The 121896-nt window shown below is 32.8% G+C and overlaps 1 protein-coding gene across 1 annotated transcript; it reads left to right on the forward strand.

Annotated features, from left to right (window-relative positions):
- The first annotated feature begins 4935 nt into the window (after positions 1 to 4935).
- LOC114328956 (homeobox protein unc-42) lies at positions 4936 to 115311 on the forward strand. Its single transcript, XM_028277950.2, has 5 exons — positions 4936 to 5543; positions 29761 to 30032; positions 85140 to 85316; positions 97574 to 97670; positions 115026 to 115311. Exons 1-5 carry the CDS (start codon positions 5276 to 5278, stop codon positions 115130 to 115132), a joined length of 921 nt encoding a protein of 306 aa, XP_028133751.1. The 5' UTR covers positions 4936 to 5275; the 3' UTR covers positions 115133 to 115311.
- The last annotated feature ends 6585 nt before the right edge of the window (positions 115312 to 121896 follow it).

The raw sequence follows: 121896 nt of genomic DNA on the forward strand, positions 1-121896 counted from the left end.
GTATGTTTTTCACCCCCAGGAAGGGGCGATTTTCACCCCCGAAATAAAAGCAACCAACGGCACAATTCCAACTTTGAAATTGAGGGTAACTAGGTAGTACCTAAATCCAAATTGTCAAGAAAATAAGTCCGTTGTGACGCTAGATGAACAACTTTCTTTGTGCACTACTAACAGCGAATATATCTACAATTTTATTAATTTGGATGGGCAACTTCATTTTCATTACTGCACTGCTTAAAAAACGTTGCGTATGTATGCGTAAAATAATATAAGAACAAATAATATAAGACGACAAGATGGGGCCCCCCGCAAGCTTCATGCTGCGGGGGCCTCTGTTACGCCTCTGGATCTACCGACGAATCCTTAAAGCTCCCTGGACCGCAAGAATAACAAATGAAGAAATCCTGAGAAGAACTGGTACAGAACGACAACTGCTATGCACAATTAAACAGAGAAAAACGGCATACCTGGGGCACCTAATTAGAAATGAAAGATACCAGTTTCTGCAAACCTTAATTGAAGGAAAGATCGAAGGAAGAAGGGGAGTGGCCAGGAAGAAAATGTCATGGCTCCGTAATGTTAAACAATGGACAGGACTAAAAAACATAAGAGACCTAATACATACTGCAAGGGATAAAGGGATAGAGAAAAATGGTCAAACGTGATCGCGAACATCCATTAGTGGATTGCATAAGAAGAAACAGAATTCTCGCCCATTTTCTTCGCCACTCTTAGCATTATAATAGAACACCACATTTCAAATGAGTATAACCTATTTATGTGCTCTTGCGTCAATGTCCAGCTTTCAAGTCCATATTGTAATATCAAGAACAAGTAACATCTTAGAGCTCTTACGCTCAGTTCTAATCTAAGGTCGTTATTGCAGAGACTTGTTTTCATTTTTACAAACGCATTTCTTGCTACTTCTATCTATGACCCTGATTTAATTGTTTGATCATTATTTTCTGATATCCTGTTTTCAGATATGCTTTGTATTTTCAACCTCTACTATCGGTACTAATTTGGACTCATTTTTTATGCCTTAGTTTATCAAATGCTTTTTCAAAATCAACGTAAAAAGCATGCCCATTCATATTCATATCCATGCATCTTTGAGTTATAACATTAAAAGCAAATAACGCCTCTCTGAAACTCTATTAGTTCCTGTTCCATTTGTGAACCCAAACTGATTATTATCTTCCTTCTTTAAGTTTTTTTTTAATTATACGACCATGTACTATTTTCAAGAATAATTTGAAAGCATGACTTATTAATGATATTGTTCTGTATTCACTGCAGTCTTTAGTGTTTGTATTTTTAGGGATAGCACAAAAGATGAAGGGTAATCATTGTTTCAGTATAAATATACTGCCCAATGTCTAAGGTTATGTAAGGTAATTTAAATTTCAACTTTTAATATCCTTAAAACCATATCATCTTCTACTTCCACCTCCATCTGTTATCTTTAATTTTTCGTTACTACTCAACACTAACTTCCCATTTGTATTCCCAATATTCTTGTTCCATTGTTGTGAGTTAATTCTTTAATTTTTGTGTGTGTGTTAAAAGTATCATGTATTTTCTAGTATTATTCTATTTCTGCACACTGTTCTTTAAACACTGTTTTTTCACTTGCTTAAACTTGTACCTTATGTGTTTATCCACTTTTTTGTACTCCTGATTATCTTTATTTTCATGTTGACGTCTTTCTTCCATTAAATGTAAAATTCTTTGTCGTGAGGCATTGCCTTATGAGTGAGTTCCGTAATTTACTTGTATCCATTTGTGCATGTGTTGTTCTTCGTTTTATTATTTTCATTTTGAGCCTAATTTTGGTCACTACTGGATTGGGATCTGATCCTATATCGACATCGATATGTTTTTGTGATACATAATAATTATATTGCGTTCCTGTATATTTCTCTAAATTATAGGTACGTAGTCTATTTGGTTTTTTACACTTCTCTCTTCTTGATCTGCTGGTGACTTCCACGTATATAGGGTTCTCTCTGTTTTTATACAAGGTGTTCATTATTAATTGGAAATATTTTAACTGTAGATTCCTGGGCTCAAATTATTACGGTTTAACCCAAAGCACCTAGTCCGAAAATACTTCCCAAGTGGACTAGAGCTCTTTGGGAGCTGAAGCTCTAGATCCGCGTCTTGTAATTATTTTTTTTAATACCTCCAGAACACTTCTATTTATAAAAAGGGAAACTGGTAAGTACGCCTATTTATCTTCCAGAGATAAAAATATTTCATCAAATACAAATTTCTAGTACCGGTCATAGGTCATTAGCATCCCTTCTCGCTGGACAACGGATATTTTATCGCACAACTTTTTTGTTTTTAACTTTTATGTATTATTAAATTGTGAGGTGTTCTAGTACTAAAAGGTAGAAAGGTACTCTTACTTTAAGTCGGTAGGATACACCGTTATCTAGACAAATTGATTTGAAAATATTTCAATTTTTGAATTGAAATAAATTTGAAAAAAAAAATTAAAAAAAGGTGTATTTTACCGACTTGAAACAAAAGTAACTTTTAGTACATACTAGAATACCTCATGATTTAATAATTTAGTATCAAAAATGCTGAAAATTACACAAAAAATAATGCGATACAATAACCGCTGACCTATCCAAAACGGACACATATGACCGGTATTAAAAATTCGCAATTGATAAAATCGATTCATCTCTGGAAGATAAATAAACGTACAAGTTTTTGTTTTTATCTCTGAAAGATATCTCTGAAAGATAAATAGGTGTATTTACCAGTTTTCGTTTTTCTAAATAGAAGTTTTCTGGAGATATTTAAAAAAAACTAATTACAAGACGCTATGTTCAAAGCTCTCTTAAGGAAGCATTTTCGGACTAGATGATTTGGTTTAAACCTTAATAATTTGAGCTCATTAATCTACAGTAAATATTTCCAATTATTAATGAAACAACCTGTACCTAATACATATGTATTAGTAGATTCTCATTTTATTCATTTATTGTGTGTTTTTTATCCTAGTATTCATTATTCCTGCATTTTTTATTTAGGGGAGGTCGAGTACAATTGTAACAATTTTTTTTTATTTTTTATTTTTTTTTTATTTAAAAATGGGTTCCATATAAGTGGGATATAAACATAGAGGAATATAGGTTGAACATTTGACTTCAATTTCCATTTTTATTTTGTAAGTTTTATTGATTAGGTAACTAGAAAAATGCATAATTTGAACTTAACAACAAGTGTTACATCTGTACCCATTCAAGGTAACACATAAAGGGAACAAATGTAACAATGTCAAAATCATGGAATTTGATCCAACTTATTCCCAAAATAAATATTTATAAACAGGTGTCTTGTAAACTAATTAAATATTACAGATTTTCTTGTAAACTAAAGAATTAAATATTACATAAAGACCTACTTACTACTACTTGAAATAAAATCAAACATGTAAATCAAAAATGTTTTCCAAAACAGACACACACATTTATAATATAATATATACAAATATATTATTAATGAATATATTTATGTATATATTTACTTATATATACACACACATACACATAGTGATACATACATTATGTAATGTGTATGTATATACTGGTATGGAAAATACACGTTACAAATGTACCCGTTGCTAGTGTTACAATTGTACCACAACGACATGCCAATGGTTTGTCAAAATTTTATAACAGATCACGAAATCTAATCTCAATTTAATAAATATATTGATAAATATATAATATGATTCAATTCTGTATGCCACCCTTTCTAAACAATAACTGTAAAGCTAGAGCGATTATCCAAAAAATACAAAATTTAATTATTTTACTCGCCAGGCGTAAAAAACAATATTTTCGTCTAACAACGTAACCCCCTCACTTAACATCGCCAAACTACGGTCAACATTACACCACTAAATACTTTCTCACATGCAGCGTTGCCAGCTCTAGTCGACCAGAAGCAAGATGTTTAGAAGCAATGTTACATTTGTACCGCGTTACAATTGTACCCGATCTCCCCTACTATTAAAAGAAATGAACACTCGTTTCTTTTGATAGTATGTTTTTATTGAGACAGACTTAACTACTATCTGATATTTAAATACTATTTCATGCAATTAGATTACATAGAAAAATAAGTATAGTTTAAAATCTTGCGTTCCGTGCGTGACCATGGAGGGGATACACGAAACTATGCCAGCGTCCGTAGCGGCGAAATATGACAATTTTGGTGAATTTGTGTAATGCCAGTGTCATTATGTTCGTTCGCGGACCCTGTCGATGACTTAAGGACTTTAGTCAACGACAACGCATGCGCACTTTAATTCCATATTACATATATTTATTTAATGTATTATCGTTTATTGATAAATATACCAGTATATTAATAATTAATTAATAATATTAATTAATAGTAAATGTACCTTGTATATTTATCTATCAACGGTCTTATTTATATTATTTTAAAGTGGGCATGCTCCACTTGTCATGGACTAGTATCTGACTGTCTCCGCGATTACATTTATTGTTTGTACATATATCAAATTTTATCAAAAATGCTAAATAAATATTACATATTAACGTCAAATATGTCATATATGTGTATGTGAATCATATGTTTAACGTCAAATTGTGGTCGCCAAAAATGTTAGGCGACTACGCCAGGTGCCGCGTCAGTCATGCACGTAGCGAATACATAACTCTGAAAATTGTTGTAAACCGTTTCGTGACATTGCCTACACTTTATACTAATTATAAAATATCAAATCTTTTTATTTAGACTTTAAATTATCAATACAATTTATTGTTTTCAGGTAACCCACAATGGCGTTGTTATATAAGGAAGCATAAGTCAAAGTGTCTGTGATTTTGGTGCAATTTTTATAAAACTAAAAGTGTAAATATATTGAGAACAGTTATTAATAGGAAACTTTTATTAACAATAACTAAAATACATTTTTCCGACTATCTGATTACGCATATTTTGAGCATCCAAGACTTTTCTACTGTTGGAGGTAATCGTTGAGTAATATTTGTTACCGCCACGTGCGCTAGCTTCATACTAAGCGGCACGATCTTCCTCGCAAGTTCCAACCAGCTTCAAGTTGGATTTCAAGGGCGTCTCCTCCTGTCTGGGGGCTCTGGGAACGTCCCCTGCCCCCTCGGTCCACGCCTCTGCCGAGGACATCTCCCATCAGCAGTTCAACATCTTCCCGGCCATCTTCAGCAGGCAACTAAACTTCAACGCTTGTCCGCAGTCGAAAACCATGATGGACGAATTGAGGCCCAACTTGGTCGGAGTAGGGAATCTCTTGGGAGTTGGGGGACTGTTGGACGAGCACCATGGGCATCTGGGAAGCAGTGCTAATAATGTGGAGAAGACTATCAGTTCGAGGAAGTGCAACAGTACGAGCGGGTCGTCTGCGGAGGACTTCAGCGCTATATATGGGGGATTGCCTCATTCACACGAACACCACGGGCATACACCTGCACACACACCTCCATCGGCGGGGCGGTCCATTACGGATCATAATGGTAAGTGACTTAATATTCACGTTTTTACATTTTAAACATTTATCTATCTATCTATCTATTTATCAATCTTTGTACAATCTTATGAACCAATCAATCTTTTTGAATTAGATTGGACCGAGCAAAGAGTATTCACAACTGCAATTTATTCTATGCATATAATTTGTCAAATAAGAATTTACTTGATAATTGATATATTCCTCTTCTTTAAGTGCCATCTGCGCGACGGAGGTCGGCAATCATCATGGTTATTCGAACTTTAGAGACGGCTGCTCTGAAAAGTTCATTTGATATACAACCGTATATTTCTCTCAGGTTGCGCAGCCACGATATTATGCGTCTCCCTATGCTTCTGTTTCCTAGCTATTGATATATTAGTTTTTCCATAATTTATGGGAAATGAACATGTCCAATAGCATTCTGAAAATCAATGAAATCAGCTAACTTTATTTAACGTATTTTTGTGTTCGTTTCCTTTCACAACGATATTTGAATTTACCAAATATAAGTTAGCTTACATACGTCCAATTCTAGCCCTGGTCTTCCTAAGTAAACCAGTGTATTCGTTGCGGTTTCTAGCCATTCTCCTCCACGATCGGCTACCAAGGAGATTATTTGTGTTCTTATCCACATCATCGTCCCATTACATTCTTGGTTTTACCCTTCCCCCAATATCTCTCTTTCCCTGAATTCATGTTCAGCCTGTTTTCTTCCATCCAGTTTCGGATCTACGGGGCAATAGGGGAAATACCCCCAAGAAGGGTCAAAATTGAAGAAAAAATTTGTTGAGACTTAAAAATATACACTCTTGGCCAAAAAAATCGGAACACCTTAAAATTGGGTCATTTTTTATGTATCGAATCTCCTAAACCTGTTTTGTCTGATTTTAGTGATTTTTTTAGTATGTTATAGCCTTATTCTCTAAGAATATGGATGTAGTAATAGTGTCGCTGAACAGGTAAATGTCACTGTATACCGGGTGTAACAATAATACTGTGTTTTTTCCTGAAAGTTCGTAACACCCTGTGGAATATTCTAGCATTTAAAAAATATTGAAATTAAAACTCAATTGTAGCCTTAGCCTTTAATTAACATTCTGCTTAACATTCTGCTTTTTGACTCATTCACTTATGTTGGATAATGAAAAAGTTGACAACTAGCCATGTTCTTCATGAATACAGGGTGTTTCTAAATAAGTGCGACAAACTTTAAGGGTTAATTCTGCATGAAAAATAATGACAGTTTGCTGTATAAACATATTATGTCCGTAAATACTTCGTTTCCGAGATACGGGATGTTGAATTTTTTCTTACAAACTGACGATTTATTTATTGCTCTAAAACCGGTTGAGATATGCAAATAAAATTTGGTAGGTTTTGAGAGGTAGTTATTTCACATTTTTTTACATACAACTAAAAATTTTATATTCGCCATTGGCGTGCACTCAGGTAATATGACCGGGTAATATGACCCGTATGCACGCCAATGGTGAATAGAAAATACATAATTGTATGTCAAAACATGCGCAATAACTGCCTCTTAAAACCCACCAAATTTCATTTGCATATCTCAACCGGTTTTAGAGCAATAAATAAATCGTCAGTGTGTAAGAAAAAATATAACATCCTGTATCTCGGAAACGAAGCATTTGCAGACATATGTTTATAAATCAAACGGTTATTATTTTTTCATGCGGAATTACCCCTTAAAGTTTGTCGCACTTATTTAGAAACACCCTGTATTCATGAAGAACATGGCTAGTTGTCAAAGTACCTAACTTTTTCATTATCCAACATAAGTAAATGAGTCAGAAAGCAGAATGTTAAGAAAGGCTAAGGCTACAATTTAGTTTTAATTTCAATATTTTTTAAATGCTAGAATATTCCACAAGGTGTTACGAACTTTCAGGAAAAAACGCAGTATTAATATATAAACGGTATACAGTGACAATAAGGCTATAACATACTAAAAAAATCACTAAAATTGCACAACAGGTTTAAGAGATTCGAGACATCAAAAATGACCCATTTTAAGGTGTCCCGATTTTTTTGGCCAGGAGTGTATTAGCTGACATACATGAAACTTAAAACATAGGCAGACAAAAACCCAATAAACCTGCTAGTTAGGAAAATTAAGGGAACTTCATGCATACAAGCTGTTATTTATTTCTTTTGTGTTATTTGAGTTTTTTTTATGAATGGTAAATGTTGTACTTGGTGATATTGACTTCTAAATAAATAAACCTATGGGCCATTCCACGAACATACGCCTGTTTTGGATTACTTCGACAACGAATATTTTACTGTGCAACATAAGAAGTACGAAAGTAAATGGCGCTAATAATTATTCCAATAAACAACAATGTAATTTGCAATTTACTTTCGTTCTTCTTATTTTGCACAGTAAAATATTCGTTGTCGAAGTAATCCAAAACAGGCGTATGTTCGTGGAATAGGGTGTATCTACTTTTTCTAAGTTGTCAACTGTCAAGTAGGTCTATTTATTTAGCATGCAATTTGTTGCGTATACGTATTCTCGCCTGTTGCTTGGGTTCTCTGCTATGGTTACTTTTATTTTGAATGGTCACCAACTACGACAGAATTGATCGGATTGATAATTTGACAATAATCTTTAAAAATATCAGAAATCATTTCATCATGGTGGTCTTTCAAGGACTTTGAAATAAATTTTAAGAAACCTTCATTAGAAAATCATTTATTTCCTCAAATATGACTGATGATCAAACGATAACCTTCTCCAGTTGCAAATTTGAATCCAGTAAACAAATTTTTAGTAAACACCTGACGAGCATTTGTAACCTGTTTATCTGACTACACTTTTCTTACAGATTGTCCTTCATTGATCCATATACAGTGGCGACGCGTGACTTTTTCTAAAGTGTTACCAAAACCAGAAGTATTTTATAAATATTTTTATATATACAGTGTTCCCATACATCAAAGTGTGTCAGACTAGACACCGTGAATTTTCAGCTTGCTATTAATCAACTTTTTTTGGTACGCGCGATTCAGGTCTATTATAAAAATAGATGAAATACAGAAATAAAATTAAAAAATTAAAAATTTAAGAAACTATATAAAGTATCTACAAACTAAAAACATGTTTGTTGTTTTTAGGTAAAATATGTATTATATCACCTTTATACTTTATTAAAAAATCCAAATTGTATAATTAGTATACTAATCAGTACATTCATTTGTCATTTTTAGCCTAAAATATTAAATAATTTTTATTTTATTAATTCTACACTACAATGTACTGTATAATCAATATTATTATGTCATATAATAATGTTGTTGTTAATTAATATATTTCGACAAGTAATTAAAATCGATTAATATGATTTATATAGGATAAAAAGGTATAGATATGTTATCTGTATAGTAAGCAAGTACAGTTACAAGTTATAAACTAATAATTAATAATGCATATTATGCAATAATCGAATCCAAAGGGCCGGTACGGTTAACTCACCGGAGTTTAATCGAGAAAATACCGGCCCTAAGAATAACAGACTTCATAAATGGAATTATAATTACTACCTATAATTATAATATTCTGTCCCGATTAGCTAACCGGGACATAAAGTACCTACCGGCCCTTACCTAGCCGTGTCACCAAATTAAAATTTGGTAACACGAATACTAATCCACAACGGCTTAAGAGCCATCGTGCCCGCAAAATTTTCAGAGACGATCCAGTCCTCTGACCGATACAAAGATCCTACCATCGTTGCCACTCACAGAAGTGGTAAATAACGGCGCGGCGCACGGTAAGTACGGGCAGAGTATAAAGAGGGAACCTCTATATACTGTGGTAAGGGCGTATTATAATAATGTGCAACCGATTTTACATAAACTCGCTGATATTTTCGTGCTTCTAGTTGGCTATTTTACTGAATTAGGTAGATACTATTAACAAATATTTCTATTTTTAAAAAATATAAATGGAATTATTTCATAGTAGTCATAAAATATTTATTTGCAAATTTTAACTGTTACCAATGGTAACAATGGTTACATGTACGCTTCGCCAGTGTCCATATATCATCCAGATAAAAAATATTAATGCCTTCTGTCAGTTTACGAATTTCTATTAAATATCGTCTCTTCCAGATAAGCATTTCTTTTTTCTCTATAAGCTCATATTTTTCTATCGTGCTTCTCCCAAACGAAGGCTAATCGTTGCATAATTTTCCACTATTTGGCTCTTCTTATGTTTGTCACAGTTTTGTCACAATTAAGAATTATTGAGCTCTGCTAAAAGTTTATTCAAAGCATCTTATTTTAAAATAAGGTGAATGCACGTTTCTTCGAATTGTTTGTTTTACAATATCGTTTTGTTTTTTGCTGGATTTTCTTCTCGTTGGCGTTTTCGGTGCTTCAGTAAAAAACTTACGTGCATAGAAATCGGCCCACTTAAAAATTTGGTCATTTTTGATGTCTCATATTTCCTCAACTTGTTGGCCGATTTAAGTGATTTTTTAAACATGTTATAGCCTTATTCTTTAACCATACCACTGCAATAATGTTGTTGCTAAACAGGTAAATGTTCATTGTCTACCGGGTGTACCAATCAAACTGTGTTTTTTTCTCAAAGTTCGCATCACCCTGTGGAATATTCTAGCATTTATAAAATACTCAAATTAAAATTCAATTATAGCCTCAGGTTTTCCTAACATTCTGTTTTTTTATTCATTCGTTTATGTTGGATCATAAAAAGAATGTGTGTGTGTACTTTGTACGCACGTAAGAAGTTATACTTCTATTATATAATTTCAACGAAATAATACTTAACAGTTACAATACAAAAAACTAACAATAATTACCAAAAATTAACCAAAACTTAACAATGCCAAAATAAAAAAAATGAGTCGTCCGGGATTTGAACCCGCGATCTCGCGATCTCTCGATCTCTGGTCCAATGCCCTACCAACCAGGCTATCAAGGCGCCTGTTATTGACGTTTCGCATATACATAATTACACATCACGGTGACAAGTGAAATATAAAAATAGATGTTTTATTATTTTACGCCCAAGGAAGACAAATCCAAAGACGCAAAAATTATAATAAATAATATATTTACTAAAAAACACTAATATATTATTTTAATGGCTTATTTGCGCTGATACATAATTTGAAAGATTAGCAACGAACAACATACTATTGAACGTAAAGAAATAAATTATTAATCACTTAGGTAGATCTTGACCATAGAAATAAGTTGCTTTAAACTGCAGTTAAATATATCGCAGTAAATACTTAAGGCATTATAATAGCTGCACATGACGAATAGAGGAGAATTCAACATAAGGTTAGTTCTAGCTTGTGTATTTCTGAATGTAATCTAATTTCTTACTGGATAAGACGGATAAGATTATAATAAATATACAATAAAATGTTTTAATAATATTGATCTTACTCCTGAGGAAGACAAATCCAAAGACACAAAAATGTAATAAATATATTTACTAAAAACACTAATATATTCTTTTCACACCTCTTCTTGCACTGATATATTTATACATAACTAGAAAGATTTAGCAACTAAACGCCATACTGTCTGTGTGCGCATGCGCGCAGTATTATGAAATTTTACTCTCAATCGCGCCTAAAGAAGTATAACTTCAAAAAGTTAGGTACTTTAACAACTAGACATATTCTTCATCAATACACGGTGTTTTTAAATAAGTGCGACAAACTTTAAGGGGTAATACTGCATGAAAAAATAATGACAGTTAGCTTTATAAACGTATGTCCGCAAACGTTTCGTTTCCGAGATACGGGATGTTCAATTTTTTCTTACAAATTGACGATTTATTTATTGCTTTAAAGCCAGTATAGAGATATGCAAATGAAATTTGGTAGGTTGTAAGAGATAGTTATTGCGGATTTTTTGACATAAAATTAAGAATTGCATATTCACCATTAGCGTGCATACGGGTAATATCATCGGTCATATTACATGTATGAGCGCTAATGGTGAATATTAAATTCTTAGTTGTATATAAAAAATGTGCAATAACTACGTCTTAAAACCCACCAAATTTCATTGGTATATCTCAACCGGTTTTAAAGCAATAAAATAAATCCTCAGTTTGTAAGAAAAAATTCAACATTCCGTATCTCGGAAATGAACCAATTTTTTCATGCAGGATTATCCCTTAAAGTTTGTCGCATTTATTTAGAAACACCGTGTATTGATGAAGAACATGTCTAGTTGTTAAAGTACCTAACTTTTTTATTGTCAAACATAAACGAATGAATCGAAAAACAGAATGTTAAGAAAACCTGAGTTTATAGTTAAGTTTTAATTTCAGTATTTTATAAATGCTAGAATATTCCACAGGGTGATGCGAACTTTGAGAAAAAACACAGTTTGATTGGTACACCCGGTGTACAATGAAAATTTACCTGTTTAGCAACAATATTATTACAGTGATATTGTTAAAGAATCAGACTATAATATGTTCAAAAAATCACTTAAATCGACCAACAGGTTTAGGAAATATGAGACATCAAAAATGACAAAAATTTTAAGTGGGCCGATTTCTATGCACATAAGTTTAGTTCATTCCTTTCGTTGTTTCAAAAGTCAATAACACCGATTATGGTTGAATAAGTAGTGGAATGATTTTTTACTTTTACGAAAAAGGCTGGATGGATAAGAGAGGAATAAGTTATGGATAATTTTAAAATCTTATTAAACATAAAACCGTCCAACTCCTTGCTACGCCTCTGCCCTTTGCACTACTTACACGTTTCTATCTCAGCTATTTTTTATTCTACAAAAATAAAAAACAAGTAAAGTCTTTACTGACAAAAAACTCAAATTTTGTTGTGTATCATTTTTGACGTACCTATATGAAGTATTGTGGGAGTTATTACAAAAGAAAGAAAACTTGAAAAATTCTGTTTTTTTAAATTTTTGGTTCAAAAATATGCATTCCAAACCGGTCTCAATGTTTGAGATCATTACTTATGCTAAAGTAAACAAATTCTTATAGGGATTACTAATCTATAAATTTTAATTTTTGTGGAAATGACGTAGAAATCTTCAAATATTATTTCTACGCGTATAATAAAATATGTCTAGTGGCTGTAATTCCAGTGTACTCGGAAAAGTGATTCTAAAAAAGAACACACCTACCGCTAAATATTTCGTGTTGGTATCATGCGACGTCACAGGTTATGACGCGGATGACGTGCAACGGTTAGTAAATTAGACGAAGTATATTTAGGTTTGAGTACCTACTCGCCGAAAAATACGTTCAATTACCTATACCTAAACTTAGTTTGAATTAATATTAAAATATTTTTCAAGTAAGGAATTTATTCAAATATTTATTAAAGTTTGTTTAGCAGTAAATGGTTGACTTCAATGGTCAATACTTGTACTGGTACTTCAATAGTATAAAAGGCCCGGTTTCAGGTAAAATTTAAATATGTTTGAATGTTTGAATTTGTATAATCTTAGCAATTAAAATAGATTTAATTTATTTTAAAACTCATTTGAAAACAATAATTTCGGGTATATAAGGCAAAGCAATAGATTTTACATCCGTTTTTTGTTTTTGTCGTCGTAATTATTATAAATTTTGTGGATCATTTGCTTTAGTATAGAAGTAACGTCTAGTCAGTGTTAATTGTCAAAAGATCAACTCTGTCTACCTCGGTTGCTTATCGCTCCGGACCGGTCTTAACAATGGGCCAAGTTCGCACTAATTGAAGTCAACCATTTACTGCTAAACAAACTTTACCTTCAATTTTGGTAATAATAACTTTTTGTAAAAACTTATAGTTTTTGGGTTATTTATGAAAAACCATCTTAAAACATGCATTTATACACGAAAAATTAATATCTTTGATCATTAATAACTAAAAAAGTATTGATTTATGTTAATAACTTGATATACATAACAAAGTTTGCTTATAATTTGTCCCTCAATCGATTTATTGGGTTATTTTTAATAAAATAATTTAGCATTATGCCTTTTTTTTTCTTGAGGTATCTTATAACTTCTCATCAATTTTCATTAAAATTGATGGAGGATCAACGAAATCGGAGGTAAAAATCTTCAGTGACTGTACTATAACAGAGCTTTTTAAGAAAACAACTTCTCTTCATCGCACATTTTTTACCACTGATTATCATTTATCGAGGTATGCTATTTAAGGGATAATCACTATAATCCTCATTGTCCACTCGACATGTATACACATGTTCCTTTTCTAGCCGCCACCACCGCTCGGGGTGTCTTAATGAAGTGTCAATTTGCTCCGATTTCGGCTGCTTGGTCCCGTAGAGCATATGCATGAGCACAAAGGGCCTCGGTTAACACTCAATTTGACATATTGTGCACTCATCCAGTGACATGTGTGTCTATGTACTCGTACGCGTACTAGGGGTGGGTTTCCTTCCATCCCCCTTCGACGCGTATATCTCGTTCATCGCTCTATAATTATCGGTTAATTTGAGGAGCTTTTACAATGTATATTTTGATAAAGGGCTTTGTTATTATTGTCGGAGAGTCAAGGGACCGGGACGGGGGATAGAGGCTGAGTGAAATCAAAGAGCAGGTTATTAGGAGATTTTATTAGATTTGAGATTACGCCAGAACACGGAAATACGAATGTATATTCCTTGATTTGTTCCATTTTAACTAGTTTCTAGGGGATTTTAATTAGTACGTTGGGGTTGAAGATTTAAAGAAGAGGATGGGCTTTAAACAAAACATGTCTAATTTAAATGAATCGAAAAAGAAAAGATTTTAAAAGTGTGTAAAATATTTAACTCCTAGCTAAGAGGCTTCGGCTTATAAAGCCATCTTCAGAGCTATGGCCAAAATTTAAAACTACTGCTACTAAAGAGGGATCCGATTGGTCAAAACATACAAAATTTTTCCTCAAGAGTTAAAAAACCTCAAAAGATATCGGAAAAAAATCTAAAAGACAGAACATTAGAGATTACACAAAAAACTTCTTCTGTAAGTGGTTGTAAGTAACTCTCACAATCGGAGGTTGGATGTCATCATTACTATTTTTACTTCTTCTTGTACTCCTTCCTCCTCTTATATCTTTCCCTGTATTATCAGCCTTAGCATTTCATACTGCTGTCCCCTCATTACGTGCCCCAGATATTATAACATTTTTATTTTTATTGTGTTTTTTATTTCGTATTCTTTGTCCATTTCTCGCAATACTTTCGTATTCGTCGTCTTCTGTGTCCATGCTATTCTAAGCATTCTTCAGTAACACCACATTACAAATTACTGTAGCTTATGTATGTATTCTTGCTTCAATGTCCACAATAATTGATTTACAATTTGTTGTAGTTCTTCTGGTGAAGACGCCAATATAACAGTGTCATCAGCATAACGTAGGTTTTTGATTTTTCTTCCTCCTACAGTTGCTCCACCTTGCCATTCCACGAAAACTTGACGCATATTGTGTTCAATATACTTATAGTATGTATATTAAATATAGTCTGGGCTGATTATCGGAGAATAGGCCATTTTTGGGAAAAGTTATTTACCAGCAATTTTATTGCTGGAATCGAATTATAAGATACTATATATTAATAATATAGGTATGCAAAGTCCTCAGGTAGTGTGCTACTTTTTTTATAAACAAAATGGCTCTCGAAAATCGTGTTTTTTTCAATTATTGCTCTAGAACTCCGAAGATTTTAACTTTACAACAAAAATACTCAAATAAAAATTCACCGTGATTAAATTCTGCATAGAGAAGTGTTTTTCCCGATGTGCTCCGACGAAAATTTTCCTCGGAAAATGCGGGTTTTCTCAACAAAATCTTTAATTTTCAAATAAAGTTTTAGATAAGTAATTATTTACCAATAATTAAATAATTTGGTGACTTAAAAGCCTTCTTGGTTTAAATTATAGTTCCGGAAGCTGGTGAAAATTAAACGAATATTTTAGCAACAATTCAATTGTTAATTAATAACTTACGGTCGCAATAATAACCAAAATAATTATTATACACTGATCAAACTTTGAAATCTTATAAAGATGAGATGCCTATTTAACATTTTGTCGACAAAATATAAATTTTTTATTTTTTTGCATAATCTTTAAATGTTTAAAAAAATAGTTATAAACAAATTAACGTTTCTCAGAAAGTTTTCCTTATATTATAATTTTAAAAAATAGCTAAAATGCACATTTCAAATATCTTGAAAATGAATGCTTTAAAACTTTTTTGCAACCATTTGCAAAAAAGTTATGAAACAGCAAAATAAACATACGATTACTACGGTGTTAATAATTTTTTTTAATTCTTTCAAAGCGTAGAAGTGAGTTTAAAGTACAAGCTAATTATTTATAAAACAATATCGATTATCAGCTTAATGGTTATATTTTAATTAAAGATTATAAATATATTTTTTTGTAATTTACACGCGCGAAAGTAGAATAATACAGTACCGTAGCTACCCGCCCACATACACAACTCGCGCGAGTTTAAGCGTGTCAGTCGCTTCAAGTGAACATTTTATCTCTCCGGCTCTGTATCAAGCCTACTTTCGCGCTAAAAATTACAAAAAAAACTATTTTTAATCTTTGATTAAAATATAACCATTGCACTAATTTTTGACATTCTTTGTGAGTAATTAGATTGTACCATAGACTCACTTTTAAGCTTTGAAACAATTAAAACAAATTATAAACAATGGAGATATCGTATATTTATTTTGCTGTTTCCTAACTTTTTTGCAAATGGTTGGAAAATTTTTTTAAAGCATTCATTTTCAAGACCTATGAAATACGCATTTTAAGTATTTTTTAAAATTAGAATATAATAAACAATTTCTAAGAAATGTTAATTGGTTTATAACAATTTTTTTAAACATTTAAAGATTATGCAAAAAAATGAAAAATTTATATTTTGTCGACAAAATATTAAATAGGCATCACACCTTTATAATCTTTCTAAGTTTGATCAATGTCTCATGATTATCTTGGTTGTTATTGCGACTGTAAATTGTTAATTAACAATTGAATTGTTGCTAAAATATTCGTTTCATTTTAACCGGCTTCTGAATTTACAATCTATACCAAGAAAGCTTTTATTTCACCAAGCTATATAATTATTGATAAATAATTACTGACCCAAAAAATGTATTTGAAAATTCGAGATTTTGTTGGGAAAACCCACATTTTCCGAGGAAAATTTTCATCGGAGCAAATCGGGAAAAACATGCCTCTATGTAGAATTAAATTGGGGTGAATTTTTGTTTGAGTATTTTTGGTGTAAAGTTAAAATCTTCGGAGTTATAGAGCAATAATTGAAAAAAATACGATTTGTCGGCGCCATTTTGTTTATAAAAAAAGTAGCACACTATCTGTGGACTTTGCATACCTATATTAAAAATATATAGGATAATTCGATTAAAGCAATAAAATTGCTGGTAAATAACCTTTCTTTGTACTTTACTAATTAGACCAACGTATTATAACTATTTTTTTTTCAAAATTTAAAGATTATGCAAAAAAAGAAAAATTTATATTTTGTCGATAAAATATTAAACAAGCATCTCATCTTTATAATCTTTATAAGTTTGATCAATGTATCATGATTATTTTGGTTATTATTGCGATCGTAAATTGTTAATTAACAATTGAATTGTTGCTAAAATATTCATTTAATTTTCACCGGCTTCTGGAATTACAATCTATACCAAGAAAGCTTTGATGTCACTAAGTTATTTAATTATTGATTAATAATTACTTACCTAAAATTTTATTTGAAAATTATAGTTTTCGTTAGGAAAACCCGCATTTTCCGAGGAAAATTTTCGTCGGAGCAAATCGTGAAAAACATATCTCTATGCAGAATTTAATTGCGGTGAATTTTTATTTGGGTGTTTTTGTTGTAAAGTTAAAATCTTCGGAGTTATAGAGCAATAATTGAAAAAAATACGATTTTTCGGCGCCATTTTGTTTATAAAAAAAGTAGCACACTATCTGCGGACTTTGCATACCTATATTATTAATATATAGGATCTTATAATTCGATTCCAGCAATAAAATTGCTGGTAAATAACTTTTCCCTGAATTTTGCTAATTAGCCCAGAGTAATAATAGAATTATATGTACATATATTCTTTTAATGAATAGATTAGATGTTCAGGCGTTCCCATTTCTCTAAATACAGGGTGTTTCATTATTAATTGTCCATATAGTAACTGGAGAAACCTTAGCACAAAATACGAAGTTTTAGCCTAAAACACTTTAATAAAATGTGGTTCCTTACTGAGTTACAGGGTGTTTTATCTAAAAATTTAAAAACTATTTTTGCTCAGCATTTTAAAACTACACACACCGGCATAATTAGCCGAACACGTTAAAAATGGGACATGTTTGATGTCTCGTATTTCATAAACCAGTGGTCCGATTTGAGTGATTCTTTTAGTATGTTATAGCCTCATTATTTAAGAATATCGGTGTAATAATATTGTTGCTAGACAGGTAAATGTCATTTTATACCGGGTGGAACAAGCATACTGTGTTTTTTTCTTAAAGTTCGGAACACCCTGTGGAATATTCCAGCATATACAAAATATTAAAATTAAAACTCGATTGTAGAATTATGCTTTCTTAACATTTTCTTTTTTGATTCATTTGCTTATGTTGGAAAATAAAAAAGTTATGTGCTTTAACAACTAACCATGTTTTTTATCAATAAATTCTCATAGTAGGGGAGAAAAGTATGCTAAATTTGCAATTACTCGAGCGTTCTTGTGACCTGGAATTGTGAAGAGTGGATGCTACAACCAAAAAAAGTTAAGTTAAGTTTTCCATAAAGTGTGGGACTCTCCATTTTTCAATTTAATTTTTCATTTCCACCAATCGTTTTTTCCGATTATAGCGCCATTTATCCATAATAGGAAAAAATGTTGCGAATAAAAGTTGCTCATTTTTGCATCAAGGATCCAAATCTGCAATAAAAATTGGGGCTCCTATTTAATATTTTAATGTAACTCCCCACCCCACCTCCGTGGGGGGTCGTGTTTGGTGCCATTCTGTAGCTTTTTGAAAAATATTGAATAGGTGTATTTTGCAGTTTTACGATCTGATGTTCATTTCGCAAAATATGGCAGGGTTCGTATTTATAATTTTTAATTTACCCCCCACCCCTCTCCGTGGGGTGTCACGAGCCCCCACAGAGGTGGGGTGGGGGATTTAATTTAAAATCTTAAATAGGAGCTCCCAATTTTTATTGCAGATTTGGATTCTTTACGTAAAAATAAGCAAATTTTATTCGACATATTTTTTCGAATTATGGATAGATAGCGCTATAATCGGAGTAAAATGATTGTTTCAAATAAAAAATCAAATTAAAAAATAAAAAGTCCCCACTTTATAGAAAACTTAACTTAACCCTTTTCTGATTTTAGCACATACTCTTCACAATCCAATAGGTCCCCATAACGCTCGAGTAACTGCAAATTTAGTATACTTTCCTCCCCTACTATGAGGATTTATTGATGAAAAACATGGATAGTTGTTAACGAACATAACTTTTTTATCATCTCACATAAGTAAATGAATCGAAAAGGAAAATGTTAAGCAAGCCTAAGTCTACAATCGAGTATTAATTCTAATATTTTACATATGCTAGAATATTCCACAGGGTGTTCCAAACTTTAAGAAAAAAACACAGTATGATTGGTACACCCGGTATAAAATGGTATTTACCTGTCTAGCATCAATATTATTACAACGATATTCTTAAATAATAAGGCTATAACATACTAAAAGAATCACTCAAATCGGACCACTGGTTTATGAAATACGAGACATCAAACATGTCCCATTTTTAACGTGTTCGGCTAATTTTGCCGGTGTGTGTATTTAACGTATACTTTTCATACTTGGCAGAAAGTGCGACTACTATACACCCTACTAAATTATGATAAACGAACGTTTCTAGCTACTACCAGAGGCGTACGACAGGGGATAGTGAATGGTTGACCCTTTTCAAATTCTACGCCACTGGAGGAATTACTATTTTAGTGCCATTTTTATATTCTACAATACTTTCTACGTAAATAATATACTCTTCATTGGTAATGATTAAGTCATTAGTTTTTGAGATATTTAAAGTTAAATATGAAACGGCACAGTTATTTTGATTAATTTATGATATGATTCATCTGATTAAAATTTAAAAATTATTTGTACCCAGTACTTTAAAACTATTTAGCGTATCCTTATCATACTTGGAAGAAAGTGTAGGTACGGTACACCCTAAGAAATTAAGATAAATAAACGTTTCTAGCTACCACCAGAGGCGTACGATAGGGGATAGTAATTGGTTGACCCTTCCCAAATTCTACGCCACTGACGAAATTGCTATTTTAGTGTAATTTTTTTATTTTCCAATACTTTTTACGTAAATAATGTACTGTTCATTCGTAACGATAAAATGATTAGTTCTCGAGATATTTGAAATTGAAAATGAAGCGACACAATACATTATTCAAAATAACCGTGTCGTTTCATTTTTAACTTCAAATATCTCGAAAACTAATTACTTTATCATTACGAATGAATAGTATGTTATTTTCATAGAAGATATTGGAGAATTCAAAAATTGAACTAAAATAGCAATTTCACCAGAGGCGTAGAATTTGGAAAGGGTCAACCATTCACTTTCCCCCGTCGTACGCCTCTGGTAACAGCCAGAAACGTTTGTTTACCATAATTTAGTAGTTTGTATAGTACCTATAGTTTCTGCCAAGTATGAAAAGGATATGCCGAATAGTTTTAAAATGCTGAGCAAAAATAGTTTTTAAATTTTTAGATAAAACACCCTGTATCTCAGTAAGGAACCACATTTTATTTAAGTGTTTTACGTTAAATCTTCGTACTTTGTGCTAAGGTTTCTCCAGTTAGTATATGGACAATTATTAATGAAACACCCTGCCACACTTCTCTAAATATTTGCCATTTTACGTTATCGAAGACCTTGTAGTACGTCACCAAAGCACAAAAATATGTTTCTATTTAAACTCTCGATATTTTACGATAATTTGAGGAATATTAAGAATGTGTTCTCTTGTTCCTTTAAATGTGACGAATCCGCATTATTCTTCTATACAATGTGAACAATCTGTGAACAATCTTCTATACAAAAATGTTCTACATTGAATTTTAAACAAAAAATGTCTGATGCATAATTGTTGTAAAATCGACGGTTCCGGAGTTAAGGAGGGTGTAAAGTGGAGGTTTTCAATATTTTTTAATGTTAGGAAAATTATATTATTACTGAGGAAACTATTTTTTTAACAAGATTGTGTTTTCTAAATATAATTTGCTATTTCATTGGCCGGTGGTATGTGGTATGTTACTGATAAGCCCTTGAAAAAACGTCAACCTCACCACCTTCAAGAGGCTTTTACAGGCATAGGCAATTAGGCATATAAATCTGTGGTACGGAGAAACCCACTCTGAACTTTCTATGGACAATGTCGTATGAATATCTTTCCAAGAGTAAATTCCAACAAAATAATTTTAAATACCCAAAATATTTCTTGCATAATTGCATAATAATGATGATTATAATGAGTTTTTCAGTTTCAGTCCTCTTAAAATCCAACATTCTCGTCTTCTACATTTTCGTCTATGATGGTTGTGTCCCTATTATTAAATCCTAGGCCTGAGCAATTTCTACATAATTGCTTGAACAGTTTAGACCACTCTTTTGACACTCATAGTTACGGATGCATTCATTCGTCTTTGCAAGTACACACTATGAGGGAAAGTAATTCCTCGGGAGCTGCAGCACGTACTGTTGTAACTGGTGTCAGGTGTTCGTTATTCCTCTTCCAAACCCACTCGAGTGGATTCTTCTTCTCATTCAACCACTGCTGTACCTAGTGGTAGGTTCTGAACTAATGCTGGCTGGAAAGACCTGAAGTGGGGGTAGCAATGCAGCTAACTTGAGCAAAAAATATATAGGCTGATTTGCAATAGCCTTTAAGTAAAACTGGTAGCGAAAACAATCTAGATCAAACATCGCAAAAAGGAAATGCTTCTCCAATGCTAATTTTCTCCTTCTGGTAGATAGCAGATACCGTGTCACATCCTGTAAAAGCGTATTTTGCAAGAAGTACATCTTTCATGTTCCCAATGCCTCGCTGAATGACAGCAATACCTAGTGTAGACTTTTCCGGCTGAATTCACAAGAGCAACACAGTCTTTCTATCCTTCATCAGTAGGTAGGTGTTAAAACTATTAATAAGTCAGCGTCACCCGATGCTTGATGAACTGTGCAACCACACCATTCCAATTGCACTGTAACAAATGAAATAAAGCCCATTTTGTTGTTAGCGTTAGCTAAAAATTCACTTTGGTTTATATTTAAATGGATTGAGTCTTCAACTTTTACTTCAGTGCTAGAACATACCCTTCGTAGGTGTTTTTCATATTTTGTATTTCCTTGCTGGTATCCATCAAATACAAAAGTCGCTGTTCCGTAATGAGTAAGTATATAGTCTCTGTATTGCTCGCAAATTTGTTTGAAGGTAGCTGGGCGTCGCCAGACAGCACGATACGATGAAGGAGGTGACCTCCATCAATGGTGTATGCCACTTTCGCGGAATCTAGAGTACATGATGATTCTTTGACATGAAGATTTGCTTCCTTTTCTCATAAAGCCAGATTCGTCGAACAAAGATGGACATACACATAGTTCATATTAAAATATTTCCTCAAGTCTCTCATCACTCCTTACTCTGCCCACCATCCGATGTAATAGAGTGTTTGGGCATAAACATACCGTGGTGGTTGGTGGCATTAATTGTCATCGACCTAGTTATAGAGAGCCACAGCTTGTCTGACAGCAGCGCTGATCCCAGTATTTCAAATACTCTGCTAACCATATATTGTGCATCTTATCCTTATTTTATCTTATCCTCTATTGGACAACAATATTATTGCACAATATGGATGTTTAACAAAATACATTAGTTATTTCTGTTCAGCTTTATTTTACTGAAAAATCTAAAAATTACATTACATGTACACCCTCCGTAACTTTGGAACCGTTCGCTTTAGGAGGATTATGGATAGGACCTTTTTCGTTTCAAATTTTATGTTGAACATGTTTGTGTAGAACATTGTTCACGCTAAACCGCATAGTTTTAGAAATATTGACGAAAAACTACTAATTTACCGACTTCTCCCCCACCTCCACCCCTAACCGGACTACCGGACGCTTAAAATGGTGTAACTTTTTACTGAACAATATGTGGACCATATGAAACAATTTGGTGTTGGAGGATAACTTTCACTTTGTAGGTCTGGGTTTGGGTCTAGTTATACCACACATCCAAATATTATCCTATGTAGGTAATTAATCTTATAGTCCAATCAACAGCCATTTTGTTGTGGAATTTTGAGAACCAAGATTGATTTCCTTGAAAATTTGGATTTAGGTAGTAATTATAAGCTTTGTCAAAATCTACCCTATGCCGAACTGCGCTTTTGACCTGGGGGTGAAAACAACCCCATCTAGTGGATAAAAATTTTTTAAACAAAATAACTATGGAAATCGATAGAGTAACCAATTCTGAGTAAATTTTGTTCTATAAGATTTTTTTGCAAAACAGACACTTTTCAAGTTATTTGCGATTGAAACTATGCATTTTTCAAGGAAAAAACTCACGTTTTATAACCGTTTTTCATAAATAACTTAAAAAAATTTAATTCTATAGAAAAAATTACGAAAAACAAAATTGTAGCTAATAAAAAAACAAAGAGATTTGCGTCTAAAAGAACTATGTAACGACTGAGTTATTGCTCTTTAAAGGATGGTTACTGTCGAAGAACATCGAAATGGTGCAATTTTTTGGAACACTTAACATACATCTATTCAATTTCATTAAAAAAACTTTCAAATGAGCTCTAATAAAAGATTTTTGCATAAGAACTGACTGACTTATGACAAAAATAAAGTCACTCTCTGCTTTTTTCTTTTTGGAATGTAAAAATTAAACTTTCGTCGTTACAATACTAATAAAAATGAATAGCTACTCAATTAAAATTAACTTTATTTAGGTATAATTGATACGATCCGTGTGATTTGACCGGTTTGGAATGCTTAGTTTAGAAAAAAAAAATAGTTGATTAAATCGAAAATAACATTTTTAAAATTTTAAGAAAAAGTGCATTTTTCTTAAATAAATCTAAATGTATTCATATTATGAAAAAATGTTTCAAATGTTAATTGTAGAATTTCTTTTACAAAAAAATTTTGATTATTTTTTTGTTTTTGTATCATGAATACTCTTAGGTTAATTTAAGAAAAATGCACTTGTTTTTTAAATCATAATAATGTCATTTTCGATTTAATCAACTATTTTTTCTAAACTAAGCATGCCAAACAGGTCGAATCACATCCATCCATCCATACATCCAATGGCACTACAGCCCAAATCGAGCCTTGGCCTCCTTCAATAAGCTTCTCCAATCATTTCGATTTACCGCTGTTCTTTTCCATGAACGCGTTCCCAGGAAGTTCCTGGCATCCTCATCGACCTCGTCTTCCCATCTCTTTTTAGGTCTTCCAACCGGTCTTCTTCCCTGCATTCTTGCATTCAGCAATTTTCTGGGTCGAATCACATGCATCATATCAATTAGACCTAAATAAAGTTAATTTTAAGTGGGAAGCTATTTATTTCTATTAGTATCTATTAGTCCTGTCGCCAGGGGGGGGTACAACGGCCTCCTGTATTCAGATGGACTTACCCAAGTTTTTTTTATGTATTTTGACTTGTAGAACACGAATTTTTTGGGTAACAGTAACAGTTGATCCGGCTATCGATAAGATTGTTATAAACCAAGAAGTTGAGGAATCACATAACAGCGATTGCTCGCAAAACAAACCATTTTTTTGTATTTTTTGGGCCATTCTAACCAAAAAATGTTCCTACAATTTTTTTCGTAAGATGCATAGTTTTCGAGATAAACGCAGTTGAACTTTCAAAAAATCGAAAAATTGCAATTTTTGAACCCGAATAACTTTTGACTAAAAAATAAAATAACAATTCTGCTTACCGCATTTGAAAGTTCAAGTCAAATTATATCGGTTTTAATTATTTGTATTGCTAAAAATTTATTATTTTATTGTTAAAACAAAGCTATAAACACCTAGTGCTTGAGTGATGTTTTCAATGATTTCTCATTTAAAATCAAACGAGTAGGTGGAGGAGATAAAGTGCAAGCGGGGCTATTTCTACGTAGCATGAATTAAAACGCATGTATTAGGCACGGGAAACACTATGTGTTTATAGCTTTTTTTAACAATCAAAAAATAAATTTTTAGCAATGCAAATATTCAAAACAGATATAATTTGACTCAAACTTTTAAAGCTGGTAAGCAGAATTGCTATTTTATTTTTTATTCAAAGGTTATTCGGGTTAAAAAATTGCAATTTTTCGATTTTTTTAAAGTTCAGCCGCGTTTATCTCGAAAACTATGCATCCTACGAAAAAACTTGTAGGAACATTTTTTGCTTAGAATGACCCAAAAAATACAAAAAAATGTTTTGTTTTGCGAGAAATCGCTGTTATGTAATTCCTCAACTTCTTTGTTTATAACAATCTTATCGACATCCGGATCAACTGATACCCAAAAAATTCGTATTCTACGGGCCAAAATACATAAAAAAAACTTGGGTAAGTCCATCTGAATTAAGAAGGCCGTTGTACCCCCCTGACGACAGGACTATATTGTAACAAAGAGAGTTTACTTTTTACATTTCAAAAATAAAAAAGCAGAGAGCGACTTTATTTTTATCATAAGTAAGTCAGTTCTTATGCAAAAAACTTTTGTAAAAGCTTATTTGAAATATTTTTGAATGAACTTTAAAATATATCTCTTAAGTTTTCGCAAAAAATTGCACCACATTCGAGTTATTTGTATTCGAGTAGATTTTGAAGAAGAGTGTCGTCAACAGATAAGAGCTTAAACCCAAGTTTTCATTAAAATCGGTGTTGGTTGTCAAAATTCCACGGTTTTACAGTTTTTTAGCGCTGATGAGTGGTCTATTACTATTTTTAGAGTTTTTAAGAAAATTTTTACAATAAGCGTTATTGGTTAAGAACCTCGTTCTAGAAGTTGGCACAATGAAAATTTGCTCTGGCTATAAACAGCCCATTTCTTTCGAAGTATGTATATCGATTAACAGCTTGTTTGCCAGCAGCGCACACGTTACTATCTTCCGGATCCGTGTCAAACATCATCCGACGGATCCTTCCCCATAAAAACTCCTCCATTTAGGGAATTATGCAAATTCTTTTAAAGGCCGCCGTTTTCTCGGGCTCCGGCAAACCATCGCCATCAGCAGACAAGCCGAGGCGTCGCAGTCAGCAGGCGTGACAGTGCTTGGCCGTGAATCGGCCGACATTTGGTGACTCGGAGATGGAGATACGGGAGAGAACGGGACGAGGAGGAGACGGTCGTAATAAGATTGTGTGAGATTCTTTGTGGCGCGCGCCGGTGTCAGTAATTGTAATTGGGTTTTCTACTAACTGCATTAATAAACAGTAATGAATTCAATAAGGTTTGCTTGCCGACATCATTTTACAGCCACCGGTTGGAGTGGAGCCGCTTACCTGTGGAACCGGTAACCATACACTCGTTAGCTCTTTGACAATTTCAAACGTCACTAATCGTTAAAGATGTTGACTGTCTTGCCTTTACACACAAACAAAACAACGTTTATATTATTATACTTATTCGCAATTAGCTAAATTATTTCAAATTGTTACTTCATTACTTCAAAATGCTAACAGGTCGTTATGTTCTTCGGTATCTTTATTTTGTTCTCAGGTTTTTACATACCTAACGATACCATTCCTTAAATAATGTGTCCACGTTGTCCTTACAGCCCTTAATAATAAGTATCCCTTTCACACCGGATGCAATTAAACATTATTTATGGAAACTACGTAATGATTTATCACCTGGATTAGACGGACTAACCTTCTTTTTTCTTAAACAATGTGCAGAATCAGTAGCCATCCCTATATTCCTCATAATGAATGCTTCTTTTAATCAAGGTTCTCTTCCATCGTCCTAGAAATTGGCTTCGGTTACTCATATATTCAAGAAAGGAAATAAACTTGATTGCAGTAATTATGGTTCAATCGGCCTGGTTCTTATTGTCGGCAAGGTCATGGAATCCATTATTTCAGAAGCTATATCTGATTTTCTCCTTCAAGAAAATGTCATAAGTATTTTTAAGGATAGATTTTTTTTAGGGCCCCCTTGACCAACTTCCCTGTGTTAAGAGCCAATATATGGTAGAGGTACATCTGCAGGGTACCAGGTTTCTCCCCATATGATAATCTGACGCTCTCGAGTAAATGCAAAAATCTCCGCTTGGGCTCCCCTACCATAAGTATAACTGTTTAAAAGATATGGGGGAGGAAGGGGACTTTTGGCTAGCACTGTGTATATTTCTATAGGTTATATTAAAACTAGCCTACCTTCTACTTCTTCATGTACCTACCATGTCCTTTCAGCACGTTGGTTACCATCTTAGCTACATAGCTATCTTAATTTTATTGACTGCCACCAACAGTATCAACACCATACCAATCTCGCCAAGTTCTTCAACCATGAGGTTCTTCTTCGTCCTGGACTGCGTTTGCCTGCTATTTTCACTTGCATAATATTTTGTAGCAACCTATATTTTTGGGACCTCTCATTACATCTCCGAAATACTCCAGCTTTCTCTGCTTGATGCTTTTTATGATCTCAGTAGTCTTGCTGAGACGTTCTAGTATTGTGGAGTTTCGAATCTTCTTCACCCAGAAAACTTTTAAAATTCTTCTATAGCACCACATTTCGAAAGCCTCAAGGCGATTTAGATAGATTTTATTCACAGTCCAGGACTCGATACCGTAAAGTAAGACCGAGGACTCGTAGCAGCGAAGTAGGCGGATCCTGAATGCCAATTTTAGGTCTCTGTTACACATAACACCTTGGACATCCTTCTAAAAACGGCTCTAGCCTGCTCTATCCTAGATCTAATTTCGCCGTGACTTTCTGTTTTTTCGTGACGTTTTATATGCTATTGTTTATCTACTTATTACGAGTATTTTGGTTTTCCGTATGTTCTTTTGTTTTCCTTGATGTTTTCTTTTTTCGATTATAATATACAGCAATTACTTAAATCTACAGGTTTTAAAAAATAACAACAAAACAAACATGTTTGTTTTGTTTTAACAAACATGCTTGCTTTGTTTTAACAAAATTACTTAAATACAGGGTTTTTATTGCTACAATTTATATTTATAGGGTTATTCAAAATACTTCCGGTAATTTTGCTCCGATCAATCTGAAATTATCAGAGGTCAGAGAGTATTCTTAGAGTTATGTGCTTTCATTCAAAATAATAAAAGAAACGAAAATTTCAAAATTTTTAAACCATACCACCCCCTCCCTTAATTAAAAAAAATGTAATTGACTTTGTATAGTTAAGAGTAAACAGTAGCGCGTCATCAATATTTTTGTTTTTCGAAAGTTCTGCGAACTTTTAACAGTGAGGCAACAGTGCGTCGGTAATTAGACTCTGACAGTGACATTTATACTATCAAAAACAATAATTTTTATACTCATAGGCGCGAAATGTTGCCGAGTCAGTCACGTTCGATTTCTTGTTATAGATAATCGATTTTTAGTAGATCCAATGTGACACAAAATCTAGGCATGGGATAAAAAAATTTATTTGAAGGAAGTGTATTTTTTGTCCTTTTAAATAGCGGTACAGGCTCCTTTTTTTAATATTTTATTTAGTTATAGAGTAATTTCCACATACCTACTAACATATTTCTCAAATTGGCTCTGTACCGCCATTCTTTATTAAATTACGAATGTGTGTGCTAAATATTTCGACCAAATATTCAAAATTACAGCCACAATCTTGGCCCTCGTTTGTTGCTACTTTTTTATCGGTACTGTATGCTCTTAACGTTGTTTGTTAGGTACCCCGCGATTCAAAAACAGATTCCGGTATGCACCACTTCTCGATTTTGCATACAAAAAGAAATTGAAAATAAAAGTTAACAAAACTTAAAATGGGTTTTTCTCAAAAATGCTTTTTTCAAAGGCTACAATGTCCACAATTGTAACTCAAAAACTACCTGACTGATCCACCTGAAACTTTTTATATATTTTCTTTAGACATTTCGTGAGGTAACGCTGTCGAGATATTTTTTGATTTATGCCTATGTTTTGATTAAGAATAATAAATATGTTGATTCCCACTGTTTTTGCCAAAAATTTCATTGTTTTGATTTCTGAGTGATACCAAAAAGTTAAAAATCGTTAAAACTAAAAAAACTCGATTGCGTTACCTCGAGAAACTCATAAGGTAATAAAATCTTTGAGTTTTTTGTTTCACATGATCCAATGATGAGTTCTGATGTCCACTGCAAAATCCATTTTTTTGGGGTGTCTTTAAAAATTTGCCAACTTTGGCTTATTTTTTAATATTTTTCCTTGAATTTTTTTAATATTATTTGAATTATACTGAATATGCTTATTAAACTTTAAAGTAAAATAATTCTAGCATATTTAAAAAAAAAATCATAAAAATGTGTTTGAAATGTTGATTTTAAACACTACGCCCCCCTTAAGGATAGCTATGAACATATTTTGATAGGCAAACCATGCAAGTCGTATTTGTCTATATATGAAATTTATTTAAAAAAACTATTTCATCCGGTAAACACATGGGTGAAGATCGACCTAAATTCGGATCCCGTAGCTATTATCCCGATTCACACAAATAAATATAGGTATATTTTTAATGTCACATTTCATATATGTATATTAAATAGGGTTGGGTCCCCCCTTTACATATATCAACAATAACGTGTATAAAGATAGAGGCAACTGTTAATATTTGTCAACTATTATACTAAACATATGTTATAAAAACAAATAAAAATATAATTTTTTAATGTCACATTTCATGCTTGTAGGTACATTAAATAGGGTTGGGTCCTCCCTTTACATTCATCAACAATGACATTAAAGATAGAGGCAACTGTTAATATTTGTCAACTGTTATACTACTAAATAATTAGAAAACAATAAACCTAAAATCCATAAACTTAGTAGTTACTATGCACCTAGAATATTAATTCTCTAATGTTTCAGACGGAGCCTTTAAGAAGCTCAAACCTGAACCCCAAACGACTCCAAGTGGAACCAGCCTGGGAACGGTCTCGCCGAGCAGCGGGCCGCAGCACGCAGGCCATACTCCTACCACCGCCTCCTGTCCTACACCTGCCCGACGGAGGCATCGCACGACCTTCACGCAGGAACAACTAGCAGAACTAGAGGCGGCATTCGCCAAGAGCCACTATCCCGATATTTACTGTAGGGAAGAGTTGGCTAGGAGTACAAAGTTAAACGAAGCTAGAATACAGGTAACTACTCATTAAATATAATATGATAAATGCATAAAACAAATAACAAGTTACACACTATACTAAATTTACAATCAAGATGCAGTAGAAATAAACAAACCAAGACACGTTAAATGCTACTAGGAGCACTCCCAAATCATAGTTTACAATGTATATACATTTAGTCCAAGTAATGAAGCTTAAAATAGGACAAAACCTAATAATAAAATAAGTAGTGGATAGTCCAAGGATCAAAATCTATATGAGCCCGAAAGGCGCTTTTACCATGGGGGTGGTTGCCACCCCATCTCGGGGGTGGAAATTTTTTATTTTATTTTGACAGCAAAAGTTGGTAAACACATCCAATCTAAGCCAAAAACGTTCTATACATTTTTTTGATAAAAGTAATAGTTTTCGATTTATTCGCTATCGAAAGTGTTGGTTTAAATCGAAAAAATTATTGTTTTTAATCAGTTTTCTGCTAATAACTCAAAAAGTTTTCGTTCTATCAAAACAAGTTTACTTAACAAAAATGTACCTTTTGAAATAATAAACAAAACCGTTTTTTATAATTTGCTTTAAGACCAACAGTAATCGAGCTATACTTTATTATATGTTAGCTCTTCTTCGTAAAATGCTAAATATTGTAGTTTCAAAGTCAAAAGACGGGAAAACTATGCATTTTTCGAGGATAACTTGTTTAAGCTAATTTAAATTATTTAAAAATATCTATCTCCAGAAATGAAAAAAATAGTCCCTAGCTCAAAAATTAAGTGACTTACAGTAAAAAGAATGTCAGTCCCTATTTTTTTCAGCGAAAAAGTAAACGTAAACTTACCCCTACTCTCCACCCTAATTAGAACTGGTCATTAATCTTATTTGATCTTCTTAATTTATATATTTTTAATAAGTTGTAGATGTTTGACCGGCTTAGAATGATTAGTTTAAAAAAAATGAGTTAAAAGCGAATAACGAATTTTTGTAGTTTGGTAAAAAATGCTGATTTCTTCAGAATAGAAAGATTAGCATCAGAGATACGAAAAAATATTTAAATATAAAATTGTAGCTTATTTAATTCCCAAGAACTTGTTTTGCAAAAATTTTTTCTATGGCAAAAATTGAGTGAGCTATTGGAAATTAAAACTTGTAAGAACATGCAAAAACCACCTTTACCAACCCTTTCAAAGTCACCTCTTTTTGCGAATGAGGATTTTAAATGATATAATATTAATAGTCCTGGAGATCCTGTGAAAAGGTACAGAATTCTTTTTTAACAAACCTTCTAGGATAAAAAATAAAAAAGTTACGGTTAAAAAATCAATATATTTTTTTGAAAAAAAAAAGGGGATATCCAATTGGAAGCATAATAATATAAGTTATCGGTGTTCTTAATCATCGGCCTTATTCATTCCTCTTTATTTATGTATTATTAATAGATTCCAAAAGTTTGACTGGCTTAGAATGATTAGTTTTTAAAAAAATGTAGTTAAAAGCGAATGACGAATTTTTGTAGTTTGGTAAAAAATGCTTTTTGCTTCAGAATAGAAAGAGTAGCATCAGAGATACGAAAAAATATTTAAATATAAAATTGTAGCTTATTAAATTCCGAAGAAATTGGATTGCAAAACTTTCTTCTACGGCAAAAATTGAGTGAATAGTAAATGAGTATAATACCGAAAAACATTGATTTTTTCGATATAAAACTAACACTTTCGATAGCGAATAAATCGAACACTATTAATTTTATCAAAAAAATGTATATAGCATTTTTTGCTTAAAATGAATGTTTTTATCAACTCTTGCAGTCAAAATTATAATAAAAAATTTCCACACCCGAGATGGGGTGGCAACCACCCCCATGGTAAAAACGCCTTTCGGCATTATATAGATTTTGATCCTTGGACTATCCACTACTTATTCTCAAATTTTCAAGCAAATCGATCCATTCTGTAAAAATTGCGAGGTGAAAAGCTTCGGTTCCTGGACTAATTGTTAATCCCAAATCATGATTTTCAAAAAGTGTATACATTGTAAATTATGATTCGGTAGTGCTCGTAGTAACATTGAACTGTCTTGGTTTGTTTATTACTACTGCAACTTGAATGTAAATTTAGTAAAGTCGTTAAAAATAATTGTTACTATTAAAAAACTGTGATTCACGTATACAAAGTATTTTTTCTACAACCGTGTTAAAAATGCAATTTTTCTATTCTCATACTATAATATATCAATTATGATGTCACTACCTGTATCATAATGAACTTCATTATGATACAGATTTTCATTAAGATACAGATTTTTAACCAATAGAATCGCGATAAACGTGGTACACGCGCAGTGACCAATGGCGAGTCAAATACATACGCTTTGACAGTTCTCAATATGTAAACAAAGCGTCAAACTGACAAACTACTGAAGTTATTTGTGTTACAACATTAATAAATTTGAATATATTTTTTGTTGTGAATGATCATAGAAAAAATAGTGTATACAACTTGCATTTAATTATCATTATGAAGCTCGTACTCTATACGAAACTCGCTGCATACGGCTCGTTTCGTAATCCTCATACTCGCTTCATAATGACCATCATTAAATGCTCGTTGCATAATATAGGGGAGAGTTGGACAAAACGGGATACCATTCTTGTTTATTTTTATTACGGAAAAAATGTTAAAGAAATTATCATATTATTATTTTTTATAGGTATAACATTTATTGAAGCACACAAAAACATATTTTTAGCTATTTTTAATGACTGGAAAATAGTAAAAAAATATTTAATAAAGTCCTGCACATCCCGTTTTAGCATACCACGGTTGGATAAAACGGGATAGGTTCACAATCTTTATTTTTTTGCATAAAATTATCTAAAAAGTATATTTAAGTAGATATAAGACTGCAAAGAAAATTTATCTTTGAAAAAACAATATCTTCAGTAGTCAGAAACTTAAAAATAGTCCTTTTATGTTTTATTGCAAAATGGGAAATAAGACCTTTTATTTAGGACTAGGTACGTATATCAGAACAAAAAATGTTGTTCTTTTCTGCAGTATGAGAACACGCTTTATTTCTATTTAAAAAATTAATAGGCCAACAAATAAATAGGTGGATAAAACGGGACATAAAAAACTGTATCCCATTTTATCCAACTTATAAGTGTCCCGTTTTGTCCAACTCAGACATTTTTCAAAACAAAAAAGGCTCCTGCCTAAACGTGAAAGTAAAATTAGATAGAAAACACATGAGAATATTCGTTAATAAGTGCTTAATTAAATGTAATATTCACCGGAATTATATATTTAGATATGTAGGCAATATAATGTAGAAAACAACGCACATAAAAGTACAAAGTACCAAAAAAATAGAGTCAAACAATTCTAAACACAACAACTTTTCATCAAATAATGGCATTGAAGTAAAACGAACTGAGAATATTACAATGAAGACTGAGAACAAGTTTTCGTCGTTGTCCGATTGATAGCAGCACTAGTTGGGTCTCTAGGCTAGGTATCCCGTTTTATCCGACTATCCCGTTTTATCGCAACTCTCCCCTACTATTTTAGCACTCCATAGGAGCGTTAAAAATGCTACTTTAAAGCACTAGTGCTTTAAAAAATTTAAGGCACTGCAGTTAAAAGTGAATTGTCAAATTGTGAAACGTCAAAATATTTATATTTCATTTATTAACATTAATATTAATACTTAGTTCAACTTGCGCAATTTGAAAAAGGTGGTTTAAAAGGTTTTTTAAAATTTAATTTAAACTGTATTATTGCATTTTTAACACGTTTGTAGAAAAAAAACAAGTTTATGTAACGGTATAATATTTTCGCTAAGAATTTTTAGACATTCCCCTCGAGTGTAGACAACCAGTTCTACCTTTTACGGGTCATAGGTTTCATGGTTTCAGCAATTAACAAAAATATTGTATTTTATAAATTTATAACGTTTGTAGAAAAAATATTGTATGATATACGTGTTCAACAGTACAGTACTTCTTCTTTAAGCGCCGTCTCCCAATCGGAGATTAGATATCATCCTCACTATCTTTACTCTATCTACTGCTGCTCTGAAGAGTTCTACTGAACTGCATTTAAACCAGCCCCTTAAGGTACTAGTACATTTTAGAAGACCAAAAATAAGCATTTTTTCAAGATTTTTTTTCTCAGAACCTTTATTAAAAATGAACATAAAACTTTTTACATATTAATATATAACTCTTAGAAAATACAAAAAATACATCTTTTTTCATTTAAACAGGTACACTAATATTGTAGAGGGCGCCAAAGTCGAGGCCTCGAAAAAAGTAGTTGCTATGGCGGACAGTTAATCTCAGGATTGGGATCTCCAAAACAAAAAAATCGTACGGTATTTGAAAAAGGAAGGTTGCTTACGTGACAATTTACCACCGTTAGTGAAAAATTCCACAAGAAAAAAGATTTTACGCAAATTTTAAAAAATGTTGTGAAAAAATCTCCCGTTTTTCTTCAGTTTTTCATGGCTAAAAAATATTTATTTTTTGGTCAAATTGTGATAAATTGTCACGTAGGAAACCTTCCTTTTTCAAATGCAGTTCGATTTTTTTGTTTCAGATATCCGAATCCTGAGATTAACTGTCCACCATCATTTTTCGAGGCCTCGATTTCCGCGCACTCTACAATATTAGTGTACGTGCGTAAATGCAAAAAGATATATTTTTTGTACTCTCTAAGAGTTAGGTACTAATATGTAAAACGTTTTATGTTAATTTTTAATAAAGGTACTGAGAAAAAAATTCTTGAAAAAAATGATTATTTTTGGTCTTCTAAAGTGTACTAATACCTTAAATTTTTTAGCCATGACACACTCTCTTTGTTTCCACACTCATTCCTCTTATCGTTCTCTCCTGCAATATCAATCTTAGCATTTCACATCGATGTTCCCTCATTACGTGTTTCGGATATTGTAACTTTCTTATTTTTATTGTGTTTATTATTTCGTATTCTTTGTCCATTTTCGCAATACTTCAGTTTTCGTTTTCTTCTCTGTTCATGCTATCCTAAGCATCCTTCTGTATTTCTCTAACACGACATTTCAAATGACTCTAGTTTATTTATGTGTTCTTGCTTTAGTGTCCATACGTCCATATTGTAGTAATGAATTCACATAACATCTCAGAGCTCTTACAGTTTTAATATAAGGTCTTTATTACAGAGAATTGTTTTTATTTTTACAAACGCATTTCTTTGTATTTCTATCCTGACCCTTATTCCTGTTGTTTGATCATTATTTTCTGAAATCCACGTTCCCAACTGAATGTTTGTATATTTGTTTTCTTTGTTATTATCATATGTTTAGTCTTTTTTATATCCATTTTTAGTCCATATTTTTCACAGAAATTGCTTAAACCGTCTACACACGCTCAGACACCTGACTGTCGGGGCTGGCAACGTTGGATCTGCTGTTGGAGCGTGTGTAGGCTTGTGGCACAACAAAAATGGGTAATCTTGACGGTTAGGCTGACCTATTTTGTCGGGTGGTCTTGCTATTCCAACATCCTGACAAATTTGTTGTGTCAGGACGTGTGTAGCGTCGTTGGCCTGATTTCTGACTCCAACAAGGATGAATAATTGTTAATAATCCAATAACACGTAATTGGACACCAATTACGTGTTAACTATGCTAAGGTATTTAATATAGAGTACATAATTTACTACCTGGTCACAGTATAAAGAGGGACAGTAAAACCACTTCCCTGTCGGCACTTTGATCTCAAGAAGTAATACCGGCAGTACGCAATTGGTAATTCACCAGTGGTGGATGCGGGTTTTCCCTGTTAAAATCCGTACGTTTCTATGCGACTAGCAATGCGAGAGTGGGGCAAAAGCGACTAAGAACATTGCGCGGTCGCCATGCGCGACTACAGATTTTACTTTCCAATTTTTCGGAGAGTGGTTCTACTGTCCCTCTTTATACTGTGACCTGGTGCTGGAAATATGCATTTCTTACTTCAATTATGACGTTAGAAATTTAAAAATACGGCTTATATACTTACATTAGGTTTAGAAAAAATGTAAGTAAAATGATAATTTTACATATACCATTTACCATATTCCTAATAATTTGTTTATTTCGTTCTTTCCGTATTCGTTAATGATCTATTTATAAACAAATGACGTGTTAACTATGAGAATTTACTACTGGGAGCTGTATATTTTAAAACGTTGCACTTTGTGTACTCCCAATTATTACGTTAGAAATTAAAAAATACGGCTTTTCACATTATGTTTAGACAAAATGTAAGTAAAATAATAGTTTTACGTTTTGTCAGATACTTTTGTCAGGACGCGTGTAGAGCTGACCCCAACAAAGAATCGGGGAATTTTGGCGTGTCAGGAGATCAGGTTGTGAGCGCGTGTGTAGACGGTTTTATCCGTTTAGTAGTAGTTGGAGTTGTTCGGCACAGCTTGCCATAATCACGGTGTTATCTGCTTATCTGATGTTGTTAATAGATCTTTTCTGAATTATTATTCCTTCACTTTCAGATAGTAATGATTCTTCAAAAATGGATTAACTATATACATTAAATAGTAATGGAGACGACGTAACAAAAATGCACATCCACATTCATATCCATCCATCTTTGAGCTATCACATTAAAAGTAAAAATAACGCCTCTCTGGTTCCTAGCCCATTTCTGAACCTAAACTGGTTATCATTTATTCCTTCTTCCAGTTTTTAATTTGTACAACTATGTACATACTATTTTCAAGAATAATTTGAGAACATGACTCAGGTACTAATGATATTGTTCTGTATTCACTGCAGTCTTAAGCGGTTGTATTTTCTCTGGAGTTATAAAGTAACAAATAAAACAAAAAAGTCTAATTACAAAACAGTGGTTGAAAGCACATAAATACGGGTCAGATATGAGTCCGGTAAACATTATTCTTTTTATGTCAATTTAATTTAATTAAAAAAAAATTTGGACACCCTGTTTAAATAATTGTGGTAATGTTTATATTACTGAATAGGGAATTAATAACCTTTCAAATGAGCTAGCACAAGACCCCTATTCTCATTATTTTAAAAACGATGATGATGATTACACTGAGATGGATGACGTCAGTAGTGTGATATATATGCCAAAAAATCGACCGGTTTTGGTATTCTTCCTTAAAGTTGCCAGCTCAGGAAATAACGAATTTATTCCATACATTTGCACAATACAATATAGCAATTTTTGACCAATTAAACATTAAAATTGAGGTGTTTAAAGAGTTGTTTAAGTCGTCTGTTTCGGAAATAATGAATGTATTCCATAATTTTGCATCATACTGTATAATAAGTCAAAGAAGCGCCAATTTTCTATAATGCTAGTTCAGCTGGGGCCACAGTAACGTCTAATGCCGTTAATTAACGCATTATTTTGCTTTACAGAGATGGCAAATAATGCGTTATTTAACGGCATTAGACGTTACTGTTAGGCCTGGATCCCGCGTATGAAAAAAAAGTTGATTAATAGCAAGCTGAAAATTTGTTAATAGCTTAAGGGTGTCTAGTCGGACAAACTATGATATATGGGAACACTGGAACAGGGGCAGTTTTAATTGTGGAACAGGTTAAAAATTTGGAACGGTCAGACCACGAAAAGGGCAAATTTATTTTGTCCGACAGAATAGACTTAAACTCTCCGAACATAGATTAAACTGTCATGCAAAAATCAGACTGCTATTTATCACCTGTCATAATTCCTGTCATTTGACATATTCTTCATGTTCCACTCATTAAAACGCCCATTTGGTGATAAATAACAGTCTGATGTTTGCATGAGAGTTTAATCTCTATTCGGAGAGTTTAAGTCTGTTCTGTCGGACAAAATACATGTGCCGTTTTCGTGGTCTGACCGTTCCAAATTTTTAACCTGTTCCACAATTAAAACTTCCCCTGTTCCAGTGTTCCAATATATCAATGTTTGTCCGACTAGACACCTTTAAGCTATTAACAAATTTTCAGCTTGCTATTAATAAGCTTTTTTTTATACGCGGGATCCAGACCTATGTAGCCCCAGCATAATAGTGTATACAGTTTAGGTTTATATGTTTATAATTATATTTGAATTTAGATATCCACAGAGAACGACAGTTCTCACCAGTGGCGCACAACACCCCTACAAGCGACACTATATATACACGAAATTTTCGATTTTCTAAACCTGACTGAATTGAAAATTGGGCCAAATCCCATCTTAAAGTTTAGGAAAAGACTCGTCCATCCACATGTTACCTCTCCATTTTGGTCCAAGGGTGTGGATTTTACGGCCCTTCCCATTTAAAGCCTGTTTTTCGTTTTCGTCCCCAAAACTCCCAAAAATTCCAAAAATTTAAGCCCGACCTTTGCGGCTTCTGATAGCACAGATCATTACCTTTCCAACGCATGTTTAATTTTGAAAATCGGTTATACCATTCAAAAGTTATCGAGCTCAGAAATATGACTCAATTTTTATTTAAAAAATGGAAAATGTTTGTGGATATGTATGTATGTATGTATGTATGTATGTATGTATGTATGTATGTGTGTGGAAAAGTTACACCGATCAGAATTTTTTTTTCTGTGTTTCAAGAAGTTGTGAGGGCCGATTCAGAACCGGTCTAATTTTTGACTTCTGACTACCCGTAAGCCAGCTAGAGGACTAGGTAGATACAAAATAGCATATATTTTGGGCGTATATATCTTAGGTTCAAGGAAAGACAGGAAAACCGCAAATCCACCAAATCAATAGGGTTGAGTTAAGCTTTCAAGTGGCGCCTAAGAGATCAAGCTGAGACATACACACTGCTCGCCATAGCCAAAAAACTGAAAAATTAAACTTTGAAAATTTTGGTTTTTCGACAATTACTCAAAATTTCAACCTACGAATTGCGCCAATAACTGAGCGTTTGTAGAAGGACTCAGGACGCGTCTAATGGTGTATACCTCATATCTGGGAAAATTCGAATTTTTAAGTTATAGGCTTCATAAGTATAATCAAATCTATTTCTTATGGGAAAAACGGTTTTTCAAGCTCAATAATTCCTGTAATACGTTCAGTTATCATACTCGATCTTGGATGCTGGTCAGATACTACTTGTCAATACGTTTCAAATTCATGTTTAGTGATCAACATCAGGTAAACCGTTCAGAAGTTATAGAGCTCCAAAAGTATAATTAGTCCAGGAACTGAAATTTTTCACTTCGCAATTTTTACAGAATGGATAGATTTGCTTGAAAATTTGACAATAAGTAGTGGATAGTCCAAGGATCAAAATCTATATGATGCCGAAAGACGCTTTTACCATGGGGTGGTTGCCACCTCATCTCGAGGGTGGAAATTTTTTATTATATTTTGACCGCAAATGCTGGTAAAAATATTAATTATAAGCAAAAAATGTTCATTATACATTTTTTTGATAAAATTAATAGTTTTCGATTTATTGGTTATCGAAGCTGTTAGTTTTATATCGAAAAAATTACCAGAGAACGGCAGTTCTCGCCAGTGGCGCAGAAATGCACCCCCCTACACGCGACACTATTATATACACGAAATTTTCAATTTTCTAAATCTGACTGAATTGAAAATTGTGCCAACTCCCATCTTCAAGTTCAGAAAAAGACTCACCCATTCATATGTCAACCATCCATTTTGGTCCAAGGGTGTCGATTTTACGGCCCTTCCTATTTAGGTCTGTTTTTCGTTCTGGCCCCCAAAACTCCCAAAAACTTCAAAAATTTAAGTCCGACCTTTACGGCTTCTAACAGTACTGATCATTACCTTTCCAACGCATGTCTAATTTTGAAAATCGGTTATACCATTCAAAAGTTATAGAGCTTAGAAATGTGACTTAATTTTTATTTAAAAAAGGGAAAATGTTTGTGGATATATATGTATGTGTGTTTGAAAGTTAAACCGATTTGATATTTTTCCTCTGTGTTTGAAGAGGGGGTCAGGGCCGATTTAGAACCGGTGTAGTTTGTGACTTTTGACCACCCATAAGCCAGCTATAGGACTTGGTAGGTACAAAACGGCATATGTTTTGGGGGTATATATATTCGGATCAAGAAGAGCCAGGAGAACCGCAAATACATCAAATTAATAGTGTTGACTTAAGCTTTCAAATGGTGTCTAAGCCGTCAGAATCAGACATACACACGGCTCAGTATAGCCGAAAAACTGAAAAACTAAACTTCGAAAATTTTGGTTTTTCGACAATTACTCAACATTTCAACCTACAAATTGCGCCAGTAACTTAGCGTTTATAGAAGTACTCCAGACGAATTTAACGGTGTATACCTCATATCCCGGAAAATTTGAATTTTTTAGGTTATAGGCTTCATAAGTATGATAAAATCTATTTCCTGTGGGAAAAACGGTTTCTCAAGCTCAATAATTCCTGTAATAGCTTCAATTTTCATACTTGACCTTAGATCCATCAGATACTACTGGTCAATACGTTTCAAACTCATGTTTACTGATCAAAATCGGTTAAGCCGTTTAGAAGTTTTTAAGCTACAAAAGTATAATCCAATTAACGATTATTCCCGAAATGGTTTATGTAGTTGTAGTGGTTACGACGCTAAATTTGATCTGGCAACGGGCAATCCGACTTCATTTACCGGCCATCTCAATTTTTTTTCAATCTATTTCGAATAAAAAAAAATCTAGTGTACATTCGATGGACACTAGATCATTTGGGAGATAATGCAACAAAGGTGACCATTTATAAAGCTTGACGTGTAATAGAGGAACATTGCATTCAACTTCATACATTTAATTTATAAATAACTTTGAAAAACTCCTGATACAAGAATAAAAAACCGCTAAACGCCGTAAAAATGAGTGGCGCATAAAATATTCCAGCTACAAAAGATCTGATATGAATATTACGTGGCGCGAAAATGGATTTTCATTTGATGCAAAACAAAATTCTAGTTTTATTTTAAAAGATTTTTCCATAATATTTGCTAAATTTGAAGTAAACGCGCCACAAAAGAGTTTCAAAATTCAAACTGTATCAAAGTTACTCTTTTGTGGCGCGTTTACTTCAAATTTAGCAAATATTATGGAAAAATCTTTTAAAATAAAACTAGAATTTTGTTTTGCATCAAATGAAAATCCATTTTCGCGCCACGTAATATTCATATCAGATCTTTTGTAGCTGGAATATTTTATGCGCCACTCATTTTTACGGCGTTTAGCGGTTTTTTATTCTTGTTAAATTTACAATTACTTAATATCTATAAACTAATTAACAATAATTATGAACCACGCATAAAAAAGATGTTTCTGTATTTCATTGCCGCACATCAAACGAGAATTCCTAATGTAAGTTTCTGATTTCAATTGAAAAACCGACCTGGTTAGATCCTTGATTCAATTATGCGCATTCGTAATGGGAAAGCGGAAGGGGGTCCCCAGAGGCACAACTGTCACATTCGAGAGCTGAAATACCTCCTGGAGATGCTTCCAGACCCCACTTCTGATGTGACTCATGTATTAGCGACCCTCGGATCACTTGGAATCTTTTTATTTTCCATTGATATCGCTCGGTGGAGATGTTTTTGTTGATAAGGTTTTAGAGAAAAAGGATACTGCTCATTTAATATTAGTCGCTGGATTCGACTGATACTTAATATGAATTCAATTTATACATAAAATATTAAAATCTATGTATCTATTAATGAAATCTGAGTAAAAAAAGCGAATAGCTTTGTCTAATCATAGCTCGATATACATAACGGATAGTTATTGTGTCATACTGTGTATTCCATCTCAATATTCTTGTAATAAGGGACGAGGGTTATAAGTTGCTACAATTAATAATACAAGGAAGAATACAAGGTAGGAGGCGATTCTCTTGAGTATCCCTAGTGGGAAGTATTGGATAAATCCCGTCCAGACCTAATGACTTATATAGTTAAATGAGTGTATCCTGATTTACCACTCATTTTGCCACCTGCTACCTTTCCCTAGAATTGTAAGATCTCTACGTCAGTTTTAATTTAGACTCAAAAAAATACATATTGACAAGTCCTTTTATGTTTCTCCAACATTTTGTGTATATTTTCCTGATTCCTTTTGGAGTGCGTAAATATTTATTTGGGGGTGTATTGAGAGGACTTTATGGAGCATTAACATTACTGGAATCTATTCTATCTCCTCGCGATATCTTCTCTATTCTCTACGATTCTCGATTTTCCCTTCCAAGTTAATGAAGGGAAATTTTTCTTTTCAATTAGAAGGATGTAATTGCATATTAGAATATAGTTTTTACTTACAAACAACTTTTCATAATAGCAATTTTCAATAAAAATGAAAAATAAAGCTACTTTACTCCTGAGTGAAATTCAAACTTTTTGACATATCTGGTATAACATTCATAAAATTTGATATCTGATGATTGATTCTTATGCTATTATTATCTTATCAACTAGTTATTATCTTATTAATTAATTATTCTTATTATTATATTAATTAATTAATTATTACTGCGGGAATCTGATTGGAGCCATTGATATCTCTGTTAGTTTTGTTGGATATCTTTCAAAGTCTGTAATAAATGAAATGAGTAGCAACCAATGCTTTGTGAGACACCTCGTTAATCATGTAAACTAGGATTTGTGCATTCTCCTCGATCTATCCATTTTTCAAAAACTAATCTTCCATCTTAAAGTATTTATTTTTCTTCTATAGATTGGTCCTGATAATTGTATTTCTAGCCTCTTTCTTTTCCCAATTAGAATAATAAATAAACAACATACATAAATTTTTATAATATCGAGTATATGTTGATATTTTCTTCTTCTTAGCCTTATATAGTCTATTCTTGGACATAGGCCTCCCCCAATACCTTCCATCCATCATGATCCTGAGAAACATACTTCAAATTATTCCGGGTATTTTTTTATATCATATACCCATCTCATCTATGGTCTTCCTCTTGGTCATAAATGTGGCCTGCGAAGTAGAGATGTTGAAAAAGTATCTATTCGTTACAAAGTACTCGTTACTTACGAATACCGAAAATAACGATTACTATACAGAGAGGCAAATCGTTACTTTGATTATTCTGATTACTCTGATTATTTCGTTACTTCGTACCAATCGTATCAGAGCGAGTAACGACTATTTTATCTACAATCAGTACACTTGATTACTTTCTACCAATCATATCCCAATACGAGTAAAAACAAATCGGTGAAGGTCGTTGTTATATCGGAATACCTATACAAAATACCTACCTACTGAGAAATACGATTCTCGATATGATTACCGGTACTCAAATACAAAAGTAACAAAAGTAATCATAGTATTCAAAGTAACGAATACTGTAAATGATAACTTTATACAAAAGTAACGATTTGTAACGAATACTCGAAAGTAACTATAATCAACATCACTACTGCGAAGCTCCATTTGAGTTTGGAAATATTTTTTGTGATATCCTTGACTTTTGTTTTTAATTTTACCCAGTCGTTCCTCTTTTTACCTGACAGTGGTATACCTAAACATTGCTCTTTCCATTGCCCTTTGTGTTGTGGCTAGATTATTTATATTTGCCTTGGTTATGGACATGGGCGTTATGGTCCAGTTATGGATTATGGTTATAACTATGGTTATGGTTATATTTGCCTTGGTTATCATATCTTATGATAGGAAAGATGCACTGATTGAACACTTTGCTCCTCAAGTATTAGTGTATTTTCCGATTCTAACTAAGTGTTCCAAATCATGTCCACGCCGGTGTTGCTCTTCTAGTGATTCCGTACTTTGGTTTTCTTTGTCAAGTTTCAAATTTTGGCCTAGTTAGAGATAATCATGGACTTGTTCTATCTCACTGCCTTTTATATAGGCCTGGATCCCGCGTACCAAAAAAAGTTGATTAATAGCAAACTGAAAATTTGTTAATAGCTTAACGGTGTCTAGTCGGACAAACTTTGGTGTACAGGAACACTGTACCCTTTCATTAAACTCTCATGCAAAAATCAGACTGCTATTACTATCCAACATGATTCCTGTGATTTGACATGTTCTTCGTGTTCCACTCATTAAAATGCCATGAGAGTTTAATGAAATGGTAACAAATCAATTGAAAGTTTTGTCCGACAAAATACATGGAACGTTTTCGTAGTCTGACGTTCCAAATTTTTAACCTGTTCCACAATTAAAACTTCCCCTGTTCTAGTGTTCTCGTACATCAAAGTTTGTCCGACTAGACCCCGTTAAGCTATTAACAAATTTTCAGCTTGCTATTAATCAACTTTTTTTTCATACGCGGGATCCAGGTCTAATAGTTATACGTCTGGAGTCGTCTGTATCTGTTATTGTTTTTGTTTTTGTCATATTCATTTTTAGGCCGACGTATTTGGAGCTATCTACGAGTTCCTTCATCATAATTTGCAGTTCCTCGAATGTGCTCGCTATAATCAAGATGTCGTCAGCGAATCGGAGGTGGATTAACTTATTGCCATAAGAATGCAATAAGTTAACGCAATATTAACGTTGCGTTAATTAACTTATTGTCATTAACGTTAACGCAATATATTGAACAACCTGTGGTTTTGAAAACGTCTCTTAGTTGTACTATCACAGTTGCGTTTTCATTATATTAGGTATTGGTTGCGTATATCTCTCATCTCGATTTGTACTAGGTCTGATGTACTATATTCTTTGCGGAAGCCAGCTTGTTCAACTTGTTGGTAATTGTCCATTTTGTAAGTCAACCGATTATTAATAATTCTCATAAGCAGTTTGTATACTTGACTGGTCAACGATATAATATGTAGGTCTATAATCCTGTAGACCATATTTGTCCACTTTTGTGTGTAAGAGTATTACTAGATTCTGGTTCATGTCTTTAGTGATTTTGCTATTATGAAGACATCAATTCAATAGCTCTGTTAGTACGGGGATTGTTGCTGTCTTGCTTGTTTTCAAGAACTCGGCAATTATACTGTAGTGTCCTGCAGCTTTAATATTTTTTAACCCTTTTAAAGCTTTTTATATTTCGAATCCCTTTAGATTTTGATATACATTATCTTAATTACAACTAATGGATAAAGATACAACATTAACATAACTCCTGTAATAAAATTGGTGTCTGTTTGTACATAAAAATATTCTCTATTAGCTATATTTTATGTAGCACGACTAAAGACTACAAAAGTTGAACTGACTCATTAAACTTAATAAAATTCATTACGTATTCACACAAAGTACACGTCTACAAAACCTGCCACCATCATTTACTGTCTCATCTCTTTAAAAAACGGTCCTTCAATCAAGTCCTTCAAACGTTAATTCGTGACAGAAGGTCCTTCTCTTTACAAAAACCCTTTTTACCCTTTGAATAGGGCGCAAAATATTTCGGTTATCAAATGAGAATTAAAATTTCAACAAATTCGTCGGCATTGTCACTCAATTGATGGCCACAGAGAGACATTTTAGAAAAACGTCCGAAGGGGAAGCTGAAGCTGTCTGCTTTTGTCGATTTTTCTCTCTTCTGAAATTCACAAAAAGAAACACTGTCGAAAACACAGGACCGGCCTTAACCTCATTGTACTAGAAAAAGCAAAAAAACAACAGAAACACATTAAAGTAAAAGTTGGTACCTTTATTATAGTAGGGGAGCAACGTATGCTAAATTTGCAGTCACTCGAGCGCTTTGGGGACCTATTGGGCTGTGAAGAGTAGGTCCTAAAACCAAAAAAAGTTAAGTAAAGTTTTCCATTTTAGTGGGAACTTTCCATTTTTAATTTAATTTTCCATTTCCAACAATCGTTTTTTAGATTATAGCGCCATCTATCCATAATTCGAAAAAATGTATCGAATAAAAGTTACTTATTTTTACGTAAGGAATCCAAATCTGCAATAAAAAATGGGAGCTCCTATTTAAGATTTTAAAGTAACCCCCCACCCCACCTCCGTGGGGGGTCATGTTTGGTGCCATTCGATAGATTTTTCAAAAATATTGAATAAGTGTATTATACAGTTTTTCGATCTGATGTTCATTTCGCGCAATATCGCGGGATTCGTATTTAAAATATTAAATTTACCCCCCACCCCTCTCCGTGAGAAGCAGTGTTTGGTAATATTCGATAGATTTTTAAAAAATATTAAGAACATATTTTTTAGTTTTTTGATCCGTCGTTCATTTCGCAAAATATTCGCTTTTTTCTTGTAAAACTTTGGGACTCACCCATTTCCTTACGCCCGGCTCGAATCGTCAGATTTTTGAAATATACACTCTTTTGCATGTACTTAACTTACCTTATCTAAATCTGACAATTTCGAGTATTTTTAAGGATAGATTTTTTTTTTCGGGCCCCCTTAACCCTCCGTTAGTCGCTATCGGTGTCACACACCGACGACAGAATTATTCATTCGGGATTTACAAAATAACTGTTTTTTTCTATCGCCACTTTCTGTACCTCTTCCTATCAACTAACCTCGTGTTAGTGTACATTCTTACCTACTTGGGTACAGTTGTGCGAGTTTTATAGCTATTTTCGGTGCAAGACTCCGTAGCGACTAACGGTGTGGTTATTACTTTATTGGCATAACTTGCAGTTCAGGTAAAGATTGTAATTTTTTCAAGTCTTATTTATAGATGTCCTTTGAAGCCGAACAAAAACGTTGGAATGGAATTATGGGAAATGGTTCCTAGCGACGATGAAAATTATTTTGACGATGAGGGAAGTGAAAAGGAAAGCGGTTTTTCATTTTATATCTGTTGTTTTTCAATAAAACATTTTCAAAAATATTTTTCAGTCATTCCTATACACAATCTAAAATATTTGTACGAATTTTATAGCAATAACTATTTTTTTTTAAATTGTCGGTCTCTGACACCGTAGCGACTCTTGATGCTCCGTTTATCCTAGCGACTAACGGAGGGTTAAAGAACTCCCCTGTGTTAAGAGCCAATATATAGTAGAGGTACATCTGCAGGGTACCAGGTTTCTCCCCATATGATAATCTGACGCGCTCGAGTAACTGCAAAAATCCCCGCTTGAGCTTCCTCTACCATTATTGCCTAAACTTTTCAGCTATCTTCGCCATTTTCAATAAGCGCAATGTATATTATTTATGCATGCACTACTTTCTAGTTTGTGATGGAATGCAAGTGATATTATCATATCTCACCACAAAACCACATGGCGGATACCTGAAGTATTCGACTGGTTCAGGGTCGTATTTAAAATATCTGCCAATGGTGCATTTAGAGAAAACCCAATTTATTAATGGTAGGGGAGTTTAAGCGGGGATTTTTGCAGTTACTCGAGAGCGTCAAATTAGCATATGATTAGCATAAAAAAACTCGAAATTGTCAGATTAAGATAAGGTAAATTAAGTACATGCAAAAGAGTGTATATTTCAAAAATCTGACAATTTGAGCCAGGCGTAAGGAAATGGGTGAGGGTGAGTCTCAAAGTTTCCCAAGAAAAAAGCGAATATTTCGCGAAATGAATGACAGATCGAAAAACTAAAAAATACGTGCTCAATATTTTTCAAAAATCTGTCGAATGATATGAAACACGACTTCCCATGGAGAGGGGTGGGGGGTAAATTAAATATTTTAAATACCAATCCCGCGATATCTCGCGAAATGAACATCAGATCGAAAAACTGTAAAATACACTTATTCAATATTTTTGAAAAATCTATCGAATGGCACCGAACACGACCCCCACGGAGGTGGGGTGGGGGTTACTTTAAAATCTTAAATGGGAGTCCCCATATTTATTGCAGATTTGGATTCCTTACGTAAAAATAAGTAACTTTTATTCGAAACATTTTTTCGAATTATGGATAGATGGCGTTATAATCGGAAAAAACGATTGTTGGAAGTGGAAAATTAAATTGAAAAATGGCAAGCGCCCACTAAAATGGTTTTTTGTTTTAGGACCTACTCTTCACAACCCAATAGGTCCCCATAACGCTCGAGTGACTGCACATTTAGCATACTTTGTTCCCCTACTATAAGTTGTGATACATGTTGGAGATATGTCGTTCTTGTTATTGATACAATTTTGGTCTTTCTTTATATGAATCATCTTAAATATATATATTTTGTTGCAGTTATGTTCTTTTTCTAAAATCTGTACATTTTTAAAGTCAAAAGGATGATTATTTTCTACAGAATTCTTAGCTCAGGCTGTAGTGTTTAATTTGTTGATTTTTACTTACACTATCTTTATGTGCAGCAACCCTTCTACATAGATATTGATGTGTTTGTCCAATATATATTAAATTGGAAGTCGCCCCTCATGTTGACAAGAGGCTCTGCGGAGTGGGATTCGAAGCCTGTAAAACCCAAGAAAACCCAGACCCCATACCCAATCCGAAGGAATCCAAGTCAACATGAATGGTTAACTGAGATCGCTCCGGTGTGTGAAGTCCGGAGACCACTGAACTCGGAAAATCCACAAGCCCTGATTTGGGTAGAGCAGGGTGCATGTGAGTTTTTCCTGACATTCAGGAAGTATTTCTATCCTATTATGGCAAAACCAATGCCCCGACGAGTCCGAGGGATCTTGTAGGTGAGAGCAGTACGCTAACCACAGCGTATGGGGTTTCACCCTTCTTTCTCGTCGATATACATCTAGTGCTACACGGACACTTGCTTGTGATCCCTGTGAGGGAGGGCGAACCTGTGAACGCAGATATGTCATACTCCACGAATATACGACTGTTTTGGATTATCAACGAGTATTTTACTGTGCAGAATATCAAGCACGAAAGTAAATGGCAAATTACATTGTTTTTTATTGGAATAATTATTAGAGAAAGTTACTTTCGTACTTCTTATGTTGCCCACTAAAATATTCGCTGTCGCGATAATGCAAAACAGTCGTATATTCCTGGAATAGGATATAATAATAAGGTCCCGACCTCGCACGTTGGACATGTCACCGCAGAGAAGCCTACTTATGTCCTACCTTCTTCTTCTTCTTGTGCCACTCTTATCGGAGATTGGAAATCATCAAGGCTATCTTGACCTTATTTACAGCTGACTTAAAAAGCTCATTAGTGGTGCAGCCAAACCACTCTCTCAAATTCCGCAACCATGACATTCTTCTACGGCCTGGATTCCGTCTTCCTTCTACTTTTCCTTGCATTATATTTTGAAGTAATGCGTATTTATGTCCTTTCATCAGGTTACCCAAATATTTGAGTTTTCTTCGTTTTATCGTTAACAAAATTTCTAGGTCTTTTCCTATCCTTTGTATCACTTCAAGGTTTGTGACTCTTTTAACCCAACTTATCTTCAGCATTCGATGGTAGCACCACATCTCGAAATTTTCAATATTTTTATGTTGTTCTGTTTGAGAGTCCAGGCATCTACACCGTATAATAGTGTGTTAAATACGTAGCCTCTTAGCATTCTTAATCGTAGAGGGATGCTTATATCTCTGTTGCAGAAGAATTTTCTCATCTTTAGGAAGGTGGCCCTGGCAATTTCGATACGTCTTTTTATTTCATTGTTTTAGTCTCCAGTTTCGTTTATTAAAGTTCCCAAGTAGGTAGTTGTAACTTGATACTTTTTCAATTTGAATGCCGTTTATACTAATATGTGCTGGTTGTGTCATGTTTTTAGTGAAGACCATAATATACTTGGTTTGTTTTATATTCATGCTTAAGCCATAATTGTTGCAAGCAATATTTAGGTTTGTAAGTAATCGTTGTAATTTTTCTACTGTTCTTGCAACTAGTACAGTGTCGTCCGCGTATCGAATATTATTTACAACTTCTCCATTAATTACGATTCCTTCGTTTGCTTGCAAAAGGGCTTCCTGGCAGATGCTTTCACTATATACATTAAATAGCAGTGGTGACAAAATGCATCCATGTCGTACTCCTCTACCACTCATGTGCAAAGTGCAGCACGTCCTACAAACATACGTCCAGCTTAGGACTAGATGTTTATTAGCTTGCATTCTTCCACACAAAGGTTGTATGGAATGAGAGTAGAGTGGCCCCCATGCGAGTACGGCTAGGATATTAAGATTGTAGACTAGTGACCAGTAGGACTAATGTTTCGTCTCGCTTTTAGCAGCTCCATACCGACTACTGATAGCTCAAATGACGGCCACGTTACTGTAGTTACGTTCACTAAAGGAACACAGATCGCGCCCTGTGTGCGTTTCTGGAGTCTCGACGCCTCAATCGACGGTTCACCACCTCTCATCCCATCCCATTAGTCGCCTCGACAGGCAGGGATCAGGATCCAGTAGTATTAGGTTTGTTCCAACTCGATACAAAACCGTTCTTGAATCGTTACGCGCATGCGCAATAACACGAATAATTATGCACAGGAACACATTTTTTGTTACTGCGCATACTCGTAACCGTTCAAGAACGGTTTTGTATCGAGTTGGAACAAACCTACTATCTTCGTCCGTTCGCTCGGTAAGGCAGCTACTTGGACACGGCCACGACTGACTACTGAATGTTGTATCAACATCAACATAGATAATGAGCAATGTGTAAAATTAAAAAACCTTTAGAACGATAATGGAGAAAATATCAACTTGTAAAAGATCAAGACACATACAGAAGTTGTAACACCAAAAGTGTAGCATACTAATGTGTACACAAAATGTGACTGTCTACTATCACAAACCATTACTACTGCCAAGGATAGTATTGATCTCAGAAAGAATTATTCAAACATTGAACGACTACACATATTTATGGTTTGTCTCAAATTCGACTGACTGGGCCCAGATGTAAATCGGAAATCCAGTCAATTCTCGCCAAGGATGATCTTTTCCCGGTATAACAAAACGCTGGCCGCCGATTGGATTATTGTCTATCGAACTATTTAATTCAGCCAATAGAAAAATAGTTAACAGACGCAATTTGATTTAATTTCGCTCTCAGCGAGTGTTAATATAAAAAATGGTTCAATTTTCTTTATTTCTATCTACGCCTTTAAAACATAGTTCAAAAGACAACAATATTAGTTTGTGTAAACAAACAAGTGAATGCTTATTATAATCCTAATGTGTTTTTTCTGGAGATCTTTAAAATGTCCATAAAAAACTTTCGTTGGAATAAATAAATTTAAGACGCATATTAACCATAGGTATATACAGAATTTAAATTTAAATAAACTTGTAGGATTTTTGAATCATTACAAAGTTGCTATTAGAAAGAAGACACATAATAAATATAAGAAAGGAAGTCAAAGATGAGAAATGGAAAACAAGAAAACACCACAGATGTTATAAAATAAACTGAAACGGTTTTAAACCAATAAGAAATCGTAAAATAATCATTATTTTTCGTTTTGGGAATCTCCTTTGTTCCGCGCCGTTCCTGCTCCCCTCCGGCACGACGTTGAAGAGGCGATGCCGCCGATGCCGACGGCGGCTCATCAGCAGCTTCGCGGACGTACGTCGAGTCGGTACACTCCGACTCGACGCCAGGCGTCGAGATCGGTGCATGAATTTTAATTTCGACTCGTTTATTTGCGTCTCTTTGCTTTTAAAATGAAAACCGCCCTTTTACTCGAGGACTCGGTTAATATTTTATCATTTAATTACACAAATTGGGATTAGCTCTAATTAAGAACGTAATCATTTGATATTCTTCTGTTCACTTCAATCGCATTGCTAGGGCTATTCATCCAAGTATATCGTTTATTTGTACCGTGTTATTTGAAGATAATGCATATGCATTGTTCTACTTTTATTTGGTTTTTTAAAATATATAAATAACGTGTCTTTTAACGTGTAAAGACATTAGACTAATTAGTCTCATGAGTCACTCTCTCAAACTGCTTCTCAAAATAATTCTCAATAAAATTAAGCAGAAGATCCAATGAGTATGTCAAATGTCAACTAAAACTGTCACTGTCAGAGTGGCAGTTGCCAAACTCGTCCGATACGTCTAAAGATGGGAAACAATAATTAGAATGTAAATTTATAAGTTTTTATCGCTAAATCTCCCACCTCCACTAGTTTCATTCCTTATTATCTCACAACTTAATGTGTACTAAATCTTTTGCATTATTTTGCCGGTTATTAGCACGCTCATCACTGTATATCCCTTGTTTTTGTAAACATGTAGGTAGTATACATATACTGCTTCTCCATTCGTCTGGCATTTGTCCCACTTCCATAACTCTATTAATAAAGCTGTTAGTCAACTTGTTCCTGTCTCTCCTAATTCTGTCCACACTTCCCCAGGAATATCATTTGGTCTAACCGCTTTACCTTTCTTTGTGGTTGAAAAAATTCCTTGTTTGTTATTATGGTGACCATTGTGGTTACTGTCTCTGTTAGCTCAACTCGTTTTTTGTCAAATTCTACTTCTTCATAAGCTGCCAAAATCCTTTTTTCATCTCTTTTATAAAGACATACATATTTATGGTATTTTTATAGCGTAAAAAGTTTTAAGATTAGCTTCTAGGAAACAGCTGACAACGATAGAAGAGGATGCAGACGATTTATAACTAAACGATAATGTAATATAAACGGAATAGCTACATTAAAGTACCTGACGTTTACAATAACGAAAAAAATGTCAACAGAAAAAGCGATTATATTGATGAATTACGGACACTGCTTCACCTCCGGTTGCATAAGCAGGCAAAAATGTTAAGGAATCCATAATAGTTTTCTCAGCAGAAATTCTTAAAAAAACTTATACTTTCACTCTCGTCTCTGGTGAGAGAACGAAGACAGAAATTTTTACTTGACTTTCAATGAGCTAAACTGGAAATTAATGATACTGGATGATAAGGAATTCATTTCTAACGTATATATGATTTTTCGCCGGTAAAACAAAACTCCGAGCCCTCATGACGACTTCCTATCTAGCAAACCATTGGTTGAGCCTAGAGGAATCTTGCAGGAGGCATCTGTCAACAACCACTTGACTATCTTAGCAACAGTTTCCAATGCAACTAAATGATTCGACTTCTAGTCTGGGCAGATTATCGGAGAATGGGCCATTTTTGGGAAAAGTTATTTACCAGCAATTTTATTGCTGGAATCGAATCTTATGACTGTATATATTAATAATATATGTAGGTATGCAAAGTCCGCAGATAGTGTGCTACGTTTTTAATAAACAAAATGGCGCCCGAAAATCGAGTTTTTTTCAATTTTTGCTCTATAACTCTAAAGATTTTAACTTTACACCAAAAACACCCAAATAAAAATTCACTGTAATTAAATTCTGCCTAGAGACCTGTTTTCCCGATTTACTTCGACGAACATTTTCTCCGAAAAATGCGGGATTTTCCAACAAAATCTTTAATTTTCAACTAAAATTTTAGATAAGTAATTGTTTATCAATAATAAAATAACTTGGTAACATAAAAGCTCTTTTCGTATAGATTATAATTCCAGAAGTCGATTGAAATTGAATGAACAGTTTAGCAACAATCGAATTGTTAATTAAAAATTTACGGTCGCTGTAATAACCAGAATAGTTATGATACATAAGAATAACTATGATTTTTGTATAAAAGACACTGTGCCTATCTAATGTACTTTACAGAATTGAAATTGGCCTATTTAAGCGGCCTCAGGAATATTTTAAAATTATAAACAATTTTTTGGCCTTATAATCAAATAGAATATCTCGGGAAATATTAAATTAAATCATGAAAACGGTATTGGCAAAAAAGCGGCAGGACGCTTCTTTTAAAAGAAAAAACGTTTAATTATGATGAGTGGTTCCTGAGATAACACTGGTCAAAGTTGACCGGCATTTACGGTAAAGATATAAACAATAGGAATCCACAAGGAAGAACTTCCTGTAGTTGGCTGTATGCCATTAATAACAAGTGAAATTTAATAAAAAAAAATTCCTCCAGCTAAAAGGTGTATTAGTTTAAAATCTCTCTGTTAGTTTAAAATCTCTCTCCCATTCTCTTCACATCATCTTTGTCAACCTGGTCTTCGTTTATTATCCAATCATAACGATTTCATTTTCTCAACTCATTCATTCAACAATACATATAGACCAGGGCGCATCAGTAAAAATATTACTACATTTGGACGTTGAGAGGTGACTCAAATTTTTTTGCAGAAATTGCTTGAAAATAACTCAAATAACAATATTTGAATTATCCTCCCTCTCAAAATGGTCCGGAACATTGTTTTAAAAATCAAAATGTCAAAAAATGAAGGAAATATTCGATTTTTTAGTTGTAGACTAAACGAGAAAAGTTGTACTGACATAAAATTGCGTAATTAAATTTCCTACAATATAGAATTGGTTAAAAATTTAAAAAATAGTCACCCTTGTTGCAAAATAGCAATAATTGCAAAAAAACCATACAAACACAAGTATTCGCATTTTACGATTTTCAACCATTTATGCTACACTAAGGACCTTCATATTTTACCCAGAAGAACTTTAGGCTATAGTAAAACAACATTTTAAAGGGCCTAGCCGGGTCAGATGGTGAAAAGTGCCCCCAACCCAATCTAAATTCCATATAGGCCACTTTTTAGCACATATAGAGGAACTCACTTTCTGAAATTTTTAGCCCCCTAGGTGGTCACGTGACCCCCCTAGAGCCTAATTAGGCTTTTTATGTTTTTATTTTTTATCTCAGCCGCATTAAGAGCTAGCCAAAAACTTTATTTAAAAAAGTTGTAAGTTTCAAAAAGATCTATATGAAAATTTTTTTTTTATTTTTTTGGCGGGAAATTCGAATTTTTTGAACAATTTTAAACTTTTAAATAAATCTGAAAAAAAACTAAGACACTCGTTTTTACGAAAATTAATTATAATGTGTATTTTTGCACAATCTTTCACCCTGAATTTTTTCAGATTCTTAAAATTGGTGAAACGTACCTTTAAAAATAAAAAACCGCATTTTTTCGGTTTTTTTTTTCGTTTTTTTGATACAATTTTATACATATTTTTCAAAAAATTTAACACCGTCACTAGAATAGGTAAAAAACTGAAAAATAATTGGGATTTGCTTCATAAAATTTTTTTGTAACGCCATCCATTTTCAAGATACAGGGCGTTGAAGAAAACAAAATTTTACATATTTTTTACGATTTTGCCGAAACTACTGGCAACATTGTAATAAAACTTGTAATAGTACATTGCAAACTTGCAATAGTAATTGTAATAATACAACTAAGGATTTAATATTCATCATTGGCGCGCATAGGGGTAATGGTCTGAACTTTTCAAAGAAAAAAAGATAGTACGCCACTGACATATTTCAAATTAACAATCATTTTTGAATTCCTCGTTCAATTTGCAATAAAAAATTTATCTTCTCATTTTTTCATACGACGAGCTGTTTTGCTGCAAAAAATAAAATATCTTAACGCTTCCAAAGTATTCGAATTAATTTTGATAATGGATGTATGAGTTTATTATGTATGTAGATGTAGAAACTACTAGAAGTTCGAATACTTTGTAAGGGTTAAGATCTTTTATTTTTTGAATAAAAATGGCGCGTCGTATGAAAAAATAAGAAGATACATTTTTTGTCACAAACTGAACGAGAAATTAAAAAACGATTGTTAATTTGAAATATGTCAGTGGCGTACTATCTTTATTCTTTAAAAAGTTCAGACCATTACCCCTATGCGAGCCAATGATGAATATCAAATCATTAGTTGTATGTCAAAATATGCACAATAACTAGCTCTTAAATCCCGCCAAGTTTTATTACAATGTTGCCAGTAGTTTCAGCAAAATCGTAAAAAATGTGTAAAATTTTGTTTTCTTCAACGCCCTGTATTTTGAAAATGGATGGCTTTACAAAAAATTTTTATTAAGCAAACCCCAATTATTTTTCAGTTTTTTACCTATTCTAGTAACAGTGTTACCTTTTTTGAAAAATATGTATAAAATTGTTTCAAAATACGAAAAAAAAAACTGAAAAAATGCGGTTTTTTATTTTTAAAGGTACGTTTCACCAATTTTAAAAGTCTGAAAAAATTCAGGGTGAAAGATTGTGCAAAAATACACATTATAATTAATTTTCGTAAAAACGAGTGTCTTAGTTTTTTTTTCAGAGTCATTTAAAAGTTTAAAATTGTTCTAAAAATTCGAATTTCCCGCCAAAAAATTAAAAAAAAATTTTTCTTATAGATCTTTTTAGAACTTACAACTTTTTTTAATAAAGTTTTTGGCTAGCTCTTGATGCGCCTGAGATAAAAATAACAACATAAAAAGCCTTATTAGGCTCTAGGGGGGTCACGTGACCACCTAGGGGGCTAAAAATTTCAGAAAGTGAGTTCCTCTATATGTGCTAAAAATTGGCCTATATGGAATTTAAATCGAGCGGGGGGCACTTTTCACCATCTTACCCGGCTAGGCCCTCATTAAGATCGGTTTACTAGATTTTGCAAAATAAATTTTGCAATCCAGCTTTGGCAAAAAAAATTCATTTTTTCAAAATGTTACAGGATTGAAAATAAAGCAGATAGCAAGTTGAAATTTTTTTACTTATAGCAGTGTACTGTACCTTTCATTTACAATTTGCAAAACTAAAATCGATTATCTACCACGGCGTCAGGAATTTTTTTAAATAAACATTAATTATTGGTGCTACGCGCAGGACAGCGGATAGTTTGCTCTGATTGGGCATTCCAATGACCTTTGATAATGATTGATACATTTTAATTTTTATTACATTTCGATATAAATAAATAAATTTGTTTATTGCAAAATATAAACACATACTCTATCCTTTGAAATAACATTTTTTTTAGCAAAAACTTTCTTTGTTCATATATGTTAACTTAGAGAATAAAAGTTTATTATTTTTAAACATATTCAATTGTTTAAACAATATTTCACAAACAATAATAAAATTAGTTTGATTTTTGTGGAATTAAAATATTAAAATACAACAAAATATAGAGTAAGAAAATAATATATTAGATAAAGATTGGAAGGGATTTTGGTGGAAATCAACGTGTGTGAATCGAACACCGCTGTCCTGCGCGTAGCACCAAAAATTAATGTTTATTTAAAAAATTTCCTGACGCCGTGGTAATTAATCGATTTTAATTTTGCAAATTGCAGATGAAAGGTACAGCACACTTCTATAAGCAAAAAAAATCAACTTGCTATCTGCTTTATTTTCAGTCCTGCAACATTTTAAAAAAATATTTTTTTTTTGCGAAAGCTGGATTGCAAAATTTATTTTGCAAAATCTAGTAAACCGATCTTAATGAAATTTAAAATGTTGTTTAACTATAGCCTAAAGTTCTTCTGGGTAAAATATGAAGGTCCTAAGTGTATCATAAATGGTTGAAAAAAGTAAAATGCGAATATTTGTTTTTGTATGGTTTTCTTTCGCAATTATTGCTGTTTTGCAACAAGTGTGACTATTTTTTAAATGTTTAGCCAATTCTATATTATAGAAAATGTAATTATATTACTTTTATGTCAGTACAACTTTTCTCAGAAATGAATAGTTTTAAAGTTATAATCAAAAAACCAATAAAAAAATCGAATTGTTCCTTCATATTTTGACATTTTGATTATTTAAACAATGTTCCGGACCATTTTGAGTGGGAGGACAACTCAAATATTATTATTTGAGTTATTTTCAAGCAATTTCTGCAAAAAAATTTGAGTCACCTCTCAAAGTCCATCTCAAAACAGATGCGCCCTGGACTAATACAATAATTCCATCAAATTTCTCACATCAAGTTATTCTATCAGCCCACCTTCTCTACTCACATCATCAGGTTTGTTTGGTTGTTGGGTCTCTTGAGTTCCCAGTTTCTCGATAATTATTATCATTAATTGTCATAATTGTGATATCAAAATTTTTTCATCCACAACTTCATTTATCTATCCACCGTTCTTTTATTCTGTTTTACCTTTTAATTTTATTAAATAAACACATTTTTATATAAAAAAAAAATTTTTTCCCCATTTACTCAATAATTTTACTCAACACTTAACTTCATCTGACCTCACTTTAGACATAGCTTAGATACTTTTATCCAATTTTATTAATTTTTCTTTGACCTAGATGTTATTTTACATAAAAGGACAGAATAAAGAAATTTGGACTAAGCTTTAAAACAACCTTTTCAGACATTTACATTGTTGTTGATGAATCTATCTTTATCATATTAACTAGAAACAAGTTTTTTTTTGCACTACAACATTCCTCAGCATTCGATATCGCAACCCCTATTCACTTGTCTCATCTTCATGCAGTCTTTTTTATCAACCATCATTTGTGTTGGTTCACAAACATTAATTATCTAATTTTAACACAAACCACAAAACACGCCTCCTGTATTTTGGTTTACCTATCTTTACTTTATCAATTTATATACACCTCATTGATGATTATGGAATTTCAAATTCGCCCATTATTTTATAAATCTTAGATAATTTATTCTCACTAAGTTCTTGTAATTTTATAATTCTAACACACTGATGTTAGCTGTTATCATTGCTTTCCAACATTTCATAAAACTTCAAGCATTGACAATTGTTGTCCTGACATCAGACAGATTCGCTTTTGAAGTCTCATCTCTTAGTTGCCTGCCACCTCTTATAACATAATGACCTAGTTACCTTTTGACCCACTTACCACGTGTGGGAGTCATATGTTGCCCTAAGGCCGTATCCTTAGGAATTTTATCCATCCTTTGGATTTTTCGATGTATTTATTGATATTAGACTTATGTCTGTTTTTTGAAAGGCTTTGACCTTGTATTTTTTGGTTGGCTCACCATGTTCTTGTAAGTATAACCAAACTCTGCTTTTACCTTGGTCATCATTTTAACTTTAACATTTTGCTTTAATTAATATGGTTATACTTATTTTAAGTAACACTGATGATGCTCTTATTACAGAGCGAAAACGTTTTGTATATGTTTGTAGCCCTTTAGGGGTTTTTAAACTAATATACCTTTTACCAGGAGGACAATTTTTTATTAAATTTCACATATAAACAATAGGCTCATAATTTTTGAACCATCACCTTTTTATTTTTGTCCTCTTTCTCCACGCCAATTTTTATACCTTTAAAATACTCATAATTTATATTATTATAATAAAAACTCTCGATATTACGAGTGAAAATTGCCAAAAATAGCAAAATTCCAATCAAAAATTAGGTTGGAGAAAATGTAATCAATCTCAAAGTTCAAAATCGGTTTACGTTAAAAAAATGCATTTTCTCGGCTTCCCATGGAGCAATTTTTTTCATTCTTTTTTTTTTGTTCCCAAGTAACTCGAGTGGAGCCATCTAACTAACGCATTATTAAATGTCAAAGTTGCTTTTGTTTTGTTATAATAAATTAATTTATTTATTATAACAAAAATTTTTAATTTGTTTAAATAAAGATTGTTTAAATAATTATACAGCTTTCAAATGAGAATGCTTGTGTTTTTAACGTTAAAAGGTACACTTCTAGTAAGTTTATCTAAAAAAAAGTCTACAATTGGTAAAAATATGTAGTTTTCTTTTCGTACAAATAAATCAATCTATTATAACAAAACAAAAGCAAGTTTGACATTTAATAATGCGTTAGTTAGATGGCTCTATTCGAGTTACTTGGGAGCAAAAAAGAATGAAGAAAATTTCTCCATGGGAAGCCGAGAAAATGCATTTTTTTAACGTATACCGATTTTGAACTATGAGATTACATTTTCTCCAACCTAATTTTTGATTTAAATTTTGTCTTTTTTTACAATTTTCACTTGTAATATCGATAGTTTTTAATATAATAATATATGTTATGAGTATTTTAAAGGTATAAAAATTGGCGTGGAGAAAGAGAACAAAAATAAAAAGGTGATGGTTGGAAAGTTATAAGCCTACTGTTTATATCTTTACCGTAAATGCCGGTCAACTTTGACCGGTGGTGTCTCAGGAACCACTAATCACAATTAAACGTTTTTTCTTTTAAAAGAAGCGTCCTGCCGCTTTTTTGCCAATACCGTTTTCATGATTTAATTTAATTTAATATTTCCCGAGATATTCTATTTGTTTATAAGCCAAGAAATTGTTTATAATTTTAAAATATTCCTGAGGCCGCTTAAATAGTCCAATTTTAATTCTGTAAAGTACATTAAATAGGTACAGTGTCTTTTATACAAAAATCATAGTTATTCTTATGTATCATAATTATTGTGGTTATCATAGTGACCGTAAATTTTTAATTAACAATTCAATTGTTGCTAAACTGTTCATTCAATTTCCATCGGTTTCTGTAATTATAATCTATACGAAAACAGCTTTTATATTACCAAGTTATTTAATTTTTGATAAAAAATTACTTATTTAAAATTTTAGTTGAAAATTAAAGATTTTGTTGGAAAAACCCGCATTTTCCGGGGAAAATTTTCGGCGAAGTAAATCGAGAAAAACACGTCTCTATGCAGAATTCTCTATGCGTCTCTAATTGCAGTGAATTTTTATTTGGGTGTTTTTGGTGTAAAGTTCAAATCTGTGGAGTTATAGAGCAAAAATTGAAAAAAAACATGATTTTCGGGCGCCATTTTGTTTATAAAAAAATTAGCACACTATCTGCGGACTTTGCATACCTATATTATTAATATATACAATCATAAGATTCGATTTCAGCAATAAAATTGCTGGTAAATAACTTTTCCTCGTATTTAGCTAATTAGCCCAGAGTATTCGTTTATTCCAATCAACTTTCCCCTTCGGATATTTTTTAAATCGCAAATTAAATATTTTTTCCACCTACCTCTACCAAAAGTCGAAAGTATACTTTTCCGTACCTGATTGTAGGGAGCAAAGTTGTACTTTTCCTCCCTAGGGAGGAAAAGTAAAAGTGACGTCATGGTATTTCATTCATGAAATATAACTTATTGACGCCCTGTACAATACCTATTTTCTATTACGTAAGTATCTATACAAAAGTGACTATATAAAAGTGACGTCATGAAACTATATGTTTACTAATGAAATAAAAAAATTTAGTAGTTCCAAAATGACACAAAATCTACGCATCGGATAAAAAAGTTTATTTGAAGAAAGTGTATTTTTTTGTTCTTCTTAATGGCGGTACAGGCTCGTTTTTTTAATATTGTATTTAATTACAGAGTAATTTCCACATATTAATATATTTTTCAAATTGGGCTCTGTACCGCCATTCTTTATTATATTACGAATACGTGTGCCAAATATCTCGAAAAAATATTCAAAATTACAGCCGCAATCTTGGAACGCGTTTTCGCTACCTGTTGATCGCTACTGTTTCCTCTTAACAATGTTTACATTAATAATTTGACTTATATTTGACAGTTGACAGTTATATTGTAACTACTTGTTAGTTTTAGTTCTAATAAATTTTGTTGGTTAGTTACATAAATAAATTAAGTAAAAATGAAAAAATGACTTGTTATTTGAGGAAGGTGGAAAAACCATATGTATAACATGGAAGTAAAGTGCCTTTTCCTCCCTTGAATGATTACTGCCCTCCGCTACGCGTTGGGCAGTAAACTTCATTCTCGGGAGGAAAAGTAGCACTTTCCTCCCTTGTTATACAAATAGCTATTACAGAATAGGATTTTATAGGAATAGGTGAGTTGTGAGGTAAAACTTCCGGTTTTTTTTGGATCGTTAAAAACTAACTGGCAATTTAGCGTTTCTCTTTACGTGAAAAAGAGAAGTTCTTTCTTTCGGAGTCGAAAATTACATCTAAATGTATTTTAACGTGCATGAAAAAGCTTATTAAATTTCTTGAACAGTATTTTTAAGAAAACTGTAGATCCTTTCATGATAAATTTGGTTTCAGTTTCTTTCTCCAAATTCTCCAAATTTAAATAGAAACCTCTCGTATATCAATTTTTTACCAAAACGTATCCCTATTCTGCGGCAATTTCTCATCTAGAACATCGTGCTCAATTTACGATCTTAACAGCCTTCATGTAAATATTACGCACATACACACGAGCCACAACACAACAAAATAAGAGACGCGAATCGGAGCTAAAATCGCGAGGCAATTTCTAGAAAGCAATCTTCTTCGACGCGATGGCGTCATCATCATAATCCTTAATTTGATTGGAGCCCCGTCATCAAATTCAACTTTGTCGAAAACAGAGACAATAGACAATCTCCTTCTTAGTTAAAAGCGTCGGGCGGGCAGGCACGAATACAAACAAAAGAAAAGATAAGGTCGCCTTATATGCATTAGGTTGCTTAAAGGGAACCGCGCTCGGGGAGCGGCCAGAGGCGGAGAAGGAATCCGGCTCGAAGGTCCATTATTGTTTTATTCAGTTTTGTTTATACAGTACGTAAATCATTCAGCTGGACATAGGGAACATACATTGCATATATTTAGATACATAAATACATACATTGTATTATATTGAGATAATTGTGGCAACTGAGCTCTCTGGATGACAATATGGTTTTGAGCATTAAGGGGCATTAACCTCAAAATTGACAAATCATTTCGACTGACACAAATAAACGTCAAAATATGACAATGTAGCAGCTAAATATTTTTGGCATAAGGGAATGGGTAAACTGTTTAGTTTTGAAATTAGTTTTTAAATAAAAAATATTTTAAAATTAATGTATAATTCTTCTTCTTCTTTAAGTACCGTGCCCAAATTGTTAGGCGTGGGTAGCTTCCATAACAATTTGCCGATATCGTTCTCGATCTTGTGCGGCATGTAACAATTGATCTGCTGATAAGCCAGTCCATTGACGAAGGTTTCGGAGCCATGAATATTTCTTCCGACCAATTCCTCTTTTTCCGTCGATTTTCCATTGAGTATTAACTGCAGCATCCTGTATCTGCTACCTCTCATTATATGCCCCAGATGTTCAAGTTTTCTCTTTTTTATCATCTTGGTTAAATCACCTTCGCCTTGACCTACTCTGTTTAAGACTTCTCTGTTTGAAATGCGTTGAACCCAAGATATTCTGAGCATTCTACGATACGACCACATCTCAAAGGCTTCTAATTTGTTCATCATGTTAACCTTCATGATCCAGGTTTCACATCCATATAGTAATACAGGATACACATAACATTTTAGGAACTTGATTCTTAGTTGTAAGTTCAGCTGAGAGTTGCTCAGAATAGATCTAAGTTTCATAAATGCTCCTCTAGCAATTTCTATACGAGTTTTAATTTCTTCATCCGGATTTAGTGTCTCGTTTATCCAACATCCTAGGTATTTAAAATGGTTAACTTTTGTTATTGGTTCATCACTGACAATTAGTTGCATAGGGCCGACGTTTTGTTTACTAACCACAAGTAACTTTGTCTTTGTTGCATTTATGTTAAGTCCGTTATTGGAGCATTCTCTAGTGACTCGATCTATAAGGAATTAAAGATCTTCGATATTTTCAGCCATGATCGCGTAAATGTAAAATTATTAACTCATTATTCATAAACTTTGTTTTTGATTTATTTATGGACTGCCTTGCTTCAAAACTCACTCATTCTATTCATTCTAACAGCTCTATTGCACCAAAAACTCGTACTCGAACAGAAGCTTCAACTAACACAGGTTAGCGCAGTTGCCACAATTCTCTCAATGTATATTCCCTATGTCCAGCTGAACGATTTACGTACTGTATAATCACCCTAATGTAGATTTCAGGTTTAGGTACAATATCGATATAAGTATTTAGATTATTTTGCTTTTTTTAGTTTTATTATTATCCCTACACTAGATGTACATTTATTGGTCAACATGATTCACTGTGTTCAACGTTTACTACGAAAGAATTTTCAGAAATGCACTTTCTAAAAAACAGGAAGGAATAATTGTGACCGGTGTAGTCACCAATAGTTTGCGATATGCGGACGACACAGTACTCCTAGCTTCTAATCAAGAAGATTTTCACACATTATTTGACAGTGTCGTTGTGAGCTGTAAGGAAGCAGATCTGGATCTAAACATATAAAAAACCAAAATACTTGTAATGAGTAAACAACAGAATATAAAACAGTCTGTATATGTAAATAGTAACAAACTTAAGCAATTTCATGAAATTGTTTAACTTAGATATCAGTTAAATTGCAACACAGAGAATCACGATAAAATTAGTGACTCCAATGTCCAAGATATATAGGTAGGAATAAGTTATAGGTAGAAATAAAGTTAAAGTAGAACTAAATTCTGGAGAAAGTGCAAACAAATTATTAATGTCAGAAAATTTAGCTATTAAAAATTATAATGCGTATTTACCAAATTTTCTTATTCAAGAAAAGGGCGTAATTAAGTTGGTAGATAAAGATTTAGATACAAAAGAATTGAAGTCAATAATTAAACCAAGATACGGATACAATTTTGATGTTATAGACGTCAAAAGAATAAATAGAAAGGTTATAAATTCAGAATGGAATGCAGATTTTGTTCCTATATCTACCATAATTGTTACATTTAAAGGGTAATTTACATAATTATGCAAAATTAGGTAGATATAAAAAAATTAGTGTACGAGGTAGAAACGTACCAACCGAGATTAATTCAATGTTTAAAATGTTTACGGTATGGACATGTTAGTTCACAGTGTTAGTCATAATAGAAATCTAAAATTGGCATTGCGAATCCGCCTACTTCGCTGCTACGTGTTCTCGGTCTTGCTTTATAGTGTGGAGTCTTGGACTGTAAATAAAAGTGATTTAAATTACCATGAAGCTTTCGAAATATAGGGCTATAGAAGAAATTTAAAAGTTTCTTGGATGGCGAAGATTCGAAACACCACAATACTAGAATATCACAGCAAGACTACTGAAATTTTAAAAACCATCAAGAAAAGAAAGCTATAGTACTTCAGTCATGTAGTGAGAGGTCCCAAATATAGAGGGCTACAAAATATTATGCAAGAGAAAATAGCAGGCAATTGAAGTCTAGGACGAAGAAAGACTTCACGGTTGAAGAACTTGCAAGATTGGTATGACCTAAGTGGTAGTGAATCAAATTAAGATAGCTATGATGATAACCAACGTTCTGAAAGCACATGGTACATGAAGAAGAAGATGATTGGTTATTATGCTATTCTACCTTTTCCAGCACACATAAATGAATGATTTCGCTATTTGTATATCAAAATCTCAATTCTTCTGTCTAATCCACCATATGCCATCCTAGATCTAGTATCCTGTGCTACATCTAAGTACTAGACTTCTTCGTCTCCTTTGTATGTAGACATAACTCTGTTTTTAAATGTGCCTCAGTAGTAATTTTTCGCTCCATTGTTTTGGTGGTTTTCCCACTGATCATCTTCTATTAGAGAACCATCTCTCGCCATTTTTACTGCTATATTTATTGTGATTCTATTCATTCATATGATCGTTCTATTCTGCTCCTCTCTTTCTTACCCAGTCCTTGATATTTTCCACTTTGCATCTTCAACGTGGTTCGTTATTATGCTATTCTACCTTTTCCAGGAAACATGAAGGAATGATTCTGCTATTTGTATATCAAAATCTCTATCCTTCTATCTAATCCACCATAGTCCATCCTAGATCTAACATTCTATGCTACCCCCACTTACTAGACTTTTTCTTCTTTTTATATAGACATAACTCTGTTTTTAAATGTGCTTCTAGTAAATTGTTCGTTCCATTGTTTTCGAGAACTTCCCACTGATCATCTTCTTTTTAGGGAATTATCTCTCGCCGTCTTTACCCAAGTAGCACCGAACGGATTTATATAGTAGTCTATAGATAGTCTTTTAAGGATGCTTTAAAACTGTAGAATAAAACTAAAATTAAAACCATTTGGTTTTTAAGTAAACCTTAAGGTTGCAATAAAACCGCTTTCGGCATAAAAGGGCCCACTCTGAAAGAGGTCAATAAAACCAAAAATAAAAATCTTCTTAAAACTTTGTTTTCTTAAGCAACTGGTTGTAAAGCTGCTGTGAAGGTGCTTTTAAAACAATGTTAAAAGACACGTGTAGGCAGTTTTATAGCAAACTTAAAAAGGTTTCTTAAATGGAGACTTTTAAAGTCAATTTACAATATTAAATGATGGTTTAAACCCATATACTCCATATAGGCCAACAAATTTTTACATGTGTTATAATACGTAGATACGTATTTGTAACCATAAAATAATAAAAAGTACTTGGTTATTTCGGACTGTCAAGGTAGAAAAAAACTTGCGCACTCAACTTTATTGATAATGTTAAGAAAAATAAAAATAATAAAAAAATTTAAATCCGAAAAATATTAATTTAAAAAAAATTATCTACAATTTTAATGTTTTAATGTTAAAATAATTCGAACTTATGTCTTTAATGCCTGGTTGCACCAACAGATCTTAAGCTTCACTTAGCTAAGCTCTACTTATAGATAGGGCCTCCTTGAGTATCACTTACGTTGCACCATAATTTTAGATTCTTACCTTATTATCAATTATATCTATTATTATATTATGGTATTCTTATTGTAATATATTATAATTATATTATATTAATTCTTATGATATTCTCGACTTAAGCTTAAGATCTGTTGGTGCAACCGGGCATTAGTCGCTTATTTATAATTTTTATGTAAGCCTTATAATATTGTAATCTATCATGGCTTTCAGCATATCCAGAAAGCAATATGACCGAAATCCAAATAAAACTATTTGGTCTATCGACAGAGAATTGTTAAGATCAAATGGTTTTATTTTATACCTTTTCAAAAGCATATATCCTACATAAAAGCAAGGTTGCCTTGGAATTAAAACCGTTTAGTTTTAATGCTGCTGTCAATAATGCCACTCGGTTTTAATGTGAATATAACCTAAAATCTAAAACTAAACAATATTTTAAGTAGTTGTGACTTATTTCTTCCATACTAACTGTACTTCCACTTTTTACAACACACTACACCACTGTTTCGCTCTAAAACAAATGGCCGACTATTTTGGACATGAAAGAAGAGGGGATGAGTATAGTTTTATTATTTCTAACAAGAAGCATAGTTTAGTCTTTACGATAACCAAATTGATTCAGTTAAGAGCGTTTGGTTTTAATATAGCCTACTAATCGCTTTTAAGAAAGCAACTTTAAAGAAGACTAAAAAAATAGTTTTAAGGCATATGTTTTACTGACATAATAGTCTTGAGATCAAGTAGTTTTAATAATAGGTTTTATTAGTCATAGTAGGAGAATCTTTAAAACTGTAATAAAACTAAAAGGTAACAAACTAGAATCTAATAAAACCAAAGAGTCCGAGAGTTCTTCATAAAACTGATTAGTTTTAAAGTAAACTGAGAATAAACCATTTTAAAACTACAATAAGACAAATTATCTATTAATATTAGTTAGTCTTATTTGATACTCTTATTAGATACTTTAAAACTAGTGACAAATGCTTAACAGTTTTAAAGTTCTGGCAGTAAATCTACAAGGTAACTTTAAAACCATTATCTTCTTATTTACCACAATAAAACCTTTAAAAACCTTAAATAAAACTAAAATGTTTTATTGTGCTACTTGGGTACCACTATATTTGTTGTCGTTCTGTTTACAAGATTGTTCCATTCTACTCTTCTCCTTCTTACCCAGTCCTTGATGTTATCCCCTTTGCATCTCTGTCTTATATCTGTACTTCTAGCTCTGTTCCAAATTGTCTTTTTTCTAAGGGTTTTCATCCCTCCTGTTTTAAGCATTTTTTTACTCCCTCTGTACCGGGTCGTGTTTCTGCCGGGTATGTCATTATTGACATGTTGAGATTACTCTCTAATGCATTAAGTTGGAAGTGACAGAAAAAAGGTACGTCCATAATTATTATACATAGAACTTTATGAACTTTTAGAAAATTATGTATTCGTTGACAGGTAGTTGCATATTAAAGCGACTTCTACATACGGATGTATAATTGGTTGACGTTTGAAATACGCTAAATAGATAACCAATCAAAGATGCTAATAAAGATAATTTGACGCAAAAGTACTCGATCGTGACAATACTTTCACAATGTCAACGGATACAAAGATACATACATACATAATCGGTTGCCTCTTTTACCATTAGGTGTCGAGGATTCCTCCTTTATATAATACTCTCTGCAAATTTACACCACTTCTTCCTATCTGCTGCTAAAACTTTTGCTTCTTGCCACGATGCTCCTCTTTTCTTGAGTATTTCGTTTACACTAGTGTTCCAGCTTTTCCTTGGTCTGCCCCTCGTGCTTTTACCCACTGCTTTGGCCTCCCATGTCATTTTCACTTGTCTCTCACCACTCATTCTTATCATGTGTCCAGCCCATTTTAACTTCTTTTCTTCAACTTTTTCGTTGAGCGATTTTACCTGTAATTCATGTCTTATATCTTCGTTTCTTCTTTTGTCTAATCTTCTTACTCCCACCACTTTTCTTAAGTATCTCATTTCTGTAGCTTGTAATCTTTTTCTTTGTCTGTCATTAAGTACCCAGTTTTCTGCCCCATATATTGTAATTGGCATATATACAATTTTATATACTGTCATTTTGGTTTTCCTCGATATTTCTTTTTTGTTTAGGAAATTTTTATACAGTGAATAATAAGTTCTCGTTGCCAATTTTATTCTGTTTCCAATTTTATCTTCTTGTGTTCCTTTGTTGTTTAACATTATTCCCAAATACTTAAAGAGGTCTACTTGCTCGATTTTTTGCCCTTCGATTTCAATATTTACAGTTGCTTCTTTGTTGGCTATTGCCATTACTTTAGTTTTCTCCATATTTATTATTAAGTTGTAGTTTTTTAGTTCTTCAGCCCAGATTCTAATATCTGCGAGGGCCTTTTCAGTTCTTGCAACTAATACAATGTCATCAGCAAATGCACAGGCTTCAATTTTTATTTGTTGCAAATTTCTATACCCTATAGCGCATTTTTTAGTTTTTTTCCAACACTTTTTAATAACTTCATCCATAACGGAAATAAATAACAGTGGGCTCAACACTCCACCTTGTCTAACCCCGTCGTTATTAGAAAATTCGCCGGAGATTAAGTTACTTGTCCTGACCTGGTTTTTTGTGTTGGCATACAAACTCTTTATTACACTTACAAGTTCTTCATCTACTTCCTTGTTTCTCAGGCTTTGCCATATTCCTTCTCTATTGACCATGTCAAACGCCTTTTTTATATCTAAAAACGCCAGGTACAGTGTATCGTTTTTTAACAGTGTTTTTTCAGTAATTTGCTGTAGTGTGAATATTATGATCTTGTACGCTGTGTGATGGTCTAAATCCACTTTGTATATCCGCCAGTCGAGGCTCAACTATTTCTCGTAGTTTCTTTTCTAGGATAATTTCGTAGATTTTCAACGCTGAGCAGAGAAGTCCTATAATTACTGCACTCTTTCGTGTCTCCCTTTTTGTGTATAGGCAGTATTATTGAAATATTCCAATCCTCTGGGATTTTTTTGTTTGTCCACGCTAAATTTAGTAGGTCATGTAATTCTTGTTTACCCTGTTGTCCAAGATATTTCAATAATTCAGCATCTATTCCGTCGATCCCTGCTGCTTTACCAACTTTTAGTTTTTCTAGTGCATCTTCAACTTCTTCCATCTTTATTTTAGTTTCATAAACGTCTTCTTGCCCTCTTTCAGGTGTTTCATCTGTTATCTGTGTGCGATTCTCTGCTGTTGTATTTTCATTGTTTAAAAGTTCCTTGAAATATTCTCTCCACCTTTCTATAATGGGCTCATCCTCAGTTATTATATTTCCGTTTCTATCTTTTATCTGCTGTAGTTTAATTTCCGTTTTACTTCTCATATTCTTTAATACACTATAAAATAATTTTGTATTTTGGGTACTATTTTCTTCCATAGTTCTTCCAAATTCTTCCCAGGCGTTCTGCTTTTCTTGTTTTATCCTTACTTTAACTTTGTTGCGCTGTTCCTTGTATTTATCGTATGCCTCTTGATTTCTTTTTTGTATGTACATTTTCCATAGCCTTTTCTTTTCTCAGACTTCTTTTTTAATATCGTTGTTCCACCAGCTTGTCTGCTTTTTATGATTATTTCTTTTGGTATACCCGCAAACTTGCCCTGCTGTTTCTAATAGTATTGCCTTAAATCTGATCCACTTTTCTTCCACATTTCTACTTTGTCTTCTCTTTTCAATCCTTGCAAACTGTTTTTCTGTTTTTTCCATATACTCATTTCTTGTTTGCAAGTTTCTCAGCTTATAGGTTCTTATTCTTCCGCTATAGTTTTTATTTTGTATCTGTTTTCGGTCCTCGACTTTGTTATTATTCTTGAATACTCCTTCTAGTAGATAATGGTCACTACCTATATCATAGCTTCTTTTCCCTCTGACATCTTTAACTTTATTCCTTTTTTCTCGAGGAACACTTATGTCTATTAAGTCTATTATTGATTTTTCATTTCACTGGGGCATTGCTCTTGTTATCTTGTGTATTTCTTTGTGTTCAAAGAAAGTGTTGGCTCTAACTAAATCATTATCTATATGTTATAGTCAAAGCCCGAATTTCAGGCACTCCTAGGTTTGACTAGGCAATCCTCAGGTCTGACTGACGGTCTTAGTCAAAGCCCGAAATAAATTACAGTTTCGGCCTTTGACTAGTCAAACCTAGGATAGACTAAGTTGGTCAGGCAATGGTCGAAATTTAATTTTATGAAATCGGGGTTTGACTAGTCAAACCCCGATCAGCTATTAAAATGTCTTAATTTGTTAGATTAGGTTTAATAAAACCTCATTTTTTAATTTTAATGTTTATTATATTTATATTGTCGTAATTAAAATAAAAAAAAATGTGTTTATTCTCACATGTTGAGGCATTATAGCCTTTAGTTGCACAATGGCCTTTAGTTGCACAATACGTTAGACCTTTTACACTTACGTAATTTGAAAGAGCATTTCTTATAGTAGGGGAGGAAAGTGTGCTAAATGTGCAGTCATTCGAGCGCTTTGGGGACCTATTGGGTTGTGAAGAGTAGGTTCTAAAACCAAAAAAAGTTAAGTAAGTTTTCCATTTTAGTAGGGACTTTCCATTTTAATTTAATTTTTCATTTCCAACAATCGTTTTTTCCGATTATAGCGCCATTTATCCATAATTCGAAAAAATGTTTCAAATAGAAGTTACTTATTTTTACGTAAGGAATCCGAATCTGCCATAAAAAATGGGGGCTACTATTTAAAATTTTAAAGTAAACCCCGCCCCCATTTACGTGGGGGCCGTGTTTGGTGCCATTCGATAGATTTCTCAAACATATTGAATAAGTGTGTTTTTCAGTTTTTCGATCTGATGTTCATTTCGCGAAATATTGCGGGATTCGTATTTAAAATTGTAAATTTACCCCATACCCCTCTCCGTGGGGAGTCGTGTTTGATACCATTCGATAGATTTTTGATAAACGTATTTTTTAGTTTTTAGGTCTATAGTTTATTTCGCGAAATATTAGATTTTTTCTTGTGAAACTTTGTGACTCACCCATTTCCTTCCATTTCCTTACGCCCCGCCCAAATCGTCAGACGTTTGAAATATACACTGTTTTGCATGTAGGTAGTTAACTTACCATATCTTAATCTGACGATTTCGAGTTTTTCTAAGGATAGATTTTTTTTCACCCCCCCCCTTAACGAACTCTCCTGTGTTTAGAGCCAATATATGGTAGATGTACATCTACAGGTTACCACGTTTCTCCCCATATGATAATTTGACGCGCTTGAGTTACTGCAAAAATCCCCGCTTGGGCTCCCCTACCATTATTGCAGTAGCATTTTATAAATCCTTGTCCTCCAAATTTAGAATCTTTTGTACTTATTTCTCTTAGAGACAGAGACAGCTTAACGTCTGGAACATCTTCGAAATTAGGAAATTTCTCTTTGAATTCTCTTATTTGATTTCTTGAAAAAAGTGTGTTTATTGTTCCGTATTTCGTACCAACTCTATAATATAAACCGTCAATTGTTTTATCTTGTATACTACCCAAAATATTTCGAGCATCCTCTTTGGCTCTATCAAAGCTGGAGATAGGTATTGTTATAGTTTTTCCTATCGAAATTGGAGGACGTTTTTTTCACTTAATTGTTTCATAGCATTAGCCTGGGCATGAAGACCTTCAATCGCATTTCTTTATTTATTTTAATCTTTTCTGTCTGTACACAACGCATGCTCGAACGCGTGCCCAGGAGATGCTCGAAATATTTTTTGGATCATACAAGATAAAACAATAATTATTGACGGTTTATATAGAGTTGGTATGAAATACGAAACAATAAACAAACTTTTTTCAAGAAATCAAAAAAGCGAATGCAAAGACAATTTTCCTAATTTCGAAGATGTTCCACACGTTAAGCTGTCTCTAAGAGAAATTAGTATAAAAGGTTCTAAATTTGGAGGACAAGGATTTATAAAATACCACTGCAATAAGAGGTGCTCTTCAAAACCACGTAAGTGTAAAAGGTATAACGTATTGTACAACTCTTAATGCAATAATGCTTCAACATGCGAGAATAAACACTAATTTTTTTATTTTATTTACGACAATATAAATATAATAAACATTACAATTAAAAAATGACGTTCTGTTAAACCTAATCTAACCAATTACGACATTTTAATAGCTGATCGGGGTTTGACTAGTCAAACCCCGATTTCATAAAATTAAATTTCGGCCTTTGCCTGACCACCGTAGTCTCTCCTAGGTTTGACTAGTCAAAGGCAGAAACAATAATTTATTTCGGGCTTTGACTAAGACCGTCAGTCAGACCTGAGGGTTGCCTAGTCAAACCTAGGAGTGCCTGAAATTCGGGCTTTGACTATAACATATACAAAACTCTAGCAATCTTTTCCCGTTTTTATTAATTGTGTGTTCTCCGTGCCTACCTATAGCTCCTTGCCATTTCATGTTTCCGTTTCCCACTCTAGCATTGAAGTCTCCCAATATTATGAGTGTTCCCTCATAATCTTCTACTGTCTGCTGTAGTTGTTCCCAAAATTGATTTTTGTCGTTTGCTTTGTCACTTTCTCCAGGTGCGTATATTACAATCAAAGTTATAATATCGCTTTTACTACAATTCATTGATACTTTCAATAGTCTCTTATTGATGAACTCCCAATTTCTTATACCTTTTACTTTATCTACAAAGATAATTGTCATTAAAGGTTAGTATTCTTTTTCTCATGATCATCTTTCAGTGCGTCACAGTTTTTCGATTTCTTTCTAACGCATTAAATTGTATGTGACAGAAAAAACGTACGTCTCTGATTACAGACATTTACAACATTTATTCTAGTTATTCTAGTTGTCGATAGATGGCGCCATAATAAAAAAAATATTTTTTTTAATTAGATAATAATATTACAAATATAATCTGTATAATTTATAAGACTATACAAATCAAAGAAAATACCATTTTATAAATGCAAGCAACACATTTGATTTGTTTTTATTCCAAATTGAAAATAAAATGTGACAACTGTCAGATTTAACTAAAATGTCATGTTAGAATAAATGTCATAAATGTGTATTATCACGGACTTACCCTTTTTCCTATCATTTGTTACGCACTGAAAAATGTTCATGAAAAGGACAATATTTTCCGACATTATATTGTGAACATTTTATTTTATATTTATTTATTTTTTCATTAAAATATTCTGACTAATATTTATATAAATATAAATAATATTCTGACAATTGTCAAACTTAACTAAAATGTCATGCAATTATTCGAGGCATTCTTAAAATTCTATATGACGTCAAAATTAATGACTCACTGAAGGAAGGGTTTGGTTGGAACTATACAGTGCCTTACCTATAAATATGTATATTTTATCGATTAGAACATCATGAAGTAGACGTTCCATACACTTAAATAGTATATTGATATCTAGCAAAATATCTATGTTAATTATTTGTTTCTTGTCGCAAAATACTTGTTAATCCTCTCAGTCGTCCCTCGCGTAGAAGCGGATTCTCCGCCATTGCTAGAAGGGGGAGCGGAAAGAATATGAGGGAGACCGAGGGCTGGGGACGGTCGGGAGAGGCGGCTTATCTTGGGGGCGGACTAACTTCATTACGGATCCATTTGATGGGATCCAGGGAGAAGATAACTCTAAGACGTGCCTAGCTCTCTTCTACCGACGGAGCAGAGACGGCCTGCTCCATCTTTCCCTTGTTTTATCCTCTTAGCGACTTTAGAGAAACAACTCCTCTTTTAGCGGTCTTATTTTCGCCGAACGTGTGTGTTCGCCTTACGTGGTTTTGTTTTCCTCCGTCAGAGAAATCGATATTTGTTGCAAAAAGAAAACAATTAACTTTACAGGAGCAATTCTCTTCTAATGGCAATATAAAATACAAGATTCATCTGGTAATATGTAATACAAAGAAAAATAAAGATGTAGTAAGTGTATGTTAAGTGTTTAGAATGTTTCTTTTCTCCTTTGATCGTTACTACGTGTTGTAAACGTTATTACAAGAGTTTTATTAAATCATATCTGTAACAAACGGTTTAACAATGAAAACAAGGGTTCCCATTAAGTTATTTGAACAATGAGAACCCCTTCTTTGAGTATCAAGGCACACCTGAACAACACAGAAAAACCAAACATCAAATATCTCATAAAATTTAATAATAATTCCTTTCCTCCTTCTCAGAATAGTAAAATTTTACATAACACTTAAAATAAAAATTTTAGACAAATTAACCTTTTAGAATATCTTGAGATAACTAAAGAATCGAAATTGGATCCTGATTTTTGCTTAATACAAATTAATCTCAAGTGAAAATTGCAACTATAAACCTCTGTTTAGACTATTGTGGAAGACTTAGAGGAAGAAATCTGACCTCATGCAATGTAATTAATTTTTCAACTTTTTCATTTTATTAATTTAGAACAATAATTATTGTGTAACAATCTTTTGGCCACTTATTCTTTTTTAAATAAGAAAGTTTCAAAAATTTTATTTGAAATGTGTATCCATCTTTCTCTTGTTTTGTCCTCTTAGCGACTATAGAGAAACAACTCCCCTTTTAGCGATCTTATTTTCGCAGAACGTGTGTGTTCGCCTTAAGGACATGCAACAACAGACATGCAACAAAACTTCGTATCGTAACATCGTCGCGCAACAAATTTTTTAGTACGCATCAAAGATACGTCGTGTCAGAAAATATAGCGTATCAATACATTCTCGCCTAATACTAACCTACAAGCAGAACGTACTTGCGTTCCATCTGATTTACCGAGAAGTAAAATAGCGAGTATATCCGCAGACCAGTCCAAACTTGCAAACAAGTGTTGCAACATCAGCGCGCAACGTTTCTTTGATGCGACGACAAAATATCGACAATCGATGGGGCGCCACGATGTTACTATGTTACGGTGTTACGCAATGCAGTCAATCCATGTATCCTTTTCTATGTTTTTTGGTTGTTTTGGTTCCTTTATTGATTTATCCTCTTAGCGACTTTAGAGAAACAATCCTCTTTCAGCGGTCTTATTTTCGCCGAACGTGTGTTCGCCTTACGTGGTTTTATTTTCCTCCGTCAGAGAAATCGATATTTGTTGCAAAAAGAAAACAGTTAACTTTAAGGAGAAATTCTCTTATAATCGCCATATAAAATACAAGATTCATCTGGCAATATGTAATATAAAGAGAAGTAAAGATGTTAAGGTAGTGTGTAAAGTACTTATGTAAAATATTTGTGAGTATGTTCTCCTTGGATTATTACTACGTTTTTTAAATATTATTACAATGTTTTTATTATGTATGTTTTTATTTGTTATGTTATATCCTTAAAAACTGTTGTATGTACGAATAGAAAGTGGCATTATTGCTTGTAAGTGTAAGTAATTGACCTTACAACCTCCATCAATAGAATCAAAAAGAGCGATAGGGAGGGTAACCAGATTAACTTTTCTATTAATCCTTAAAATGTTGTTTTGATTCAAATAAGTTTTATTAGTACTCACAAGTACTAATAAAATACCGGTTTGAAATGGGGTGCGGGGTGCGCCTTGAAGATTCATTAAGTCACAATGAATCGATTATGAACAAAATAATAAAAAAAAAGCACGCAAAATGAAATGATATCAAATTAGACTGAGTATCGGTGACAATTTAAAGTAGGTATTCACTTTAATTTAGAAAGGCATTCGAAAAAGTACAGCATGTAAAATTAATGCAGATGCTGAAAAATATAGGAATAGATGCAAAAGATAATCGTGTCATTAAGAATTTGTACTGGAATCAAACTGCTGTCGTAAAAATTGGAGATAACTACACCACGAAATCCCCATACAATGAGAAGTCAGACAAGGTTGCATTTTGTCGCCAACATTGTTCAATTTTTGCTCGGACCAGTTATTTAAAAAGGAGACAGCCATATGGAATAAAAATCAACGGGGAACTACTTAGTTATTAAATACAGTTCTCCAAATTCTGGGAGATCGTATTCGCGAGGTAGGAGATGAAATGGGGATTAAAATAAACTTAAATAAAATTAAATTTTTAGTTTTAATCGTGACCCACATCCGTGATAACGGACCAACTAGATCCAGAAATAGAAAAAAAAACGTAAAATAGCAATGCTTTTATGGAAATGAAGTAATTTCTTTGTAATAATCATCTCAGTTTAGAACTAAGATAAAGAATGATTAAGTGCTGTGTTTGGTCGGTACTGTTGTATAGTGCAGAAGTATGGACGATAAAAGTATCGATCATCAACAGAATTCAAGCATTGGAAATGTCTATTCATAGACGGATGCTGAAAACACCTTGAACAGCAAGAAAAACTAATGAAGAAGTATTAAGGAGGATCAACAAAAACGAAGAACTGCTAAAGACTGTTAAACAAAGGAAAATGTCTGATATGTGACATATAGTGAGGGGAAATCGATATAAAATATTTCATCTAACCCTTAAATGTAAAATAGAGGGCCGTATAGGTGTAGGAAGAAAACAAGTTATACATATACACCGTTTTTTAGGCGTCAACGCCCTTCCGGTAAGGATCTATGGAGGAGTGACACCGAGCCGCAAGCCCTTATCTCTTGCCGTATCGCTCCTCCGTATTCCGATCAGACACCAGCTTATATCAGACCAAGTCGTAGATTCTGCAGAATTTTATACTACGACGTTAGCCTTTTTATTTTTCTATTCCTCGGCCGAGGATCAAACCTCAATCGAATACCCTCTAGACCTAGACTTGTCCATCGAGCATTCGTGAAAGGACTCAGACATCAAATGCATGACAATTATTCCATATTGCAGACGATCGAAAAGCCTTCTCAATGGTGATCGCCAACGTCGAATAATTCTGATATGGCACGTGAAGAAGAAGAATTCACTTCACACAGGAGGAAGTAAGATAAACCTATTTTAAAACGGCATAGCGCTATTAGCCAAGCCGCACACCAAAGAAACATGAAACGAAAAACATGAAACATGAAACGAAAAACATGTTTCATGAAAAAGAAAACACTGCTAAACAAATCTCAAAGTCCGCCTACCAATGAAACGAGTGTGATTCATGCTCATGACACATTTTTATTTTCGGAGAGTTTCATAATTGGCCGGACATATATTTGTTTAGCAGTGGTTTATTTCCATGAAACGTAATTTACGTTTCATGTTTCTTTGATGTGCGGCCTGCCTTAGGTCTCCAAAATATCTATGTCGAAAATTTAATAGTGGAATTAACTCAAGAGCAGAAGTTCAACATTGTTGCCCAACTTATTGTTTTTATTTGGCCTTTCGTCTTTTTTATAGTATTTGAAAAATGTGCTAAGATAATTAAAGGGCAAATTCATTTAAATGGAAGCTTACAATTTTTGTTGGGTACAGTTCACCAAATATAGCTGAAAGTGTGAAAGTGAGAACGCACATACAAACGGTCTGGACCGTCAGTGCGAGTGTGAGGTCCGTCGTTTGACGAATGCGCATCATGATCGTCACGCGTTTTCACACTTTCAGCTATATTTGGTGAACTGTATAAGCCACAATTTTACTTTAAAATAAGTTTATTTATACGTTTTGATTTCAGCTTCGGAAATCATTTTCAAAATACAAGACATTAATAAATTTTCTTCTTCCTTCTTGTATGTAGGCTTTAAAGCCTGTTTCTTCTTCAATATTAGTCTCCTAAATTGTTTAAGTTATCGCACCATCTTTTTCTTGGTCTGCCAATACTTTTTCGTCCGTTTGGTGACTTATCTCGTGCTATTCGTACTATCCTATCCTCTGCCATTCTACTAATGTGTTCGTTCCACTCCTGTTTCCATTTTGTCACCCATCCATTTATGTCTTCCACATTGCATGATCTTATTATCTTTTCGCTTCTCTCCCTATCCAACAGACTCGTCCCTGATATTCGTCGAAGTATTTTCATCTCTGTTGTTTCTAGTAGTCGTCTCGTTCTAGATGTGTCAGGTCTTGTCTCCGCCGTGTATGTCAATATAGGTCTAATTGCTGCTTTATAGATTCTTGCTTTTGTCTTATCTTAGGTGTTTGTTCTCCAGATTGTGTCATTAAGAGATTCCGCCGCTTTAGGAGATCGTCTTCTTTTTTTTTTTTTTTAATGTTTATTAGGCAATCTGTTATAACATATAACAATAGGCACATTTTATCTGAGAAATAATGACATGAAGAGATTGTGACCAGCGCCACACATCTCTATAGAGATAATATTAAATTACTGTATTACATATATTAACTTAGCTACTGTAACAATATTAATGTCTGTGCGGTAAATCTAATGGTGTCTGTCTCTTTAACCGTTTTGTTTCCTGACTGTTGTCTAACAAATTAATTGCAAGCACATTCGCGTGGCTTTCAGAACGTACGATGTATTTTGCACTTAACTTCACTATCACTTCACTGACGGTTTTGGTTTCCAGATCATTGTAAATATCCCAGTTAGTAACAAACCACGGAGCATCGATTATTGAACGTAACACCTTGGACTGGAATCTCTCAATTATGGATACATTTGACTTGGATACTGTTCCCCAGAGCTGCAGACCATATGCCCAGACTGATTTGAATATTGTGTTGTAGACTAGCAGTTTATTTCTTGTCGTGAGCTTAGACCTACGTCCTAGAAGCCAATAATGCTTACTAAATTTTATGCCCAGTTGTTTCCGTTTGTTCCATATATGGGTTCTCCAGGTTAATCCCCTGTCCAAGTGCATGCCCAGATATTTTACAGAGGTAACTGAGGGAATTACCTTATTATTTATTGTTACTGTAGGTGATTCACCGTGACATTTTGTAAAAACAATACGGTTTGATTTTTGTTCATTCAATTTAATTCTCCAATTTTGTGCCCATGTATTTATTTGATTTAATACTCTCTGGAGTTTTGCAGCAGCTTCGACGGGATTTTTGTGTACTGCTAGGATTGCAGTATCGTCTGCAAAGGTGGTGGTCGTTGTATCACGATTTGTGGGTAAGTCGGCTGTGTAAATCAGATACAGTTGCGGTCCCAGAACACTTCCTTGCGGTACCCCTGATCTGATGGGATATAGTTTTGTATAGGCTGACTCAAACTTCACTCGAAAGTATCTTTCTGATAAATACGATTTAAGGAGTGTATATAGTTCCTCTGGTAAGTTCTTTTTCAGTTTATACAACAGTCCTTGATGCCAAACTTTATCAAAAGCCTGGCTAACATCGACGAATGCTGCTGAACAGTAACTTTTTTAACAGTAATGTACAGTTTGCTGAATGTTTGCTGAACAGTAAAAAAAAATCGTCTTCTGTCTCGGCGATTAATGCGGCGTCGTCTGCATAACATAATACTGCTTCTATTGTTTCGTCCATTATTATATTAAAGAGCAGTGAACTTAACGAGTCACCTTGTCTGACTCCGCTTTGTAATGGTATAAACTGCGTTAGTTTTCCATTTATCTTTGCCTGTATTCGATTATTATGAATGTAGATGTCTTCGATGGTTTATATAATATTGATTGGTATGTTTCATCTATACAGTAAATGTAAGACGTTTTCGAATTGGCTGCGATCGAAAAGAATTTGTCAGGTCTATAAAACATAGATATGCTGGTTTATTGTACTCAATGGCCTTTTTTGTGATTTGTCTCAGTACAAATACGGCGTCTACGCAGGATCTTCCGGATCTGAATCCTTGTTGTTCATCTGATAAAGTTGTTAGTTTATTGATTTTGTTGGTTAGGACTTTTGTGGTTAGCTTAAGTGCGGTGTTCAGTAGATTTATACCTCTATAACTTTTCCGAAATTTACTGATCACGACATTATTGGTACGTCCATTAATATTTGTGCAAAAAAGAATTTAAAAATGGTATCTTCAAGATATATTACGCCTGAGAAAATTGAAGCAATTAACATTGATTTAATTGGAAAAGATTGGAATTATTCGTCTATCAATGTTGACGTTTTGTATGAATACTTTTTAAATAATATCAGAAGCAGTTTGGATAAGATAGCACCAACCCAACATAAATTCCGTTCTGATAGTAGTTATTGGATTGATGAAGAAGTACGAAATTTACAAAGAGAAAGAGACATCTGTTTTTCAACATTTCGGTATACGAATAATCCATTAGATTTTCAACGGTACAAACGGAAGAGGAATGAAGTTGTTACTTTAATTAGAAGAAAGTAAAAAATATTTTACGAGCAAAAAATTGATCAATGTCGCTCTGACAGTAAAAGAATGTGGAGTACTTTAAAAGAAATTGTAAATAGTAGTAATAATACATCGAATTTTAGCATATTAGATAGTAGGTTAAATGTTACTAAAGACTTAAATAAGTTTTACTTTGATAGTATTGAGGGGATTGCTCAAAATATTCCTAGATCCTCAAATTTTTCTGAAATACAGCTTGATATTGTTTCTAAGATTGATCCTTTTCCCATCATTTCACTTGGTAAATTGCATAAAGCGGTAAGTAGTTTAAAAAATAAAGCAACTGGTGACGATATTCTGACAGTGTCACTGTTGAAAGGGATATTTTCAGTGGTTGGTTACCCATTGTTAAACATAGTTAATACCTGCCTGCAAGAAGGAGTTCTGCCGTCAGTATTAAAATGTAGTACCATAATACCTGTACCAAAAATAAGTAAACCACAGGCGTTTGAAGATTTTAGGCCGATTAATTTACTTCCGATAATCGAAAAAATCATTGAATTATTAGTTTATGATCACTTATTTAACTATTTAAATGAATATAATTTGCTGTTTGTAAATCAATCTGGTTTTAGATGTAGGCACTCTACTGAAACTGCATGCCAGTTAGTATGTAACACATGGAAGAAAGATATAGATGACGGTAAAATAGTAATTAGTGTCTTTGTAGATTTAAAAAGGGCTTTTGAAACAATAGACAGGCAGATGTTATTAACGAAATGCAAAAATAATGGAATAACTGGAGTTGTGTTCAAATGGCTAGAAAATTATCTAAACGGTAGATGTCAAAAAACTAAAGTAAATAATAATATTTCAGACGAAATAGGTACTATATATGGAATTCCCCAAGGAAGCGTTCTTGGACCATTATTATTTGTTTTATATATAAATGATCTACATCTCTATCTTAACCCATTAGCGCCGTGCGTTGCTTTAAAGCAACGGCAGGCATGTCTGTATTTGGGAGGAGCTTGAAGTCACAAGACAGTCAAAAAAGAGGTGTGACCTTGCAAATTCCATCAACCATAATCGCTCAAACTCGGTTATGCGTATCTATTTGCGGTGTTAAGAACTGTTTGTTAGTTTGGTGCATTTGAAGTTGAGTATAATATTAAAACGTGAAAATAATGGACATTCGATTTGAGTAAGTACCATAATTTCGATATAAATGAAACTAATTATTTATATATGTTAAATTTGTGTTGATTATACTTCTAACAAAACATATTTTAAATAATTTATATGAATTGATCAATAACTACTTGTCAGTGCCTGTTGTAACCCAGCCGTTGCCTTAAAACAACGCTAGGCGCTTGTACTACCTATATTTTAAATTTTATCATTTTTGTTCTAGACTCTAGACGAGGATTTTCGCTTGCTCAAGCCCTTGATATAATTTATAATGATGAACTAGGTGGCGATATTTTTGTAGAACCTCCAGATACAAATAATGTAGACACTGACGAGAATTAATATTAACCATTCGCGAAAACCGAGTTCCCAGAGGATGTCCGTTAACTCCTAAAAATGAGTTTCTGAAAAAAGATCGATGTTATTTTGAAACAGCTATTTAACGAAATGATGGACAATTATATGTCCGGTGGATGGATAATGCAGCAGTAACAATGATTTCATCATCCTGTGGCACTCAAGAAGTAGGTCAAGTAAGATTTTCTCAGAAACTCAAACGAAACATACTTGTTTCTAGACCGAAATTGATCGCCAAGTATAATACATTTATGGGAGGAACTGACCAAATGGATCAGAATGTAAGTTGCTACCGGATCAGTATTGGCCAATTTTTACGTGGATGCTCGATGTTGCATTACAAAATAGTTGGATATTGTATAATAAAACTGGCAGAGAAAAGCTATCGCAATTAGATTATATAAGAGAGATTGTAAGCACATGTTTAGCGAAGTATCGTGTACTTAGTAAAGGAAGTGGAAGACCGTCGGCTTCCTTGACAGCATCTGTCGACAGCCGATTATCGGATGACATTCTTTTGGACACCATCCATGGGCGTCATTTTATAGGGTCGGGGGTGGGGGCATTTGCCCCCTGACCCTGAAAATGACTGAAATTTACAAAAAATAGGTCAATTTTGTATTATGTTTGCATATATAATGTATATATAATACTTGCCCCCCTATCAAAATTTCAAATGACGCTCCTGACACCATCAATCATTTGATACAGTACATTCCAGATGGAAAAAAGAGAAGATGTGCATCTAAAACACCTATCGTTAGAACAATGTGTTTAAAATGTGATATTGGACTATGTACTTCTTGTTTTATACCGTTTCACTCTCGATAATGTAAATTTTTATAATTAATAACATCGAATTACATTTTTTTATGAATAAATATCTATTTTTGTTTTATTGCCTACTTTACTGTGCTTTTATTTGGTTTATTATTTTCAACAAAAACTAGGTAGTGTAAACGCCTAGCGTTGCTTTAAGGCAACACTTAATATCTCAGAAATGAAATATATCAGAAAAAATATTTTATTAAGTTTTTTATTATTTAAACACAGTTCATTACTAATATTGCAAAAAATAATACAGAATCAATAATTTATTAATCTCGGCGCTAATGGGTTAAACATTCATTTGTAAATCTGTTTGCAGATGATACATTAATTTCTGTCTCTGGACAAGATTTTAATAATTTAGTTCAAACAATAAATGATGAATTAGATATTCTTAATAATTGGTTGATGGCAAATAAATTGAAACTAAATGCTCAAAAAACTAAGTGTATGATTTTGGGTACTAAGATAAATTGTTCTAAATTTAATCAAGGAAATTTTAGTATTAAAATAGGTGAAGATATAATAAGCTATGTAGATGAAATTAAATATCTTGGAATTTTATTTGATCCACAGTTAAATTTTACCAAACATATAAATTTTCTGTGTAAAAAAATTGGTAAAAAAATCGGTTACTTCTCTAGAATATCTAAAGGGCTTTCCCGATGGTCTAGGAAAGTTGTGTATAATACAATAATATTTCCGCATTTTAATTATTGTATGTCACTGTATGTTCATTGTATGTTCAAAATAAAGCTATGAGAATCGTCCTTGGATGTAGCAAGTATACCTCTATAAACTTTATGCTGGAAACATTAAATTTTTTAGATGTTAATCAGCTTATTACTGAGTCATGTTTGGTGTTAATATTTAAAATTATTAACAAGCAAGCTCCTCAATACTTCAATAATTATGTCATTAAAAGATCACTTTTGTTAGGTCAGTATAATTTAAGATTTGATAATTATCATATTAAAGGGTTCAATACAAGTGCCATGGAAAAAACTCTTTTTGTTGAAGGACTAAGAATATATAACAGTCTACCATCTAGCATAAAAGATTCACCAAATGTTAAAGTCTTCAAAATTAGGTTAAAAAAATTGTATTTTAAGAATTAGTTGAATTTTCGTTTTTAAGTTATAGTTATTTAAATATATGTAAATGTTTATTTGTAATGTAATAGCTAAAAAGCTAAATAAATCCTATTATTATTATTATTATAATTGTTGGGGTCTTCTTTGCCTCCTTTCTTGAACATTGGTATCATTATGCTATGCTGTTTCTCCATGCGTCTGGTATCTTGCAGAGCAATATTAGTTTTTGTATAAGTTTTGTCATTTCTAGGGTTATATTTTCTCCTCCGTATTTTAAAAGCTCATTGGTTATTCCGTCTTGTCCTGGTGACTTTCTATTTTTGAGTGGATTACACGTGAATTACAAATGAAATTTATTAATGTTTATCATTTTCAGAGCTTGTTTTTGTTATACAGTAAAACATGTGTTAACGGCCACCTGTCAAAACCGGCCACCTAAACTAGCCGGCCAGTTTCAAAGTTCCCCAAACCAAAATTTGTGGACTACAAAACCTGGTATTAGCGGCCACCTTTTTATATCAGCCAATAGTTCTGTCATTTTTAGTGACCGTTATTGACAGGTTTTACTGTAACAACTAAAGAATGTAGGTATGTAAAGAAAGATAAAGTAAATAGCATTGACCGGACATACACGACGTGTCGCAGTAGACTTTTATAAGATTAGATTAATTGCAATAATAAAGCAACAGTTTCGGTTAACCTTGTAGTAATAAATATACAAACAATTGTATCGTTGCAAAGCCAATTAAGAGACCTTTCAAACGAGATTTGTATTTAAAGAATCGTCGATTACGTCATTAAGCCACACTGATGACGTAATGTCCAATGCATATACAGGGTGTCCAGAAACTCCCCCGACAAACGAAGACCGGAAAATTCCTCAGATATTTTGCAGATAATTTAACCCAATTCATCTAGTCCGAAAGTGCATCTAAGAGAGCTAGAGCTCTTTACAGATGGCGTCTTGTAATTACTTTTTTTAAAAGCTTTACCTCCAGGATGTCCAGAGTAACTGGACACCCTGTATAAGCAATCGATGGCTATTCAAAAATTAAAATTGACCTGGTTTAATATTTTTTCGTCTGATTCCGAAATAATCAATGTATTCCATACTTTTACACCATACTGTATATTTTTATGTCTTAATGGATTTCTAACTAATTTGCTTGTCGGCAGGTATGGTTCCAGAACCGAAGAGCCAAATACCGAAAGCAGGAGAAGCAGCTCCAGAAGGCGCTGGCCCCCAGCGTGTTGCCGGGATGCAACGGCGCCATGATGCGGAACATCTACCCGGGGGCGGCGAGAGGGTATCAGCCCTATCCACATCCCACGGCCATCAACAGATACCCCCAGGTTAGTCCCTCGCACACTGCCATGCCGCGCTATTTTCGCTTTCGCCCCAAAAAGTTTCCGTCTCCAATCAGAGAATGCATGTTTAAGGAGGGTCGGTCGTGTGGGGAAAATGATTAATACGGAGATGTTTTTCATATATGTTATTCATGAGAAAGCTTATTTAAACGAATGTTTTGCCGACACTGTTATAAAGCTTATATTGAAACTTTCTACGAAGACCTAGAAAATATTTTAAAATCCATTAAAACGCAGGATGTTACAATTATAATGGGAGATTTTAACGCAAAGGTTGGAGACGAAAAAGTAGAAGAATGTACAGGAGGATATGGTCTGGGCAACAGAAACGAAAGAGGTGACAGGCTTATCGAATTTTGCCAAAACAATAATTTTGTCATAACTAATACATTGTTTAAAATGCCAAAGAGAAGACTATATACCTGGAACTCACCAGCAGATCAAGAAGGGAGAATTGTAAGAAACCAAATAGATTATGTATTGATTAGACAAAGATACAAGAACGCAATTATATCTTCAAAAACCTATCCAGGTGCCGACATAGGATCAGATCACAACCCAGTAGTGACCAAAATTAGGCTCAAAATGAAAATAATGAAACGCAGAATAACAGATTTAAAAATCGATACAAGTAAACTAAGAAGCCCATTCATTAAACAACGCCTGACAGATAAAATTAATAACCGTTTAATGAATGTTAAAGAACAAATCCAGCAAGATACTGAAACAGAGACAAAATGGTTATTAATAAAGACAGAAATAGATAAATGTCAAAAAGAAATTCTTACACCAACCAGATACAAAAAGAAATAATGGATGAAGGAGGAAATTTTAGATTTAATGGAAGAAAGACGTCAGCATAAAAACAAAGATAATCAGATGTACAAAAATGTGGATAAGCAAATAAAATCCAAAATTAAGCAGGCTAAAGAACAATGCGCAGAAATAGAAGAACACCAAAAAAGACATATGATAATTTTTACACACATAAAAAAATTAAGGAATTAACTCAGAACAACAGAAAAAGAAAACCGGGAATACTAAAAGATACAGATGGGAAACTTGTATTGAGTACTAACGAAAAATTAAAGAGATGGACAGAATACATATAAATGAATTGTTCAAAGACAATAGAACAGAGCAGATGGAAGTCGAAGTAGAAGATGATACGGTTTTGAAGATATTAAAAGAAGAAATTAAATCGGCATTAAAAAACAGCAAAAATGGTAAAGCAGTAGGTCCAGACCAAATCCCAGTAGAAAGCTTAAAATGCATAAATGATGAAACCTTAGACATTATCGTAGACTTGTTTAACACAGTGTACAAAACAGGAAACATACCAAAATAATGGTTACTCTCAACCTTTTGTGTTATCCCTAAAAATACAAACGCTAAAGATTGCAGTGAATACAGAACAATATCATTAATAAGTCACATTCTCAAATTATTCTTGAAAATAATACATGGTCGTATAAATAAAAAACTAGAAAAAGGAATACATGATAGTCAGTTTGGGTTCAGAAACGGACTAGGAACCAGAGAGGCGTTATTTGCTTTTAATGTGTTAGCTCAAAGATGCATGGACATGAATGTGGACGTGCATGTTTGTTACGTTGATTTTGAGAAAGCTTTTGACAAAGTAAGACATGAAAAATTAGTCCAAATTCTAAACACAAAAAACATAGACAAAAGGGACTTACGAATAATAACAAACCTTTACTGAAATCAAAGAGCACAAATTGTAATAGATAACGAACCCAGTCCAGAAATTGAAATCAGGAGAGGAGTTCGGCAGGGATGTATTATGTCTCCATTACTCTTTAATGCATATAGTGAAGCCATTTTTGAAGAAGCATTGCTATCTCAAAGTGAAGGAATAATAATTAACGGAAGATCTATTAACAACATAAGATATGCAGATGGCACCGTGATTATGGCAAGCTCTGCTGAACAACTCCAACTACTACTAAACAAAACAAACAATTTCTGTGAAGAATATGGACTAAAAATGAATATAAAAAAGACCAAATACATGATAATAACTAAGAAAACAAACATACAAATAAGCATACATTTGGGAAATGTACCGATAGAAAGGGTTGATAAATACAAATACCTAGGAACCTGAATTTCAGAGAAAAATGATCAAACAACAGAAATAAGGACTAGGATAGAAATAGCAAGAAATGCGTTTGTAAAAATGAAAACAGTTCTCTGCAATAAAGACCTTAGCTTAGAACTGAGAGTAAGAGCTTTGAGATGCTACGTGTTCTCGATACTACAATATGGACTTGGAAGCTGGACATTAAAGCAAGAACACATAAATAAGCTACAGTCATTTGAAATGTGGTGTTACAGAAGGATGCTTAGAATAGCATGGACACAGAGGAAGACGAACACGGAAATACTGCGAGAAATGGGTAAAGAATGCGAAATAATAAACACAATAAAAATAAGAAAGTTACAATATCTGGGACACGTAATGAGGGGACCGCGATATGAAATGCTAAGACTAATAATACAGGGAAAGATAAGAGGCGGAAGGAGTATAGGAAGAAGGAGAGTATCATGGTTAAAGAATTTAAGGGACTGGTTTAGATGCGGTTCTATAGATCTCTTTAGAGCAGCGGTGGATAGAGTAAAGATAGTGATGATGATATCCAACCTCCGATTAGGAGACGGTACTTGAAGAAGAAGAAGTTATAAAGCATTTCTTAATATTTGATAACACGATTATAGTAGGGGAGGCTGGGATGTTAAATTTGCAGTGACTAAAGCGTCTTGGGGACATATTGGGTTGTGAAAATTAAGTCCTAAAACCAAATACCGTTAAGTTAAGTTTTCCATTTTATTGGAGACTTTCCATTTTTTAATTTAATTTTCCATTTCCAACAATCGTTTTTCCGATTATAGCGTCATCTATCCATAATTCGAGAAATTTCTTGAATGAAAGGTTTTTTTTGTAAAATTTTCTGAATTTTTCAATAGTCAAGTCAGTTTTTTCTAAAATTTAAATTTTCGGAGTTGTTTAAAAAAACATCTAATTTCGTAGTTCATTTGTTTAATAAAAAATGAAGCACCCACTTCTCGAGTAGAACTTTTTGATATGTTGTTTATTAAACATTTCTTAATGAAATTACAAAAAGTTCTATCTTGTTTGATTTTTTCCGAAGTGAAAATCTATATGCACTCCCCTAATGTTTTATCCCTGCTATCTTTCTTATCTACCACATCCGGAAATTGTTGTAAGAAAAAAAGTTGGGCGTCTCGTCAAAATGAAGCTACTCACGAAAAATTAGCTTGTTAGTAGTAAATGGTGAAAGTAGGCCTGGGATCCCTGACTAAATAGTTTAAAAGTAAATACCAAAATTCTAATTTCAAATCAGGTAGTTTGCGTGTATTTTCTGGCAATTTTATCCAGATTTAGTTCAGAATAAAATAGAGTAATAACTATATACTGTTAAAGTTTATCCAATTCAATATATTGTGACAGCAAGTGTAGATATAAAGATAAGTTATTCTCCTTTCCATTGATTCTTCACAAAATTTTTCACAAGAAGAATCAAAGATGGTTGGTGTAGAAATTAATATCAACAAACCCAAAGAAATACGACTGGATACCAGAAACAACCAGCCTATTGTGATCAACAACCAGGAAATTGATAGAGCGGTGGAATTTAGAATGAATATAGAGCATGACAACAAAATAGAACGAGAAGTTGAAACACGAGTAATGGCGAGAAACAGATCTTTCTTTGCATAGCAACATCTAATGAAGTCAAAACTTCTGTCACAAGGTGCAAAAATCCATATATGAAAGACCATAATACGACCATCAGTCACGTATGGAAGCGAAACATGGATACAAACAAAAAGAGAAGTAAATAAATTGCTTATGTGAGAACGTAAAATTATTCGAGTGGTATATGGCACTTGCAGAGACAGCGTTACAAACGAATGGAGGCGCAGACACAATAAAGAGTTAGTCTCTCTTCGGAAAGGAAGATTTAGTCAGACATATTAAGGCCAATAGAATGATGGGCAAAGCATGTAATACGTAGTAACGACAATCGCCTTATAAACAATGCATTTTGTTTTCTTAGGGTGTTGCACATTTACAGGAAAGATCTCTTATAGAAATTATTTTCAGTGACTAAGGACTTGATGTTATCAAAATCGATTTGATGATTCTAAAAAATGGAATCTGAGCTCAGTGCGCAAGAGTTTGTATTACATCTAATATCACTTCGGTGGAAAGTCGCATGCCCTTTGATGGTTCTTCTTGTTTGACCAATATATTTCAAATAGTATTCTTTATGAGGGATATTATATACCACCCTCAAGTTCTTCAAAATATCTACAGGTCTTATTGTACGTGAAAAGAGATTTCCAACTGTTTAATAATTTCTGATCCCTATTTTAGTGGATAGCGGCTTGAACAATTTAGCAAGTTAACTATGGGAGATAAGGTATGAAACAGTATCTAAGAGGGGGCCCAGATGGGGACACTTCATCAAGTTGAACTTCATTAGTGACCTGTGTGTATCTATGTGGACCTCTCCCAAACTGGTATAAATCTGGTCAAGTAACGCCCGAGAAATGGAAAACATATTTCTAATAATAAGAGAATTGGGATATGAATTCTCACTTAGAATGATCTTTAGTAATTGACTGGATTCACTTCATTCACATCATTAGTAGTGGAGTCACTAAAGGTTTTCACTTCTGATTTCGTTGAACCTCCACCGATGTTCTTGAAAATTGCTGAGTAGTTAGAGGATACCTCAAGGAACAAAGGTAACATAATACCAACTTGCATTTTTACTCTGGGGTGGATGTCACCCCTTCTCGGAGATGAAAATTATTTTATTAAAAATAATACGATAAATAGATAGAGGGACAAATTATAAGCAGAATTTGTTATATAGTTATTAATATAAATCAATACTTTTTGAGTTATTAAAGATCAAATATTTTTTTTTTTGTAAAAAAACGCATGTTTTGAAAATGTTTTTCACGTATAAAGGCTAATTTTCACAGATCCGATATCCGAAGACACGAAATACGAAATTTTTTCGTACGATTATATTTGATTGTCGTATCCGAAATTTTTTGACATTTGTGTAATATGTCAGATTATTCCATGGATTGATATTTGATACAAATGTTTGCTGTTGGATATTGAACAGGAGGAACATATAGATAGTTTTATTTCGATTTTATTCTTATTATTGTTTGGATCATCATGGATTCGTCAAATTATCTGTTTGAAGAGGATAAAAATGTGAGTTATTGTTAGAAGTACCATCACATCCATTTATAATTAACTGTTTTTAATGGGAAATACAATTTTACTAAAAAATAAAATCATTTTTTTTTATTAAAATTGTGGCTTATTTCTCATTAAGAATAGTTAATTACAAAAATGCCACAAGAAAATAGTTTCAGAACAACATCCATTTATAATTACGATTTTGTTGTTCCATTTCAATATATCAAAAACATAAACACTTCACAAAAGTAAGGTTATCAAGACGTTCAAGATAGAATGTCATGTCAAAATTCATCCGATTTTCGTGCAAAAGTTAAAATAATTTTAACTTCTTCCGATGACTTTTTAATTTCGTACGAAAACCCAACTGTCACTTTTCAGCCAATGAAATTCTCTGAAATTTCTATCGTATCATCGTACCGTCGGACATCGGATCTGTGAAAATCCACCTTAACTCAATAACTATAGTCGTTTACAAAAAAAATATTTATTATTACCGAAATTGAAGATAATAAAAAATTTAATATACTTCTCACTAAAAGAACTAAACTAATGTTAAATCAAAGTGAGTTATGCGTAATTGAATGTATATTGTTTTCGATGAGTACTCAAATTTAAGTATTCAACCTTAAATAACGGGAAGACGATGCATTTTTTAAAGTATACCTGTCAAGCACGTGTCAAAGTACTTCGGAATACCTATCAAATAAGCTCCAGAAGAAGTTAATAGCATTATAATTTAGCAAGTTATGATGAAAATAAGAGAACCCTTTCGAATTTTTTAGGAAAAAATGAAAAATAAAACATACGCCATTTCCACAAAGATTAAATTTTATAGTAATTAAAAAGTTTCTTTATATTAACATAAAACATAAGTAATGATTTCAACAATTTTGACCGGTTTAGAATGCATATTTTTGAAAAAAGATATGATTTAAAAAAATCAGAATTTTTAAAATTATCGTAATTTTCATTTTCTTTTGATAATAACTCCAAAAATAATCAATATACGTAAAAAATGATATATAACCAAATTTTAGTTTTTTCTGTTTTAAATATTTTACCTTTTTTATTATTTTTGTAGGGTAAAAATAACCGAGATAGAAACGTTTAAATTTAAATTTTGGTGCGAAAACCATGTAACCGGGGCCATTTAACCTTGTATTTAAAAAAAGTAAGTGGTTTAGAAGATTAAATTCAACGTGATATAATAGCTCTTAGAATTAAATTTCAAATGAAATTTAGGTGAACCTGATATCGTAAATATAAACGAAGTTATTAAAAAAACACACAATAACATTTTTTGGAAAAATTTTTAAAAGATAAATTTTGAAAGATTTTTGGAGCATAAATTTTATTGCTATCAACTTGTTCGGGGGCTCGTTTGATAGATATTTCTAAGTACTTTGACAAATGTTTAATAAGTTTTTGTTATAAAATGCACCATATTCCCCTTATTTAAGATTGAATACTTAGACTTGGATACTCGCCCAAAAAAATATACATACACTCAATTACCTATAACCTATAACTCACTTTCACTTAACATTAAAAGGTTTTTCTAGTTCGGAGTTTATTTATTTTTTATTAGATTTAATTTTGGTAATAATAACTTTTTTGTAAGAACTTATAGTTTTTGGGTTATTTATGAAAACTTGGTCAAAAACATGCATTTTTCTGACGAAAAATTAAAATCTTTGATCTTTAATAACTCAAAAAGTTTTGATTTATTTTAATAACTTTATATAACAAATTTTACTTATAATTTGTTCCTCTATCGAATTATGGAATAATTTTTAATAAAATAATTTTTACCCCCGAGAAGGGGTGGCATTCACCCCCAGGGAAAAAGCGCAAGATGGCACCATATCACCTTGTTTGCTGAGATATCCTCTAACCACTCACCAATTTTTATGCAAATCGATGGAGGTTCAACGAAATCGGAGATAATAGCTCATATCCACCTTCAGTGACTGCACTATAGGTACAAGCTGACTTCAATTGCAAGCGCATTCTGTCTATATTAAAATTTGTAGTTTCATTTAAAAATGTTTATATGCATATTATGGAACGAAGTAGCAAGTATGTCGTGAATTCTTTTTCCTTTTTTTTACGCTTGTTGATAATGTGTGCAATGGATATTTCAGGGCTTACATTTCCTTGCAATTTTTTTGTTCTATTCGCGTTGTCCCACACACGATAATAAAGGAACATTTTTATCTGAATTTAAATTTATAAATCCATTGCCTTTAATACTTTCTCTGCAAGAACTAAGTATTTACTTCCTTATTTTTATTTTGGCCGGTGTAACATTGGGTGACAAGTTTCTGGCAATAATCCAAAACAGTGACAAATTGGTGGAATTGACTACAACGTTAAATATTCATCACGCCAAGATTAGCGGCCTGTCGAACCTCAAATACATGCTAATTGCACGTCTCAACTTGCCCTTGAAATGGATCCATATCCACTTCGGAACACACATACATACATATACATAGCGAAATGGAGATGGTCGGGACACGGTGTCCCAGGTAAATGAATTAGGTGAGGTCAAACAGATTGAACGATTAGTTTACCTAAGACCGCATTTCCTGAGTGGTTACCGACGGACGAAGGACGCCTCAGTCGGTTAGCTTGGACGCTTCGCCGTCGGGCGACGAGCGTCGAGACCGCGATGCGACGGATGGAGAAGAAAATCAACCGTGGATGCTAATGATGGAAGTCTCAGAAGGATTTTTTTGTATATCTTGATTATTATTATAATAAGGATAGCTATGACAGGTTTCTGGATAAATTATTTAAAATGCAGTTCTAGAAATATAGAGATGAATTATCTCTTTTATAAGCAGAAACATCAAAATGAGAAAATATTGAGAAGTCCACAATAAATTCTTATAGGTAATTAAAAACTTAAAATAAAAAAACTGGATGGATTGATTTTAAAAATAATTGCGAACCAACGGTTTACTGAACACTGCACTTTATAGTCCAGGGTGATAATTTTTTTCCATGACACTTCAACAGCCAGGGTACTCAAGCATTTTTTCGACAGGTAATACCTGTAAGAACAAATTCTAACTATTTCCTGCGTAGGATCTGGCGGCCATTTTTATTTACAAACAATTTAGTGTCAAAAAACGGTATTTTTTTCTTTTTTTGCAAATTAATGGAAAACAGTAACACTTATGGTTTTCTTAGTACAAACATCTTCGAGAGAATGTAAAAAGCTTTAAAATGGCGAATTACAAAGTATAATACACTCATTTATTGTTAATATAATTGCGAAAAGATGTCGAAATTTCAAAAAAATTAATTTCGCAATAACTATTGTAGAAATAAATATAGAGCTTTGAAATTTTTGTCAAATGAAGGTTCTTTGGTGCTCAATATGTGACAAAAATTTCAAAGCGATTCATTTAGTTGTCTAAATTTTATTCAAATTGTTTATCCCAGAGAGCTTTTTTTTTGCAATAACATAAGTCAGAAAAAAATAATGTTAGAACCATTCTACAGGTGTCTTATGAAAGAGCATGAGCTAAACTTTTAAACTAAAAAGTGAATAAAAAATGCGTTTATCAGTAATAAATAATTATGCAAAAGTATGTTAATTTTTTCCTTATAAACTTTTTATTTTTTTATATAATAAATTATATATATTTATTACAATTTTTCATCAATTATCATATAAATAACACTACTTTGTAATTATGCACCAAAAAAATGCTAAAAAATAGATTTTTTAGAAAAAAGTTATTGAAAAAGTTTAAAGGATTCAAAAAAGAAAAATTTACGATACTTTTGCGTAATCATTTATTACTAATAAATGCATTTTTTATTCACTTTTTTAAACCAGTTTGAAAGTTTGGTTCATCCTCTTTCATTTGACACCTGTAGAATGGTTCTAACATTGTTCTTTCTGACTTATGTTATTGCAAAAAGAAGCTCTCTGGGAAAAACAATTTCAATAATATTTAAACAGTTGAATGAATCGCTTTGTAATTTTTGTCACATATTAAGCACAAAAGAACCCTCATTTGACAAAAATTTCAAAGCTCTAGACTTATTTTTACAATAGTTATTGCGAAATTAATTTTTTTGAAATTTCGACCTTTTTTCGCAATTATATTAACAATAAATGAGTTTATTAAACTTTGTAATACGCCATTTTAAAGCTTTTTCCGTTCTCTCGAAGATGTCTGTACTAAGAAAACCATAATTCTTACTGTTTTCCATTAATTTGGAAAAAAAGGAAAAAGGCCGTTTTTTGACACTATATTGTTTATAAATAAAAATGGCCGTCAGATCCTACGCAGGAAATAGTTACAATTTGTTCTTATAGGTATTACTATAATATATTGTAATATCCTATCCTCTGCCATTCTACTAATGTGTTCGTTTCACTCCTGTTTCCGTTTTGTCACCCATCCATTTATGTCTTCTACATTGCATGATCTTCTTATGTTTTCGTTTCTCTCCCTATCCAACAGACTTTTCCCTGATATTCGTCGAAGTATTTTCATCTCTGTTGTTTCTACTAGTCGTCTCGTTTTAGGTGTGTCAGGTCTTGTCTCCGCCGTGTATGTCAATATAGGTCTAATTGCTGCTTTATAGATTCTTAGTAAATGTTTTTAGTATAGTGTTCTTAGTAAATGTATTATTTATTATAATTTTTGTGTCTTTAGATTTGTCTTGGACCAGAGATCGAGAGATCGCGGGTTCGAATACCGGATGATTCATATTCATATTCATTTTTTTGGTATTGTTAAGTTTTGGTTAATTTTTGGTAATTATTGTTAATTTTTGGTATTGTAACTGTTAAGTATATTTATTTCGTTGAAATTATAAAATATAATAGAAGTATAACTTCTTACGTGCGTACAAAGTACACACACATTCTTTTTTACTAAGTCAATACTTTTCGAGTTATTTGCGAGTGAATGTGTTCATTTTTAACCAAAAACAAAAATGTTTTGGACGGTTTTTCGGAGATAACTCAAAAAGTAAGTATTTTAGCGAAAAAAATATTATTAGTAAAAATATAGCTTATAAAAAATTGAAAAAAATGGTGTATGCGTGAGGTCTGCAGACCCAGTAGAAGCAGAGTTGCAGCTAATGAAATGTACATAGGTTCTTCTTCGTCAAATTCCAAATCGAATATTTCAATATCGAAAATTAATTACAACTTTTTTAAAGTGGTTAAAAAAAGGTTTACTTTGTTTTTTAAAAAACATTAAAAGTAAGTGAGTTACGCTCAAAATATTGTTGGTCCCTTTTATTTTTTGGTAAAAAAATGGCGCAAATCACCCCTTAATTAGCTTCTCAAATAACATTAATCGTTACCGCTTTACAAGTTACTTTACTTATGTATTGTTTATATTATCTATAAGTTTATTGGTTCAAAGTGTTCAGTTTTGAAAAAAATTGGGTTTAAAATACATTTTTTTTATTTTGAAAAAAATCGTAATTGTTTATGGAATTAACTTAAAAACAATTAGAAATACCAAAAATCTCAAAGAGTAATAAAATGTACGTTTCGCTTTTCTGAATATTTTTGATTTTTTGTTTTCTTGTTAGACAAAAATTGGATATGCTATGGCTGTTCAAAATTTGCCTAAACTCGTGATTGGTTACTCTTTCAAGCCATTTTAACTACAGCTTTTTCAAAACGAAGCACTTTGAACCGATGAAACTTACAGATCATATAAATAATACATAGACAAAGTAACTTGTGAAGTGGTAATGTTAAAATTTATATGTCATGCTAATTAGGGGGTGATTTTCGCGATTTTTTTACCAAAAAATAAAAGGGACCAACAATATTTTGAGCGTAATTCACTTACTTTTAATATTACAAGTTTAAAAAAAAAACTAAAATAAACCTTTTTTAAACACTTTAAAAAAGTTAAAATGAATTTTCCCCAAAAAGTGCTCCGTTTTTGGGTTATTTCACATTGAAATATTCGATTTGGAATTTGACGAAGAAGAACCTACTTTTCTTTAGCTGCAACTCTCCTTCTACTAGGTCTACAGACTACAGACCTCAGGTATACACCATTTTTTTTTTAATTTTTATGGGCTATATTTTTGCTAAGAATATTTTTTTCATTAAAATACTTACTTTTTGAGTTATCTCCGCAAAACCGTCCAAAAACATGTTTTATTTTGTTTAACATGAACATATTCACTCGCAAATAACTCGAAAAGTATTGACTTAGTGAAAAAACTCTATAGAAGAAAAGTTGTTTAGAATTAGTCATTTTATCCAATTCCGGTATTATTTTGAATGTATTTTTTTTATCTTCGAGAGGGGGGTATTCCCCTCCATTTTTGTAAAGTGGAGGGGAATGGATTTTACAAAAATGGAGGGGATGTAGAATTATAAACTTTTTCTTATATAATAATAGACAATTTCAACTACTCATTTCCAAATTTTCATCCTTCCTTTATTTTTTTTTTGGGTCAGGGTCAGATTGTTCTTTGATTGGGCTACAATGTTAAAAGCTGGTACTAATAATGCACACTGCCTAATTGCTTTCGATGTACACTTAATTAATAATAACACCGTCAACTAAAACTAAACTATAACGAAAAAGTGAAGAAAAACCCTTAAAATTGATATTTTCTTCAGAGAACTTTCAAATATCCGCTTTTTAATTTGACGTTTATTTGACATTCGAACTTATTGTTTGTATAACAGATTTTATCAAAAATGGTGAATAAATGATACATGTTAACGTCAAATATGTCATATTATGTGTATCATATGTTTAACGTCAAATTGTGGTCGCCAAAAATGTTAGGCGAATACGCTAGGTGTCGCGTCAGTCATGCACTGAGCGGATAGGAATATCTAACTAATTAACCGAAAAATTTGGTGTTACAAGGTAGACCTTGTACACCGACAATATGGTAGACAATAATGCTAAGTGAGGAGCACTTATTTCATAATACTTACTAATTTTTTCAGATGGGCACTACATCGTACCCAGGAATGGCGCAATCGTTCTCAATGTCCCATGGTACAAATATGAGTACGGTAGCTGGAATGAGGCAGGACGCAATGAGTAAGTACAAGTTGATATAAATATTTAGAAATCAATCTAGAATCCTATAAAAGATTGCTAGGTTGTCTAGGTCTGACAACGTTTGATTGGTTTTATTTTTCCGAAATATAGGTACACTTCGCGTCAAAAAAAACTGGTACAACTCTTATAACCGAAAATCGCGTTTTTGAAGTTGTGTAAGTTGATCTTGTCAAATGTGTCATTCTAATTTCTAGGGCAACGTTGCCAGTCATCTCAATTAAGTACCCATACATTGATTCGTGTCTTATTATAATTTATGAAAATATTTAAATTCAAAAATAATGGTAGTTAATAAATCTAGACATAACTTTTAATTATTATGTATAAATTAAAATCCAGAAGCGTGATTGTACTGTAATTGGTTTCTCGTAAATTGTACTGTAAATACAAAACTCTAGTTGTGGGATACTAGAATTAACACACGGGAAAAATAAAAAAATCGATTTGAAATTAATACACTATGAATAACTTTTACAGTGAACAAGTGTGGAATTTAAATATATGTATTACAATTCGAAACTGCTGAAATATTAATATTTTGTCATAGCTCCATTATTATTAATTAATCACTTCTTGTAATCTTCTGGGCACTAAGAAATAAATTTAGTTATAAATTCTCATCTCCGTCCAAACTTTCCCAGGTTTCTTCAATGATGGTCAATTGGTAGTGATAAAAATAATACCTATCTAAAACCTTTATACATTTTTAAACGTCAATTTTTTGTATTTAGATTAAGTGCAATTCCGTTATCTGTTATGGCAACAACGAAGTGATAGGGCTTTTCATCGATTGTCATTTGTTTCGAGCTTCTGTCATATGTTGTGTAATCTGTGTATGATATTAATATACACGGATTATACGAGATATGACAGAAGCTCGAAACAAATGACTGTGAATGAAAAGCCCTATTCACGAACTATTGTATCCAGTGTGAACACAGGTTTACATTGGGAAAAAGAAGTGTATTCTCCTTTTCATGAACATTTTTCAGTGCGTCACAAATTATAGAAAAAAAGGTAAGTCCGTGATAATACATATTTATGACATTTATTCTAACGTGACATTTTAGTTAAATCTGACAGTTGTCAAATTTTATTTTCAATTTGGAATAGAACCAAATCAATTGTGTCTATTGCATTTATAAAATGGTATTTTCTTTCATTTGTATAGTCTTATAAATTGTACAGATTATATTGATAATAGTATTATTTTATTTAATAAATAATTCTTTTTTGATTATGGCGCCATCTATCGACAACTAGAATAATCACCAAACTAGAATAATTACCAAAGTATTCACAGACGTGCCTTTTTTTCTGTCACATACAATTTAATGCGTTAGAGAGAAATCGAAAAACTGTGACGCACTGAAAGATGATCATGAGAAAAAGAATACCAGTTTTTTATGACGGGAAGTGTACATGGAGACGTCAGAAGTTACAACAATATTCTTTTTCTCATGATCATCTTTCAGTGCGTCACAGTTTTTCGATTTCTTTCTAACGCATTAAATTGTATGTGACAGAAAAAAACGCACGTCGGTGATTACATTCCATCGGTGACATTTATAACATTTATTCTAGTTATTCTAGTTGTCGATAGATGGCGCCATAATAAAAAAAATAATTTTTTTTTAATTAGATAATAATATTAGAAATATAATCTGTATAATTTATAAGACTATACAAATCAAAGAAAATACCATTTTATAAATGCAAAAAACACATTTGATTTGTTTTTATTCCAAATTGAAAATAAAATGTGACAACTGTCAGATTTAACTAAAATGTCATGTTAGAATAAATGTCATAAATGTGTATTATCACGGACTTACCCTTTTTCCTATCATTTGTTACGCACTGAAAAATGCTCATGAAAAGGACAATACAATGATTATTTTTCTTCTTTCTTCACTTTTGACTTGCACACCAGCGCATTTGTCAGCACATTTCTTAGTAGTGCATTTGGTCTTGCTCATGGAAATATGCAATACTGTTTGTAAGATATTATTAATGAATTGGATATAATCGTGAATGACAATGTTAGTAAAAGATATATACTTATAGAACAATAAAGAAGTTTAAACTTTTCTCTCTCTGGAGCAACGGCGAAGAATTACGCAGGATAAAAAGTTACCTCAGAGTATAAGAACATAGAATAGGTCTAGCTTTGGAATTTTGGCTAATATTTGGTAATCTAACTTTGATGCTAGAAGTGTAAGCAACTCCTGCAACTTGTGGTATATTAAGCATATCCTATGAATTGCATTTATTAATTGGACAATGAAGCAAAATGTGATCTAAATCTTCTTCCTGTCTTCTTCTTGTCCTACGGAATGCTGGAAACAGAAGTGGAAGGTCAGGTGAATAGATCAAACAGAGTCGCAGGTTGCATGAATGAAACACATGAAGAAATAATTACACTTTTATAAAAAAGAACTTTTTTATAATAAAACCTTTTTATTATTTACAGGAAAGAATATAAAATTATTTAACAATAAACGATTTAACGATAAAATGCTTAAAATTCCAAAAATTATACTCTAATAAAAATAGTTATTTTATGAAACAGTTCGTTAAGTATGCTTTTTGCGAACGCACGCGATATTTAGAGTACGAGCGACAACGAAGTGAGTGCTATAAATCGCGTAAGTTCGCAAAAAGTACTTTACGTACAGTTTCATACAATATTTTATCTACGATAAACAAATATAAAAACTGAAACTCTTCGTCACTGGAATTCATTTCTATTCTACAATTTTTAGAACTTTGACATTTAAAAATTCTAACTACTTTCAAACCACAAAACTTTTGTTGTAATTCATTGGTCATACTGTCATCACCATGACAACGCGAAAGATAAGGATTGCTACCATGACAACGCGAAAGTTAAAAACAGTGCGAAAAAGTAAATCTCATTTAAAATACATTGTTACTTTACGCACACTTTAAATCCTTCACGCACTGCTATCTATAATGACAGTTTTTACAAACTAAAAGCTTATACATAATATGACATAGAGTAGAAAAAGTACTTTTTATAATATCACGGTTTTGTTATTGTACACTTCGCGTCAAAAAAAACTGGTACAACTCTTATAATCGAAAATCGTGTTTTTCAAGTTGTGTAAGTTGGATCTTGTCACAAGTGTCATTCCAATTTCTAGGGCAACGTTGCCAGTTCAACGAAAATATTATATCAAACTAGGTAAAAACCGGGCTGACCGCATTTTTTAATATGCTAAAATCTAAAACAATTGTAATTTCCATCTCAATTAAGTATCCATACATTGATTCGTGTTTTACTATAATTTATGAAAATATTTTAAGTCAAAAATAATGATAGATAACAAATCTTGACATGACTTTAAATTATTATGTTTAATGTCAAATGGAGAGGTGTGATTGGTTTCTCGTAAATTGTAAGACAAAACTGCAATAAGTTGTGTAGAATAAATAAAACACACTGGAAAAATTAAAAATTTAATTTGAAATTAATACAAAATGAATAACTTTTACAGAGAACAAGTGTGTAATTTAAATATATGTATTACAATTCGAAATATAAATTTTAAACGTTATTTTTTTGTATTTATATTTAGTGCAATTCCGTTATCTGTGATGGCAACAACGAAGTGATTCACGAACAATAATTGTCAGTCTGAACACAGGTTTACATAGGGGAAAAAAAGTGTACCAGTTTTATATGACGCGAAGTGTACATGTACATATTTATGTAGGGCAGAACATATTTGAAAAGAATATTTAACATATAAAATATAAATTTTTAGTAGATGTATTAACTGTTATTTATAATTATGATTCCAAAAATTACACTAGTATAAAATAGTATTTTTTAAAATACCAAATACCACTGTTGTTTAAAACGGTATATATAATTTTAAGTATATAAAGTTTTAATTATTTATTAAAACAAGTAAAAAAGATACGCAACAGCCGGGTTCCAACTGGGGACCTCTCGATCTGCAGTCTAATGCCACTTAGGCACCATCAATTTGTAGATATCGATTTATTAACGTACTTTAAAATATCATTGCAGTAGTCACATTTTTAAAATAGTTTGAAATTAAAAAAAATGATTTATCCATACAGCGTGATTGGTCAGTAAAGCTTTGTAGATCCATTATAAGTAATAGATAGTAATAAAAGTTTATAACAAAAATTGTAGCTAACTTTGATTACATATTGATAATCAATAATCGTAAATTGTAAGTTTTAGGGCTGGTTGTTCGAACGCTAATCAACAATGATCATTATCAAATATTTAATTACTGTCACCAACTGTCAATGTCAACTTTGTTTGGGTTGCTGAAAACATAATTGATTACAATTATGAAATTACTTAATCAATTATGTTAATAATTGTTATGTTAATTGATTAACTAATCTCATAATTATAATCAATTATGTTTTCAGCAACCCAATAAAAGTTGACATTGACAGTTTTGGTGACAGTAATTAAATATTTGATAGTGATCATTGTTGATTAGCGTTCGAACAACCGGCCCTTAGACAATTATTCAGTCATGGCTTACTTAAAATTTGGAAAGATTTAGACCCGTAATTATTAATAATTTTGCTCTGAAAAATGAAAATATCTCGAAAACTAATAAATTTACACATAGGGAATGTTATACAAAAATTATAGTATGGTAATGGTACTTTTCGATAATGATATAAAATACAGGGTATTCTATTTAAAATTACTGAGAAAATAATGTACTTGCGTTTTGTCTCACACTGTATTCAATATAAACAAAATTAGCAAAACAAACATTTACGAAAATTTTGACAATAAATAAAAAAATACGACGTCAATAAACCATTGACCTTGTGCTTGCTTTTATTTATACAGGTAGTTAAACTTGTTACGATTTTCATGTAAAATTGGTTATAAATTTATAAATACCCCGTATAACATACCAAACCTTTATATTTTTGTAATCGAAAAGTTATGAGGACTTCGAATATAAAATAAAATACAGGGTGTTCTATTTAAAAAAAAACATAAGTTTGGTCTGCCACTATTTTATTGAACACCCTGTAACATTCTAGCTAATTTTGTAATGTGAAGCTCAAAGTTCGCTACAATTTTTGTTATTAAGTATTATCGCTATCTATTACTACAACGGATCTACGGAGCTTCACCCCACTAATAATTTATCACCCTGTATAATAGCAGTTAAATATTGCATTGTTAGCTAGTTCTAAGCTATCCTGAAAATTTCAGGTGTCTAGGTAGCCTAGAACTATTTTTAAAATGGATTACAAAATTTGCGGAGTCCGTGACACCAACCAAGCCAAGTATATAAAAAGATTTTAATAAAAATATCGGAAAAGCAATGAAAGGCAGAATTTACAAAACAATCATTAAACCAATACCGACATAAGCGGCAGAAACACGACCTGACACAGAGAGGACAAAAAGATTGCTCGAAACAGCGGAGATGAGAACCCATAGAAAAACCGATGGTGAGACACTATGGGACAGAGCTAGAAGTACAGATATATGATGGAGATACAAGGTGGAGAATACCAAGGACTGGGTAAGAAACAGGAGAATAGAATTGAACCTTCACATAAGCCGAATGACAACAAATAGAATAGTAAAGACGGCGAGAGATGGTTCCCCAATACGAAGACGATCAGTGGAAAGACCACGAAAACGATGGAACGACATCTAACTGGAGTCACATTGAAAACAGACATATGTACACCAAAAGGAAGAAGAAATATTTTTTATATCTCAAGTGGAGAGTTGTGGGTCTCTTTCTTCGTTCTTTATTCTAAGATATTCCGTTTTGTTAATGTTGATGGTAGATCCCAAATTTTCGTATTGGGACCGTGCAAGTTCGGCAAAGCGACCTCTATTTCTACGCTCTGTACTTTTATTCGCACTTTTAATTATATTGGCCAATTATATTAGTCCTGGTTGCTGGATAATTGTCAAGACCATAGTCCAAAAAAATAATAAGAAGAAAAAAATAAGATGCAGGTTATGTTTAGCAAACGTAAACAATTGTATGTAGTAAATAAAATCCGTTATTAAAATGCAGTACTGCAAGCAAAATACAATTAATTAAATTTACCTTTATATCATAATTGCATATCATATCAATATTGTGGAGCAATATATAATTTTTCTGAGTCAATGACAGAAGATATGAAATATACGTCAATTTGACAATTTCAATTGACAATATGAATTATTTAAGATAGTTGCAATATTTCTCCGCGACTCGCGCACGGTCGTTTCTCGTTTCCCTTTCCAAGTACTTGCACACCGCGAATAGGCACTTCGGTTAATTTTCTAATCACATAGGTAATACATGTGTTCCTCATCATTTGCCATAAGCACTTGATCGTCTGCGAAAAAAAGATTTGTTATTATGTACTTCTTTCCAAGTTCTATTCCCATCCCTGTGCATTTTTTCCTCCAGTTGTTAAATACTTGCTGAATATAGATTTCGAATAGAGCTAGGCATAAAGAACATCCTTGTGTCAAGCATTTTATGACAGAAAATGCGTCTGAAATTTTATTTTCCATTTTAACGGTACTTTTTGCATTTATGTACATGTTAGCTATATCCTTGATGTATGTGTTATAGTCATAGCCCAAATTTCAGACACTCCTAGGTTTGACTAGGCAATCCTCAGGTCTGTCTGACGGTCTTAGTCAAAGCCCGAAATAAATTATAGTTTCGGCCTTTGACTAGTCAAACCTAGGAGAGACTAAGTTGGTCAGGCAAAGGTCGAAATTTAATTTTATGAAATCGGGGTTTGACTAGTCAAACCCCGATCAGCTATTAAAATGTCGTAATTTGTTAGATTTTGCTAGATTAGGTTTAATAAAACGTCATGTTTTAATTTTAATGTTTATTATTTTTATATTGTCGTAATTAAAATAAAAAAATGAGTGTTTATTCTCACATGTTGAGGCATTATGGCATTTAGAGTTGCACAATACGTTAGGCCTTTTACACTTAGGTAATTTGGAAGAGCATTTCTTATTGCAGTAGCATTTTATAAATCCTTGTCCTCCAAATTTAGAATCTTTTGTACTAATTTCTCTTAGAGACAGAGACAGCTTAACGTCTGGAACATCTTCGAAATTGGGAAATTTCTCTTTGCATTCTCTTATTTGATTTCTTGAAAAAAGTGTGTTTATTGTTCCGTATTTCGTACCAACTCTATATAAACCGTCAATTGTTTTACCTTGTATGATACCCAAAATATTTCAAGCATCTCCTTTGGCTCTATCAAAGCTGGGGATAGGTATTGTTACAGTTTTTCCGATCGAAATTGGAGGACATTTTTTTTTCACTTAATTGTTTCATAGCATTAGTCTGGGCATGAAGACCTTCAATCGCATTTCCTTGATTTATTTTAATCTTTTCTGTCTGTGCATAACGCATGCTCGAACGCGTGCCAAGGAGATGCTCGAAATATTTTGGGTATCATACAAGAAAAAACAATAATTGACGGTTTATATAGAGTTGGTACGAAATACGGAACAATAAACACACTTTTTTCAAGAAATCAAATAAGAGAATGCAAAGAGAATTTTGTTAATTTGGAATATATTCCAGACGTTAAGCTGTCTCTGTCTCGAAGAGAAATTAGTACAGAAGATTCTAAATTTGGAGGACAAGGATTTATAAAATACCACTGCAATAAGAAATGCCCTTCAAAACCATGTAAGTGTAAAAGGTCAAACGTATTGTGCAACTCTAAATGCCATAATGATAATGCCTCAATATGCGAGAATAAACATTTAATTACGACAATATAAAAATAATAAACATTACAATTAAAATATGACGTTTTATTAAACCTAATCTAACACATTACAACATTTTAATAGCTGATCGAGGTTTGACTAGTCAAACCCCGATTTCATAAAATTAAATTTCGAGCTTTGCCTGACCAACTGAGTCTCTCCTAGGTTTGACTAGTCAAAGGCCGAAACTGTAATTTATTTCGGGCTTTGACTAAGACCGTCAGTCAGACCTGTGGATTACCTAGTCAAACCTAGGAGTGCCTGAAATTCGGGCTTTGACTATAACATATGCATTACTTAAGCCTGCCGGCGACAATATTTAAAACAATATTTTTAAGGGTACTGCGCCATACGCCTACTCTAAGCGAATGAACACTAAATGAGTCTGTTAATTCCTGGCTGTTCTTTTCTCTATAATTCGTTGTTGAAGTACATATATTTTCAACACAAGATTTTTTATATTGAGATAATAAAAATACTTAAAATTCTAAACGGCAAAAAATCATCTTTGATCATTCTCCGCCTCTCGATATGAATTTGACTTTTCTTTACACATCACTACGATTCCTATCCTGATGATAGACATACATATATGTATACAAACACCCAAACTTATATGGAATCACCATGTATTTCAAAGTAATATTTATTTATTTTGAAAAAACTTATTGTTGCGAAGAATAAAGGGTTTTGTTGAAAATAAACAAATCTACAAGGCAATCAAGTAGTACAGCTCGGTACGGTATAGATTATTTGCTCGAGTTGCAAATTGAACGAAAATAATGCCTGGTTGCACCAACAGATCTTAAGCTCCAGCTTAGCTAATAGCTAATAGCTTATAGATAGGGCCTCCTTGAGTATCACTTAGTTGCACCATAATTTTAGATTCTTACCTTATTATCAATTATATCTATTATTATATTATGGTATTCTTATTGTAAGATATTATAATTATATTATATTAATTCTTATGATATTCTCGACTTTAGCTTAAGATCTGTTGGTGCAACCGGACATAAATAAACTAACTTTTTCGTCCAAAAACGAAAATATGCGTCATGTGGGGTTATAGAACTTACAACGGGGAAAGATTATTGGTCTTGTGGACCAAGTAATGTTCTCAGAGGGACATAGCTGTAGAGCTAGACGTAACACAGGGCGTTCTGTCCAAAACCCATGCTAGGTAACAAGACTAAGAAAGCTCAAAAATAAAGCAAGGGAAAGTCACCAAAAAGTAATAACGGCTCGCCACGATCGTTTAATTGTCCAATCAGCTGGGAGATACTTAACCATTTCTCACCTGTAGCTCCAAAGGCAGCTTTTGGAAGCTACTGGTGTAACTCTTTCAGTTGAAACGATAAGAAGAAGAGTTCGTGCCAAGAAGTATACAGCAGGTGACAGTTATGGGTTCCCGAGTTATCCAGGCAGTACAAGATTGATCGCCTAAATTGATGTCTTCACCACCAAAACTGGAACATTGGGAATTTACAAAATATGCTATTTTAAAAAAAAGTCAGGATATGTGTAAAATCAGATGACCCACGAAATCGTGTACTAAGAAGTCGAGGAAGACAAGCAAGAACGAAAACTGTCAATTCTGTTCACAAATATACAAGGGGAAGTGTAATGTTCTGGAGAAGAATTGTGATCCGTAAGAAAACTCCTTTAGTTTTCATCCAATCAACTTTAAGTGCTCAGAGGTATGTTGATAACCTGTAGTTAGGCTCTGGAAAGGTGCAACGGGAGAAAATTTAATTTTCTTGCATGATAATGGACCTCCACATACCATTAGATTGACTAGAGACATCATTGAAGAAGAAGGTATGTTGTTTGGAGTGGTCTGCTTGCTCACCCGAGCTTAACCCTATAGAGTATTTGTGGGATATGCCTAAATGAAAAATTAGAGCTCGCCGGGATAATCCCCAAAACACCGCACGGCTAGTACAAGCTGCTCTTGAAGGATGGAGCAACCTACCACAACAAAATGTTGATAATTTGATTAGGAGCGTGCCCACGCAAACTGAAGCTTGCATAAGGACTAGAGGTGATAACACTGACTACCAAGAAAGAAAAATAAATAAAAACAATTTAAACATTATTCATTTTACATTTTTATGCTATTGACTGTAAAACAACTAGTTTCAATTTGTTTTTTAAATATTTTATTGTTTTATTTAATTGTAATGTACTTGTTATTAAATTACTTTAAAATAAATATTGTGTGACTTCGTGTATTCGTTTTTTAAAATTCACCCGAAATAATAAGAAATATCAGATGATTCCATATAAGTTTTGGTGTGTGTATTTTGCCACAATCTTATCCTAAGACAGCCTTGGGGCATTTTTAATAAAATACCCTCGATTTCATCATCGACGTCAGGAATCAATTAAGCATTTGAGATCTGGAACTTTCCTATATAAGGAAAAGCAGCTGATTGGGAAAATGAATGACGTTACCTTGTGCTATGACCAAAATTTCATCTTAGAAACGGAAATAGAACGTCTTCGCAGGCGTTCCTCATAATCTTAACGGAAAATTAAGGAAACTACCCCATTTCCGCCGAGTGAAAATGTTCATCTTTATGAGACTTTTCTTTAAAGAGTTTCTTTTTATAGCTTTATAGAACGGGAAAGGTGTATTTGTTTAATAAAAGAAGTTGATGATATCGTTAAGTTAAATTTCAATTTCATTCCATCTTGACGTTGCTCTGGTTCAAAATCTATTATCAGACCAGGGCACGTAGGAAAAAATAAATCGATTTTTAAACACTGTGGCTGAACACAAATATGTTGTTTTTAGAACTCTTTAACGACGTATTAGTATAAGATAATATTTATGGATTACCGTCTATGGCCGATATGGCCAACCAAAAAAAAAAGATGTATTTGGTGATATCTCTAGTGACTTTCTTGGGTGTAAATCGGTTTTTTTAGTTTACTCCTCTTGGTTTAAAAACAAAGCTTAGTATAAATAAATTAAAAATAAATGTAAATAAACTAAAACAAAAACTATATACCTACACTAAGTGGTTAAAGTCATTAATAAGTTATGTAAAAACGTTAAATAATTACACTGGAAGCATTGACACGTTACATTAAACGATTGCGTAAAGGAATACAATTTGAATGATAACAGTTGCAGCGGTCTGGGGAAGCCAGTTTTAAAGGAAAAAGGTTAATTATTGTTGCTCCTGGTAATGAGAATGGATTCGTATTTGAGGTGGAAATTCCAATCTAAATCCGGTGATTATCATGATGATATGAAAATATGCACTTGGAAAATTACCAGGGTTACGGATAATCTTCTAATAAATTGACTTCTAAATAGAGTTATAGTATTAAACAATGTACTACACTACAATAAACATGAGGATGAACACCCAAATTTTATATCTAAAGATATCTCCTTCTTATGCAATTATGGCTTAGGAAAAGAAATATAGCCTCTTCTTCTTGTGCCACTCCTATCGGAGATTGGAAATCATCAAGGCTATCCCGACCTTGTTTACAGCAGACCTAAAAAGTTCATTAGTGGTGCAGCCAAACCACTCTCTCAAATTCCGCAACCATAACATTCTTCTACGGCCTGGATTCCGTTTTCCTTCTATTTTTCTTTGCATTATATTTTCATGTACCTAATGCGTATTTATGTCCTCTCATCTAGTGATCAAATATTCGAATTTAGATTTAGAAATATAGCATACAATGATAAAATGCTTCGTCTAGAGTTGATTCTTTCTGGGGCAGTTCACTTATTTAAGTTTTTGATTAAAAATAATTTGCAAAAGAATATTTCTGAAAGAATTTTAATTGTTTAAGTTGTTCATTATACATTGTTACGATGCTAATGACAACCGCAGAAGCAGAACAATGTTTCCCTGCATAGAAACGTTTCAAAACTTTCCTTAGAAGGACTATGGACTAGGATCGACTAACTGCATTCGCAATGTTGTCAATTGAAAAAAAAATATTCAAGAAATTCCAAATTTTAATGAATTGGTTATTAAAGAATTTATCTAAAAAAAACAGGCCACTTGACTTTCAATTCAAAACTTGCTTAAAATTTGAGTAAAATTTCAAAACTAATTATAATAAGCTAATAAAATACATTATTTATTTTATTGTACTTTCTTAATAAGGTCCTTTGATTTTTACAATTTGACTACACTCAAAAAATGTTTGTATACGGAAATGGAGAGGTCTTAAGGGAGGCCCACGCCCAAGTAGCACAATAAAAACATTTTAGTTTTATTTAAAGTTTATAAAGGTTTTATTGTGGTAAATAAGAAGATAATGGTTTTAAAGTTACCTTGTAGATATACTGCCAGAATTTTAAAACTGTTAAGCATTTGTCACTAGTTTTAAACTATCTAATAAGAGTATCAAATAAGACTAATTATTCTTAATAGATAATTATTTGTCTTATTGTAGTTTTAAAATGGTTTATTTTCAGGTCACTTTAAAACTAATCAGTTTTATGAAGAACTTCCGGACTGTTTGGTTTTATTAGATTCTAGTTTGTTACCTTTTAGTTTTATTGCAGTTTTAAAGATTCTCCTAATATGACCAATAAAACCTATTATTAAAACTACTTGATCTCAAGACTATTATCTATGTCAGTAAAACATATGCCTTAAAACTATTTTTTTAGTTTTCTTTAAAGTTGCTTTCTTAAAAGCAATTAGTAGGCTATATTAAAACCAAACGCTCTTAAGTGAATCAATTTGGTTATCGTAAAGACTAAACTATGGTTCTTGTTAGAAACAATAAAACTCAACTCATCCCCCCTTCTTTCATGTCCAAAATGGTCGGCCATTTGTTTAAGAGCGAAACAGTGGTATAGTGTGTTGTAAAAAGTTTAAGTAAAGTTAGTATGGAAGAAATAAGTCGCAAGTACTTAAAATATAAACGGACTGGTCATTTTAAAAGAAAAATACAACACACACAGCACTACTACGCCTCGATTTTAGGTTAGATTCACATTAAAACCGAGTGGCATTATTGGCAGCAGCATTAAAACTAAACGGTTTTAATTCCAAGGCAACCTAGCTTTTATGTAGGATATTATGCTCTTGAAAAGGTATAAAATAAAACCACTTGATCTTAACAATTCTATGTCGATACACCAAATAGTTCTATTTGGATTTCGGCCATATTGCTCTCTGGAGATGCTGAAAGCCATGATAGATTATAATAGGTATAAGGCTTATATAAAAATTATAAATAAACGACTTAAAGACATAAATTCGATTTATTTTAACATTAAAACATTAAAATTGTAGATAAAATTATTTTTCTTTCAAATTAATATTTTTCGGATTTAAATTTTTTTATTATTTTTATTTTTTAACCGCCAAAAGTCAGAAATTTTAGGGTGCGTGAGTTATTTAGACCTATTTTTGTTAACATTATCAATAAAGTTGGGTGCGCAAGTGTTTTTCTACCTTGACAGTCCGAAATAACCAAGTACTTTTTATTATTTTATGGTTACAAATACGTATCTACCTATCATAACACATATAAAAATTTGTTGGCCTATGTAGAGTATATGGGTTTAAAGAATCATTTAATATGGTAAATTGCAGTGGCGGCTCGTGACATCTGCTATAGGGTGTGCTGCATGAACCACGGCCAATATAAAATAATAGAAATAGAATAACATACGAAAACAAAAACAATAAAATTAGCTTTAATACTAATTAATAGTAACTAATAACGACATGCTATAAAAATCTGATTAACTTACATTTATTGCATTTTTCTAAATTGGAAATTAATACGCCGGTCCTTTTTTGTCGCAAACTTTTCGATTACTTTATCGTTAAAGTTCGGTATTGAAGCGATGAACTTTTTTTCTATCGAGAGTGTGGAAAGGGCTGTTAATCTGTCTTCGCGCATTGAATTTCTTAAAAATGTTTTGATCCGTTTTAAAGTTGAAAAACTACGTTCAGCTTCTGCTGTGGTCACAGCAGCACGGCACAGATGCACGGCACAGATGCAACGGTCACGAATAACTGTCGTGAATTGCAGCTCGCAAACACATTTCCGAGGCCGTTAATCAGCCGATTGCCGAAGCACATCGGCTAAGATCGCCGTTTGCCTAATAAATGCATTTTACCGCTGCCAGTGTTTCGGTTGTTATCGACGCGGCTTCACTGGAGCAGCAAATACGTAAAAAGATTGCTTCACTGGAGCACCAAATACGTAAAAAAATTATACGGTTTCACTAGAGGAGTAAATACGTAAAAAAAATAATATTAATCATCGTTGTTGGTGAATTATTATTAACAGTTGATGTTTAATATGATAATATGGCAGATTTGAAATAAAACTATATTAATTATTCTTTAATAATTAAGATTTGCTATGGTTGTTTGGTAGTTCTGCAGCTCAGCAGCACATAAAGAAAAGCCGCCACTGGTAAATTGTCTTTAAAAGTCTACATTTAAGAAACCTTTTTAAGTTTGCTATAAAACTGCCTGCACTTAAAGTGTCTTTTAACATGGTTTTAAAAGCATTTTCACAGCAGCTTTAAAACCAGTTGCTTAAGAAAACAAAGTTTTAAGAAGGTTTTTATTTCTGGTTTTATTGACCTCTTTCAGAGTGGGCCCTTTTATGCTGAAAGCGGTTTTATTGCAACTTTAAGGTTTACTTAAAACCAAATGGTTTTAATGTTAGTTTTATGCTACAGTTTTAAAGCATCCTTAAAAGACTTAATAAACCCGTACGGTGCTACTTGGGCGGTGTTATCTGCTTTTATATCTTAAAATATGTGCACCCCAATACTTTACACTAGGCGCCTTCACTGATTCTAAGTGTAGAAACATAGTGGAGCATCGCACCTAGCCAGGCACATTGCTACGCACATCGTATCCTGAAAAACAAATATAATTTTGTTCTTCAAAACATAGCGAGGTGCCCGGTGAGGTGCGATGCTCCGTGATATAATCTGCTATTTCTTCTTCTTCTTTTTGTATAGACATGACTCTGTCTGTTTTTCAATGTGCCTCTAGAAAGTTGTCGTTCCATCGTTTTCGTGGTATTCCCACTGATCGTCTTATTGGGGAACCGTCTCTCGCTGTCCTGACTACCCTATTTGTTGTCATTCGGCTTATGTGGTCATTCCATTCTATTCTTCTGTTTCTTACCCAGTTAATAATGTTATCCACCTTGCATCTCCGTCGTATATCTGTACTTCTAGCTCTGTCCCATAGAGTCTTACGATCGATTTTTCAAAGGGATTTCATCTCAGCTGTTTCGAGCAATATTTTTGTCCTCTCTGTGTCGGGTCGTGTTTCTGCCGCGTATCTCATTATTGGTCTGGTGACTGTTTTGTAAATTCTATCTTTCATTTCTTTTCCGATATTTTTATTTCTCCATATTGTGTCATTCAGGCAACCTGAGGCTCTGCGTTTGCTCTATTCACTTGATCTTCCACTTCTGTTTCGAGCCTTCCGTAGCTAGATAGTGTGATGCCTAGGTATTTAAACTCCATCACTTGTTCTATTATCTGACATTCCAGCTCCAATTTACATCTTATTGGATCTGCTGTTATAACCATGCATGTTGTCTTTTTTTGGGGAAATTTACATGTTAAATTTTCTAGCAGTTATATTAAATTGGTGCAGCATATGTTGTAAATCATCTTCACTTTGAGAGATTAGTATTGCATCGTCTGCATAGCAGATTATTTTAAGTTGTTTTTCTCCCATTTGGTATCCTTTTTTAGTTCCTACTTTTTTTTTATTATTTCGTCCATGTACAGATTGAACAATAAAGGACTCAAAGAATCCCCCTGTCATATCTCATTGCCGGCTTCAATAGGGAACTTGCATATATTTTTAAATATTAAAATAATATTAAAAAATATAAGGTAACATGATCTTAAAACGCATGCATGCAAAAAAATAAAATATTTTTAACTCATACGCTAATTACGCAGCTTTGAAAATGCTATAAAATTCAAATTTCTTCAGAGACGCGTAAACAGGTCTGACGTCACGACCCACTGTCTAGCTGCCATCGACAACAAAACCGCTAGGATATTTCGAAAATATTATTTACAAATTCATTCACATTCACTTAAAACTCTTATGTAGAAGTCGATTGTAATATAAATAAAAGTTCAAAAGAAATAAAGGTTGTTTTGAGGATTGTATTAACTCCATTTAATCGTATTTAATTGTAAATTCCAAGGTATTATTTGTGTTCTTGTAGGTATAGTTCATAATCAATAATCAGTTTATTAATTTCAAACTGAAATTGATCAGGTGTTAAAACAAATAAGTAAGCATTATTAATAAGCATTTTTATATTGTTTATAATAATAGGTTTTAGTTGCTCTTACTTTTATTACAAAAAGTATAATAGATATTTATTTTTAAGTTTTTTGTTTCTTCTTTGTTATGAATCTAAAATATTTATAAATGATAGGTTTTAGTTTTGTTTATTACAAAATATTACGACTAAAATAAATGTATTCGAAAATTTAATTATAATAAGGGACAAACGTTTTGGATTGAAAAAGTTGTGTTGGTAGAAAATCGAGACCGAGAGCCAAAATCTAATCTATCAACCAAATAACCAATGCAAAAGTACAGTATGTAGGTAGTTGCAAATGTTTCTATTTAAAAAATAAGTGTTTTTTTTTCGTAGCAGATACATACTTTGAAAGTAATTTAAAATTTACTTATAAATATTTGGATAGAATATGACGCATGTCTTATTGACAGTTTGATTAGTATAGCACAAGACTTTTGGAATGTAAATATTTTCCCCCATCTATTTGGTTCTGCTAATTATTAAAAATAAATGGAATAAAACTTTGATAAAATAAAGTTTTATCCATAAAATATTTTTATTTCTTTATGTGAGAATGAAATTCAAATTTTAAACTAAATTTATGCCTATTCATATATTTTATTAAAACATCCTTTCTTGTTATACGTAATTTTTTAGTAGTATGTATGTACTTACATAACTTTATAATGTAATTTGGCATTTGAGATACATAAGTTGTAAAATAAAAATGTATTTCCGTAAACTAAAAACAATATTATAAATAAATGATCTTTAAAATTTCAAATATTGTCTTCAGAGTGCACGTCTGGCACTAGCCAAACGAGAACACTGGCAAACATCATGGTTGGTGACGTCAGACCCCAGCTCGCGCTTTTGAAGTTGTTTGAAATGGTAAATTTGGGAGCGCAACTATTATCAGCTATTGTATGTAAACTATTAATTATTAAGACGTAATATTTTAAACATAATATTTTTAAACATAAATTAACAATTTTATGCAAAAATATTTTTATGTGCAAGTTCCCTATTGGGTCAGTTAGTTCATATTCCACTTTTACTTTTATTGTGTTAAGTCTGTTATTTAAATGCATAAATTGTTTCTTCGGCGATGTGCGATGCTCCACTATGTTTCTAACCCTAAAGCACTTCGAAAAATGTTCCGCAACGCAATTTGAATTTGACTGTATTTCCCAACATGATCGTTTATTCATATGTTTTGTGGTTTGTTTCAGGTATGAGCGCTGAAGACGAATGGTACAACAAAAGCCTATCAGCCCTGCGGATGAACTCCACCCATCATCCCAACCTAGCTGCACCCATGTTGCAGTATCAGACGTAATAGATAAATTTTTCGGACAAGCTATTTAAGCAGTGAACGTTCCATGGTTTTGTACAACGTATTTTAGTTAATATTTCTTTGTACAAATTACGAATATGGGGAGAAAATAACTGTTTGGTTCCATTCCTGTTTGCAATGGAATTCCACTTAACTATTCATATTGAGCCATGTTTTAAAATTATGTATTTCTAAAAATTATACATCAAAGGATATATGTATAGACTGTGCGAAGAAAAAATTAGCCGTATACAGTTTGGTTTTCGGAATGCAGTGGGTACAAGAGAGGCTCTCTTAGTATACAAGTGCTATTTTAACGACGATTTCCGACGCTATCAAAATCAAACTTGGGGTCTGTCAGGGATATATACTATCACCACTGCTGTTCAACATATACTCTGAGAAAATCTTTCAAGAAGCAGTGGATCATGTTGAAGGCAGAATTCGAATTAACGGGGAATGTATAAATTACATAAGATATACAGAGGACACGGTGGTATGCAATGAGAGTTCTTAAGCTCTCCTTCTTCTTCAAGTGCCGTCTCCTAATCGGAGGTTGGATATCATCATCACTATCTTTACTCTATCCACCGCTGCTCTAAAGAGTTCTATAGAACTGCATCTAAACCAGTCCCTTAAATTCTTTAACCATGACACTCTCCTTCTTCCTATACTCCTTCCGCCTCTTATCTTTCCCTGTATTATCAGTCTTAGCATTTCATATCGCGGTCCCCTCATTACGTGTCCCAGATATTGTAACTTTCTTATTTTTATTGTGTTTATTATTTCGCATTCTTTACCCATTTCTCGCAGTACTTCCGTGTTCGTCTTCCTCTGTGTCCATGCTATTCTAAGCATTCTTCTGTAACACCACATTTCAAATGACTGTAGCTTATTTATGTGTTCTTGCTTTAATGTCCAGCTTTCAAGTCCATATTGTAGTATCGAGAACACGTAGCATCTCAAAGCTCTTGCTCTCAGTTCTAAGCTAAGGTCTTTGTTGCAGAGAACTGTTTTTATTTTTACAAACGCATTTCTTGCTATTTCTATCCTGGTCCTTATTTCTGTTGTTTGATCATTTTTCTCTGAAATCCAGGTTCCTAGGTATTTGTATTTATCAACCCTTTCTATCGGTACATTTCCCAAATGTATGCTTGTTTGTATGTTTGTTTTCTTAGTTATTATCATGTATTTGGTCTTTTTTATATTCATTTTTAGTCCATATTCTTTACAGAAATTGTTTGTTTTGTTCAGTAGTAGTTGGAGTTGTTCAGCAGAGCTTGCTATAATCACGGTGTCATCTGCATATCTTATGTTGTTGAGCTCTCCAGGAGTTAATAAACAGAATCACAGAAGTAAATCACAGATATGAATTTTCACTAAACATTAAGAAAACAAAAAGTTCTTCAAGGGGTAAATTTTTGACCTGTAAAAAGTTCACCGAACCTACTACAGGACATAGGCGTAACCAGGGGTGGTTTTGGGGGTTATAACCCCCCCATTGGGATCTACTTTGATACGCTTAACACCATTATTAGTATAGTATAGTTGATCCAAAAGATGGCATAACCCAGACATCCAAAGTGAAAGTTATCCTTCAACACCAAATTGTTCTATATGGTCCACACAATGTCCAGAAAAAAGTCACACCATTTTGAGCGTCGGGTTTGGGGGGGAGAGGGGGAGAAATCGGTAAATTCGTAGTTTTTTAAGTTTTTCGCCAATACAGTAGACGCCCTCTTAACCAACCATGACGGGACCTGCCCATAGGTCGGATAATCAAAAAGGCGGTTAAACCGAAAATCTTTAAAACCACCCTCAGAAAGACATTACATATGTAACTCTATTAAAAATATATATTTTATGATCTATAAACAAAAAAGTAGTATGTACATATAGTCCGTCCGCTATAACTTTTCCAATGGGTCACGATTCATTTTCAAACAAATTAAGTCAAAGCATAAAGTGAAACGAACGTCGATGTGTATATACATATGTAATTAACAATATTACTCACAAGACAAATTATGAAACTTATATGACCTCTAATCTAAAAATAGTATCATCCAAAAAGGAGTAGGGTCGGTCGGTTAAGCCGACGGTCGGTTAAAGGGAGGTCGGTTAAGAGGGCGTCTACTGTATTTCTAAAACTATGCGGTTTAGCACGAACAACCTTCTATACAAAATTGTTCTACATTCAATTTGAAATAAAAAAGGTCCTATGCATAATCTTTCTAAAATGAATGGTTCCAAAGTTACGGAGGTAGTATAGTATAACTGGTCCAAAAAAAGGCCTAACCCAAACATCCAAAGTAGAAGTTTTCCTCCAACACCAAAATGTTCTATATGGTCCACATATTGTTCAGTAAAAAGTTACACCATTTTGAGCGTTAGGTTTGGGAGGGAGATGGGAGAGAAGCCGGTAAATTAGTAGTTTTTTTTAAGTTTTTCGTCAATATTTCTAAAACTATGCTTTAGTGTAAACAATGTTATATACAAAAATGTTCTACACGAAATTTAAAATGAAAAGTATTCTATACATAATTGTTATAAAATCAACGGTTCCAGAGTTACGGAGGGTGAAAAGTCCAGGTTTTCGATACTTTTTATATTTTTTGGGCAATATTTATGATATAACTATACCAAAAACCCAGACATCCAAAGTGAAAGTTATCCTCCAACACCACATTGTTCTATATGGTCCACATAATGTTCAGAAAAAAGTCACACCATTTTGAGCGTCGGGTTTGGGGGGGAGAGGGGGGAGAAATCGGTGAATATAAAAAGTATCGAAAACCTCCAATTTTCACCCTCCGTAACTCTGGAACCGTTGATTTTATGACAATTATGTATCGAACCTTTTTTGTTTTAAATTTTATGTAGAACATTTTTCTATAGAACATTCCTTACGCTAAAGCATACTAACTGCTACTAATTTATAATTACTAATTTACCGAATTCTCCCCCATCTCCCCCCCCCCCAAACCGGACGCTCAAAATGGTGTAACTTTTTACTGAACAATATGTGGACCATATAGAACAATTTGGTGTTGAAGGAAAACTTTTACTTTGGATGTCTGGGTTAGGCCTTTTTTTGAACCAATTATACTATACTACGTCCGTAACTTTGGAACCGTTTATTTTAGAAGGGTTATGCATAGGGCCTTTTTTATTTAAAATTTAATGTAGAACAATTTTGTGTAGAAGGTTGTTTATGCTAAACCGCTTAGTTTTAGAAATGTTGACGAAAAACCTAAAACACTACGAATTTTCAGATTTCTCCCCCTCTCCCCCCAAACCCGACGCTCAAAATGGTGTGACTTTTTTCTGAACATTATGTGGACCATATAGAACAATTTGGTGTTGGAGGATAACTTTCACTTTGGATGTCTGGGTTTGGTTCTAACTATACCATACTATATGTGTTGTTGACCAATCAAGCCATTTTGAAGTTGTAAGTAGTTGTAACCCTCACCCTTAGGATCATCCTGGTTACGCCGTTGCTACAGGAAACATGAAGGATTGGTTTATCGAGGACCATAAAACTAAAAAAGATGGCCGAAAACAGGACGGGTCAAAGTTACGGGAATATATTATTCCTCTAGACCAGAGGTGGCCAAACTGTGGCTCGTGAGCCACATGTTTGAAGAATATTTTGTTGCTCTCTTAAATGTACCTGAATTACATTTAATTTTTGTGTTTCAAAATTTCTTATTAGTGACAACAAATATAAAAGACTAAGTGTAACATCAGGACTTGGACAAGGAGACCCCTTATCACCGTTGCTATTCAATTTGGCCTTAGAATATGTAATAAGTAAAATATCATCTGAGCTGACATGGGATTTGCATATCGAGGATCAAAACTATTGTTGGCCTTTGATGGTGATCTAAGTGCATTCGCTCATTCCACAAGAGACGTATAGGAGAAGTGTTTTCACAACTCGAGGAAAAAGCAGGTAGCCTGGGCATTCGAATAAATAAAAAGAAGGCGAGATATATGCTAGTAACCAAAAATCCAAGACCACGAGTTAGGAAGAACATAACTATTAATGACGACAACATCGAAGTAGTAAAAGAGTTTAAATATCTAGGGGCGGTAATCACAGATGACAACCACAGAAAACAGGTCTCAGCAAGGATAGCTGCGTGGAATTGAGCATTACACTCCCTATCATCATTAGAAAGATCCAAGCTGCTAAAAAGACAATAAATCAAGACTGTACATGCCAATTATTCACCCAATTGTTACATATGGAAGTGAAACAGGCTACATTAGCGGGCAATAAATAAACTTTTGGTATTTGAAAGGAAAGTTCTCAGAATGATATTTGGCCCTCAAAAAGATGAATTGACAGGAGAGTGGAGAAGACGCCGCAACGCTGAATTGGTACTGAAAACATCGTCAGACATATATAAAAGCTAAGATAATATGGACAGGTCATGTGGTAAGATCAGAATAAGACAGAGTGTTAAAGACACTGTTTTTTGAGAGACGGAAAATCAGGTGGCCGTCCCAAAAAAAGATGGAAGGAGGATGAAAATTCGAATTATCTTGAATTAATAAAAGCTGCTTGTAGAATTATTTGCGTATTTGAAACAACGATGTGAACCATTTTATTTCACTTTAAAATTCGTGAAATCCAAACACTGAGAAAAAATTGCAATAATTATTTTTATAATTTTTAAATAAGTATTTAATTTCGTGGTTCGCGAAAAATTTCAAATTTTGAAAAATGGCTCAGACTATCAAGGATCTTGGCCACCACTGCTCTAGACACTAGACTAAATATTTCCTTTTAGAACCCATATTATTTTGCTATGTCATTCATATTAGAAAATTTACAAATGTCTGGCCAAATTATCGTCCTTTAGAAACCAAACTTTAGCAGTGAAAGGCAGCCAAACAGTTTAGTCACTCCAGCGATCTTAGGCAAAGTGGTAAAGAAGTGAGGTAGTTGCTCAGTTACTCATTCTACTACCCCTTTTATTTATAAATCTCGCAATAAAGTACGAACATGCTGTGAATCTAGAAGTACCTACCTTCGGTACCTTGACTTTAAGTACTATTTATTTATAATTTATGTAAAAACGGTGTATAGAGTCAATTGTTTTTGTTAGGTTTTAAAATATACACTTGGAGAGTAGACCCGGAAAGATAGAAGTTTCTTAAAATTATCATTTTTTGATACAAAGTTGACGTGCAATGTGAATTGATTCAAAAGGAAAAATAAGGTAGAATTGACACTCATAATCACTGATCAAACGTACAAAGTGTCAAAGAAATTGACCGATAATAACATGTGCTATGAAATCAGAAAATAAAAATGCTATGCTTCTTTTCATGAGCATTTTTCAGTGCGTGACAAATGATAGAAAAAAAGGTAAGTCCGTGATAATATACATTTATAACATTTATTTTAACATGACATTTTAGTTAAATCTGACAGTTGTCACATTTTATTTGCAATTTGGCATAAAAACAAATCAATTGTGTTTATTGCATTTATAAAATGATATTTTCTTTGATTTGTATCGTCTTATAAATTGTACAGATTATATTCGTAGATATATTATATAATTCGTAAATTTTTTTTCGATTATAGCGCCATCTATCGACAACTAGAATAAATGTTATAAATGTCTGTAATCACAGACGTGCTTTTTTCTGTCACATACAATTTAATGCGTTAGAAAGAAATCGAAAAACTGCGACGCACTGAAAGATGTCTATGAGGAAAAGAATATTTACATTTTATTATTATTATTAAACTATACCATATAACACAGCGCTGTTCTTAATTTTCTCAGGAATATAATTACCTAACTTTTTTTGAAATATCAGCTCTCTTATAAGAATAACAAATAAACCATGTGTGATAATTATATGATTATATTCTTTTTCTCATGATCATCTTTCAATGCGTCACAGTTTTTCGATTTCTCTCTAACGCATTAAATTGTATGTGACAGAAAAAAGGCACGTCTGTGAATACTTTGGTAATTATTCTAGTTCGGTGATTATTCTAGTTGTCGATAGATGGCGCCATAATCAAAAAAGAATTATTTATTAAATAACATAATAATATTATCAATATAATCTGTACAATTTATAAGACTATACAAATGAAAGAAAATACCATTTTATAAATGCAATAGACACAATTGATTTGGTTTTATTCCAAATTGAAAATAAAATTTGACGACTGTCAGATTTAACTAAAATGTCACGTTAGAATAAATGTCATAAATGTGTGTTATCACGGACTTACCTTTTTTTCTATAATTTGTGACGCACTGAAAAATGTTCATGAAAAAGAGAATATCAATGTTTTATTTATGTTTCTTCTTCTTTACGCATCATAACCGCCTTTGCCTGTCTGGCTGTTATTCCATTAGGCCTTTTTTGCGGCCTTCTCCTCCATTGTCTTACATTCATAGCTTTCAAGTCGTCTTCCACGTCATCCAACAATCCAACCATCTCGTTTTGGGTCTTCCTTTTTTCATATTCCTATCAGCTTACATTTTAATATTTTCTTTGTTGACTTATATGGCCGTATCTTTCTCTCGAAGGTCTTGAGTTGCACTTCATCTCTTTTTGCCATTACCCAGGTCTCACAACCCTAAGTTACTACGGGTCTAATTAATATTTCGTAGATGGTAATTTTGGTCCTTTTATCAATCTAACACGTTCGATATCATCAATCTTTTATTAGCATAGTATGTATGATTCCCAAATCTGAAAGCAAGCTGAAGAACAAGCTGGTT

This window comes from Diabrotica virgifera, chromosome 1 (assembly GCF_917563875.1).
Source record: "Diabrotica virgifera virgifera chromosome 1, PGI_DIABVI_V3a".
Classification (NCBI taxonomy): domain Eukaryota; kingdom Metazoa; phylum Arthropoda; class Insecta; order Coleoptera; family Chrysomelidae; genus Diabrotica; species Diabrotica virgifera.

Bases quoted from the DNA above. Each gene is read 5' to 3' on its own strand.
- LOC114328956 (XM_028277950.2), top strand. From the start codon at position 5,276: ATGATGGACGAATTGAGGCCCAACTTGGTCGGAGTAGGGAATCTCTTG. The intron at 85,317-97,573 runs GTTAGTCCCTCG...TAATTTTTTCAG, and splicing joins CCATCAACAGATACCCCCAG to ATGGGCACTACATCGTACCC. The intron at 97,671-115,025 runs GTAAGTACAAGT...GGTTTGTTTCAG, and splicing joins AATGAGGCAGGACGCAATGA to GTATGAGCGCTGAAGACGAA.